Here is a 144,179-nt window from a genome sequence, read left to right on the forward strand (position 1 = left end):
GTTTACTCTAGTGTACTCATACCTACCAACCTAATAATTATTTTTGATTTGAATAGTAATGGAAGCATTAAATCATATTTACTATGTGGCTTAAGTCGTCACTGGCAGATGAATATTGAGATAGCACTGAGATGTTTTTGAACTATGAACATGATCTGATACGGGTGAAACGTCTGGAATGGCAAACAGTTGGTGCTGCTTTGGTGCTCGGCGGAGCTCTGGTCCTGAGCTTGCTAAAGCTGCTGGGTAACAGCTGAGGGGGGCAGGCAGGCCACTGTTCGGGAGGACCCTGGGCTCAGCATCCTCATCAGTCTTCTGAGTTCGAGTTCTGAATTTTTTCCTTCTTCGGTTAAAACGAATGAGAAACCATTTCACTTTGTAACTGCACCTCTTAAAATAGTTTCTGAACAGGAAGGCTGGTTACTTGCATTCTTTTACTCGAGCATAATTCATGAATATTTTGTTAAATTTTTTTTTAATGTTTAAAATTGAGATTTCCTACTGCATCCAAGAAAGTTTTTGTATCTATCTTATAAAGAGTTTAAAGATGGGAGGCTGGAGTTGCTATGGTGTGTTTTCAAGACGTCTCAGTGACTGTTCCTCGGTGGGGCCAGCTGTGTGTGTGTATGACGAGCTGGGTTCATACTTTGGGATCAGGCCAACCTGGGTTTAAATCACATGTCTGCCACTGAGGCCTTGACCTCCACGGTTCTATTTCCTCTTCTGAAAAAGGAGAATACCACTACTTACCGTCAGGATGGTTTTAACAAAACATTGAAGTACTTAGGAGAACCTGTGGAGGACAAATAAGTACCAAGCTGTTGGTTGAGTTGTTTAGGCCGGGGTGTGGACGTGCCTGGGAGGCGGTGTTTGCCTGCATAGCAGCCCCGTAGACGGGAAGACGGGGCGTCCCGGCCCAGGCAAGGCCCTGTCGCAGGACGGTTCTAGACACGGGGCCATTGTCACTGCAGAGCCCTTCGTTAGAGTCTCCTGCTGGACCCGTTGATCCTCCCTGCTGTTTGTATCTTTCTTTTATAAATGTTTTCCTTGTAGCAAATACAGGAAAATATTTTAACAATTAAAAATCATTCATATTCCTATACCTTCAAGCATTTTTATTCTCTTTCTAAGCAAAGTTTAGATCATTCTGCAAATAAAATTTTATATGCTTTTTAGAAAAACCTTTTACCATTTAAAACATTTACTTGGCAAATAAAATTTTCAGTGGTTGTAGTTTTATCATTTGGATATATCAGTCCCAAATGATATAATCATTGTTAGGTATGTAGAGTTTTTACTTTATAAATCTTGAAGTAGACAACCTTTTAGGTCAATCTTCATCTCTTTTTTTCCTGAAGGTGGAATTATTGGGCCAGTTACCCTGTGGGAAAAGCTGTGCCAATTTCTGTCACACGTCCCTACCCACACTGGGCATTACTTCATTATTTGTGGGGCACAATGGATCTGGCATTCAGTCAGAATATTAGCTGCATGTGGTAAAAGTCTAATAATAAATAGGGCATCTAGCTCAGCTGGTAAAGAATCTGCCTGCAGTGTGGGAGACCTGGGTTGGGAAGATACCCTGGAGGGCATGGCAGCCCACCCCAGGATTCTTGCCTGGAGAATCTCATGGACCAGAGGAGCCTAGCGGGCTACAGTCCGGGGTCGCAAAGAGGCGGACACAACTGAGCGACTGAGATGCAGCTGAGCGGTGCGTCTCTGCCCTCCCAGAGGCAACACCTTTCAACTCACACTGCCTGTAATTCTTAAATCTTTAGTTTAATTATCAACCATAAGGCCTCATGCTTCCCTGCTGTGACAGATGAGAACTTAGCTCACACCACTACTTCCAGCCTACACTTTGTAGTTCTCCTCTCTCTAGTAGTCCTAACTCTCGTCCCCATCAGCTGTGGCCTTCATCTCTGTATTGTCCTCTGGATTGATGTCTCCCTACCCTCCACCTCTGACTTCGTTTTCACACTGTTAACAGCAGCTCGCATTTCATCCTGCACAGTAGCCCTTTTCTGTGCTTCGTCTGTAGGTCTCTTAAAAGGTAAAAATGGATAATCAGTAAGTGAACTATTAAAACGGTATAAATAGTATTCAGAACTGGACTTGGCAGTGTGTAGAGATTGTTTTTTCCTCCCAAGGTCCAGTGTTTGTTTTCCCTCAAAAGAGGCCATTCTTAGAGTCAAGGTCAAATGGATTATTTTTCCTTCATATTCCATGAGTTGCTCAGAGCAAGCCATGCCCCATTTTATCTTGTGATATACTTGGATCCTGATGGGTTTTTATTAGCCTTCTTCATTCTGAGGGTTACATGGAATCCTTTCCACTCTTCTCTGAGATGTTCTTTGTACAACTCACTGGCTCTTGTGGGTCATGCAGGTTCTTTAAGTGAATTGCTAGGAGTTCCAGTTGCGCCTCCTTCATCCAGTGTCTCATGGAAACTTGAGAAGCAGGTGTGAGGCTTTGGTCTGAGAGGCCACACAGCTGGCTGGCACTGGGACTGAAACCCAGGCAGCATGGTTTCTGGAGCTCAGGACTTGGCCGCTATGCCGTGGCTCCACAAAGGTTAGAAACAAGGCTTCCCAGGTGGTGCTAGTGGTAAAGAACTCACATGCCAATGCAGGAGACATAAGAGACGCAGATTTGATCCCTGGGTTGGGAAGACACCCTGGAAGGGACGTGGCAACCCACTCCTTGCCTGGAGAATCCCATGGACAGAGGAGCCTGGCGGGCTACATCCGTGGGTCACGGAGTAACATGACTAAAGCATTTTAGCACACGTGCAATCTGTTAATACAGGTGTGACTGCGAGGCAAACACCGGGAATGTTGTTGGCGGTCTCTCCCCTCTGTTTGGTTGTGATCTTTTCCTCCATTTCAGAAAACCTGAGTGTTGGCTCTGTAACCCAGCTCATTATTATTCCTTGCTCCCTGCTCCTTGGTTGAGAAACATGACCTACATGTGCAACAAGGCAAGATAGAGCTTTGGGTCCACCCTGGCGTATTCTTGGTAGGAGTATTGAAATCCAGTGAAAAGAATGTACAAGGCAGTTTCCTGTGGATCTTATGCGCTAAGAATGCAGTAATAGACGAATACGCTGCCCCTGGGCAGGCAGCCGCCCTCAGCCACCCACCCTTCTCTGGGGTTGCTGTGTGACAGGAGACTTTTTTAAAAGTTAGGAAAGTCTACTTTCTCCCTCACAGTGGATGATGTGAGAGCAAAACGTGGCAACATGGAAGGAAGAGCAGAGCAGCCACTGTAGGCAGGGAGAAGCTGCTCAGACCTGACGTGAGAGGGAGGAGGACTGGAGAGGTGGGGAGCGAAAGGAGGGGTTTACCTTGTGTTGGGAAGAGGGTCCGGCTCCTTGCAAGCAGTTGAGTCAACCCTTCCGAATCTAGAGAGGGAAATGCTGCTCCAGGAAGCTGGGTTTCTCAGGAGATGTCCCCTAAGGAGACAGATCCTAAAGGGTCTCCAGGTGGGTCCGCAGAGCAGCGGGGAGGAACCTCGCTCCCACCAGGTCCCGCCACTCAAGAAAGCAGAGCTGGGTGTCCTCGGAAGGCCGACAGTCCTGCTGAGCCGTGGCTGAGCTGAGGCCAGCCCCACTGTCGTGACTGTAGGTCTCAGGCTGGAAGAAGTCCCTGCAGAGAAACCTTCCCAACAAGAGCCGGGGGTGAGGGCTGGGGACGACAGACGAAGGAAGTCAACTGCCGCAGACTGAACATTCCACACCCCCGTCCTAACAGGCAGCTGAGAACACTGCCTCCAGTCGCTGGGACAGTGGCCTGCAGAGCCCCCAACAGTGAGGCCAAAGTCGTCTTTCCTGTTTAGTCAAAGGTACCACGTCGTGCCATAATTTGCAGAATTTGGGGGTGCCGTCCAAAGAACCATCCATCATTTAGAGTTGTGTTTTGTATCAGAATAAAAATCACTAGCAATGTCATGGTCTTGCTGCTCAGGACGCTAGTTCTAGAAGTACATGTACAATACCTGGGATCTTATTAGAAACGCGTTCTCGAACCCAGACCTACTGCGACAGAACCTCTGAGAAGGGCGCCCAGCAGCCTCAACACAAGTCTCCCCGGGGAGTGGATGCTCGTGCTCAAGCAGCTGAACAAGGATTGGATGAAGTAAAAGTGAATCGGAAAGGCAAGTGGGCATGGCAAAAGCTGTGAACACGGTCAGTCTCAACGTTTTATGGGCTCGAAAGGGAGAAGGGATCGTACTTCAAAGATACGGAATGAGCGGCTTCAGTTTTGCATAAAGGGTGGCAGACATCACAGCTGTGGCCGACAGAGCCACAAGCCTCAGGGTCTCTTCCAGAAGTCATCCATTCTCTCCCACCGAGCTGAAACGGACAGGAACTCATGCTTTCATGGCCCTGTTTCTTGGGAGAGTCTCAGGAGTAAACGAGGGTCTGCGTCCCTGAGAGGAGAGCCCTGAGCACAGGACAGGAGGACAGAATGAGGGCGTGCCTCAGCCCCCGAGAGGGGGGACTGTACGAAACGGCACCAGCGCCTGGGCTGCAGAACAGTGGAAGGTGCTGACTAAGCAGTACCAGCTCTGCACACTGGGGAGCTGCTTCCGGGCCAGCGTCCACCTGTTAAAACATCTGGGCCCTTCACCAGGTGATCTAGTTACAGGCGCTCTTCACAGCACAGAAGACGTGGCCACACAGAACCACCATCTCCCAGGCTGTCCCGCCTCCGGGGCCTCGGGAGAACGCTGCCTGGCTGCGGGGAGCGATGACAAACCACTGCAGAGAGAACCGGGCCGGGTCTGGGCCCACTCTGGCATTGGGGATCTCGGACACGCTCACCTGGCTACCCACACAGTCTAGGCTTAACCCCCCCTTAGCCACCCACCATTCCGGAAGTCACGGTCCCTGGGCTGTGGGAGGTCTGAGTGTTCCCAGGTTTCTTAGCTGGATTCAGCCTGGTTTACACTATTCTTGTCCGTGAACCCAAGGAGCCGGTCGACAGTTATTACAATCCAGAGAAGCGTTTTCAGGTACACATTCTGAATCCACCCAGTGAGCATATGCTCGGCATACAGGACAGACAGGCAGACGTACCTGGACCGGGGGACACGCACAGAAGAACGAAGGCCCAGGGGAATCTTAGGCCAGTTCCCGCAGAAGACTTTGGCAGCTGGAGCCAATACACAGTTGAAAAATTAGCCAAGGGACTTACCTGGCAGTCCAGTGGTTAAGACTCCAACGTGCCATGTTGGGGACACAGGTTCGATCCCTGATTGGGGAACTAAGACCCCACAGGCCCGGGAGCAACTAAGCCCACAACTGAGCCCGCACCGGAGAGTCCAAACGCCGCAGTGAAAGATCCTGCACGACCCAACGCAGCCAAATAAAAACACGCAGCAGGGAAGGCTGCAGAATGCTGAGGTGCCGAAGGCATCAGCAGGTGTGTGTGTACGTATAGACAGATATGTACATATAGACAGATATAGATGCTCTTCCCCAACAGCCCACTAGCAACAAGCTCCACACGCCCCTCGCTGGCAGCTCCGCCCCCAGCACCATACTTCATACCCTCTCACATCTTCCCTTCTTCAGTTACTGCTCGACAGGACCACACGTTCATTAGTAGCTGTTTATTGATCAATGGTTTGATATAAAGTTATTTCAGATCTTCAGAATTTTGCCCAAATGGAATCACAAGCATTACAAAGTTTTTCTCTTAAAAATAAAAAAGGGGTCGGGGGCAGGTTGGGAAGGACCAACCTAGCAGTAGTGGCATTTGAGAATAAATTAACAAAAAAAAAAAAAATTTAGTATTACCATTTATTGGTGACAAACACTAAGTTTTACTTACATTCCATGGGGAGAAAAAATTCCAGCATAAACAACGAATCCAAGCAGTACTTAACTCGCAAGGCTACCGTGCTTGTCATCTGGGCTGTTATGCGGGACCTCGCCGCACACATCTCTGTGCACAGCAACACTACTTCAGAAGCAACAGTTACAGAGATAAACATGGGCTATTCTTTCCAGCCCTCATGGAGATGTAATCAACAGTATAAAGCACTCAAGGAAGATCAATCTGCAGTTGTATATGTGCTACATGGAGACCATATCCTGTAGTGTAGTGAGAGCTGTGTGTCCTCAAGAGTTGTATTATATACACACAATTTGTTTACTAATCTTTAAAACAAAGATCAAAGTTCATTTAAATCCTGCTGCATTAACAAAAAAATAAAATAGAAAAGGAACCAAATGATTGGTTAAAGTTTAAAATTCTTAAGTTGTCCAATTTATACCACTGTGGGAGACTTCATCAAGGTTTCATCAAGGCCAGGACTGTTTCAGCTAAACCAGAGGGCACACAATTTGCATCACTGAAATGGTCCTGGGTTAAGTCCAATGAAATAAAAATGTATAACCACATACACATGGATATGATCTTTGCCGGTTAGATTACTGATAAAGTCAGTCTCAGACAAGTTTCTAAACTGTGCTATGTAACTAGATACAATTGAGAAACTCTCAAATGAAAATTTATATAGTGTCATTTCAATCAAAAGAAAATAATGAAACTAAGAATACGTATCTCTCCTGGAAGAGAGCAGTGGCGACAGTGTGGGTACCGCGGGAGGCGTGGGCCAGAGCGCGCCGAGGTCAGCTGCGGCCCAGCAGGAAGCGTATGTGATTTTCTCTGGGGCTTTCAGCCCTCTCTCTCCAGCGCGGGTGTCCAGGGTTTGTCCCAAAGTGTTCTGAGTGAGCCAGTCTGAGAAGGGGCGGTGCTTTCTGTTTCTTCTTTCGCACAGCAAGAAAAAAAAAAAAAAAAACACCCAAAACAAACAAAAAAACCCCACCAAAACCAACACTAGGCTGCCTGGGGCAAAGGCCTGCGATTTCCCAAGGGAGCCAGGGCGGCTGCAGACCGCCCGGCCCCCCAGCAGCCACAGCCACGCGCCAGCAGCCACGCCGCCGCCTCCTCCGGCCCCGCCGTCTTCACCACTGCCGTCTCCAGGCCTTTACCCATCGTGTGTCTCGGCCCACTGGAGGTATCAGAAATTCCAAATGTTCAAAGCAGTTTCAGCATTTTCAGTATACATGTTGGGATTTTTCAATGATTCATGGCCAGATAAAGTTCAGCACCTCCCACACCTTTAAAGGAAGAAAAACATGAAAATGATCTAAGTTTTAAAATTTAAGAGAATTACGCCATGTTAAAAATGGAACTAGCAGACATCAAGAAGCCTGCTATTCAGGCCCCAGTTTATGATAACTGATGCACACTGGGGGCTGGAGGGCGCTTCCCTGCTAGCTCAGCTGGTAAAGAATCCGCCTGCAATGCCAGAGACCTGGGTTCAATTCCTGGGTCAGGAAGATCCGCTGGAGAAGGCATAGGCTACCCACTCCAGTGTTCTTGGGCTTTCCTTGTGGCTCAGCTGGTAAAGAATCTGCCTGCAATGCAGGAGACCCAGGTTTGACCCCTGGGTTGGGAAGATTCCCTGGAGAAGCTATAGGCTACCCACTCCAGTATTCTGATCTGGAGAATTCCATGGGAGGAGGAGCCTGGTGGGCTATATAATCCATGGGGTCACCAAGAATCGGATATGACTGAGCAACTAACACATACAATCAAGTGAAAACAGCAAAGAAGAGAATGGGTAGATAGTATGTTATCTCCAGGGGGGAAAGGAGGAAATAAGGAAAGAAATGTATTTGCATTAAAAACAAACATAAGGAAAGGTACACAAGGAACTGGCGCAGACGCGGTCCCTGGGCGGGCAGAGCGGCGCGGGGGGCCGCACGAGGGCCAGACTCGCCGCCTTTAAAATGAGTGTGACGTGCACCACGTGGATGTGTTACCTATTCACACGTTTTTTTTCTGTAAAGGCAGCGCCTCCGACCGACACTTGGGAACTTTCAGGGGAAAGGGACAGAAAGTGGCTAGGTCAGCAAGCGTTTCCCTACGAAGTGGAGCAGACAATTTGAATGTAATGCAAATGAGGAAGAGAACTGCCTTTCCATGTAAATCAGCTCACTCACATAGACATTGGTCCATTTCCTGTTCTTGGCATCTCTGTATTCTGTTGGTCCAACTCAGACAGCAACTTTAAAATGTTCAGTGCAGCCTAGAGAGAATAAAAAGTCAAAGTCAAACCGTGGCCACCACTCAGGACTCTAGTACACAACACTGCACAGCGACCCGAGGCTTCTCCTGCCCAAGAAAATACACGGGCCACTGAATAACCCTCTCACACGTGCATCTTTAATTAAAAATATAAATGTACAAAGTTATCCAGGGTTACCTCACTGAATCACACCCTCTGTTTATTTTATTATGTATCACATTACAGTATTTCATCCTGTGGTCACCAGACTACAAATTTTATATCCCCACTTTAATGTAAAACCTATGTTTCTGTGTTAGCATTAGAATACATTCCCCTCAGTGACATATAATGAATGCATTATATTCCATTAGATGAATATACCATAGTTTATGTCTATTAATTTAATCAATTCCTTTTCTTGGTTTTAGTATTTCTTAACAGTAACAATTTCATCTGAACAGAACATTAAAATGAGAGTCTTTCTAAGCTGCTAGAACTTGGGGCTGCAATTCCTTGTTCTGGTCAGAGGTGAAATGAATTCAGTATCTGGAGCCTTTCAAGATCTGGGTCCCCCTCAGGTCAGCAAGGAAAGGCAGGAGAGGGTTGGCCAAAGCCCCTGAGTTCTGATAACAGAATGAGACATCATGCCAGTAATCTAGGAGCAGTCTTCAGAAATATGACATCCACAGAACAGCCAACTGTCCCCACAGTCTGCGGAGAACCCTCTCCCTGTCTCTGAGGCCAGCGGCAAGCTGGGGCCAGGCCCCGCGTGGGGGACGCACCATGTCGTGGCAGGACTCCACGTCCTTCCCGATACCGTGGCTGATCAGGGGCGGCTGAGAGGAGCAGTTGATAAGAGATACAAATTCGTTCTTGTTGTTTTTGGGGAAGTCTTTGTATTCAACCTACAAGGGAAAAGAGAGCTGAGGCGAGGGACTGGGAGAGGAAGCGAGGTCGAGGGGGCACAGGGCTGTGGCTCTGGGTCTGTGTCCCTGTCTCAGCCCAGTGTGTCTACACCAGCTCCTGCTCTGCAGGCACGAAAGGCCATCCGTGGGGCCTGCTGTGAAGGGGCAGGCATGATACCAGAGCCTCAGCTTCCAGAATCTCCGAAGAATCTAGACATCTACTCAAAAACCCTAGTCTGGAAGAACCCCGTGTCCTTTCCTAGCCCTGGAAAGGGCCAGCACAACACATCTGTTCTCACTGAAGTCTAAATTTGTAACAACCACTGGATTAGAGGCTTCATTATTATGGTTGCCCTGGAATTTTAAAATTCACCAAAGGTTTAGGATATTCTCTTACTGTCCAGGGTTCTAACATTTCCCGTGCCTACTCCGTTCCTCAGAATCACCCTTAACCAGGCATCCCCCAACCATCCACCTAGACACAGAGCTTGCTTTAAAAAACAAGGTACTTGATTCTCAGAGAAACCAGAGAGGACCACACTGAGGTACAGACCGCATAGCTCGGGCCGAACAGTTACCTGGAATCCCTGGACTGTGGAGAGATAGTCCAGCTGCTCAGAGGGTCTCGTCAGAGGTCCGTGGGGTGCGTGGCCTGAAGAGATGTTACTCTTTAAAATGGTCTCGGCTGTAGGCGAGGTGCCCCCATACAACAATTCTCGGGCTATCATGGCAGTTACCGTGGCCTTGGCAGGATTCGGAGCTACCCTGGCGAAATCTTTGGTGTGATGTCCTTGACTGACTCCTACTGCCTGGGCAACCTCGGGCACCATGGGAAGGATTCCAGCAGGCAGCTGCTGATGACTAAGATAAGGCATCCTAAACTCATCTTCTTTATTGCCTGCGGAGGGACAAGGACAAATCAACTGCCTGGAAAAATGTTACATAGCCCCACCCTGGCCCGCCCTCAGCACAGCACAGAGACAAGGCGGAGCCAAACACCAAACTCTGTACCTCGCTCACCAGGTACCTGCTACCACCGGGAACCACGCAAAGGCCAGAAGCACAATCAGATCAGGACAGTGTTAACATAACACTTACTAGTCCCATTTTCATCCCCAGAGCCAGGTTCAAAAAAGGTTACTTTTCTTCCATCCCCTGGTTTCTTTATAGGTGTCTTAAAAAAAAAAAAAAGGCCATGAGCATCAATGAAACTGTTCAAAAATTAGTTCCTGCTGTCCAAAACTACACAAACTCCAAGCAACAATTCTTGGTTTACTAACTTTTAAATAAGGGCACAGGCAGGAAGGCCTGTGCAACGTGCCCCCCAGCAGAGCCCCCATCTCTTCCCCAGGCACACATGCAGCCACGTCAGCCTGTCCGTGAACAGCATCTAACAGAGGGGCCTCTGCTCTGCGCTCAAGAGAGGAGAGGGGAACGTTTAATGGGAAAGAGCCGGAAGATACCAGACTGATAGAGCTGACCAAGAAAGAAACTTTTAGGTTGATGCTAAACAATTAAATAAAGATTATTTCCTGAAGTAAATGTCCAACTAAAGGATAAGGTGACAAAGGTAACAAATAGAGGGGGAAAATATTACACAATAAAAATTATGCCAAACACAGCAGTCTCCTTTCTGGGAAGATAAAGGTGCCTGTGATGCCCTGCAAGATTTTGGAATGAAAACCCCCAAAGCCAAGTCCAGGATCTCTACAGATTCTCTGGTGAGCGCTTGGGATCCCATTATTAACTATGTGGCCACAGCTGGTGCCATCCATCTGTCTCTGCTGACAGCACTGGCCGCCAGAACTCAACCAGTCCTGGTGTTTTCAAGTTTATCCCAAAAGGACCATCCAGTGTCTGGAAACAAGGTCAGCCACAGCTTTCGTTGCGGGTCCTGCTTACCAGCCTCAGCAGAAGTGCAATTTTCAACGTGGGATCATTTCTATCTAACGTTCAATTCATAATGAAAAAGAAACCGCAAACTGAGACTATGATCTGGCCCTGGATCTAACATCACGCTATCCCCGTGTCCCAGGAAAACCAAAGCCTGCTCTACAACAAAAGCCTAAGGTTGATGAGTCCTTTATGGAGGCCTCATTCTAGGAGCACAAATGATAGAATCATACACTGGTTTGGAGCAAGCTGCCCTCCAGCAAAGCATCCCACAGCACAAAGACACTGGCGCAGTAACAACTTAACCCAGCGCCATGCCTGGAGCCGTGGACACTCACCTCCCCTCCCGAGCACACTGGAGAGGTGCAACAGCCAAGACCCTGCTCAGCACGGCGGCTTTGCAGCCAGGAGGAGGCGGCCGTGCCCCAAAGCTCTGCCCTGGAGGAGCCAGAGGCCCCGCGGATGAGCTAAGCAGGTCATCCTGCAGTTAGAGAGAAGGACACAGAGCCCGAGCGTACCTTCTCCTCCGACTTGAGGGCGGGTTTGGAGGGCTGGGCCTGCGGGACTTTGAAACCGAGGATCTCCAGCATGTTCTCGGCCGCATTGCGTTTGGCCACCTTCTTGTTGGTGCCTGAGCCTTCTGCCGTGTGGTTTCCCACCTTGACCTGCATAACGAAGGCAGGACTCGAATCAGTGCTCAAACCTTCAGAATAAAGACCCGCCAGGAACGGAAGAGAACCCACAACGATCAAAACCCGGATGGCTTCACAGTGCTGCCCTGGAGCTGGTTTGCACCAGCCCGCAACAGCGCATCATGAAACACTGAGAAATTGGTTGGAGGACTGGTGGTTAAAGGTAGTTATTATTAAACTAACTATATAAGCTTGTAATTAAATTCCTTTAACCAACAGAGGTAATGAATACTTAAAATGCATCACTTCCTAGCTGGACTCCAGTTTAAAATTATCTACACTTTAGCGGCTCTCTGTACTTGTGCATTCGTTGTCCACTTGCAGCGACACAACTCTTTCCTGCTCAGAGACGCATGCACACCACAGACTCCGGCAGTACTGCTTCTTCAGGATTAAGTTACTCTGCTGATTTACCTATTCTTTATTTTTTTTAACTATCTAAAACAAATTTTTTTATCGCTTTATGATCTACATACATACAACTTGCTTCCTTTACTTGCACAATTCAGTGATTTCTGGCATATTTAGAGCTGTGTAACTATCCCCACAGGCAAGTGGCGGTTAGCAGCGCAGATTAAGCTTTCAAGCGTCATCAGGCCTGCAGCCACGACGTGACCAGCACAACAAACCAAAACTTCCAGTCTTGGAAAATTTTCTGATACAGCAAAGAAGCTGTTCGTATTGTTTATATAAGTTAAGTTCTGATACGTGTTTGTTGTTAATGTAAACAAAAATAGCAATCAGGACTCAGGCTAGTACCAGTCATTCAACAATGACATGAGCAAACCTCCTTGCTGGACCGGAGAGGAATAAAGAATTCACACAAGTCTCATTTGTGACACGGCTACGCTGAGCGTCACACTGAAGGCACAGACGCATGAAATGCACAGCGGCTACTACGCAGAACCTGTGAGCTGTGCGCTACGCGTCCCACCAGTGAAATTCATCACACACACATGTCCGTGTAACGTGCATACACACCCTTCCTCCCAGCGCGCTGCCTCCCCTAACAGCGGCCGTTACTACGTTAAACACACCAGCACATCACAGCTCACCATCCCCTTCCAAGCTGGTCTTGTTGCTGCTGTGTGTTAGTCACTCAGCCATGTCTGACTTTGTGACCCCACGGGCTGTAGCCTGCCAGGGGTCCTCTCCATGGGATTCTCTAGGTGAGACTAGTGGACTGGGTTGCCATTTCCTTCTCCAGAGAATCTTCCCGACCCAGGGACTGAACCTGCATCTCCTGCATTGGCAGGCAGGTTCTTTACCACCGGGCCACCTGGGAAGGGGGTCTTGACAACAGACCAAAACCAAAAGCCCCATGTCACAAACGTTAAGGAAACCCTGGCCTGTGAGGAGAGCTATGAGGTTGAATCCCAACCTGGCATCCACCAGCCATCTGATTCTGGGCAAATTACTGAGCACGCTGCAGTTTTCTCTTGTATGTGGAAGGATCATTCCTCTTCCTGCCCTGACAGTGGAGTGAGACACCAGGCTAACTTCTGGTGCTCTAGGAGCTCTAAACTGCTGCACAGAGTTTTCCGTTTTTCACCAGAAAACACTATGAAATTCCCATCACAAATTCAGCTGCCTGTACGAGTAACTGTTCCCTCTGCACAATCTGAAGTGTAACCCCAGTCCATGGATTCCAGATCCTACGGAAGGATCAGGAGGAGCGGGAATAGATCCTTTACACAGTTTATAAGACAATATAAACCTGTGAGGGGTAACAAGAAACAGGCGCCTTCCTGCTGACACAGCAGCACGTGTGCTGTGCAGCACATGTTAAGGCATCAAGTTACGGCAAGCAATGATCTTAGAAACATTTGGTGGCAGGGCAACGCACTGGGCCCGGCCTCCTGAGGGAGGGGCCCGGCCCTGGACCACCTCCGGCCTAGACGGGAGGACGCCCACAGCCCGGCTGGCCCACCTGCATGACAAACTCCCTGCGTCGCGGAAGGCCCCGCTCGGCGAGCAGCAGGTACTCCGGCTCCTTCTCCTTCTTCGCCTGCTGGATCTGGGCCAGTCTGCTGATCGGGTTCATCCCCTGGCCACACTCGGGGCCGCCCTGTAGCTGAGAAACAGTCAGGGTAGAAACCATGTGCTGAGTTAGTCACAGAGAAGACCCTGCTGATTCAGAGACCGGGACACAACAGCTGAACACCTCTATGTTGATCTAATGGCTGAGAATTAATCACATTTAAAAAAAAATTTTTTTTCATTGAAAGATGCCTCAATGATTTTGATTGCTCTGAGGTGATTTTAGGCCTTCTTAGCAAACCAATGTCACCATTCATCATGAGTAGGCAAGCATCGTTGTAATGTGTGCTTTTGAACAATAAGTCAATGGATGATAATAAATAAAGAGGCAGAAAAATTTAACAAACTCTCCCTAAAACTACCCCAAAGCCTACATTATAAGGATGGGTTTCCAGCTTTCTTAACAATGACTCAAAATCCAGAGATCATTTATATATATATAAAATATATATATATTCCTAACGTTCCTATGCAAAGAATGCTAAGTCGTGTGTGAGAAAAACTTGTATTCTGACACAACGTGAAACTGTATGGACAATGAGAACAAAACGGACCCTGGCATTCCTAAACGTCCCAAAGGGGACCCTCCCTTCCCTGGGAGGCTGGGGGACAGTGTAATGCTTGAATGGCTCACGAGCGTGACTCAAAAGCCTAGCAGAAGGTACTGTACTGTACGCGTCTGACTCCTGGCCGCCCCGGACACCCCTCTGCCCAGGAGTCTCCCGCTCACGCAGAACCGTGCAGCGGGCACGAGACAAGCAGCCGGGTTTCCTCTCCCCACAGATGACCACAGCCGCTCGCGGGGTCAACACCCAGGGCCTCCGCTGAGCCTGGCGCTGCCAGACCCGGGGCTCCTGGGAGCGGCACCAGGCGGCCCCGGAAGGACTCGCAAGGTGGGTGTGTGCAGGCCAGTGCCCTGCCTCTCTCACCAGCCTTGCAAACCCCTTGCAAACCCCCAGCTGTCTTCAGGCAATGGAAACGCCCTCTTCTTTCAGGCACGTTCTTACCCTGACTATGGATTTTGTTTTCTTTTTGATTCTAGGCTTCACCCGCTCCACTGTAGGCAGGGGTGGTAACTTCTTCAGCTCCTCGAGAACAGCTATAGCAGCATTTTTCTTTGAAATCTTCTTGCTCTTCCCTTCACCTTCCCCCACAAACTCCCCAACCGACACCCTGGTCACAAAGCTCTTCATGTGGGGTGGGCCGCTCTCCCGGGCAACCTGTGTTGGAGGGAAAGACTGAGTGAAAGCGTGACAGACACGCATTACCGGCTGCGAGGCACACTGCTCAGCGTGGCAGCCGGGAAAGGGCGCGTAAGGACAAGACTCACTAAACGAAGGCAGTGTCAACGTGGAGAATTCTGAATGCTTTCTTCCCCTTTCTTTTTCCCTGCTACTTGTTAAAGTTCTCAGGTCTGATGAGTCCAAAAGAGCCATGGAACAGGGCACCATTTTCTACCTCCACCACCCAGGGTCACAGACGGTCCTGAGTTTAGCGTGCTCCCCTGCAAATGGCAGCAAGGCAGCTGGCCCAGCAAAGCCCAGAAATAAACACAGCACTAAGAGTTCAAGTTTAATGTTTGCGCTGAGCCGCCAGCCAAGACCGAGCTTATTAAATACTGGCTGCTCTGAGCTATAAAAAGGAATGAGAAAATCTCCAAACACGTAAAGTGATTTCTAGCACTTGGTAAGTAAAGAAAGCAAACTGCAAAGAGTGTTTAAAAAAAAAAAGGTGCAGCATATTAAATCTATATATACATACACACACACATAAATAGTCATACGTATGTGTTTATATGCTTCTTTTTTTGCAAAAGGAAACTCAGGAAGGATAAAGCACAAACCAATGGAATTAAACAGTTTCCTACAGTAGGTGGGGGGAAGGACTGAGGTAGGCGAACAAGAGGACACTTCTGAGTATCTTTTTGTGTAGTTTTGACACTTTGGACCATTTACTGTTACATATATTAAAAATGTAAGTCAAGAGAAATGGGGGAAAATACTAAAATGGATTATGAACAGAAACCTAACTGTATATTAAAGTGATTACATAATCACACAGAAGGAAGATAAGAATCAAATCCAACCTACATTAGGAAAGATACCCTTGAAAAGAACAACTGAGTCAGCAGACTTACAATGCCAAACGTCAAGACTTCCTGTAGTTACAGAATCTGTGACATCATGGTATTTTTTAGCGAAAAACCAACAGATCAATAAACCAGAATGCAGAAAGAGACCTGCACATATACAGCCTCTTGATGTTCAGCAAACACGAACCAAAGCAAAAGCAAAGTCCTTCTCCTTTTTTAAGGCCACTGGAGCAACCAGAGAACCAAGATCTCAAATTCTACCCAAAACAAAAAGTAAACTAAAACAGACACAAATATGAAAGTTAAAACTATAAAATAGCTTTCAGAAGAAAACATAAGAGAAAACTTCATGACCATGAGGCTGGCAAAGAATTCTTGGACACAAACCATAAAGTAAAATTAGAATTCCTCAAAATTAAAATACTGCTCATCAAAAGATAATATTTAAAAAGTAAAAAAGGGGGAGTTTGGGGAAGAATGGATACATGCATATGTATGGCTGAGTCCCTTTGCTGTCTACCTGAAACAACCACAACACTGTTAACTGCCTACATACCCCAATACAAAATAAAAAGTTTAAAATCTGGGGGGGGGGGGGGGGAGGGAATAGAGGTAAAAAAGGGAACTCAGAGTATGGGAGAGAATATTTGCAATATATGTACCAAGCAAAAGAATTATACCCAGAACACTGAAAGAAATCCTACAAGTCAATAATAAAAAGACAAATACTCAATTAAAAAACTACTCCAACAGGCACTCTTGGCAAGCACAGGGAGCAAGTGGTGGAAGTGTATCACTTTGGGAAATAGTTTGACAATTTTTACACGAACACCTGCCCTCTGACCTAGCAGCTCTGAATAGACACGCACCCAGGACGACTCAGCAGCCTCATTCATAGCAGTTCCCAACTATCCAGTGTCCACCAACAGAGCAACGGACACTGCATCCTATTCATACAGCGGAACAGCACTCAGCATCAAACTACTGAAACATATGGATGGGACCTAACAACAAACAACCCATACTGTACTCGAAGTCTAAGAACACAGAAAACACATCTACAGAGACTGCAGAAGGCAGCTGTTTCTGGGTGGAATGGGGCACAGGGACTTACAGAGGTTATGATAAAGTTCCATATCTTGATCTGGGTAATGAACTTTTTTTTTGTTAACACATACTAAAATTTAGTGGGCTGTGCACTTAAGATACCTATATTCACTATATAATAGACTGTTAGCATAGAGGAAGAATAATCAAGAAGTCACGAAAGCAATGCTCTGAAGACACACGTTCAGTGTGCAGATAAAAAGCTTTGATAACTTGGACTTTACTTAGGATGCTTGGTGGTGAGGGTGTGGATAAATATATTGATGTTGTTGGGAGCCCGAGTCTCATGATGGGAAAAGATCCAAACATGGAGGAATGAAACCAAGGAAGAGCCCTGTGATGATGGATTGAAATCAGACGGATGAACCTGTGGTTCTGTAAACAGTGCACCTATCTCCTAGTGCTATCTTCTGCTAACAGGGTCTGGAAGCAATGACTTGCAGCAGCAACAAGCTGACCTCCCCTCAGTCCAGCCCCTACATGCCACTTGTTAAAGGGAACCAGAACTCCTTGGAAGAACAGTTGAGACCATTTGTATTCGAATTTCCGTTTCTGCCAGGGCCAAAGTTAGAACAGGGAAAGTTCCAAGTAAGGCGAAAACACTGTTGTATCACAAAGGAATGAAGGTCTCTCAAAGTCGGAAAAGAGGAGTTGAGAGCCAGCACCCAGGGACACTAAGACCTCCAAATACAAAACACAAAAGAAAAAACAACCTTGCCTATTACCTCACGGTACATATAAACATTATAACTCAAAATGAACCATAAATCTAAACTTAAGAGACAAAACTTCTAGAAGAAAACAAAGGAGAAGGACCTTAGATTTGGCAAATTATCTCAGATGGATCACAACCACCATGAGCCATAAAAGAAAAATTTAACAAACTAGACTGCTCCAAAATTAAATTATTTTTGCTTTTTGGGAAAATATTGTTTAAAAATGAAAAGACAAGCCACAGACTGGGAGAAAATACTTGAAAAATACCTATCTGAGGAAAGAACTGTATTCAGAATATATAAAGAACATATAAAATCCAATAATAAAAGATAACTCAAAACCCTGACAAAAGATAAGAACAGACACTTCTCCAAAGATGTACAGATGGTAAATAGGCATATGAAAAACATGCTCAATATTGCTAGTATGCAAGGAGATAAAAATTAAAACCGTAAGTTACGACTACACACCAACTAGAAACGGACTACACTTGAGTGTGAGACAGGGCACAGAACCACCAAAGCCGCCACACACGGACAGTGCTGTGCTTTCAAGCAGCTCGGTCGTGTCCGACTCTCTGCGACCCCATGGACTGTAGCCCACCAGGCTCCTCTGTCCATGGGGATTCTCCAGCCAAGAATATTGGAATGGGTTGCCATACCCTCCTCCAGAGACTCTTCCTGACCCAGGGATTGAACTCAGGTCTCCCACATTGCAGGTGGATTCTTTACCAGCTGAGCCACAAGGGAAGCCCAAGAATACTGGAGTGGGTAGACTATCTCTTTTCCAACAGATCTTCCCAAACCAGGAATCAAACTGGGGTATCCTCCATTGCAGATGGATTCTTAACCAACTGAGCTGTCAGGAAAGCCCATGTATACAAGTATCCTGTTGCCCTTTATGTGGCTTCTTTAATGTAGTGCAGATTTTGAGTCCATATGTTGTATGAATCAGTAGCTCATTTTATTTCTGAGTAGTATTCTACTGTCTGGATTCACCACAACTTATTCACTCCACGTTCAAGGTCAGAAGGGGCGGCGGTGAGGAGATACCCCTCGTCCAAGGTAAGGAGCAGTGGCTGCGCTTTGCTGGAACAGCCGTGAAGAGATACCCCACATCCAAGGTAGGAGAAACCCAAGTAAGACGGTAGGTGTTGCGAGAGGCATCAGAGGGCAGACACATTGAAACCATACTCACAGAAAACTAGTCAATCTAATCACACTAGGACCACAGCCTTGTCTAACTCAATGAAACTAAGCCATGCCACCCAAGTGGCATCTTGGGTGGGCCACCCAAGACAGGCGGGTCATGGTGGAGAGGTCTGACAGAATGTGGTCCTCTGGACAAGGGAATGGCAAACCACTTCAGTATTCTTGCCTTGAGAACCCCATGAACAGTATGAAAAGGCAAAATGATAGGATACTGAAAGAGAAACTCCCCAGGTCAGTAGGTGCCCAGTATGCTACTGGAGATCAGTGGAGAAATAACTCCAGAAAGAATGAAGGGATGGAGCCAAAGCAAAAACAATACCCAGCTGTGGATGTGACTGGTGATAGAAGCAAGGTCCGATGCTGTAAAGAGCAATGTTGCATAGGAACCTGGAATATCAGGTCCATGAATCAAGGCAAATTGGAAATGGTCATACAGGAGATGGCAAGAGTGAATGTCGACATTCTAGGAATCAGCGAACTCAAATGGACTGGAATGGGTGAATTTAACTCAGATGACCATTATATCTACCACTGTGGGTAGGAATCACTCAGAAGAAATGGAGCAGCCATCATGATCAACAAAAGAGTCCGAAATCCAGTACTTGGATGCAATCTCAAAAATGATGGAATGATCTCTGTTCGTTTCCAAGGCAAACCATTCAATATCACAGTAATCCAAGTCTATGCCCCAACCAGTAACGCTGAAGAAGCTAAAGTTGAACGGTTCTATGAAGACCTACAAGACCTTTTAGAACTAACACCCAAAAAAGAAGTCCTTTTCATTATAGGGGACTGGCATGCAAAAGTAGGAAGTCAAGAAACACCTGGAGTAACAGGCAAATTTGGCCTTGGAATACAGAATGAAGCAGGGAAAAGGCTAATACAGTTTTGCCAAGAGAATGCACTGGTCATAGCAAACACCCTCTTCCAACAACACAAGAGAAGACTCTATACATGGACATCACCAGAAGGTCAACACCGAAATCAGACTGATTATATTCTTTGCAGCCAAAGATGGAGAAGCTCTATACAGTCAGCAAAAACAAGACCAGGAGCTGACTGTGGCTCAGACCATTAACTCCTTATTGCCAAATTCAGACTTAAATTGAAGGAAGTAGAGAAAACCACTAGACCATTCAGGTATGACCTAAATCAAATTCCTTATGATTATACAGTGGAAGTGAGAAATAGATTTAAGGGACTAGATCTGATAGATAGTGCCTGATGAACTATGGACAGAGGTTCATAACATTGTACAGGAGACAGGGATCAAGACCATCCCCATGGAAAAGAAATGCAAAAAAGCAAAATGGCTGTCTGAGGAGGCCTTACAAATAGCTTTGAAAAGAAGAGAAGCCAAAAGCAAAGGAGAAAAGAAAAGATTTACCCATTTGAATACAGAGCTCCAAAGAGTAGCAAGGAGAGCTAAGAAAGCCTTCCTCAGCGATCAATGCCAAGAAATAGAGAAAAACAACAGAATGGGAGAGACTGGAGATCTCTTCAAGAAAATTAGAGATACCAAGAGAACATTTCATGCAAAGATGGGCTCGATAAAGGACAGAAATGGTATGGACCTAACAGAAGCAGAAGATATTAAGAAGAGGTGGAAAGAATACACAGAAGAACTGTACAAAAAAGATCTTCACAACCAAGATAATCACGATGGTGTGATCACTGACCTAGAGCCAGCCATCCTGGAATGTGAAGTCAAGTGGGCCTTAGAAAGCATCACTACGAACAAAGCTAGTAGAGGTGATGGAATTCCAGTGGAGCTCTTTCAAATCTTTAAAGATGATGCTGTGAAAGTGCTGCACTCAATATGCCAGCAAATTTGGAAAACTCAGCAGTGGCCACAGGACTGGAGAAGGTCAGTTTTCATTCCGATCCCAAAGAAAGGCAATACCAAAGAATGATCAAACTACCGCACAATTGCACTCATCTCACACGCTAGTAAATAATGCTCAAAATTCTCCAAGCCAGGCTTCAGAAATACGTGAACCGTGAACTTCCTGATGTTCAAGCTGGTTTTAGAAAAGGCAGAGGAACCAGAGATCAAACTGCCAACATCTGCTGGATCATCGAAAAAGCAAGAGAGTTCCAGAAAAACATCTATTTCTGCTTTATTGACTATGCCAAAGTCTTTGACTGTGGGGATCACAAAAAACTGTGGAAAATTCTGAAAGAGATGGAAATACCAGACCACCTGACCTGCCTCTCGAGAAATTTGTATGCAGGTCAGGAAGCAACAGTTAGAACTGGACATGGAACAACAGACTGATTCCAAATAGGAAAAGGAGTACGCCAAAGCTGTATATAGTCACCCTGCTTATTTCACTTATATGCAGAGTACATCATGAGAAACGCTGGGCTGAAGAAACACAAGCTGGAATCAAGATTGCTGGGAGAAATATCAATAACCTCAGATATGCAGATGACACCACCCTTATAACAGGAGAGTGAAAAAGTTGGCTTAAAGCTCAACATTCAGAAAACGAAGATCATGGCATCCGGTCCCATCACTTCATGGCAAATAGATGGGGAAACAGTGGAAACAGTGGCAGACTTTATTTTTTGGGGCTCCAAAATCACTGCAGATGGTGATTGCAGCCATGAAATTAAAAGACGCTTACTCCTTGGAAGGAAAGTTATGACCAATATGCTAGACAGCATATTCAAAAGCAGAGACATTACTTTGCCAACAAAGGTCCGTCTAGTCAAGGCTATGGTTTTGTGGTCATGTATGGATGTGAGAGTTGGACTGTGAAGAAAGCTGAGTGCCGAAAAATTGATGCTTTTGAACTGTGGTGTTGAGAAGACTCTTGAGAGTCCCTTGGACTGCAAGGAGATGCAACCAGTCCATTCTAAAGGAGATCAGCCCTGGGATTTCTTTGGAAGGACTGATGCTAAAGCTGAAACTCCAGTACTTTGGCCACCTCATGCAAAAAGCTGACTTATTGGAAAAGACTCTGATGCTGGGAGGGATTGGGGGCAGGAAGAGAAGGGAATGACAGAGGATGAGATGGCTGGATGGCATCACTTACTCAATGGACATGAGTTTGAGTGAACTCTGGGAGTTGGTGATGGACAGGGAGGCCTGGTGTGCTGTGATTCATGGGGTCACAAAGAGTCGGACACAACTGAGCAACTGAAGTGAACTGAATTCATCCATTTCTCTGCTGAAGAACATCTTCATGGTTTTCAGTTGTTGGTGATTATGAGATTATACGTGTACATGATCGCTTTAATCATAATCACTAAAAACCATGAAAATGTTCTTCAGCTGAGAAATGGATGAGTAAGTTGTGGTGAATTCAGACAATGGAATACTACTCAGAAATAAGAAATAAACTACTGATACATACAACATATGGACTCAAAGTCTACACTACATTAAAGAAGCTGCATAATAGGCAATAAGAGACTCTTGCCAGGAGATCTGTAATCTTTTCAGATTATAACTAGAATTTCTAAAGGGACAACACTGAACACACTGTAGCTGGTGGACCATCTGTTACAACATGAGAGGCCTGAGGGCAGGAACAGAACAAGGGACGATGGCCTTTCTTATCATGATTTACAATATAATTACGGAAAGGTCATGTCTGGGTTGTGTTTTCTAAGATGGCTTTATATTTTTATGTGCTCTTTCCAGGCTTCTCAAAATGTTATTACCCATTCCTGTTAAATAAATAGACAAAGGGAAAGCCCCAAAAGACCAAAAAAAGGCAGTATATTCAATAACGCCATGTATGTAATATTTTGGAAACAAGCAAAAGGCATGGACAGACATCAGATCGATGCCTGCCGAAGGGTGAGGATGGAGAGAAAGGGACTGACCGCTAGGGGACTAGGGGAAACTTAACGGCGTGAAAGACGTTCTTTATCACAGTGGTGGCAGCAGATACACAGCCTATCAAAGCACACACCAAATCAGACACACAAACAGGCCAATTTCACTTCATGTAGATTATACTCAACAAGTCTGACCTCTCATCCCCTCACCCCCCAAAAATAACCTAATAGAGGCATGTCAAAGGATACGGGAGTAGTCTGAAGGGCAATCTGAACATTAAAATGACAAGCGAGAATAATGGAGTAACGTGTAGAATGAATCTGTACTAATATAAATTAACGCATTCCCTGGTGGCTCAGTCAGTAAAGAATCCACCTGCAGTGTGGGAGACTTGGCTTCGAGCCCTGGGTTGAGAAGATTCCCTGGAGGAGGGCATGGAAACCCACTCCAGTATTCTTGCCTGGAAAATCCCCATGGACAGAGGAGCCTGGGGGGCTGCAGTCCATGGGGCTGCAAAGAGGCAGACACGACTGAGCGACTACGCACATTAATAATATAAGGCAGGAGGAGATTTTCTTTGGACATGCAGAAAATGAACATTTGACATCCACCACAGTGATACCTGGTGCTGGAAAGAATCATCAATGACTGCTAGAAACACTGAGGAACTCTGTAAGGACGTACACAGCCTTCAAGCATCTCCCCACAGGCTATGGGTTAACTACAAAGGGAAAGAAAGTCTCCTTGGAGGGGCATACATCTGGTGCAGACAACAGAATTAGCGTCACTAACTCAGGTAAAATGACACCATGCAATGCTGAGAAGAACTGACGTCAGTTCTTCAGTGCTCCTGTTTAAAAAAAAAAAGCATAAACTGAAACTAATAATGAGGCAAAAAATCCAACCAACCCAAATTCAGGGCCATTACATAAAACTGACTTTTAAAAATACCAATGTCATAAAAGACCAAAAAAAAGCAGAGTGACAAATTAAAGGAGACTAAAGAGATGCACCAGCTAAACACAACGTGTGATCCTGTACCAGGCTCAAGACCAGGAAACTAAAGGAACATCATGGGGGCGATGCCAGTATGTGAATCTGGGACGTACATTAGGAAGCAGTACTACAGCAGCCTTATGCTTCCTGTGTGGACAATCAGATTATAGTTATTTAAGATCATGTCCTTGCTCTTAAGAAACACATACTGAAATATTTGGAGTCAAAGCTCATGATAACTGCTTCTTGGTCTCAAATGATTCAGCTAAATGAACTACAGAAAAACATGTAGGGTTAGAGAACAGAAGAGCAAAGGTGCTAAAATGTGGAGCGCTGGTGACCCAGTGAAGGCCACAGTCACAGTCCCATCCTTACCACTTTCCATCGGCCTGAAAAATTTCAAAGGAAAAAGTGGAAAAGGCGATGAGGAAAAGCATGTGAGCCCACATGTGCTGTGGTCCCGAGGGGAGAGCGGGAGCACCGCAGCTCAGGGAGCGGCCGGCTGCCCTATGAAGGAGGCTGAGGCAAAGAGCCCCGCTCCAGGGCGCCCGCAGGCTGACCTCAGCAAGCCCGCCGGCTGCCCCCCACCCGGACAGCCCACCTGCCGAGCGCTACCTCCCTGAGCAAGGTTCTCACGTCCTCAGAGGAGACCCAAGAATCAACAGTATCCACCCCGATGCTCACGTCAAATCCACGCCCATCCTGGGCCCACTCTCACTGGCTGCTCACATCATAGCCCCGCCACCGAGCCCATCTGAATTCAGTGGGATCAAGTCACGACTTCCTCCCAGGGACTTGTCAATCAGCACAATACTTTTAACTACAACGATTTTATCAAAAAGCAAGCGGTCTATACTTTTCTGAAAAATTATATGAATGGTTCTTGTCTTCTCCTATTGCTTCCAACAGGACATATCTTGCTGTCAAAAAAAAAAAAAAACTATTCTTTTCATTTACTTAGTAACTGTTCCCTGAGCATCCAATATCCAATATATGCCAACTAATCTTCCAGGTGCCAGAGACAGAACTCTGGGGAAAAAATGCAAGCTCCTGCCCAACCTAATAATGGAAGCTAACATTTGACTTTTGATGAACATTTGATCCGTGAGAGCTAATTAATAATAAAAGCACTCAATGAAACAAACTCAATGCCACACGTACACACAAACTGTCATGTTTTAAAATAATTACTTTAAGAGACAGTCACCACCAGAGGGCATTCCCACAATTTCTTTTGTGACTACTTGACAATTCCCTGCTGTATGTTATTTATTCCTGAACAGCAAAGTCTGAAAGCCAAATCTAAAACCTAAACACAAGTAGAGGTGGGGCAGAGGCAATCTCGTCCACAAATTCCAAAGCAAAAACAGAAACTAGCAATCCCTTACTGAGGTCCAGGGAGCTCGGGGACCCTCAGGCAGGGCAGAGATTAGTGTGAGCAGGCGAGACACATCACCAGGGTCTCGGGCCCTGGCCAGCACTCATCTCTATGACCTTACTGTGACCTGAGAAGGCAGGCCTCTCCCACCCCACAGTCTTCAGATCCCTCCCTCCACGCATTCGTGTGCCACACTAATTCTTCAGCAGGGATTAGTGTGGGGAAAAGTGTTTCTTCCCTTTTCCACAACAGGTTCCCAGGGAGACCTTGTGGCTTCCTCGGGTGGACTGCCCACCTGGTTCCCACCCAGCAACAGCCCTGTTATTCTGAATGTCCTGTCTCACTGCTTCCCTTCCAGAACAGAGAAAGGCTGGAAGGGATGCGGGGCCAGGGAGGAAGATGCCAGCCCCATCTGGCATGCTGTGCTCTGGAAGCGGGGAAAAGACACTCGTCCCCATCTGGCATGCTGTGCCCTGGAAGCGGGGAAAAGACACTGGTCCTGCCTGCTGCAGCAGGGCGGGGTACTGCTGCGGGAGGCAGGGTGGCCCTGTGACCCAAGGGCAGCTCCCCAGCCCCATCTGGGCCTCATGGCAGCAGGTGAGCACGGCCAGCTAGGTCAGAAATCATCTCTATTCGAATGAGAGAGTAAGGACTGAACTCAGGAGCCAGCTTAGGGTACTAGTACGTAACAGGAGATATCCTATAAAAGTCATGTAAGTCAGACATGAAATTTGGGGATTACCTAAAACTACAGAGCTAAAGTATTTTACAGGATAATAAATTTCAGGTAGGCTTTTTAAAACAGAAATGGGCCAAAAGAACTTATGAACCACTTAAAATTGTTTTAAGCAGATGTGCTGTGCTTAGTCGCTCAGTTGGGTCTGACTCTGTGACCCCATGGACTGGTAGACCACCAGGCTTCTCTGTCCATGGGATTTCCCAGGCAAGAATACTGGAGTGGGTTGCCATTTCCTTCTCCATTTAAGCAGATGTCCCACCTCAAATTTCTTTTGTCTGAAGTAACTAGTATGTTGAGCTTAAAGCTCTTTGGAAAACTAGATATATACATACTTTATAATTTTGAAAAACCAAATAATTGATTAAAAAAACTATTAAAACACAACCCTGCATAGCCAAGCACAGAACTCAAATGAAAGAATTTGCAAAGAATTTTCAAAACCTAGGGAAACCTAAAATAAAAAAATTTCCCCAACCTGCCTAATCTATCTGGACTCACTGTGCCTTTGAAGGAAACATACACTAAATGATCTTATTTTCCATTTTGAACTGGTAATTGTTAATTACTGTTTTTAGATCACAAAGTCTCCAATAACAGACTGAGGTTACTAAATGGGCGAACTGGGAGGCACACACCGCACAATGACAAAACCTAAGTTCTTTTAACAAGTACTTGGACACATAAGCAGAGTCTTGATATTTGGGGGGTAGCATATGCTTCTGAGACTCTTATGAAGGCAATGGACCCTCCTCCAGAAGAAAACGCATGGGAACATAAACACGATCCCCTTCAGGCCATTTTAGGAGGTTCACAGACATACTGAGGCCACCTACGGGCTGTCTGGAGATTCACGGCTGCCCTAGGACCAAATACTGCTTTGCTAAATACGAAGTCTGAATCTTAGATGTGAAGATTTGCATATATGTGATCATCATTCCAATGTTATTTAGGAAAAATACTATTCTGATGATGAACACTAGGACTATAACAGATGCGTAAAATAAGCTTACCTCAAAATTCACAGGCAAGTTCCGTTTAAGTGCAATCTCAAACACTTGACTTATTTCAGATTTATTGAGATTTTCTTCTTCTGACTCTCTTCCATTTACCTAAAGGAAGAATAACCGGTTAGAGTTAACTCATGTTAAAAAGCTGTCAATATCCCAGCTGCAATGATAAACCTTAAAATTAAAACCACTGAACCTAGGCTCTATGGACTGAGCACTAACCCCATGAACACAGCAACACGTGTACTGTGCATCAGTGAAATTTAAAAGGTTTTAAAAAACGTCCTATCAAATTTTGGTCAGTTTACACCTCATAAATCCACCATAAACAATCTACATATAGCAGGGCTCTACATATAATCAGCCTGATGGTGAGAGCCATGGCCACTCAGGGAGTGGGGCTCCCGAAGCCCCCTGGATTTGTCCCCCCGCCCCCGGAGGACAGGCAAGCCACACTCTGGAAACAAGCAGTCAGTCTATGTGGGCCACAGCAAGGACAAATGGAGGTCTCTCCACCTGGGTATGTGGGTTTCTTATTTGGACAAAAAGTCGCTGGAAACCACTTTAAAAAAAAAGATGCAGTGGAACAGTTATAAAACCACTATGGGTCTCACACTTCACTGCTGCTGGTGAAAACGCAAGATGCAAACCAACAAAACTGCCTGCCGGCTTAGTTGCTTCAGTCGTGTCCAACTCCTTGCGACCCCATGGACTGCAGCCCCCCAGGCCCCTCTGTCCATGGGGTGCTCCAGGCAAGAACACTGGAGTGGGCTGCCATGCCCTCCTCCAGGGATCTTCCCAACCCAGGGATCAAACACATGACTTTTATGTCTCCTGAACAGGTAGGCAGGTTCTTTACCACTAGCACCACTAGCCTTGAACAAAAGCTGCCTCCAGCTCTGTAACAAGGTTCATTTACAACCTCCAGGGGCTGGACTAAGAGGGGCAGAGATCTCTGTGCACGAGGCCCACATGGATTCTATACTGTGCAGGGGTGGTAATATGAGAAACAAGATCAGCAGTGATCCCAAAACAGGGCAATGCACCCGTGTTTTTCTTATTCCTGGGGATTCTTTAATCAAAGAACTTGTAAAATCTTAGTTTCAAGATCAGGATTTCTATGACAGGAACCTGTGGCTGAAATTACTGAACAGGCAATGTGCAGCCAAATCCAGGATTCGATCTGTTGTGTATTTCCTGAGGTAGAGTCTAACCCTAACCTAGGATCCGTATTTCAAGCTATAAACAAAAGAAAGCTCTAAATTTTAAAAAAAATTAAGAATTAAGAATAGGATCCTATAAACACAAATTTAACTAGACAATGTAATTTCTCCTTTCATGATAAAATTTTCTTTCCATCTGGTTTCATTTTACTTGCTGCCTGGTGATATACTGTTTACATAGCAATTTCCGATGGTTTAGTAAGCGGAACACATTTTTACACTTGCTGTTTAAATCCTAAAGAGAAAGAGGGCCTGCCGTTTTATGAGTGAATCTTTAAAGCCATAAATCTCCAAGCAAGGTATCTTAGAATTCTAGGTTTCCACAGAAGTTTAGTTTGAAATTTATTTTTTAAATAGGTTTAAACAAACCTATTAAAAAGCATTTTTAAAAGTAAGCCTGTTCAACAAATAGTGCTGGGAAAATCAGATATCTACACACAGAAAAAATGAAGTTGGACTCTTACCTCATACCATATTCACAAATTAACTCAAAATGGATCAAAGACCTAAATGTAAGGGCTAAAAGTATAAAACTCTTAGAAGAAAACACAGGGGGAAAGCTTCATGACACTGGATTTGGCAATGATTTCTTGGATAGAACACCAAAAGCATACGTAAATTCTGACTTCATCAAAATTTAAAACTTTAGTACAAAAAAACTACCCAAAAAACGCTGGTACATTAAAGGACACAAGAGAACAAAGACAACCCACAGAATGGAAGAAAATACTCACAAAGCACATATTTGATAAAGAATTAATGTCCAGAATACATAAAGAACTATAACAACTCAACAACAAATAATGCAATTCAAAAATGGAGAAAGGATTTGAACAGACATTTCTCCAAAGGAGACATGCAAATACAAAACATCACTACTCAAAGAGATCACATCAGTCGCTCAGTCGTGTCCGACTCTTTGCGACGCCATGAATCGCGGCACGCCAGGCCTCCCTGTCCATCACCAACTCCCGGAATTCACTGAGACTCACGTCCATCAAGTCAGCGATGCCATCCAGCCATCTCATCCTCTGTCATTCCCTTCTCCTCCTGCCCCCAATCCCTCCCAGAATCAGTCTTTTCCAATGAGTCAGCTCTTCGCATGAGGTGGCCAAAGTACTGGAGCTTCAGCTTTAGCATCATTCCTTCCAAAGAAATCCCAGGGCTAAGCTCCTTCAGAATGGACTGGTTGCATCTCCTTGCAGTCCAAGGGACTCTCAAGAGTCTTCTCCAACACCACAGTTCAAAAGCATCAATTCTTCGGCACTCAGCCTTCTTCACAGTCCAACTCTCACATCCATACATGACCACAGGAAAAACCATAGCCTTGACTAGACGGAACTTTGTTGGCAAAGTAATGTTTCTGTTTTTGAATATGCTATCTAGGTTGGTCATAACTTTCCTTACAAGGAGCAAGCGTCTTTTAATTTCATGGCTGCAGTCACCATCTGTAGTGATTTTGGAGCCCAGAAAAATAAAGTCTGACACTGTTTCCACATCTATTTCCCATGAAGTGGTGGGACCGGATGCCATGATCTTCGTTTTCTGAATGTTGAGCTTTAAGCCAACTTTTTCACTCTCCTCTTTCACTTTCATCAAGAGGCTTTTGAGTTCCTCTTCACTTTCTGCCATAAGGGTGGTGTCATCTGCATATCTAAGGTTACTGATATTTCTCCCGGCAATGTTGATTCCAGTTTGTGTTTCTTCCAGTCCAGCGTTTCTCATGATGTACTCTGCATATAAGTTAAATAAACAGGGTGACAATATACAGCCTTGACGAACTCCTTTTCCTATTTGGAACCAGTCTGTTGTTCCATGTCCAGTTCTAACTGTTGCTTCCTGACCTGCATACAAATTTCTCAAGAAGCAGATCAGATGGTCTGGTATTCCCATCTCTTTCAGAATTTTCCACAGTTTATTGTGATCCACACAGTCAAAGGCTTTGGCATAGTCAAGAAAGCAGAAATAAATGTTTTTCTGGAACTCTCTTGCTTTTTCGATGATCCAGCGGATGTTGGCAATTTGATCTCTGGTTCCTCTGCCTTTTCTAAAACCAGCTTGAACATCAGGAAGTTCACGGTTCACATATTGCTGAAGCCTGGCTTGGAGAATTTTGAGCATCACTTTACTAATGTGTGAGATGAGTGCAATTGTGCGGTAGTTTGAGCATTCTTTGGCATTACCTTTCTTTGGGATTGGAATGAAAACTGACCTTCTCCAGTCCTGTGGCCACTGCTGAGTTTTCCAAATTTGCTGGCATATTGAGTGCAGCACTTTCCCAGCATCATCTTTCAGGATTTGGAATAGTTCAACTGGAATTCCATCACCTCCACTAGCTTTGTTCATAGTGATGCTTTCTAAGGCCTACTTGACTTCACATTCCAGGATGTCTGGCTCTAGGTCAGTGATCACATCATTGTGATTATCTGGGTCGTGAGGATCTTTTTTGTACAGTTCTTCTGTGTATTCTTGCCATCTCTTCTTAATATCTTCTGCTTCTGTTAGGTCCATACCATTTCTGTCCTTTATCGAGCTCATCTTTGCATGAAATGTTCCTTTGGTATCTCTGATTTTCTTGAAGAGACCCCTAGTCTTTCCCATTCTGTTGTTTTCCTCTATTTCTTTGCATTGATCGCTGAAGAAGGCTTTCTTATCTCTTCCAGCTATTCTTTGGAACTCTGCATTCAGATGTTTATATCTTTCATTTTCTCCTTTGCTTTTCGCTTCTCTTCTTTTCACAGCTATTTGTAAGGTCTCCCCAGACAGCCATTTTGCTTTTTTGCATTTCTTTTCCATGGGGATGGTCTTGATCCCTGTCTCCTGTACAATGTCACGAACCTCATTCCATAGTTCATCAGGCACTCTATCTATCAGATCTAGGCCCTTAAATCTATTTCTCACTTCCACTGTATAATCATAAGGGATGTGATTTAGGTCATACCTGAATGGTCTAGTGGTTTTCCCTACTTTCTTCAATTTAAGTCTGAATTTGGCAATAAGGAGTTCATGGTCTGAGCCACAGTCAGCTCCTGGTCTTGTTTTTGCTGACTGTATAGAGCTTCTCCATCTTTGGCTGCAAAGAATGTAATCAGTCTGATTTCGGTGTTGACCTTCTGGTGATGTCCATGTATAGAGTCTTCTCTTGTGTTGTTGGAAGAGGGTGTTTGCTATGACCAGTGCATTCTCTTGGCAAAACTGTATTAGCCTTTTCCCTGCTTCATTCTGTATTCCAAGGCCAAATTTGCCTGTTACTCCAGGTGTTTCTTGACTTCCTACTTTTGCATGCCAGTCCCCTATAATGAAAAGGACTTCTTTTTTGGGTGTTAGTTCTAAAAGGTCTTGTAGGTCTTCATAGAACCGTTCAACTTTAGCTTCTTCAGCGTTACTGGTTGGGGCATAGACTTGGATTACTGTGATATTGAATGGTTTGCCTTGGAAACGAACAGAGATCATTCCATCATTTTTGAGATTGCATCCAAGTACTGGATTTCGGACTCTTTTGTTGATCATGATGGCTGCTCCATTTCTTCTGAGTGATTCCTACCCACAGTGGTAGATATAATGGTCATCTGAGTTAAATTCACCCATTCCAGTCCATTTCAGTTCGCTGATTCCTAGAATGTCGACATTCACTCTTGCCATCTCCTGTTTGACCACTTCCAATTTGCCTTGATTCATGGACCTGATATTCCAGGTTCCTATGCAACACTGCTCTTTACAGCATCGGACCTTGCTTCTATCACCAGTCACATCCACAGCTGGGTACTGTTTTTGCTTTGGCTCCATCCCTTCATTCTTTCTGGAGTTATCTCTCCATTGATCTCCAGTAGCATACTGGGCACCTACTGACCTGGGGAGTTTCTCTTTCAGTATCCTATCATTTTGCCTTTTCATACTGTTCATGGGGTTCTCAAGGCAAGAATACTGAAGTGGTTTGCCATTCCCTTCTCCAGTGGACCACATTCTGTCAAATGTGGTCCACTGGAGAAGGGAATGGCAAAGAGAAACGCAAATCAAAACCACAGTGAGATAAACCTCACACCCATAAGGACAGCCACAGAAAATGGTAGTGTTGTCAACGTTGTGTAGAAATTGAAATCTTTCTGTTGAAAGAAATTGCACATTTCTGTTGAAAATGTAAGATGGTGTGGCCTCTGTGGAGAACAGTATGGTGGGTTTCTAAAAAATTTAAACATAGAATTACAGTATGATCCAGCAATTTCACTGCTAAACACATACTCAAAAGAATTAAAAGCAGGCATTCAGATACTTGTACATCAATGTTCACAGCAGTATTATTCACAATAGCCAGAAGATGATAATCATACAAACGTCCATCAACAGATGAATGGATGAAAAAAATGTACAGATACAGCGGTCAGTCTTAAAAAGTAATGGGGTGCGCGTGGGAGACTGGAATTATAAAACAAGCTACAAAACAGAGGAACCTTGAAAACATTATGATAAATGAAGTAAGTGAGACACAGAAGACAAACGTGCACTGCCACGCAGTGTCTCCAATGGAAGCACAGACAGACGCAGGACAGAGGCGCACCACGGGCCTAGGACAGCGGGGTCCGTCACTGCTGCAGTTTGGGTGTGACGTGCAGAAAGGGTCTTGAAAATGGACAGTGGTGACGGGGGCATGCACCGAGAATGTATTTAAGGCCACTTTTTGTGCACAACCACATCTGTTGACAGCTGTTTATTTGAAGAGCTCAGAGATTTTTACAATACATGAGCTATTCACACTCTCTCATGATACATAACTGTGTCAATGAGAATGTTTTCCTCAGGTGCAACCAGAACCAAATCTGGAAACAAACCAGGTGCTGCTGACACAAGACTTGCACCCCAATTTTCCATTTGTTTTATTTGTTCATTATACCAGTTCAATTCCTTTTAATTTTTACTTCTAGTTATGACCTGTTTCAAACATACAGAAAAGTACAGATAATAATGTAACCCACAACTCTACTGGATATAACAAACGGCAACACTAAACACCACTGACATTATTTTTTTCCTTTGATAAGGAAAACAATTAAGTCCTTCTCACACTCCTTCCCACAGGAGAGTTAACCACTACTCTAAAATGGGACCGGATCTTTCCCAGCCATGTGGGTTTTTTGTTGTTGTTTTTTAATGGACAAAAACAATATATAGGGTAATTTGGTGTTGTGAAAATTCACATAAATCATTCTCACTGACTGCCTTTATAAATACTCTAAAATTCAAACTGACAAGTTCTACTAATGAACTTACTTTTGTACTTTGCATATTGAGGTTCCACCTAAATCTATCAGGAACTACCTAAGTCTACTACTGAATTCTAAACTCTCAGCCAGTGTTTCTCAAGCATAACAGCATCAGGATTACTTGGGAGCTGTACAAATACAGATGCCAGAGCCCCGCTCCAGATATGTGAACTCAAATTTCCACAGGTAGGGCCTGGATATCCATTTTATATATGGTTTCTTTTTTTTAAAATCCCCTAGTGACCAGAGTTGAGATTCACAGCTCGAAGCTACTGCTTCAAACAGAACTGCAGATTGGACAAAGCAGCCAGTAAACTAAAAATGCAAAACAGAAAACAAAGATATACATATATCTGGAAGAGAGATTATATTGCTCTTTTACATAAATAATTTTAATATTATCTGGACTGGACAAAATGTTGCAATGGGGGAAGCAGCAAATGACTCAAAAAAAAAAAAAAAAAATCCACAAATACCATTCCCAGTGAGATGAAGAAACTGTAGCAGGCCTTCAGTCTTACCTTCAGGAAGTGGGAATTATTGTTAACATCAATCCCATAGTGTATGGTTCAGCAATAAAATCTAGGCAACATTAAGGAAAAAAAACAAAAACACTCTGAACCATGCTTAACCCTCAACATGCCAGGGAAAAACAACCATCACCATTTACCATCTGGCTCCAATGGACCCTCTAGATTTTTCTATACTTAAAGTCATTTTACAAGTAACATACAAAATAAGAGGACAACAAAAAATCATTCCATTATAGATTTTAATAAAAAAAAATAACAAACTTAACTTTTTATTCCAGGTTTGTAGTCAGGAATGAAGGCAAATATACCCAAAACAGGCAAAGACACTAAACACAGCTAACAGCTCTCCAGCTGCCACGCCTGAACCTCAGAGCACAGCCCACAGTAACGCCGCCAGACTGCACGCCCTCTCCCGTGGGTGCCAGCCTATGGTGGTTCCGATTCTTCCTGTACTCGTATTGTCAAAACATATTACTTTTGAAAATGACTCATAACTGTTGAAGGGAGAACAGCCTTCTCCTTTGCTCCATAACTACAAAATGCTTTCATTTCCAGGTTTATAAACACCAAGAGAAGGATCAGCCTAATGATCTTTTTTTCATTATTGTATCATCAATTTCCTTCTAACACCCACACCTCCTTCTGCATGATCCAGTTATTTTGTGGATATTAAGTGGCAAGAAAATTCTGGTGGCTAAGCATCATATGCAAGAAATCTGTCATACAAATATTTTTAGAAAGTCAAAACAGGATGGTTCAGTTCTTGTAAAATACTATGTGGTAAAAGTCCTTCCTGTTGAATGACTGACCAGGAGAGAATGCACATCTCTTTTTCATATACCACAGAAACACAGTCCCCTCGCAGACTCTTGAGTCTGGGCAAACTTATCTAAGGTATCATCTGAAGACCCCCAGTCCAAGTCACATCCATACTCAATCTCCCTGTCCCCCTGAGAGGCCAGAGTGCTGCTGTCTGTCTCTCTGCATTCATCTTCCGATTGGTCTAACAAGGAAAATGTCTTCCTCCATCAGTTTTCTTTTGTTTGCCAGTAGGGATGGAAAAAGAAAAATTCTGAATTCTCACTTGGGTTCAACAAAAGCTAAAAGCAGAGTAAAAAGACAGGTGTCTCCAGTCTTCCTTTGTATCTTCTTGAAAGATAACATGATATATTAGGCAATGCAATAAGAACATCAAAGATGATGCAACAGTGACAATTATTTCACAACTATATCATCCATTGAGGGATTTCATCATTCTTCCACTTCCTTATTATTTTAGTCTTGTTTATTGCAGATTTGGGAACACATAATAGTGCTGAAATAGTATGTAGGATGACAAGCAGCAAAATGTTTCAGAACACAAGAAAATTAAGAGTCCATAATGTTAAGATTTATAAAAGGGTCCAAAGGACCCTCATGATTGTAAGACAAATTATCATTCTACTTTCAAAATTAAGTATATTTTTACCTTGTTCTTTTAAACCTCTAGAAAAAGAATAAGTCACGTAATATCATTTCTTACAGAACTAGAAAAAAGCTCAAAAATAAAAATTGGGTTCAATGGACCTTGAGCGTATAGTGAAATATAGATAGTATAATGAAAAGTAAGGTCTCCAATTTTAGTTTATTCCTACTTAAACACATCCCTGGCTCAAGTGAAGATAAGAACTCAAGAACAGGAAGAGCTACATTTATGTATTTTTACAGAAGTAGTATTTAAAAACCAGGGCTCCCCTGGTAGCTCAGCTGGTAAAGAATCTGCCCGTAATGCAGGAGACCCCAGTTCGATTCCTGGGTCAGGAAGTTCCTCTGGAGAAGGGATAGGCTACCCACTCCAGTATTCTTGGGCTTCCCTGGTGGCTCAGACAGTAAAGAATCCGCCTGCAACACGGGAGACCTGGGCTGGGGAGATCCCCTGGAGGAGGGCATGGCCACCCACTCCAGTATTCTTGCCTGGAGAATTCCATGGACAGAGGAGCCTGGCGGGCGACAGTCCATGGGGTCGCAAAGAGTCAGACACAACTGAGTGACTAAGCACGGCATGGTATTTAAAAAAAGAAAACTTCAAACAGTACAATTTTAAGAAGTCTGTCTTCTAACACTACCTGGACCAAGAGAAAACTAATTTTAAAGCTTGATATAACCTTCAAGATAGAAACTGCTGCTGCTGCTAAGTCGCTTCAGTAGTGTCCGACTCTGTGCAACCCCATAGACGGCAGCCCACCAGGCTCCCCCGTCCCTGGGATTCTCCAGGCAAGAACACTGGAGTGGGTTGCCATTTCTTTCTCCAGTGCATGAAAGTGAAAAGTGAAAGTGAAGTCGCTCAGTCGTCTCCGACTCCTAGCGATCCCACGGACTGCAGCCTACCAGGCTCCTCCGTCCATGGGATTTTCCAGACAAGAGTACTGGAGTGGGTTGCCATTGCCTTCTCCAAAGACAGAAATATGCACATCCAAATATACAGAGATACACACACACACACACACACACACACACACACAGCTGGCGCCTTCATTTATTCAACTCAAACAACAGCACTATACTTGCAGTAATAGCTCTGCGTCATGGTTCCCCCGCCCATTCAATAGATTATACGCCTTCTTTTAGGTCTGCGTAAATAGATCTACCACACTCTGGTAGTCTTAGGATAAATGTATTCATTTATTATATTTAACCATTTCCCTAAGAATGGCCATATGAGGCTAGCTCCTGTTTTTCCCTATCACAGACACTGTAGCTATGCCCATCTTACTCCTAACACCTCAACACTGAGTAAGTCATCTTTTATTAGTACAAGCCATAGAAGGGAAAAGAAAAGAAAGGAACAGAATAGATAGAACAGAAAAGAACCGCTTTCCCAACTCAGGACCTTTGCACAAGCTGCTCCCTCTGCTGGGAATGTACTTGTCCTGTTCTCTTATTCATCTTCATCCTGAGCTTAAATGGCTCGTCCCTCAGGGCACCATCAGTACTCCAACCTAAACAAGACCCTCTATGCTCTCGTGATACGTGCTACTTTCATCCAAGCATTCGCTGCACTTCTCGATGGCACTCCATTCAACCAAGCTCCACACGGGGAGGGGCACTGCCGCTGTTTACCTGCAGGGATGGCCAAGCTCAGGGCCTGTTGTCAAGGGGTCAGACTACACCTGTCTTACAGATGGAAACTGCTGGCTTTATTGGCTATGCTCTAGAGAAGATGAACTGATCCACCACACAATCACAAGTGCTAAAATTATCAAGAACAAAACAGACTATTTTCAATGAGAACTTCCAACGCAGCCAGGCTGTGGGCAGACAGGCTCCTCGGGCCCTGTTGGCAGAGGCCTAAACAGGTGCCATCTTCCTGGTGGGGAACCTGGCCACATACATTACCAGGCAATTCCACTTTGAGTACTATGGCTCACAAAAATAACCACAGACATACACAAAGGTTTCATGACAACAATGTTCTTCACTACCTATTTTATAACAGGAAAAATTGCAAACAACCCAAAAATCAAGCCTCTTTTGTTGAAAAACTAAACTGGTATGCTCACACAGTGGAGCACTCTGCAGCCCTTGAAGATGGCTTAAAGGCATGCTGAATTTGAGTCCTCCATGGAATTTTAAGTAAATAGCATCAACACATCATAATAAGCACTTCAGTGGGGGAAAAAAAAAAGGTTATTGTACAATACCATCCCATTTTTGTGAAATAGATAGGAGTGTGTGCTTACTTACATATGCCCTGATATACACAAAAATGTTTACAATGACTACCTACAAGTGGGAAATTTATTTTTTCTTTTTTTGAAGTTAAAAATTGTTATAGTTTACAGGCATTCCTTGTTAAGAACAAAAAATTAAAGCTATCTTTTAAAACTGTCTTTCTTCCTTGCCCTGCTGCCCACTCTCCGGAGGGCCTGGGAGACCAGCGACAGCTCAGTCAGGTGGAAAGCCAAGTGTGTTTCACTTACAACTTCAAAGAAAATGTCATTTCTGAAGCACTGTTTGGGCCAGTCTTTGCACCATTTCTTAAGGGAACTGTCTCTACTTCAAATCACACAGAACTAGAAAACAGGCAAAGAGGAGGAAACAAGGGGACAAATGATGCCCATGACTCCCATCCAAGCTGCCTACAGAAGTCAGATGAGCCGAGGAAAGGGCGTCCGCTGCTCTAGCCTCTGCCCTCAGGCTTGAGGCAACCAACTGCTCCAGTGGGCGATGGGTCACTCTAAGGCTCTGACAGGCACTTTCCCTTTGCAGCAATACAGTGAGTTCAAACTTCCAAGCAGGATTCAAAGGCCGAAAACTGCCTAAGAAGCACTGACAATATTTAGGACCTGTGATTCCCAAACCCTGACTGTTTCAGTTACTCTAAGAGCTTGTTAAAAAGGAAAAAATAAAATAAAAAGTCAGACTTCCCTGGCAGTTCAGTGGCTAAGACTCTGTGCTCCCAATGCAGGTGGCACGGGTTCAATTCCTGGTTAGGGAACTAAGATCCCACATGCCATGTGGCATGGCCAGGAAAAAAAAGAAAAAAAAAGCCAGATTCATGGGTCTTAGCCTACTGCATTAGAATCTAGAATCGTGTGGGTTAGGCCAAGGAATTTTTTTTTTTTTAATTCTCAAGTGATTCCGAAGCAGACGGCCCACATACCAGTGTTCAGTAATCATTTAACAACTGCTGGCTAGAAGGAACCAAGAAATACCTACTCCATCTGATTCCAATTAGATTAGCACCAAAGTCAACTCAACAAATGCAATGCCTCCAAAAATGACTCAGATTTCACAACCTTCAGTACTTTAACAAATTTCACCACTAAGGGCCTCATCCTTTCACTTCAATAAATCCTCCTAAGTTATAGCCCATTCCTTTCTATTTGGTCCTCAGTGAACTCTGGAAATAGAACATCTCTGTTAAAATGTGTGATTGCGCTCAAGCTGAAAATGCACCGAAACAAAAGAAAAATAAAACCTTCCCATGCAGCTAGCCACGAACCACAGAGCACTGCCCTGAGCTGGGTCACCCTAGAGGACAGCTGGACACAACAGACCTCTGCAAGCACCCCGCCAAAGGCCCCCCAACTTCATACCTATCACCCATTTGGCTCAACGTTCTGTGCAAGATCTTCTGATTGTTTGAGAAGTTGTTTCTCGAGCAAGAAAAGTCAAATGCTTCCAAGGGATATGTTCAGGAGGCATTTCCCGCTGTGATAAACAGAACCATGAAATCACAACGTTTTCTACTCAGTGGGCTCTCCTGGACCTTTGGTGATCCAACTGCTTTATCAGAGCCAGCCACTAACGCTCTGGCCGCTCAATAGCATGGAGTCATTTTAGTGATGATTTAGTGATGTTCTAAGACCTATATTCCTATTTAGTCACAACATCCTATACCTATCATGATCATTTTAAAACACAGCCCCCAGGGGAGTCCCCTGGGGGTCCAGTGGACGGGGCTCCACAGTCTCACTGCCCAGGGCCTGGGCTGGACCCCTGGTTGGGGAACAGTCCCACAAGCTGCACGCTGTAACCAAAAATAAAAAAAATAAGTCCCCAATTCTTTGATACTCCTCTCATCCACAAGTGGGGTTCTCAACATTGTGAACGTACCAATGGTCACTGACCTGTACACTTACAACGGTTAAAACTATGAAATTATGTGAATTTTGTCTCAATACAAAAATAAATCAATAAATAAAAGTGAGCTCCTGTAGCCCCTTCTTGAGTCTGGGCTCCCTGACTGTTTGACCTACAAGATACGGCAGAAGTGGTGCTGGGCTGAATTCTAAGCCGGGGCCCTGAGACGCTGGCAGCGGCTTCCACCTCCTGTCTTCCAGAATGCGCCCTCCTGGGACCGAGCCACCATACCGTGAGGGTGTATAGAGAGTCTCTGCTCAGGCCACAGGGGAGGGGAACTGAGGTCGCGGGACCGAGGCCCCCTCTTTGATCGCAGACGACAGCACAGCCAACTGGCTAGAGCGCCGCCTTGGACCAGACCCTCCAGCCCCGCAGCGCCACATCGGCGTGAGCTGCGCAGCAGAAATGAGGTCTCCATGCCACTCTCTCCCTGGACCGCAGGCTTGTGAGCAGGATAAAGGCCTGGAGGTATCTAAGCCACGAAGTCTTGGGACAGTTCGTTAAGCACAAATGGTTAACAGGCATTTCAAGATAATAAAGAAAACATCTGGTCAAAATGGCTTCAGAAAATCCCCTAACCTGATACCATAAAACAGATTCCGACAAGAATAATGTTCAACATGGAAGAGTTCATCGCATGCTCTTCACCACTCAAGTGAGTCACAATCTTTCTAACATGTTCAGAACTACGCCGCTGAGTGCACAAGAAGGAACCCGACTTTCCTGCTGAAGTTTCTGAGGTGGGTGGAGGGGCAAAAAGGCAAGAAACCTACAGGGCACCAGAACTTGTACGTTATCTAACAACAAATATTAAGCACAGCTCTCAATGCATCCTCTTAGAAAAACCAACCTGAAGCGATGTCTTCCTACCACCCTCCCGCTCCACCCCAACCCCCAGGGGCCCCAGCTCAGGCTTCGCCTCACCTCCAGCCTCTCAGAGGGGGGCTCGCTCTGCAGGATCCTCAGGGCTTTCGCAGCAGCATCATGTTTTGCAGCCTGTCTCGTCTTTCCTTTCCCATTAAATTGCTGTCCTCCCACAGAAAGTTCAACTTGATAAAGTAAAGGTGGGACTGGAAATGGGTAAAAGTACCTAAAAATAGAAGGGGATGAGGAAAATTAGTCTCAGATAAGTCACCATACCATCTCTGACAAATTCCAGGTATTTCCTTCATCACAGGTCCTAATTACAGCAGTGTTTGCTCACCAATAATGAGTCCTCATCAGCACATCCAGAGATTTCATACGTTTATGCTAGATTAGAACTGCCACACAGTATGAGCAAATACTGTTTACATTTCACAAAATAAACTGACTTACAAATTACATGAGTTCAATGTATAAAGCTAACCCATACTTACAAAATCTAAACTGGATTAGACTTTGGTTAGGAAAGAAAACTTAACTTGCTCTACTTTCTCATACCTGAAATTCACTTTCATGTCTCCAGAAAAGAATGGGAATTTTTTAACCAAAGTCTTTTAGTCTTTATCTTGTCTGACATAAATATAGCTATTTCTTCTTTCTTTCAGTTTCCATTTGTATGGAATATCTTTTTCTCTGCCTTCACCTTTGAATTTGTGTGTTCCTGAAACTGCAGAGTCTCTTATAGACTGCATACAATTGGGTCTTTTGTTTCTTTAAATTCAGTCGTCCACTCTTGTGTCTTTCAATTAGACAATTGGATCCATTTATATTTAAAGTAACTATTGATTAGACCTGCATTTCTAGAAATCCCAACAGCCTAGAGCCTAGCAGAGGCTGGTTTCTATTTTTAAAATGGCTTTGGCCTCCACCTCACTCCCACCCCAAAGTAGGGCAGGGAAATGAAGACCTCCAGTTTGATCATCAATCTCTCCACTAGTGTCTTAAGACCTGGAGCAGAAGGTTTTAAATGCATGGCACTTTCAGGTTTCAACTAATGCTGCACTGCACCTGTATACCAAGGCTATTTACAAAGCACATAAGTAAGTTCAAATGTAAAGAAGTACCCAGTAAACACTAATCAAGAAATCGATGAGGGCTGAGAACTGTGGTGTCACAGGAATTATGTTCAAGTATGACTCAGCTGCACAAAGCAGTTACACGCGGGTGACCTTTAACCAGACTGCTTGGGGCACGAGCTGCACTGCCTGTGAGGAATGTGCCCAAGACCTTTCCAATGACAGGAGTTCAAAGAGCATCAAAATGCAGTTCCAGTGACAGCAGGACAATTCAGACAGACGGCACCCTTTGGCAGGCAAAGAGGGCCAGACCATTATGCACGCTACAATCCATACATCTCACCATTCTACATGAAAGAGCAAATATATTTTCACCTGGATTTAAAACAAAACAGACACGTACCTTGGGGGATAAGCACCTCCTCTCATGTTGTAGTTATAAGTGGACTGCATCCGAGAGTAAGGGTCGACAGGCTTATACATTGGTTTTTTCCCAAGTTTCATGCACAGTGCATTTAGCTCTACAGTAGGGGTTATGCTTTCTGCAACACAGAATCAAAACAAGAACTTTTTTTCCTGATATGAGAATGACACTGACTAAAATCAAAAAGAATAGCATGCTTTCTACTAATGGACTCATGATGCATTTCATGAAAGGCTCTAAGTACTTCACTGCTAGGCATCAGGTCAGGAAATCCAAGAATCTGCTGTGATTTCTAGGTATTAATACACAATCAACAGCACAAAATATACGGTAACAGCTATTGAGGAGCAGCAATGTAACACAAGATGTTAGCAGTGAGAATCAGCTGTCAGAAAAAGGTTCCAATGCACATCAAATTTCATGATTAAAAGATCCCACAGGACTGTCCAAATCATTTGTTTGGCAGTACTCAACCAATATAACTCTGGTTGTACTGACTGACTGCCTTACACTTAGAAGGACGTCCATACACATTATTTCATAGGACAATGCATTTATTCAGTACTAACTGGAGGCAAAGCACTGTGCTGAGCTTGAGAAACACAATTCTTGTCCCAGAGGAGTCCAGAGAACACAAGACACACTTCAAGAACTCTGATACAACATTATGTGTGCTGTAAGGAAAGGTGCAGAATCGCCGAGGAGAAGACTGTAAATTCTATCTGGAGAAGTCAGATGACATCCACAAAATACTTAGATGTTTTCTTTCTTAATATTTATAATGGGATTTGATTTGTGGTAATACTTGTTAGAAAAATGAGTTCTGTTTCCATATACAACAGGAACGAGTATATCTTAGGTTATCTCAAAATTATCAATTTTAGAAAATACTCATCATTCTTCCTTCTCTTTTTTCCCCTCTAAGTTCATCCAATTCATAAACCTTTAAAAATCATTGTAAAAGAAAACCAACCTGGAAAGATTAGCATCAGTGCACAATCACATTTAAAATCAACAGCTTCATATCAAACACAGAACAACACTAGCAATGGCAAAGTTCAACTGAAATGCACACAAAAATCCACTTGAAAATGCATCTTTAGGATGTAGGTAGAGGAAAATAAAAATGACTTGATTCTGTACCATAACTGGTTTCACTAATCTAGTGCATAAATCAAACTTATAAGAATATCTTTAAGTCTGCAAAGTCAAGGGTCACATAAGTAATTAGGCTCTCTCTTTTTCTTTCTTAGCTAACATATGAACTATACTTTTTACACAATTCAAATAGTTGTGTTTTAAGTAAGAGCAGCTCTGACCCATAAAATTTATCTGCAGCAGAGGATAAATGTCGGAGAAGGCAATGGCACCCCACTCCGGTACTTTTGCCTAGAAAATCTCATGGACGGAGGAGCCTGGTAGGCTGCAGTCCATGGGGTCGCTAGAGTTGGACATGACCGAGCAACTTCACTTTCACTTTCCACTTTCATGCACTGGAGAAGGAAATGGCAACCCACTCCAGTGTTCTTGCCTGGAGAATCCCAGGGACAGGGGAGCCTGGTAGGCTGCCATCTATGGGGTCGCACAGACTCGGACACGACTGAAGTGACTTAGCAGCAGCAGCAGAGGATAAATGTGAAGCAAAGATCCCACAGAGAAAGCAAAAGGACAAGAAAGGCATGGCCGAGGCCTTCCCAGATCATTCCTGCGTGCGAAGGGCCTGGGTGACTTCACACACTTGAGGGGCGACTCTCCTCAAACAGCCACTGCTACCTACAGCTGCCAGGCCGGTGGTCCCCAAGCTTTCACAGGACACTCCTCTTTAACAGTATTCTCCCCAACTGGGACCCTTGCCTGAAGAGGTTCTATTAATCTGAATTTAAGAAATAAATATCTATTTTCTCATTCTTGCTAATTATCAAGAGACATAAAACTGACAATTGGGGTTACGATCAACATATTATAATCAATATTAACACACAAAGTTGAAGTGATTTTAGTTAAAACCCACATTCTCATAATCTATAGAACCCTTATCAAAAGAAAAAAAAATTCCTTTCATTAAGCTTTTCTGAAAGTCTCCGAAATCGTTTGGTGACATTCCCCACCTCCCGTGACCACCTCTCCAGATCATCAGGCATCGAGGGGCTGAAGACTGGGAACCACTGCTTTCGAGTAAGGTTAAGATTCCTAAAAGATAAGCATTTGCCACTGGTAGTGCAGACTCTGTGCTTTCAAAATCAACAAGTTAGTTAAGAAAGAACTCATATACACACTAAACGGATACCTCTAGACACACTTTTGAAAGGAACCTGTCTTGGCCCACGCATAATACCTGGATTTCTTCCTTCGCTACGAAAAGGGCGGACTATAGGTTTAGGAAATTTTGCTCCTTCCAAAGCTTTGGCAGCAGCTGTGTGTTGGGCCTTTTTAATACTAGTTCCTTCAGCTTCCCAGTGCTGATCTCCAAGTGTTAGCTGTACTGTAAACACCTACAAATGAAAATTGTGAGCTCTCAATTCAGGAAACCTGATGTTGACTAAAATATGTCACTTGGACCTTGAACATAATTTACGGTCATGGTTTAAAAGGCCTGGTCATCATCTTTGTAATTTATCCCTTCACCCGCTTTTCACTGTTTCTAGAAACATGAAAAGATACATACATCATCGACTTGTACTGCACAGCACTCCATGAAAAAACATCTTTTGAAAGATGGGTATAAGTACAGAAATTAAAAACTGTTCTCTTATATATTAAAATATTAAATGTTAATTATCTGGAAGCCATCCAAATAAAAATTGTCTTCCCATTTCTTCTCATGGAAGAAATTTAGCAAGCTTAATTTAGACACATAATAGTACCTCATACAAATGAAGACAGCATTTGTTGTAATTTGTTCACTGATTCTTGTCTGAAAATACAATCTCATTAGGCCAAAACCTCAAATGAATTTGGGAATGTCATTCAGGTAGTACAATGCTACCTTTTACTTTTCTAAGACTGTACTATTCAGACACTGCCCCCTCTTTCAGAAGATGAGATTCACTGCAAGCGAAGATCTAACATTTCTGAACTCAATTCTAAGGAGGCATTCAAAAGAGCTAATTTTGCCCTTAACAACTGCGGACAATGACAAGCCTCTTTTTTCCTTTTTAAGTATAAAGGGAACTTGTGTGCACTCTCCATTCGTAAAGTTAGGTTATGTTAATCCCATCAGAATTGGACAAATAATTCATCCAAAAAACACTAGGACCCACCACATCACAGTGATTCTTTAACACGTGTGTCCATCTGAAGAATAACCCAGGAAGCCTGGTAAAATACACGTGCCAGGAGTTTTGACTGAAAAGAACAGCATGAGCGGAGGCCTGAGCCTGTGTATTTTCAATAAGCTCCCAAAGTCGTTCTGATGCACTTCAATGGTTGAGATTCACTGCTCTGGAGCTTTTATTCTTCTGGTTTTCTTTATCACGGAATCTATCACTTTATTTAACTTACAAATAATTCACATGAGAAATGGTGATTTGAGTATGTCCAGGTCATTTAACGGAGAGGGCAATGGCACCCCATCCCAGTACTCCTGCCTGGAAAATCCCATGGACGGAGGAGCCTGGTGGGCTGCAGTCCATGGGGTCTCTGAGGGTCAGACACGACTGAGTGACTTCACTTTCACTTTTCACTTTCATGCACTGGAGAAGGAAATGGCAACCCGCTCCAGTGTTCTTGCCTGGAGAATCCCAGGGACGGGGGAGCCTGGCGGGCTGCCGTCTATGAGGTCACACAGAGTCGGACACGACTGAAGTAACTTAGCAGTAGCAATAGCAGTAGGTCATTTAAATTTGGTGCCTCTAGGGATGGGGGCAACTTGCCTTTAGAGCTGATTTTTCTTGTAGGTCTTAACTTCAGGATTCCCTCAGTGCACAGCTTCCACTAAAGGGCTAAAAATTAAAGAATCCTTCACCCTCCTTGAAATATTAGGGGTCTCCTGTATTTATGTTGCAGTTCATAAAGTTAGTCATTAAAGCACCGATAGCATGAACTCAAAACCCTGGCTGGCACGAGAAGTCAGACAGCAGAAGCAGCCTGCAATGCTGTGCAACCCCTCAGTCATTTTTGTGATCCTTTCATAGAAACACATCGAAGGGGTAAAACGCTATAAGACAGAAGAAAGTTAATTCCACGGTCAGTCTTGCCTTTCTCCACAACTGTCCCGATGGTGCTGCTGCTGCTGCTGCCTCTGTGTGAGGGGCAGTGGTGAGGTTAGATCTCAGTTCAGACAGAATTAAAAGCACACCAGACCTCTGACTTTTTAAATAGCCTAATAATCATCTAGGAGGGAATAAAATTTTCTCTTTGAACTTGTAAGCAAAAAAAAAGTTGCAGCTACAGACTGAACACACAGCCAAATTACCTAAAAGGTACCAAAGTTCAAGTGAGACAGTACATATTTCCAAAAATACCAAAAACAGTTAATAAAGGGAATCCCAAAGTTAAGATCTGCAAAAAAAATCCTGTAGAAGAAACAGAACAGTTACCAAAAAATTGGCTAATTGCCTTTTAAAAGTAAAGAAATATTTCAAATATAATTATGCTTTAGAATAATATTAAAACAACCTTCATGAGAGTGGGAAATTTCTGTTTTTCTTAAATGTATAATTGCTTAATTGTAATAGCTACCATTTCTCAAGCATTTACTATGTGCCAGACACTGCGCTCCACACTTTGACATATATTCTCACAATAAACCTATCAGGTAGGTACTATTATCTCCATTTTACAGATGAGGAAACAGAGTTTCAAAAAAAGTAGTAACCTGCACAAGGTCACCAAGTTAGTAAGAAGCTAAGATTCAAACCCAGATCTGCCTGACTCCAAAGGTAACTAACCAAAATGTGCTACCCTACTGGGCCTGTTCATAATTGTGGTCAATGCTACTTTTTTAGTCCAAGAAAAAAGAGAAACTTGGTATCATTCAAGGCTTAAGGTTTGCATGTCAGGAAAACTGAGGCACAAAGAGACAAACAACTCATCCTTATAAAACTGTATTATCTTACTTCAAGGCTAGAATCAGAAATAGGCCTAATTCCTTCTCTCTCATACTGTAGTTGCAAAAGATAAAACCAGATACACAAACATTTAGGGTCCAAGCACATTAGCACAGATATCAAGCAAGCTTAAAAGTCTGAACTCCTGAATAACAAATAGTAAAAATTCAAATTACAGTCAGTCTTTCATCCTTTAAGGCGACAGTGACAAGGGTACCTGAAATCAGAGGTAATTCCATGTACTCAAGGAGATTAATTTCCACCTCTCACATTCAAACCTTGTATCTGATTCTGAACAAGAAGCAACACTGAGTTCCCATTCACCTCCTTTCCCTACCCAGACCTAAGGTACCTATGCACGTGCAAACCAACAGGAAAGGAGCCAGACGGAGGCTGCAGCCAGGAGGCCCAGAGCCCGGAAAACTCATAGGAAACCATTCACAGGTGCTTGGGACTTGTCTTGATTCAGAATCCTAAATAACCACATGCTAACTGAAGTTTTAAAAGCCAAATATCCCCCAGAGAAGCATCTCTTTTGTTTGACCCACTCTGCAAGGATGGAAAAAAGAAGTGACTCGCCCAAAATCTATACTTCTGCATCTCTTTAAAACCACCTCAGCAGTTTCAAATATGTGTTTTGAATCACTGCATCACTTGCAACTGTATGAAAAGAAAGAAAACATTCCTAGTGGGTTATCAATGCACAAGCATATGGACAATATTTACCTTACAGTGAGCTGGACCTTGCTCACGCAAAAGCTTATACTCAGGCTGAATCTTGTTGAAACGGGCTAACTCATTCACAAGACACATTGGGGTTTTCTCTTTAGGGTGTGCCATGTTAGAAGGAACTGAAAAATAATGTGAGAGCGTTGACGTCAACTAGCAGTGTTAGAGAGGGCGGCTCTCCAAGGCTATGAAGAGAGGGAAAACAAATGCAACGTCTAATGATTTAGAGCAACAGCGATGCAAAACTGCGAACCACACTGAGGGCACGTATCTGAAGACACAGCTGGGATCTTTTCTGAACCAGTTGAAGTCAGGTAACCTAGGAGGGGGTGTGTCTTCAAAAGAGAGAGAACAGAAGTCAGAGGAATAACTAAACCATGGCAAGCACGCAAGATTTGAAATCGGATGAAGGACCGCTATTACAAGCAAGGGAATAACAACGAGGTCTTTTGAGCAGAGACGCAGACACACACTGGGCACTGCAACAGTTGTCAGCTGCACCTGCTCATTATTCCACAAAACGCAATGCGCCAACACCATTTCTCAAACGACTGTCTTTTTCCACATAGCTATCTTCTCCTTCCTGGGACATCTTCTCGTCTTATCTCCAGAGGCTGCCGTCCTCAGACTTTACCTATCTTTAATAATTATCTAAGTAAAATAAAATGGTCTTGGAGGGCGGGAGTTTTATCAAGTCAACAAAATGTGGATATAAGAACACATTAGAAGAGACAGCAATTAAATCCCAGAGGACTGAACTAGTCCGTGCCATTTCCTATTAAGATGGTTTTCAAATGGCAAATAGGGGGAACACTGAGCCTCTAGGGGACTATGACAAGTCAAGAACGCCATCTGGTGAGCTGGTCCAAGAAGTCTAGAGGTAGCAGCGTGATAGAGTCTGTGCAGCTGAGAGTGGGACAAGCTAAAACTCTAAGGAGAGAGATACAAAGTAAAGGAAACGAGAGGACGGAGGAGGAAATGCAAGGGAGATGTCAGGCATTAAGGGCTGCGAAGAGTTTATTATAAGGCGACTCCAGTACAGAGACGCCTATGTGGACACCCCCGTTTAGCTTTGCAACTTGGGATGAGGAGAGGGGGAGATATGGGGAGCAGAATATTGTTTTTAAGGGTTATTTCCCCAGGGGTTCCAAGTCTTTTCCGATCCATGGATATTTTTATTTCATTTTTGTTTTCCTAATATTCAAATTTGAGGCCTTCCTTTTTAAACATCTCTGCTGCTTTGTTCAATTTCTCTTTGGCCCTCACTGTGATTTCTCAACTACCTCTGGATGGCAATTTAAACTTAGTCAAAATAAAAATTAGCAAATGCCAACACATTCTTCTGTGTCCCAAAATCTGGCTGTCCCCTTGCTTGGGATAAATCTTACAGACCTCCAAAAAGGGTACTTACACCTACAAATCAGTTCTGGGAAATCATTTTAACAGCAGAATTTTCCCATTTAACAATGAATATCCAAAGTGGTATTTATTGCTCAATTTTTTTCTGCCAGCTACCAGTTTATAACAGAGTAGGCTTTACAGTTTGGTTTCCAATTTTCTTCCTTACACTTTGAAATAGTCTGTAAAAGGCCTCTAGTGAGCCAGTATATCATCAAGTGTGTTTTATATCTGGTATAAAGAAGTATGGGCAGTATACTTTCTCCTGCTTCTTGAAGGTAAATGTGCAAGAGCTCCCTGTATCTGCAATCTACTTATCAGGTCAGCAAACAGGCTAAGAAAACATTTGAAACAGAAGACACTTGGATCACACGCTTACCTGCAGCTGCACTGGTGGAGGTAAGAGATGCAGAGGGTAAAGCAGAGCTTTGAATAGGTCTACCTGCATTTTCAGAGGGCAGAGAGCTAGCAGTAGAAGGAATACTCATCAAAGGCTGTGAGAGAAGAGACTGGTTCTTGTTCAGTATTTGGCTCCCTGAGAGAGCAGCAGATGGGTTCTGAACTTGCACTTGAACTTGAGACATGGTCACTTTCAACAAAAGTGAACAACTGCAGGTAAACAGCTTTCAGTGCAGGTTAATTCAGTGCTATGAAGTCTAAAGTTCTACCTGAAAGTTGTAAGGGAAAGAAAATAAAAAGATAAATTATAGAAGAGATATGTAATTGCCAATATTCAGTCAAAAACTGGTGTCACCTACTCAAGTATGAAAACAGCCCGTTCAGTCTGTAACTGTGATGTACAGTAATATTCACTAGCTTTGTGAATTTCTCATAGTGTTTTTTTCCCCAAAGTGTTTTAAAATCACTTACAACACCCACATACCCTGCACGCTCATTTTACAAAGACAATCAGCAGGGTACAATAATACTTATTGTTGAATACTAAGAATTATAAACTATAGCCTGCATTAAAAAATCAAATTAAAAACCTGAAGAGGTTTTCCACTGAATATGGGATATGGTAAAGGTTTCTGGGCTCAAAATGATAAGAAACTCAAAGTAAACTGGGTTTGTAACACCATTACTGGTGAACGTAAACACGGCTTCCATTTTTTGGCCATGTGCTCAGAATGGCACCTCTGGAGCTCTCCTTTAAGTTGACTGAAGAAAGAGAAGAATTAATTTCTCATTTTTGCCATGTCTTTTTCCTTATGATGATAAAAGACCTTTTTATTCTCCTGTAAGGTTTGTTTGAGACAGTCTCATTTATTTACAGATTCCAAAAAAGAATTGTTGCACCCACAACCATGCTCATGGATCCTCAGAATAGCAAAGAACATTCTATAGTATGTTTATTATTAAAAGCAAAAGTGGAGAAGATGCAGAAGAGAGGAACAGATTTCAGGCTGACAATTTTACTAGTGTGGCTTGTGAAGGGAACAGAGAAGATTTTTATTGTATCTTGGAAGTTCCAAAGGTATTAATTCTAAATACATTTAAATTTCTGCACCAGTCAAAAATAAGGACAGTTCTGGTCATTTTCATGGCCATCGTTCAAAAAGCTGAAAATGTTTAAGCAAATCAAAAGTACTCAAAAATAACCATTAAGCAACAAAGAACAGAAAAAGCCAAGCAAGGCAGAAACCAGCAAACTAACAAATTAGAAGTTCTACTATAAAGTCATTTGTTACTTTCGTTTTTTGTTAAGTCTCAAAATGATTTTCAATTAAGGCCAAACCTCTACAAACAGATGAATGACCAAAGCACATAAGTTACTTGAAGTCTTGGAACACCCTCCCTTGTGGAGAACAAAGTGAAAAAGTGAAGTTGCTCACTCGTGTCTCCATGGACTGTATGGACTGTGTGACTCCATGGACTGTAGCCTGCCAGGCTCCTGTGCGTGGGATTTTCCAGGCAAGAATACTGGAGCAGGCTGCTGTTTCCTTCTCCAGGAGATCTTCCTGACCCAGGGATCGAATCCTGGTCTCCCCCCGCACTGTAGGCAGACTCTTTACCATCTAAGCCACCAGGGAAGCCCTTTGCAGAGAGCAAAAAGGACTACAAAACTCAAAACAAGGCAAAAATCAGAAACAAAAGCACCCTGGCTAAACTATGACTTTGGTTAGTAACAGGCATAAATACTACCTTACACGACAAAATTCTCCAACATTACAGTTGTTCCCTGTCAACTTTTGAAATCAGAACAAAATAACAGAGGAGATGCACTGAAGATCTGGGTAGTGGTCTTAGCAGACAAGTTGCCAGTGTCAAGCAACAAGTCCAAAACCTTTTAGAAGGCAGCTATGACCTCCTTTCATTGTTCAATCAGCTGCCAAAATATAAATATTTCTCTCTCAATCTTCCCCTCCTACTCTTACTCATTCTCTCCCTCTCTCTCAACTCTGTCCTGAGTGCATTTTTCTACCCTCCCCTGCAAAAAAAAAAAAAAAAAAAAAAAACCACTGAGAGTTGTACTCACAACTTCACAACACCAACCACAGATCACAGGTCCAAACATAAGCCAAAAGCACAGTGTTTGCTCCAGAGTCTACCCACATCCCAGAAAGTGAAAGTGAAGTCGCTCAATCGTGTCCAACTCTTTGAGACCCCGTGGACTGTAGCCCACCAGGCTCCTCCGTCCATGGGATTCTCCAGGCAAGAATACTGGAGTGGGTTGCCATTTCCTTCTCCAGGGAATCTTCCCGACCCAGGGAAGCAACCCAACTCTGCCCTGGGTGGCTCTTGAGAGTCTGAGACTGAATGAACTAAATTTATAAAGGGTGGGGCCCAAAGGGATCTTTGTTGGCTAGCTTCCTTACGGCAGGCCCACTGCCAGCATTTCCAGTGACAGGCATAAATTCATAGGTTTGCTAGAAGTTGAGAAATGGAACAAACAGGACATTAATTAAGACTGCCCCCAAAATGCTAACCTCAGGTACACCTGGAGGAGTTTTATCTTTCAAATAACTGGTTGAAATAAGTAGTTCAAAACTGCAGACAGAAAATATTTTAAACCCTAATAAGGCTCTATATTTTATAATTTTTTAGTTTGCAATATGACCAATAAAAATTCAGCACAGTACTCATTTTAAGTCATTTACTAATTTAACTTTCCTATGTGTTTTTAAGCCTGAAAATAGAATCTAAAAAAGTAGTTTTAAAGAGGCAATTTTGCTCCCCAAGGACACCTGACAATATCTGGAGACATCATTTGGCCGTCACATCTGGGAAATGGGAGAACCTCCTGGTGATCCAGTGGGGTAGAGGAGCAAGGGTGCTATTTCTAGCACATATATATGCATTCACAGAATAAAATCTTACGAACGTATGGAGGAGTTCATATTCTCAGAGAGGAAAAGAAAACCCCCTTTTCATCTCAAAAGGCTCTGAAATACTGATGCTAATATTTTACCCAAACAGATGCTCTTCCCCTAAGAGAAGTCAGGCAGCTACAAATAAAGCTTTTCACTACTGCCATCTATATAGTTCATGGAAGCATTCAGGGGAATCACAGAATTTCAGAGATATTATTTCTGCATAAATTAAGAACCTTTTGCTCAACCATACTGAGATTAAATCCTAAAATGAAAACTTACACTTTCCTTTACACTTGTCTTTAAGCATTGTTTTCCACCAGATAAATTAGGGACTTCAAAGAGATGTAAATGCTTTATTAGAGTCTTCTTACAGAAGAAGAGTATTTCACACACAGGAAAATTAGGTTGAAAAGTTTAAAACACAAAGACTCCAGTTTTCCCTGAGGCTGGAAACACTTTTGACTGTGAAGCCTGTGTTGTGCTGTTTCCCTGCCTCCTGCCTCCAGCACAGATGTGAACCATTCATCTCCTGATTTTTTCCTCTAATTGGGGAGCTTGAGATACCAACTCAAGAAACCATTTTCATCCTATTCTCAAATCCTAAATTTATGGAATGAAAATAAAGGACTACAACATTGTGAGTGGTGAGATGACAAGAGTTATGGGTACCTCTTTTTAAAAGATTCCTAATTCCAAGTCCTCCCAGATCCTAACTTGGGCCTGGCGACATAAAAATCTCATAAAAAACAGTCTCACCTGGCAATTTCCACTTTACAAGTGTCAAGTACTTTTTAATGGGTTGCAGTAAGGGGAATATGGGCACATTATAAAAGCATTTTGAAAAACTGTACATGATGTGCTAAAAAGTGATCAGGCACAAAATGCACATTCCTAACTCAGCCAATGAATCTACCAAAACTGGGCCATACTGAGTGCACAGCCTGAGTGACTTAATACACAAAAAGGCAGATCCTTCTAGAAACAGTTTACAGAACCACCTACAGTACTGCTTAGTACTAATCCCTTTCAACTAACAAGACTGCTAAACTGCGCAGTATGAAACATCTACTTCAGCAATTATGGGAAAACATCATTTCTACTACTAATATCCATTTTTTAACAGGATTAACACATAAGTGTCCATACTTTTGTGCAATCAACACATCATTCCCTTTTGTAATAAGTGATGTTTCCAAACAAGATGTATTTTTTAAAAAAAGGAAGGAAGGAAGGAAAGAAAAACAAAAGAAAAAAGTCATCCCAATTCTGGACAAGCTTTTAAAAGCCAAAACACCGCACTAAGTATTTCCCCTTCTTGCCTTTATTATTAGGTTGGTGCAAAAGTAATTGCAATTTTGCCCTGTTAAACTCTGCCATTTGATACTGGAAATACATCCTTAAATGTGGTTATGTTGTATTAATATATCATTTTAATGCACATTTCTCACTTTTTTTTTGCTAACGACATTATTTGCTATTTATTTTATATTTAGACTATGGAAATGATGTTAGACAAACAGCAAATTCGAGCAAGTTTTAATTCAAGTTCAAAATGAGTTGTAAAGCAGTGGCGACAACTCACAACATCAACAACACATTTGGCCCAGGAATTGCTAATGAACGTACAGCGCAGTGATGGTTCAAGAAGGTTTGCAAAGGAGATGAGAGCTCTGAAGATGAGTGCAGTGGACGGCCACAGGAGCTGACGGTGACCAACGGAGAGCGCCCATCAGAGCTGATCCTCTTACAACTACACGAGGCTGCAAAGAACTCAACGTCTACCGTCTACAGCCGTTCAGCATTTGAAGCAAATTGGAAGGGTGAAAAAACTCAGTAAGTGGGTGCCTTGTGGGCTGACCAGAAATCAAAAAAAAACAATCATCGTTTTGAAGTGTCATCTTCTCTTGCTCTACGCCAACAACAAACCATTTCTCGATCAGATTGTGACATGCGACGAAAAGTGTCATTAAAAAAAAGTTGTCATTTTATATGACAACTGGCGACGACCAGCTCAGTGGCTGGCCTAAGAAGCTCCAAATCACTTCCCAAAGCCAAAGCTGCACCAGAGAAAGGTCATGGTCACTGTCTGGTGGTCTGCTGCCTGTCTGAGCCACTATAGCTTTCTGCATGTTCAGCAAATTGATGAGATGCACCAAAAACTGCAATGCCTGCAGCTGGTATTGGTCAACAAAAGGGCCCAATTCTTTTCCACAACATCCAATCGCATGTCGCACAACACTTCAAAAGTTGAATGAATTGGGCTACAAAGTTTTGCCTCCTCCATCATATTCACCTGACCTCTCACCAAACGACTACCACTTCTTCAAGCATCTCGAGAACTTTTTGCAGGAAAAACACTTCCACAACCAGCAGGAGGCAGGACATGCTTTTCATGAGCTCGTTGAATCCTGAAGCACAGATTTTTATGCTACAGGAATAAACTAACTTATTTCTCATTGACAAAAATATGTTGATTGTAATGGTCCCTACTTTAAGTAACAAAGATGTGTTTGAGCCTAGTTATAGTGATTTAAAATTCACGATCCGAAAAAACCACAATTACTCCTGTGCCAACTTAATAAATCTTACATAGTATGGGTACACAGATACGAAGGTCTGTGCTTCACCATAACACAGCTTTAGCAGTACCAACAGCAATTTTAGGATACATTTATTCACTATTCAACAAAATCTATTAAGCCTCTACTACATGTGAACTCTTCTATGGCAGACTGTACATTCTCAAGTGCTAGAACTACTTGTTAAACTTTTCCTCAAAGACACAAGAAGAGCTCTTTAAGCAACCAACTGTACATCTATTAATCTGTTCTCTACAGCTTCTGAGAGGCTTTACTTAGAGCAACTTCGTCAACAACAACAAAAAGTTAAGGAACAAATCACTTTTCCTAACATATACCTAAAATACCCACATCATTCCCTTACATCCAACAGGTTACTTCCAAGATCCTTCTCCCAGACATCTTTCTAGCTGCAATGAGGTTATACAGTTTTCTGCAAGTGAACTCACTCCCCCAACCACCACTTCACCCTACCTTCACCTCCCCCCCAGCAGCATCCTCCACCCCCTACCCCTCAGAGACAGCACCTCACTGACTCCAAAGGTTATCCAAACACCCGTAGGCAGAGCACCAGAAGCACAGAAACATGGCAGTCATTATCATCCTACATAATCATTTCCAAAAAGACAATGTCAATGTCAAGCAAATAATGTTCAACAGCAGGCCCATATACCAAATCACACAATAATAAAAGGTTCTTCAAAAGAAATATGACTGAACTACTTAAGAGGAAAAAGAAAGAGAGACAGCAAGGTACTTGGTGCCCAGGAGAAAGCCACAGGACAAACAGCCATGCTGAGGCACAATCACTTGCAAGGCAATAAAGTGAGCCAAAAATAATGCCCGGAAACCCAGACTAGTCAAGACCTTTGCACCCAATACAAGAGCCTGACTGCAGCCCCCTCACACAGTTGGCCCAATGCCATGTGGGCAATGGACAACTTTCTTTCCACACAAATGTAACCACTGGGTAGTCCATTTAAAGAAATACTTCCTAAAAGAGAATTCATTATTAATTGTTTATCACAGAAAAGCTATCACACCATACCGTAGGCTAAAGTGGAAAAAAAAAAAAAGATTTCGTTCTGCAGCCTAGCAAGTTGCAAATCTTTCTTTTCTAGGCTTGAAACCTTATCAAGAGCTCCCCGCCCCACCAATCTCCCTTCTTCTAGAAGAAACTCTTAAAAATAACACAAATACATTATTTTTGTAAATACGGAAGTGGGTTTGAGAGGTTGGTATGTTTTTTTGGCTATGCAGCACAACTTGTGGGATCTTCTATAATTCACTGACCAGCAACTGAACCGGACCCTCAGTAGTGAAAGCAAGGAGTTCCAACCACTGGACCACCAGGGCATTCCCAAAATGGAAATGTTTTTAAATCAAAATATCCATCTGTGATTCGCTGGAGATTTTTAAGAGTAGTACTGTGTACCATATCTTGAATAAGAAGGGGCTTGGTTCAACTCCGTTAATTGGCTTTTCCTTTCAGAGAAGAGAAATTGTAGACTGTAGCCCTGTGCCATCTACCTAGAAACACAACAGCATTTACCACCATCTTCAGGCAAAACGGACCAGTGCCAAGACTTAGTTTCTAAGAAACCAGCCTTGCTGTTAAGTGTGTGCTCAGTTGTGTCCAACTCTAAAACTTCATAGACTGCAGCCCACCAGACTTCTCTGACCATGTAATTTTCCAGGCAAGAATACTGAAGTGGGTTGCCATTTCCTTCTCCAGGGGACCTTCCCGACCCAGGGATTGAACCCGCGTCTCCTGCATTGATAGGTGGATTCTTTACCACTGAGCCACCTGGGAAGCCCTTTGCTGCTAAGTAGCAACCAACAATGTTAAATCAGATCAAACTTTTGAGTTGTAGCTTTCAGTTCTACTCCCAACTCAGACAGCAATTCTATGTCCAACTCCTGGCAATCCATTGCTTGCTTGCCTCAGTTTGCCCAAAGCACCACGTACAGGCTCTTTGACAAAGCCTCAGCTGTAGTGATCTGAAAGCCACAACCCTGATGGAATCCTGAGGCACTGTAACGGTTACTCAGTTCTTTGAAAAGAAAAGCATTTTACAAATTCAGTGTGATGAGTGCATACATATCCATTTCCCTGGGCTTTGTATAACTTAGCTTGTTTTGCATCAATTTTCCTCATTCCCAAGGAAAGCAAGGGCTCACTTGTCTCCTAATGGCCACCTCAGAGAGAGGGTGTGATGATGGGCTTCCAGCTCTTAGAAGGAGCCTGCTACAGAGCACAGAGCAGGGCCAGTGCTTGCAGTGTGTTTTGCAGTATCCTGATCAAGGACTGTAAAATCCTGAACACGCTTACTGTAAACCTTTTTTGGTTGAGACAATCAAAAGCAGCCAGTGGGAAATGGAATTTGTTTTCATTCACAATAGAAAATGATGCTGAATTATTCCCACCAGCTTGAAAACCAAGTTTAGCAAAAATCAAAGGCAAATCTCTAAATAAATCTCTAAATCAAAGGCAAACTAAATAAAGTTTCTATGACCAAGATGCTATGTTTAATGCCGCTTCAGTGGTCAATTTTCATGTCTCTACATTTAAAGTACATGGTAGGGCTGGCTAGAAGGTTTTACATTATTTCAACAATTTTCCCTGTATTTACTTTCGAATTAAATCCTGAGTAAAAAGAAATCAAACTACATAAAGTTTCTTCTGTTTCTCTAATATTATAGCCAGAAGTAAAAGCCATTTGCCATATAAATCACTGAAGAATTCAAAAACATTATAGATTATGAACAAGCCTGAAATTATAGAGCCAAACTATGCATACCTTAAAAACAAGTGCTTCAGCAACAATGTCGTTTTGGTTCAGTTCTGAGAGGTTAGTTACGTGGTTAGGAAACTCCTGGAAAATAAGAAAGCATGGTACTTTACTAGAGTCGATCTTTTTCTGAAAACAAAGATATATACCGCTGAGGTTTGGGGGAGACTAAACATTTACCAGGGAAGTTTCTGCAAGCATGACGTCAAGGCTTGCAGCAGCACGCTGTGGCGCCCACTAGAGGACACAGCTGCCTGGGGACCAACTGGGTGCAAAGCACTTGGCAGGCACAAACATAAGAGACAATAGAAATTTCCTTTTTAAGTCTTAATTACTTCCTGCTAAGCGAACTATGAATACCTCGGAAATTAATTTTTTAAAAGGAACTCAAGGGAACTCCCTGGCGGTCCAGCAGTTGGGGCTCCACTGTTTCAGTGCCTAGGGAACGGGCTCAATGGATTGCTCACTGGGGATCTAAGATCCTTCAAGCTGCATGGTGTGGCCGAAAAGGAAAAAAAGGATCCAGACGTAAAATATTTTCCAACCACACAAGTCTGATTTTTAAATTTGCAGCCCCCCTCTTTTAACTACTGGTTAAATACTTTAGGGCATAAATGTCCTTACCATACGCTTGATGATGCAAATGCAATTACATGGGAAAATTTACAAAAAGGCACTCTGTACACAAGTATTCTTTATTAAACTGCAAAATATGAAAAAACACATTACCTCTAGTAAATCTAAAATCATAATCATTCTTTAGGACTGGATTTCAGGTAACATAAGAGTTTAACTCTCAAACTCCCAAGTCTCATTTACCTAGTGGCTCCTCCTCTTTAAATGGCCAATAGTCAGTAACAAACAGAATTCCTTACCTTGAGATGCTTTTTGCATTCTTACAACATAAAATAATTTTAATGTTGCTCATTTCAATTACACACTGCTACTGTGATTAATAAGCAATAAAAAGTACTTCGCTGTCCAACTAATTTCAGAAATAAAATCATGAGTTCTAATGTTCTACAGTATTTTAACAACCCAAGTTCTTTCTGTAAATAGTATACTACACTAACAATTTTCCAATCTAGAACCCTACTGTTCCACAATCTTGCCCATTCAAAGACTAGCATGAATGGAAACTGAAAAGGCCTGTGCAGAGCCCAAACAGGTGTCTAAGGCCACCTAACAGAGCCTGTGCCTTTGATCAATGGGGCTTTCCTCAATCCAAGCCCATCTAAATCTATGCTGAATGCTTTTGGTAGGTTTGGTTTTCCAGCCCAAACCTGAAGTTAAAAAACTAAAATGGGGGATTTCCCTGGTGGTCCAGTGGCTGGGACTCCGTGCTCCCTATGCAGGAGCCCTGGATTTGATCCCTGGTTGGAGAACTAGATCCCACATGCCTCCACTAAGAATTCACACATTTCAACGAAAGGTCCCGCATGCTGCAACTAACACTTAGCACAGCCAAATAAATTAATTTTTTAAAAATTTAAATGGAATAAAGCAGCTGCTATTAATAGATTCAGAAAACAGTGAGAAACAACTGCCAGCAACTTAACAGCAAGGAAAATGGGGGTGGGGGGGAGGGCAGTCTACAACCACCTGGATTTCAAATGTCTCAACACACGTAAGTGACAGCTGAGATTCACATACACGTTCACATTTCCATGAGCAAACTTTTTCTTTAAATCCCCAACCATTTCCAAAGCCATCATGGTTATTATCCGTGTATGTTTATAGCACTCACGCCAAGAAGCAGCAGAGAAGACTATAGGTTAAGCCCAACTCCCTTTCTTTCCCACTCAAGAAACACACTAGAATGCAAGAGAGTGAATTAAACTCACTGTTGTATTCAACTCAACAAGTAATTCCTGAACACCCACTACACTGTAGGCACTATTCTGGGCACTAGGGAGAGAGGAGTACACAAGTTCTTGTCCTCACGGACTCCACATTCGTACAGGAACAACCTTGAACCCACACAAATTTAAATAAATAATTTACTGCTGCTAAGTCGCTTCAGTCATGTCCAACTCTGTGCAACCCCATAGACGGCAGCCCACCAGGCTCCGCTATCCCTGGGATTCTCCAGGCAAGAACACTGGAGTGGGTTGCCATTTCCTTCTCCAATGCATGAAAGTGAAAAGTAAAAGTGAAGTCGCTCAGTCGTGTCCGACTCTTAGCGACCCCATGGACTGCAGCCTACCAGGCTCCTCGATCCATGGGATTTGCCAGGCAAGAGTACTGGAGTGGGCTGCCATTGCCTTCTCCAAATAATTTACAGTAGCATTTTAATTAGTAGTAACATCATTTGTAATACACATTACCTCATCACTAAAGAAGACACAACAAAACATAAAAGGCACTTTGGCTGCAAGACACTGATGTAGGATAAGGCAGACTAGCTATTACAGGGCTGTTTGGGTGAGGTACAGAAAACTGTTTTTTTTTAACAGCTTGATTACAGCTCAGAATTTTATTTGGTAAACAAAGGATAGTGCACCCTCAAAGCGTTGAGGGCAGGCCAACCCAGAAGGAGTGGCCAAGAAAGCTCTCGACTGGGGATCTGAGGCTGGGTCCCAATTTTGGTGCTCAGCTGAATCACCCTGAGCAATTTACTCTATAGGCTCAACCTTTTAATATGTTAAATAGAGTTACTGCCACCAATTTCACATGATTAATAAACCATAATCATATTATTCCTGGGTGGATTAACTGGTAATGTAGGTGAAATGCTTGTAAATGATGACATGTCACACCAAAGTCAGCTGTTAAACATCACTTTCTTAGGGTACACAGTAACCAACATTATAATACTAATAAATTATGTTTAAGATACATTATTTGAGAAAGAAAAAAATATATAGGACTTTCCTGGGGGTCCAGGGGTTAAGAGTCCACACTTCCACTGCAGGGGGCGTGGATTTGATCCCTGGTTGGGGAACTAAGCTCTCACATGCCTTGTAACAGGGCAAAAAAAGACTGTAGCAAACTTAAAAACAACCTCATCCCCTCCAAAAAAAATTTTTTTACTTTATTCTTTTTTGTTTGGTGTTTAATGAAGTCTCAGTTAACAGGGAAAAATAGTTCCCTGAGGCAGTCATCCTCTAACTGTTCCAGACTCTAAAGGTTCATTCTGTTACAAACCAAAAGGAAACTTATTTACCTAACCATATTTGACTGTCATCTAGGTAAAGAGTCATGGAGCTTCAAGAAGCAGGTTAAACTGTGCAACAAAGAACATGAGCGTCCAGGAATAATCAGACTTATTATTACATATAAATTCTCTGCTAACAGAGGAAAGGACCACCTAGCATTTTATACCAAATCACAATGGCAACGGCAGACAGTGGCCCTATTTGTATCAGGATGGAATCTGCAAGGGTAGAAAATTCATGCCTCAGTTAATTTTAATCTATAGAAAGCATGGACTTCAAAAAAGAAAAAAATGTGTGAGAATTAGACAAGATCTAATGGTACCCAACTTCAGTACTCTTGCCTGGAAAATCCCATGGACGGAGGAGCCTGGAAGGCTGGAGTCCATGGGGTCACTGAGGGTCGGACACGACTGAGCGACTTCACTTTCACTTTTCACTTTCATGCATTGGAGAAGGAAATGGCAACCCACTCCAGTGTTCTTGCTTGGAGAATCCCAGGGACGGGGGAGCCTGGTGGGCTGCCGTCTATGGGGTTGCACAGAGTCGGACACGACTGACATGACTTAGCAGCAGGTAGATCCCAAAGCTCCTGCCTGAGAGGAGCTAATACAGTAACCACTTAAGAAGCATTATCTGCTCACTCCCTTCCCAGAAAAGACCTATTTCCAACACCTTTTCCTGATTAATGAGACACACTTACAGCACCTTGGTTGAGATTAAACACAGAATGGAAACTCAAATACCATCTCACTAAAACCCCAAAACCAAAGGCACACTTAGTTTCACTGATCTAGCCTTTTAAGATTAGCCATAAGAGGTGACGACTGCAGAGCTGGAGAACCAAAGAGGCTTCTCATTCAGGGGATCATCGATTCAAAGAAAGTAAAAAAGAAACTGTTTAAGAGGCAGTCCAATACCAAATAGAAAGTTACATTAAATATTCTGAGTACCGTCAGCCAAGAAATGAATGTTAGAAATGGCTGGGAACCAAAGAGGGCAACAGCCCTATAAAGTTAGAGGCTTAGTTAACTCATTTCCAATAAAGCAGAATAACGCGACTCTAAAGAAACTAGTTTTCTTAGCAACAATCTTGTCTATAGTTAATCAATCATTTATAATAAACTTCATGAAGGGAGATTATAGCAATAATTTAGGGAAAGGCTAATGAAACCTCCTCCTCCCCATTTACTTCTAAGCCCTACCCTCAACCTTTGAATCAGCCTAACAGTTTATAAGTTGACTGGAGCAATCTATCACAACAAATAAAAGGAAACTGTAAATCCAAGCTACTTCAAGGAAATGACACAGCATTCATTTAAAAGACTGAGTATTACTGAGCCAGACTTTTTCCCGGATTGGTCTAAAGCCTTAGTGAACAAAATTCATCCTAACTGCCATGGGTGGGAGAACTGGGAAGAAAGCACTGTTGACTGGCAGAATCAATCATCCTAAACAAAAAGCACCTGAGAATAATTAGAGATGGTGATGCTCAGTAGAAGGAGCTCAGGACCCGCTCCAGTACTGCGCCTCCTGGATGGACCTCAGCTATTATGACCCTTCACTGCAAAGGCAACTCAGAAGGATCAGAAATACAACATAAAGTGTCCACTTCAACCTCTAGCACAAAGGAAGAGCTCAATCAACAGCAGCTTTTATATTATTAAATAAATTCAATCTGACCTTTCAGATTCCTTTGCTGCATCAAGTAACTCTCACCCTGTAATCCTAACCTGGCACATGGTAAGAGCTCAATAAATAGTAGCAAATATTATTGTCCAGCAAATTCACTGATCCTGTCCTCAGTCATAAAACATCTATAAATATAAACTTACAGTTACATACCACTTGTAAAAAAAATTTTTTTTAATGGAAGTAGAGAACATGCTGATTAAAATCAACCCACACTCACTGGGTAACCAACTGTACCGATACCTCAGGTAGACAGACAATCTGATGAGCAACCATTTTCATTTTGGGAAAAGACCCCAGGACATTTAAATAGGTTTTCTTAGACTTTGTAGTTCAGCAGACATTTCAAAAGGCCTCTAGGATAATTATGACCTCTATTATATGATAAAACAATTTTCTGTTTTGCTTTCATTACTGTTAAAAACTCACAAAGTCATCACAGTTTTCCAAATTAGATTCCAGTTTAAACAGAAGCAGATGGGCTACAGATTTAATATTTAGAAGACCAATTTTTAATTGAAAGCAAATACATTCTTGGATAGATTTTCCTACTTTTGTTTTCAGTAAATATACTTTGAGGGAGTCCCCTGAATATACTCCTTTAACAATTGAACATGTGTTATTTCAGAAAATATAATTAAGTCTGAAGAGAGTTTGCTTCTACCTCCATTTATCTGGTGACACAAATCACTTTACATCAGCCTTATTCACGTCTATGGAAATGTACATATTTAAAATAAACAAGCTATTGGCAGTAATTTCCTCACTCTACCATTTTATTAAAATAAATAATTATCTTTGATAGTTCAGAGAATTTTTTAGTTCAGAGCATGAAGCTGTCAGCAAAATATATCCAAGCCATCCATCTGGCAGCATTTGTTAAGATCAACATAGCTGCATATTTATAATCTTATTATCTCCTTATGTGAGAAGAAAGGATCTGATCAACATTACTCAAACTTTATAATACCTGATACATGGATAAGCACATCTTCATGCAAAAAGTTCTTAAAACAATTCCCTTTAGAAAGGGAAGTTCTGGGACTTCCCTGGTGGTCCAGAGGTTAAGATTCTGGGCTTCTCCTTCAGAGGGCATGGGTTCAATCCCTGGTCAGGGAAGTTCTACATGCTGCACAGTGCAGCCAAAAAAATAAAGCAAAGAATTCTGTAACTAAAATAAAATTTGGAAACAAAAGTCAACAAAGCTCTTGGCTTTCAGGATCAAGGAATACTTTGTAGAATTGTCTCAATTTAAGATTAACTCTGGTAGATAATCATGCTGTGTGCTGATATTATAATTTACTTGGAAATGTACTGAAAATAAAGCAGATTAATGAATTAAAAGAGACGGACAGACAGAAATGGCACGTGATAAAGCAAATATAGTAAAATAATGGCAGAAAGTAGGTGGTAAATATAGAGGTGTACACTGAAATTCTTCAAACTGTTATATGTGTGAAAAATTTCATAACAAAATGTTAGGGAAAAATAACCATAGCAACTAAAATGTCTTCTCATGGTTAAATGTATAAATTATATTTTTTGGAAAAGCATAAATAAAACCTGGTCAAAACCAAGCATTTAAGGAAAAGCCCATGCAGAAAATTCACCAGAAGCACTTTAACTACAAAGGTCTCTGTCACAAGAAGTTAATCTGAAACAATCTGTTACAGATCTAATGTGAAACAAAAATATGCTATAAAATTCTCTAAACTTTTTTTTTAGGTGAATCTGCACCAATATATGGAGAAGGCAATGGCAACCCACTCCAGTGTTCTTGCCTGGAGAATCCCAGGGATGGGGAAGCCTGGTGGGCTGCTGTCTCTGGGGTCGCATAGAGTCGGACACAACTGAAGTGACTTAGCAACAGCAGCAGCACCAATATAACTTAACAATAGTAGCTTGTGAACTCTTCTGATTGAAAAAATAATTTTACACAACAATTCAATGAACACACATATATAATACGTACATATACATAAGGGAAACAAAAGTTCTCTAAATAATTTTGAAGGCCCCAAATCCTATTCTGAGAGAAATAAAGCAACTCCAAAAGCTCTCATTTGAGGGAGAGAAATTAATATTTCCCCAAACTGAGCAATTCTGTTACTAAGTAGGACATCAAATATGATCCAGTTTGGAGATTCATAAACTAGGCTTCTAGTATTGATATACGACATCCTACAGAAAGATACCTTTTTCATGAAAGTTTCATCTTTCTGCTGGTGAATTTCACTCTTTCTCACTCCATCCAGTCAAAGCACATCAGAGAAAATTGCCCCATAAGCTGAGACCCACTCTATGCCTCCGCCCATTGTCAAGTCTTACTGGAGAGAAACTCTGGATAAAGCAGCACGCTATAGCCCATGTTTAATAATTATATCCAGAATGTTAATGGCTTAGACTTCAGAATCGCAGAGGGGGAAGTTCCATGAGTCATGCTCATTTCTAAACTTAAGATAATCTGTATATAAATAGGCTTTCTGGCCGAATCTTAAAAGTGAGCACTTTAGTCTGAACTAACAGTAACAATTCCAAATATTTAAAAGTTTTACTTAATGCCTACTGGGACACACTATGCATTTTTTAAAAATAAACTATATTTTGTGTCCTTTCTTAGGTATCAAAATGGTTGGGTTTCCCCCCTCCCTAATTTTAAGAGGCAGGCATAGTCCTGCTCATCTCCCAGGTTGTAGTAACTAACAAGTAAATTAACTGATTAAGCTCAAAAGTAAATCTGAACAATTGAAATAATGATATGACAGGTCTACAAGTTGAAAACTGTTCATAACCAGAAATTTCAAAAGTAACAGTAACAAACAATATTCCTGTCAACCTCCATTCTAAGAGAGATCTCTTTTTAGATGAGAAGGAAAAACATGAATATTCATGCTGTGAATTCATTATTATTTACAAAACTGGTTTATAAATACAGCAGATTGTGGGGAGTGGCCATCTTTAAAATAAATCTTTGAAATAAAATATCCTTTGCTTAATTCTTACCCTAAGGTGACAGCAGTATATTTACACAACTACTGTAAAGAAACTTTGGAGGTTTCATAATGAATTATTAACTGTACTTGTAACTTTGACACAAAGCTTTTCTCCATTAAAAGTGGTTTAACAGGCAGGCCTCCACCAAAACCAGATTAGGGATATATGTATTTATGATTGCTTTTCAGTTACAGTCAATAGCTCAAGAACTGTTGCTATTGTACGCAAAGAAGCAGGGCAGCATTTTGGATAGGTCTTTGAGGGTGGTCCCCCCCCCGCCCCGATATACAGTAATCATGTATAAACAGAGATAAGAAGCCCAACAAACAAAATAAGAACTATGATTCCACTAAAAGTAAACCTTGTGACAGATTAAGAGTCTGGGGCAATCTGGTAAAACTGTATGATAGTCAGGATTTATTTCAAAATAACCTAGTTTGGGGGAGGGGGCACTACATGAAACAAGACTGACCTTGGCTATGAGTTAATAATTATCAAATGTGAATGATCAATTCAGGGGGTTCTCTATACTATTTGACTTTTGTATGTTTTCCATAATAAAATGTTTTTTTAAAAATTAGATTATCAACTGCAGAGTTAAAGTCATTTCCCTAATACTACAATTTTGAATATGGCAGAAGACATGCTTTGTATTGCCTGTATAGCTGTTTTTAGAGAGTCATCCAAAGACTTCAAACTATTTCTTGGATGTAAGGCTGTGTCAGAAAATTCTAGGAAAACGTCAAAATTCAGGAGGCCACTTTGCATCCAGTGTGTTACTGAAAGATGGGTGTAAATCAAAGTTTAAGTTCAGAAGGAAATGTACTACCTAAAACAACCCTATGATATAGGAGGGTCAGTCAGCAGAGCAAACACACCTTCCTCACTCTTCCATAAGTTAGAACCCCCATAAACTGAGTTTCCTTAAAGAAGGGGACAACTGAAAACAGAATTAAAAGAAACTCAGTATCTTCAAATCAAGCTGCTGTGTAAAAATCCCACTTGTTGGAAGGGAGGCTAAGAAGGGAAGAGATATATACACACATACAGCTGATTCACAAGGTTGTACAGCAGAAACTAACACAACCGCTGGAAAGCAATTATGCTCCAACTAAATAATCACCACCAACAAAAGAAATAAAAATTAAAAACTAAAAATCCCACCCGTGACCAGGATGACTGAAGCTCCCTCCACCACCCCACTGTATTTTTAGTTTTGACTTCAACAAGCTGCAGTGCAATCTACCTTTGGTAAGCACACTGATTCCTGAAAAGTCCAAAATCAACCAAAAATCTGGTCTCTTTTTCCACCACCCTCTAAACGATGAAAGCGACAAACAAAAGGGCAAGAGTGACCTTAAAAACGTCCCCACAGCCAGAGAACAGAGGCAGAACAGACCGAAGCACACATCTTCGCCCGAACAGAAGGAAACGTCCACATAAGCCAACACTGCAACACGGAGGTGGGGCAAGGCTTAAAAGCAAGGCCGGCCCGCGGGGACAGAGGGGACTTAAAAGCAAAGCTGCGGTGAGAAAAAAAAAAAAAAAAAAGAAAAAAAGTCAGAAGTTAGAAATGCAGCGGCAAGAAAAGACAAGACATTTTTCCAGCTCCGGAAACGGACACCCTCCCTCCAGAGCCTGACAAACACAGCAAGTGCTCCAGAATGGTTTGCTAAACTCAAGGAAACTTTCCCAGAAATGGAATGACAACAAGAAGCCGGATGATGGGCAGGGGAAAAGGGGAAAAAAAAGGACAGGTTGCTCATCGACTTGAGGGAACTGGTGAAAATCCTGCAGTTGACTCAGCGGAGGAGATGGAAATAACAACACTTATCTTTCACAGACTGCCGGCTCAGAGTGTCCCCATGAAACGGACGCCCCTTTCAGATGCTGACCACCCCAAAACAATGCCCCGGCGCTGGCGGTGGGCACGAAGCTGAAACGTTTCCGCCTCTAAGGAAACCCAAAACGGGTAGGTAGGTCAACTCTGGTCCAATCTCTCTACCCATTAAGTTAGACCCTAATATCACGCTAATAAACTATGCAGGCGGTGTATTGGGACACGCTGTGGGTCTGGCACCCTGATAAGCGCTTCCCACGCCCCGTTTCACTGAACCCTACCAGCCTTCGGAGGCAGGGACGGCATTCGCCCCCTTTTTTTTTACTAACCAAAACACAAAAGACTTCCAGCGAATTGCCGAAGGGGGGGACAGTGCTGGGATCTGCCCCCCAACCCCCGCGTCGGACACCTGGGCCACGCTCGTATCACGCTCCATACCCGGCTGAGGTGATCTGGGTGTCCCGGACCCCCAGGGACTGGAAGCGGGGGGACCCCCCCCGCACCCCTCCCGCCCCGGCCCCGAGAATAACTTCGGCAACGCCGCGCGAGGAAAAGGAATGAAGCAAGGCGGCGTGGCACCTGTTTTCTGGGCCGCCCCGGGGTCCAGGCCGCGCGGGGCGCCCGGGGGCTGGGGGGCGCGGAAGAGCCCGCCTCCTCCGGGAAGGCCCCGCGGGCGGGAGAGAGAGGCCCGGGCGGGGGTGGGGGGAGAGGGGGCGCCGAGCAAGGCCGAGAGCGCGCAGGCCCGCCGCGGCCTAAGCCCCAGGCGCGCGGCCCACCGGCCCCCGCGGCCCCGTCAGGCCCGGCCGTCTCACCTGGCTGCTGCCCCGGGCTCGTCCCCCGGCCGGCGGTCCTGGGCGGCGGCGAGGCGGGGAAGGAGGAAGGGGCAGAAGGAAGAGACGTCGGGTTGGGAGAGGCGGAGTGGCCGCAAAGGAGGCGGACGCCGCCGGGCCGGGGGGTCTGAGGGAGGCGGGGAGCCGAGCCAGACGCGGCCGCCGCCGGCGCAAACGCTGAAGAGCCGCCCCGGCGCCCGCAGCCCCGCAGGAAGTGACGGGGGAGGGGCCTGCGCCCGCCCTCCCGGCCCCCGCCCGTCTCCGTGCCCAGCCCCACCCCCACCTGCGGCCCAGACTACAGGTCCCGGCGGGCGCTGCGGCAGCCGCCGTCACGTGAGGCGCGACGGGAGCCGGGCTGGCTGGAGCCGGGCCGGCCCCGCCTGTGCTTCCTTGTCCAGCCCTAGGCGCCCGGGGCCTGCTGGGAGTTGTAGTCCTCTGGGGGTCGGGGGGGGGCGGTGTGGGTTGCCCGCTGGAGAGGAGCGGAGGCTGGGCCTTCCTTCTTTCCTCCTTCCGCTTCGTTCTTCCCTTTCCCCCTTTCCGTCATCGTCTCCTCCGACCTGCGTTACTCCTTTCTCGCCTCTCAATTCCTCGTTTCGTAAATGTTTATTAAACGCCGGCTACGTGCAGAACACTGCTCCGAGGGCTGAGAATATAGTGGTGATCAGACAAAACCCCTCCCGTCATGGAACTTCCGTTCTAGGGAGAGTAAAACACAATAAAAGCCCCAACTTTTATAATGAGTTAAAAGGCAGGAAGGGCCGGGTTTTTAGTTCTTTCGCCGAGTTTTAGATGAACTAAGTAGTGTTTTGCAGCCCTCATATAAGAGATTGAGGTTTGCGCATGGGGAACGTTGAATCAGCCGCAGTCAAGAACCGCACACGTTGTTGGAGGTTGAGGAACAGTAAACGAAGGGACTGCTGATGTCCAGGCACGTTCTCTGTTGCTTATTCTAGGACTGCGTCCTTACTCTTTAAAAATAGTTTCTCTATCTCTCTCTCAGGATCTCTCAATCTAACTATTGCTCAATCTCTCTTGCCAGGGCAATATAGTTTAATTTGCATGCGTTCATGATATCAAGTGGCTGATGGGGCTGCTCCAAACAGTGCTTTGGGACCTTGCCCCAGGCATAGAGGACTCCCTTTTCCGGATCGGGCAAGCCTCCTGACTTTGCTCCTTATGAAATACAAGGAAGGACCTACGTATGGAATTCCATGTATAGCACATGGAATTCTACTCAATGTTATTTGCCAGCCTGGATGAGGACAGGGTTTGGAGGAGAATGGATACATGTATATATGGCTGAGTCCCTTCACTGTTCGCCTGAAACTACCACAAAATTGTTAAATCAGCTATGTCCCAATAAAAAATAAAAAGTTTAAAGTTAGGGGAAAAAAAGAAAATAATTAAAAAACAATTGCAATAACAGCTTGTTGATGAGAAAGTAATATTGAGTTAAAAATTTTATTATTTTCCATTGATCTAAAAAAGTGACTTTTATCTCTCTTGTTATTTTCCTTACTTATAATCTGTATATAAAATAATAAATCAGCTAAATAAAAAGGCACTTTTATGTAGTCTTAAAAAAAAATACAAGAAACCTGAATTTTAGGACACCAAAAACAGTCAAAGGAACTTCACTGTCCGTTTAGTACCCACGTAAGACAGTACCACAGAGAAGGCAATGGCACTCCACTCCAGTACTCCTGCCTGGAAAATCCCATGGACGGAGGAGCCTGGTAGGCTGCAGTCCATGGGGTCGCTGAGGGTCGGACACGACTGAGCAACTTCACTTTCACTTTTCACTTTCATGCATTGGAGAAGGAAATGGCAACCCATTCCAGTGTTCTTGCCTGGAGAATCCCAGGGCCGGGGAGCCTGGTGGGCTGCCGTCTATGGGGTCACACAGAGTCAGACACGACTGAAGTGGCTTAGCAGCAGCAGTACTCTTGCCTGGAAAATCCCATGGACGGAGGGGCCTGGTAGGCTGCAGTCCATGGGGTCGCTAAGAGTCGGACACGACTGAGCGACTTCACTTTCACTTTTCACTTTCATGCATTGGAGAAGGAAATGGCAACCCACTCCAGTGTTCTTGCCTGGAGAATCCCAGGGCCGGGGAGCCTGGTGGGCTGCCGTCTATGGGGTCACACAGAGTCAGACACGACTGAAGCGACTTAGCAGCAGCAGTAGCAAGACAGTACTAAGCAACATTCAGATATTGCCCAGCCCTCTGCTAAAGGTTAATTTTTTTTTTCTTTCTAACTTTCAAGCAATCTAGATCCTATAGGTCACTTGGGTAAAGGAGCACAGAAAGGTTTCCCTAAACCCAGTGCTGAGGTCTCTGCACAATCAGACAATCTCTTCAAAGGTTTAAAAGTAGAAGGTAGCGTTTTGATCCATTTTACTGTCACCCCTGGTGACCCAGCTGATGGGCCTGTGACTTCCTGTCTCAGCTTTCTTCCCTCCTTCTATATATTGAGGGGGTATTTCTCTTCCCCATCCCGCAGCCCCAACGCAATCCTTGGATGTTATCTTATGCCTTGGGCCTCAATACAGCTGGGCCTCAGTTTTCCTCTTAGTTAAATAGGAACAAGTTCCCGTTTGACCTAGGGGTCATGAGAATTAGTAGTTTGAAGACACCCTTTCTCAGCTTCCCCATCTAAAGACTCGTAGGACTCGCCTTAGTGTTGTAAAGAATTAAGTATGCTGCTCTGATCAGCGAAGGTGACCAACTGCTCTTTGTTTCTTTTTGGCTGTGCTGTGTAACTTCGAGATCTTAGTTCCCTAGCCAGGGATTGAATCCGGGGCACTGCAGTGAAAGCACAGAGTTCTAACCACTGGACAGCCAGGAAGTCCATCCTCCTTGATTCCTTGAAAAGATATCAAGCCATATCTTTTCATAGCTTGATAGCTCATTTCTCTATTTTCTAACCGATACGTGAAATCATAGGTATGATCTTTAGATAAATATCAACCTCTCACAGGACCTTCATGAGCTCTGCGAGTTCCCATTCCTTATTACAAATACATATAATGTAAATTCTGGGAAGGAATGCACAGGATTTAGTGTAACTTAATGGTCACAATTCCTCACTTCCACCTTCTTCCTAAAGAAAAATAAGTAATTCCTAAAAATATTCTTTTTTCTTTTAATAATTAGGCAAGAGTCAAGTCTTCTGGCCCTTGGAAGAGAATTTGACTGACAGTCTCTAGGTATACATAGAGAAAAACAAATCCAAGTGACCTACTCCTGAACCTCAGCCAGCCCACGGCTAACCTGTGCCTCAGTTAAATACAGTTCCTTGGTTATACAAAGTGAGAGTTGAAAGTTGTTCTAAAAAAATAAGGAGTATTAAATCTTCAGGTGATTGTTGTTTTTCTTTTCTCCGCTTTTCTTTCTTCTAGGTTTTTAGTTTTAATTTGTTGCTGTCATTGTGAGGTCGATCAGTCCTGTCTGACTCTTTGCAACCCCACGGACTGTAGCCTACCAGACTTCTCCATCCGTGCAATATTCCAGGGAAGAGTACTGGAGTGGGTGGCCATGGATCGAGCCTGGGTCTCCTGCGTTGCAGGCAGATGCTTTACCATCTGAGCCGCCAGGGAAGCTCTCATTGTAACATTCACATAATAATCTGGGTTTGTGTCATTTCCTTAAAGAGGCAGATTTGGGACTTCCCTAGTGGTCCAGTAGGCTAAGATTCCACACACTCTCTACAGGGGCCTGAGTTCCATCCCTGGTGGAGGAACTAGATCCTACATGCGGCAACTAAAGATTCCAAGTGTCGCAAGTAAGACCCGGTGCAGCCAGATAAATAAATAATACATTTTTAAAAAGGAGGCAGTTTTGGCTGCACAGAGCCTGCTGAGTGGCAACTGTGTCCTAGAGATGAGTACTTATATTTCACCACAACCCCTGCCTTCCCCGCATCTCTCATTTATGTTACTCTCCTGTTCCTCTTGATGTTTGAGTTTACAATGCCTGGCCTACATAACTGCATGGACTGAATGCTGGTCTATGGAGCTGAAGACTTGTCAAAAAGACGAGCGAAAGTATCTCTAAGAACAACTGTGACAAGTACCAGAGATGCCTGGTGTTATGAGGGCATTATGAAATCCCAGTTTCAAGGTTTGGAGAGTGAAGCCTCCAGAAGCTTTGTAGCTTTACCAAGATCCAAGGAGACACGTAGGCGGTAACTAGGCAAAAGCAGTGCAAGTGTTTCAAGTAGGAGGGAAAGCATGTGCAAAGCCCTGTGTTGCAACACGTGGCCCAGGTCTCGTTACTACACTGCCAGACGAACCGATCCCAAATTTAGTAGCTTGAAAGAACAGCAATCATTTTATTATCTCTAGTAGATCTGTGGGTCTGGAATTTGGAAGGAGCTTGACAAGGATCTTCTAATTTGGGATCTCTAGTGTGGAATGGCGGAGAAGGCAATGGCACCCCACTCCAGTACTCTTGCCTGGAAAATCCCATGGACCGAGGAGCCTGGCAGGCTGCAGTCCATGGGGTCGCTAAGAGTCGGACATGATTGAGCGACTTCACTTTCACTTTTCACTTTCATGCATTGGAGAAGGAAATGGCAACCCACTCCAGTGCTCTTGCCTGGAGAATCCCAGGGACAGGGGAGCCTGGTAGGCTGCTGTCTATGGGGTCACATAGAGTCGGGCACGACTGAAGTGACTTAGTATAGCATAGCATAGTGTGGAATGGACCACTGGGGGATAGAGTGCCTGGGTGCCGGCTGGGCCTCTGGAAAGCCATCCGTGTGATCTCTCAATGGGCTACTTTGAGCTTCCTCACAGCATGGCAGCCTCAGGGCGATCAAATTGTTTACTTGGCAGCTGAAGGCTTAAAGAGAGAGAATCCCACAGAGGAAGGCAGAGCTCTGAACAACAACAACAAGGCAGACCTACACTCTTCATCTGACTGAGCCTTGGACGGCACGCAGAGCCACATCCGCTGTAGTTCACTCGTTGTTGTTCAGTCGCTCAGTCGTGTCCGACTCTCTACAACCCCCATGGACTGCAGCAAGCCAGGCTTCCCTGTCTTTCACCATCTCCCAGAGCTGGTTCAGACTCTTGGCCACTGAGTCAGTGATGCCGTCCAACCATCTCGTCTTCTGTCATTGCCTTCTCCTCCTGCCTTCAATCTTTCCCAGCATCAGGCTCTTTTCCAATGAGTCAGCTCTTCACATCAGGTGGCCAAAGTACAGGAGCTTCAGCTTCAGCATCAGTCTTTCCAATGAATATTCAGGGTTGGTTTTCTTTAGGATTGACTGGTTTGATCTCCTTGCTGTCCAAGGAACTCTCAAGAGTTCTCCAGCACCATAGTTCAAAAGCATCAATTCCTCAGCACTCATTCAGTTCAGTTCAGTTGTTCAGTCGTGTCTGACTCTTTTCGACCCTATGAACTGCAGCACGCCAGGCCTCCCTGTCCATCACCAACTCCCAGAGTTTACCCAAACTCATGTCCATTGAGTTGGTGACACCATCCAACCATCTCATCCTCCATCGTCCCCTTCTCCTCCTGCCCTCAATCTTTCCCAGCATCAGGGTCTTTTCAAATGAGTCAGCTCTTCACATCAGGTGGCCAAAGTATTGGAGTTTCAGCTTCAACATCAGTCCTTCCAATGAACATCCAGGACTGATCTCCTTTAGGATGGACTGGGTGGATCTCCTTGCAGTCCAAGGGACTCTCAAGAGTCTTCTCCAACATCACAGTTCAAAAGCATCAATTCTTCGGCACTCAGCTTTCTTTATAGTCCAACTCTCACATCCATACATGACCACTGGAAAAACCATAGCCTTGACTAGATGAATCTTTGTTGACAAAATAATGTCTCTGTTTTTTAATATGCTGTCTAGGTTGGTCATAACTTTCCTTCCAAGGAGTAAGCGGCTTTTAATTTTATGGCTGTAATCACCATCTGCAGTGATTTTGGAGCCCCAAAAAATAGAGTCAGCCACTGTCTCCACTGTTTCCCCATCTATTTAGCATGAAGTGATGGGACCGGATGCCATGATCTTAGTTTTCTGAATGTTGAGCTTTAAGCCACTCATTGGCCCACTCACTAGGCACTCACTGGCTACAAGCAAAACACAAGCCAGTCCAGACTGGGTTAGGGCGATTAGACTCTACCTCCTGAGGGAGAAGTGGAAATGGAGTTTAAAGGAAAGTCAGGACTGGAGACACGGCAGGTGAGTGAGCAGCATTTGCGAGGTAATTGAAGCTTTCAGTGTGGGTGTTAATTGATGTTAACACCTGACAATTATCACTGCTCCAATCTCATAGCCCCTTGGCAGAACTTTGCATCTTTATAATTATTCAATTATTTGCTGAGTTTGTTCAGTTTGGCTAGGACTATGTGATCAGCTTTCATGAGGGCGGGGACTCAGGTCACCATGGTATCCCTAACTGTCAACACAATAGCTGATACATATAAATTTCCATCAACTGCTAAAGAACCAGAGCCTTTCTTTCTCTGCCGGAGTCTCTAAAAAACAAGGAACACCTGTAGGATTGAATGGCATATGTCAAGGTCACCTATACTACATGTTGCAAGGGGAAAGTGCTTGAGAACTGCTTGCCAGTCAGAGTGATTATTAATGGTAGACCAATTTCCTAGGGCTATTTCAGACATCTTAGGGATGCAACAAAAGATATAATGAAAGACCCCATTTCCAAAGCAAGAATTATTTAATTCCTAGGAATAAACATTACAACAAAAATTCACAACCTACGTGAAGAAAAAATTTAATAGATTGACACAGGGAAAATGTCAACAAATAGAAATATAAGCTATGTTCATGGCTAGCAAGACTCTACATTATTAAGATACCAGATAGTTCACTTCAGTTCAGTCGCTCAGTCATGCCCAACTCTTTGTGACCCCATGAACTGCAGCACTCCAGGCCTCCCTGTCCATCACCAACTCCCGGAGTTCACTCAAACTCATGTCCATCGAGTCGGTGATACCATCCAGCCATCTCATCCTCTGCCATCCCCTTCTCCTCCTGCCCCCAATCCCTCCCAGCGTCAGGGTCTTTTCCAATGAGTCAACTCTTCACATGAGGTGGCCAAAGTACTGGAGTTTCAGCTTTAGCAGCAGTCCTTCCAAAGAACACCCAGGACTGATCTCCTTTAGAATGGACTGGTTGGATCTCCTTGCAGTCCAAGGGACTCTCAAGAGTTTTCTCCAACACCACAGTTCAAAAGCATCAATTCTTCTGTGCTCAGCTTTCTTCACAGTCCAACTCTCACATCCATACATGACTACTGGAAAAACCATAGCCTTGACTAGACAGACCTTTGTTGGCAAAGTAATGTCTCTGCTTTTGAATATGCTATCTAGGTTGGTCATAACTTTCCTTCCAAGGAGTAAGCGTCTTTTAATTTCATGGCTGCAGTCACCATCTGCAGTGATTTTGGAGCCCCCCAAAATAAAGTCTGACACTGTTTCCACTGTTTCCCCATCTATTTCCCATGAAGTGATGGGACCAGATGCCATGATCTTAGTTTTCTGAATGTTGAGCTTTAGGCCAACTTTTTCACTCTCCTCTTTCACTTACATCAAAAGGCTCTTTAGTTCCTCTTCACTTTCTGCCATAAGGGTGGTTAATGAGATATAATATAGACATTTAATGAGAGCCCAAGAACAACACAAACAGGATTTTGTTTTAGAACTAGATGAACCACATCTAAAATTCCTATGGAAAAATCAACAAGAAAACATTTCTGAAAATGCCTGACCACGTAGTGAATGTATCATAAAGCCTTTACTATTATAATTAAGACTATTAGGTACTAGTATCTAATAAGTTCCATGAATCAGTGGAGGAGAAAGGAAATTCCCAGATAGACCCAAACTCATGTAGGCATTTAATATTCAAAAAAGGTGGTATTTCAAACTGGTTAAGATGGATTTCATTCAATAAGTGGTTTGAGAAAACTGCTATGTAGCGTCTTCAAGAAAAAAATAAAGAGTTAAATCCATACTTCAGGGACTTCCCTGGTGATCAGGTGGCTAAGGTCAGGTCACATTGTGAGGAGACAGAACCCAGACCCCTACTTGGGGAACCTGACGTGTGTTGTCTGAGGAGTCTTGACAAATAGCTGAGAAAAAGAAACGAAAGGCAAAGGAGAAAGGGAAAGATATGCCCAACTGCAAGGAGAGAAAAGAAAGCCTTCTTATGTGACCAATGCAAAGAAATAGAGGAAAACAATAGAATGTGAAAGAGCAGCAATCTCTTCAAGAAAACTGGAGATATAAAGGGAACATCTCATGCAAGGATGGGCAGGGTAAAGGACAGGATCGATAAAGACCTAACAGAAGCAGAAGCGATTAAAAAGAGGTGGCAAAAATACACAGAACTATACAAAAAAGGTCTTAATGACCCAGATAACCTCAATGGTGTGGTCATTCACCTAGAACCAGACATCCTGGATTGTGAAGTCAAGTAGGCCTTAGGAAGCATTAGTATGAACAAAGTTAGTGGAGGTGATGGAATTCCAGCTGAGCTATTTCAAATCCTAAAAGATGATGTTGTTAAAGTGCTGCACTCAATATGTCAGCAACTTCGGAAAACTCGGCAGTGGCCACAGGACTGGAAAAGGTCAGTTTTCATTCCAATCCCAAAGATGGGTAATGCCAAAGAATGTTCAAATTCCCATACAATTGTGCTTATTTCACATGCTAGTAAGGTTATGCTCAAAATCCTTCAAGTTAGGCTTAAGCAGTACGTGAACTGAGAACTTTCAGATGTACAAGCTGGGTTTAGAAAGGCAGAGGAACCAGAGATAAAATGGCCAACATTCACTGAATCATGCAGAAAGCAAGGGAATTCCAGAAAAAACATCTACTTCTGCTTCATTAACTACCCTAAGCCTTTGACTGTGAGGATCACAACAAACTTTGGAAAATTATTAAAGAGACGGGAATACCAGACCACCTTACCTGTCTCCTATAAGCAGGTCAAGAAGCAACCATTAGAACCGAACATAGAACAAGGGACTGGTTCAAAATTGGAAAAGGAGTATGTCAAGGCTGTATATTATCACCCTCCTTATTTAATTTATATGCAGAGTACATCATGTGAAATGCCAGGCTGGATGAATCACAAGCTGGAATCAAGATTTCCAGGAGAAATATCAACAACCTCAGATATGCAGATGATACAACCTAATGGTAGAAAGAGAAGAGGAACTAAAGAACCTCTTGATGAGGGTGAAAGAGGAGGGTGAAAAAGCTGGCTTGAAATTCAACATTAAAAAATGAAGACCATGGCATCTGGTCCCATCACTTCATGGCAAATAGAAGGGGAAAAGTGGAAGCAGTGACAGATTTTATTTTCTTCAAAATCACTGCAGATGGTGACTGCAAACATTAAATTAGAAGATACCTGTTCCTTAGAAGGAAAGTTATGACAGAACTATATAGCATACTAAAAAGCAGAGACACCACTTTGCCAACCAAGGTCCATATAGTCAAAGCTACGGTTTGAATGTGACAGTTGAACCACAAGGAAAGCTGATGGGAGGGAGGTTCAAGAGGGAGGAGACGTATGTATACTATGGCTGATTCATGTTGATGTATGGCAGAAACAAACCCAGTATTGTAAAGTAATTATCTTCCAATTTAAAATTAAAAAAAAATTTTTTAAAGAGGGCTGAATGCTGAAGAATTGATTCTTTCAAATTATAGCACTGGAGAAGACTCTCTTGAGAGTCCCTTGGACAGCACGGAGATCAAACTAGTCAATCCTAAAAGAAATCAACCCTGAATTGGGAAGACAAATCTTGAAGCTGAAGCTCCAATACTTTGGCCATTTGATGCGATGAGCCGACTCATTGGAAAAGACTCTGATGCTGGGAAAGATTGAAGGCAGGTGGAAGAGGAGGCGGCAGAGGATGAGATGGTTAGATAGCAATACTGACTCAATGGACATGAATTTGAGCAAACTCCTGGAGATGGTGGAAGATAGGGAAGCCTGGTACACTGCAGTCTAAGGGGTCACAAAGAGACAGGACTTAGTGACGGAACAACAACAGGCAACTGGATCCCACATGCTGCAACTGAAGATCTTGAGTGCTGCAACTGAAGATCTTGAGTGCTACAACTCAGACACAGTGCAGCTGAATAAATAAACAAATATATTAATAACTAAGTCTATACTTCACATCTTATACCTGGAAAAGCACTGAAAGGATAGAAGTTTATTTTTTGTTTTGTTTTTGTCCATGTGGGATCTTAGTTCCCAGCCCAGGGATGGAACCCATGCCCCCTACAGTGGAAGGATTAATTCTTAACCATTGGACCACCAGGGAAATCCCCAGGATCAAAGATTTAAATGGAAAGAACGAAGCCATGTGCGTACCAGCAGAATCCTTGGGAGAATTCTTTTATAATCTTGAAGTGGAGAAGACCCTTTTAAGTATAACACAAAATTGAGAAGCCTGAGGGGGAAAGATCAATGTATTTGACTTCAAGAAGATACAAAACATAATCATGTGAGGTAAAAAGGCAAATGACAAACCGGAGGAAGACTTACATCTCAATTACAGAAAAGGCGAATTTCAGGAATTCCCTGGTGGTCCAGTGGTTAGGACTGCATTCTCAATGCCAAGGGCTTGGATTCCATCCCTGTTTGGGGAACTGAGATCACATAAGCTGCAGCATAGTGTGGCAAATTTTATAACATGTAAAGAGGACCTAAGATATAGGGGGAGGGGAATTAGGTCAAGGTCATCAATAGGTACAAACTTTTGGTTAATTATAATTATATAATTATATGTACTGCTGCTGCTAAGTCACTTCAGTCATGTCCGACTCTGTGCGACCCCATAGACGGCAGCCCACCAGGCTCCCCCGTCCCTGGGATTCTCCAGGCAAGAACACTGGAGTGGGTTGCCATTTCCTTCTCCAATGCATGAAAGTGAAAAGTGAAAGTGAAGTCGCTCAGTCATGTCCGATTTTTCCCGACCCCATGGACTGCAGCCTACCAGGCTCCTCTGTCCATGGGATTTTCCAGGCAAGAGTACTGGAGTGGGGTGCCATTGCCTTTTCCAAAACAAGTACTAGAGATGTAATATACAACATGATAAAGATGATCAACACTGTTGCATGTTATAAATAAAAGTTGTTAAAAGACTACATCCTAAGGATTCTTATCACATGAAAAACAATTTTTTCCTATGTCTTGAATGTATCAATATGAAATGATGGATGCTCATTCACCTCTTGTGGTCATCACTGCATGACATGTATGTGAGGCAAATCATCACGTTGTATACCCTAAACTTACACAGTGCTGTAGGTCAGCTACACCTGAAGAAAACTGGGGAAAGAAGAGTTTCTATGAATAACAAAATGATCACTAACCCAGAATAAGAATGGATAGGACAATTCCCTGGCGGTCAGTGCTTAAAACTCTGAGGTTCACTGTAGAGGGCCCGGGTTCAATCCCTGATGGGGGAACTAAGATCCCATAAGCTACATGGTACAGCCAAAAAATAAAAAAAATAAAAAAATGAATTAAAGGATAGCATCAAACAGTTCATGGGAAATGAAAAACAAATTGTTCTTAGAAATAACAACATGAGTTCAAGAAAATACAGATTTTAATAGCAAGAGTCTGGAAATAATATCAATGTCAATCAACCAAAGACTGGCTAAATGAATTACGACAAATTTATACAATGGAATAATAATCAGGGATTTCTTTTTTTAAAAAGGAATGATGAAAAACACCATAAAGAAAATGAAAACATAAGACAGACATGGAGAAAGTATTTGCAAGTCACATACCTGATAAAGGGTTTGTATCTAGAATACATAAGAACTCTTAAAACTCAATGATAAGAAAATAAACCCAAGTGAAAAAAATGGTCAAAAGAACTGAGACACATGAACACATATAAACACATGAAAATATGTCATTAGGGAAATGCTAATAGAACACACACACACAAACACACACACACACTGAGATACTATTACACACACAACACCACCAAATTAAAGAATGCAGAGCAACAGGAATGCTTATTCATTGCTGACGGGAATGTAAAACAGTATAGCCACCGGGAAGACAGCTTGCAGTTTCTTACAAAGTTAAACGTACTTATCATGCAACCCAGCAATCCTAGTTCTAGGTATTTATACAAGTGAATTGAAAAGACATTAAAACCTTACACTAATGTTTACTGTAACTGTATTCGTAACAGTCAATCATGGGTAAAGCCAGGATGTCCTTCAATAGGTGAATGGACAAACAGCAGTCCCTCCATGCACAGCAATAACAAGGAACAGGAGCCAAGTGTGTGAAATAACACGATGAAACTAGATTGTATCTCTTTAGATGAGAAAAACCAAACCCAAGAGCCTACAGATGTTTGCTTCCGGTCATATGACATTCTGAGAAAGGCAACATTATAGGGACAGAAAACAGATCAATGGTTTCCGGGGTTGGGGGAAGGGGACATAGTTGACCAACAGGCTACAGAGAACGTCTAGGTGTTTCAGTGATTGAACTGGTCTGCAGGCTATTGAAGTGGTGGATCCATGACTCTGCATTTTCCAAAACCATTACAGAATGACCTTTATCATATGGAAATGTTTAAAAATCAACAAAGATTCCAAGATGGAATGAAGACTATAACAAATGGATCTCACTGATGGCGTGAGATAAAAAAGCAGCTGACCTAAATAACATTGGAAAATGGTGTTTGGACTGGTAACTGTAAAGTTAAATGCAAAAACAACTGCATAAAAACACTCGCTTTAAAGTAAAATTGAAAAAATAAAAAACACTCATTCCAGTTAGTAAATTTGTTTCTCATAGGAATGAGAAATCTAAAAGTATTTTGAACTGAATTAAAATGCAATTATAACACATCAAAAAATTTGGAAATGCAATTAAAGCAATACTTAGAGGAAAATTCTTCAGGTACTCTGTCTATCTGACTGTGTGGATCACAACAAAATAGGAAAAATTCTTAAACAGATGGGAACACCAGACCACCTGACCTGCCTCCTGAGAAATCTGTATGCAGGTCAAGAAACAAGTTAGAACTGGACGTGGAACAACAGACTGGTTCCAAATCAGGAAAGGAGTACGTCAAGGCTGTATATTGTCACCCTGCTTATTTAACTTATATGCAGAGTACATCATGAGAAATGCCAGGCTGGATGAAGCACAAGCTGGAATCAAGATTGCTGGGAGAAATATCAATAACTTCAGATATGCAGATGATACCACGCTTATGGCAGAAAGCGAAGAACTAAAGAGCCTCTTGATGAAAGTGAAAGAGGAGAGTGAAAAAGTTGACTTAAAACTCAGCATTCAGAAAACTAAGATCATGGCATCTGGTCCATCACTTCATGGCAAATAGATGGGGAAACAGTGGAAACAGTGACAGACTTTATTTTTTTGAGCTCCAAAATCACTGCAGATGGTGAGTGCAGCCCTGAAATTAAAAGACGCTTGCTCCTTGGAAGAAAAGCTATGACCAACCTAGGCAGCGTATTAAGAAACAGACATTACTTTGCTGACAAAGGTCTGTCTAGTCAAAGCTATGGTTTTTCCAGTGGTCATGTATGGATGTGAGAGTTGGACTATAAAGAAAGCTGAGCACCAAGAAATTGATGCTTTTGACTGTGGTGTTGGAGAAGACTCTTTTTTTTTTTTTTTTTATTACACACTACAAAATACAATGCATGCTACACAATATGCTGCATAATCTACTAGCAGGGATAGAAGAGCATGACTGAGTTGTTCTTCATCAACCAGGAAAATGTTTCCTTAATCAGTGTTCTCCAAACCCTTTGACACATAGGAACGGTTTACTCCAGAGACGCGCCTATCTCTTTCCATCAAATACCACTGATATGGATAATGGGCAACCCTTTTTTCCTTGCCCCCGTTACTGAACCTGTGGATGCGCGCGGTGGCCATTCCCGGGATGAACAAGCACACGCCCATAACGGCGATCCTGGGAAGAACCTCGAACCACATCGCGACGGCGTTCCGGAGGCCAAACACTCCCTTCCAGGTCCCTTAAAGGTGACCCGGCTTCGATCTCTTCCGGGTAAGCTCCCGGAGAAGACTCTTGAGATTCTCTTGGACTCCAAGGAGATCAAACCAGTCCATCCTAAAGGAAATCAGTCCCGAATATTCATTGGAAGGACTGATGCTGAAGCTGAAACTCCAATACTTTGGCCACCTGATGTGAAGAACTGACTCATTGGAAAAGACCCTGATTCTGGGAAATATTGATGGCAGGAGAAGGGAACGGCAGAGGATGAGATGGTTGGATGGCATCATCGACTCGATGGACGTGAGTTTGAGTAGGCTCTGGGAGTTGCTGATGGACAGGGAAGCCTGGCGTGCTGCAGGCCATGGGGTCGCAAAGAGTGGCACACAACTGAGCGACTGAACTGAACTGAGAGGAAAATTTGTAGTGTTGAATGCTTATCTCAGCACAGAATAAAAGTCTCAATCCTAGTCTCTTAAGAAACTTTCTTAAGTCTCTACTTAAGATAGAAAAAGATCAAATTAAACCCAAAGCAGGCAGAAGGAAAGAAATAACAAAGATAAGAGCAGATATCAATAAAATTGAAAGCAGGGGGCACAGGTTCATTCATTCAACATTTAGTATTTCTTATATCCATGCATTTTTGGGGCTTCCGTGGTGGCTCAGCAGTAATGAATCTTCCAGCCAATGCAGGAGACGCGGGTTTGATCCCTGGGTCAGGAAGATCCTCTGGAGAAGGAAATGGCAACCGTCTCTAGTATTCTTGCCTGGGAAATCCCATGGGCAGAGGATCCTGGCAGGTGACAGTCCATGGGGTCACAAAGGAGTTGGACACGACTTAGCAACTAAACACCAACAGCATGCATTTTTATACTTACATCGCAAATGAAGGCTTGGGAAACAATATTGTTTGGTATATTTAAGAATCTTATATAAATGGCATCATACTATTTGAATTCTTCTATGAGTTGCTTGTTTTCCCTTCAACGTTACATTTTTCGATGGCTCATCTAGATTTATACGCATAGCTTTAGTCTGCTCATTGTCACTGCTATGGAGTAAGGCATCAAATGAGGATACCATCTTGTATTTACCCAGGCTTCCCTCGATGGACTTTTAGGTTTGTGCCATTTCCTGCTATTGTAACCAAGACTAGTGTCCACATCCTCACGTACCTCCTCACGCACTTGGTAGATTTTACGTTTCCAATATTTGTAATGGGCTGTTTCACAAAACATCCAGTGAGGTAACCCTTATCTAAGGCCTCTTGCCTGTTGACTTTTCTAGATTTATGGTAGATATAACTTTCTCCCAATGCACCTAGACCTTGGGAAAATTGGGGAGGTAGGGTCACTCGTTGATTTGTTTATTCAATAAATAAATAAACAAAATTAGATATTTACTGAGCAATAACTATGGGCCAGACACTGAGAATACTGAAATGAACAAGACAGACCCCTGTTCTCATGGAGATTACATGAAGAACGTCCCTCTCTTTTTCATTTTTTGGTCATTTTCTCTTCCCATTTGTCCAAAAAAATCTTTTTTAAAAAATTTATTTATTTGACTGTGCTGCATGCAGGGTCTTTAGTTGCACTGTGTGGGATCTAATTCTCTGACCAGGGACTGAACTCTGCATTGGGAGCATGGAGTCTTAGTATTGGACTTCCCCTGTCCTAAAAAATCTTGCTTGAGTTTCATTATAGGGATATGTTATAGGCTCCAGGATAAGTGAGGTGAGAAGTAGTGATCATGAGTTACTTCTAGGGCAATGAGGTAGCCCCTGTTGGCTTAGCCAACCTGTTTATCTCTCAAATTTATTACTAAGTAATCCAGTAGGGAAAACAGATCCCTCACGATATAAGTTTAAGTTGATCCTGTAGGAGAATCCACTGCTTATCTCAAGGTTATTTGGAAATAAGATGATGTATTTTTACATTATCCTGCAAGCAGAAAGCTACAGGGAGCAATTTTCTCTGTAACACTAGAAAGCTCTCTGGTCATGCAAAATAACTTTTGGCTTCGTGCAAATAATTTCTCATTAAGGGCACTTTTCTTTTTGGCTGCGATGCTCAACTTCTGGGATCTTTTTTCTCTGACCAGGGATTGAACTCCGGGCCCAAGGCAGTGAAAGCTCTGAATCTTAACCAGGGGATTCCCACAAGTGCTCTTGTTATACTCAAATATTACGTAGTCTCTAGAGAGCTTTTGTATTTTATTACTGTTTTTAAAATTAAATTGCTTGAAAGGAAAGCAAAAGTGAAAGCAAAAGTCGCTCTGTTGTGTCCGACTCTTTGCGACCCCATGGACTGCACAGTCCATGGAATTCTCCAGGCCAAAATACTGGAGTGGGTAGCCTTTCCTTTCTCCAGGGGATCTTGCCAACCCAGGGATCGAACCCAGGTCTTCCACGTTGTGGGCGGATTCTTTACCAGCTGAGCCACAAGGGAAGCCCTATATTTTATTATAGTTTTTAAAATTAAATCGCTTACTCAATGTAATATGTTCATAGTTTTGAGAGTCAAATAGTTTTAAGAAGCTTATCATGAAACAACACCCCAACCCACTCACTGTGAACTCTTTCAGCTCTTCTGGTATCTTCTTTTGTCTGTCTTTCTTTCTTTCATTTTGCTGGGCCGGATCTTAGTTGTGGCACTTGGGATCTTTCATTGCTGTGGTCAGGACTTTTAGCTGAGGCAAGTAGGATTTGGTTTCCTGACCAGGGATTGAATCTCAGTCCTCTACATTAGGAGCATGGAGTCAGTCACTGGACCACCAGGGAAGTCTCTTCCTTTGTATTTCTAAATGACATGCCTGTACAGATAGTTCTTGATTCTTCCATTTAGACTTCTACTGTTGCTCGCTTACTATGGTATAGAGAATTTTGTTCTCTTAGTCCTATTCCAACCCACTCCACAACACAGATTTCTCCTTTTCTCATCCTTCCAATATGGTTCTATCACAATTCTTGACTCAATATTTATATTGACTGTATAAGTAATGGTATTCACCACTGATTATATAGAGCATTATGGTTCAACTGGAAGAAGGCAATGGCACCCCACTCCAGTACTGTTGCCCAGAAAATCCCATGGATGGAGGAGCCTGGTGGGCTGCAGTCCATGGGGTCGCTAAGAGTCAGACACGACTGAGTGACTTCACTTTCACTTTCCACTTTCATGCATTGGAGAAGGAAATGGCAACCCACTCCAGTGTTCTTGCCTGGAGAATCCCATGGACAGAGAAGCCTGGTAGGCTGCAGTCCATGGGGTCGCACAGAGTCGGACACGACTGAAGCGACTTGGCAGCAGGCATGGTTCAATTGCATTTCTTACATACATTTCCTTCCCTGAAGTTATTATTTGCCTTGATTTTTCATTTCCTCATGTAACAGGATGTAATAGAGAACTATTTCAGTCTCAGTTTCAACTGATGCTTCCCCATTCCAAAGTTAAATCCACCCAGGCGGGACTTGTAAAAGAGGTGATTAAAAACTGGTTACAGCAGCTTTATCTGTGATTGCCAAAATGTGGAAGCATGTCCTCCAGTAAGAGAAGAGATAAACTGTGGTACATTCAGACAATGGACTGTTATTCTACACTAACAAGAAATGAGGCATCAATCCATGAAAAGACATGACGAAAACTTAAATGCAAATTACTGAGAAAAAGTCAATCTGGAAAGATTACATACCATGTGATTTCAACTGTATAACATTCTGGAAAATGCAAAACTATGGAGACTGTTAGAAGAAGATTAATGGTTGCCGGGGGCTTGGAGGGAAGGAGGGAAGAGCACAGAGGATTTTTCAGGCAGTGAAACTATTCTGCACGACTCTATAATGGTGGATGCGTGTGTGCTCAGTTGCTTCAGCCATGTCTGACTCTTTGTGACCCCATGGACTGTAGCCTGCCAGGCTCCTCTGTCCATGGGATTTTCCAGGCAAGAACACTGGAGTGGATTGCCATGCCTCCTCCAGGGGATCCTCCCAGGGATTGAATTCACATCTCCTGTAGCTCCTGTATTGCCACTAGGGAAGCCCCATAATGGTGGATACATGCCATTATATATCTTTTCAAATAGATTCCATGTGATCTTTTCAAATAGATACCATGTGATACCATGTGGTATTATATAGAATATATAACACCAAGAGTGAATCCTAATGTAAATTATGGACTTTGATAATAATGGCTGTGCAGGTTTTTGTTGTTGTTAATTTTTGGTCACTACAAGTGGCATGAGGGATCTTAGTTCCCCAACTAGGATTGAACCCATGCCTCCTACATTGGAAGCGTAGAGTCCTAACCACTGGACTGCCTGGGAAATCCCCCGAGTAGGTTCATGATTGTAACACATGTACCAGTCGGGTACAGGAGGTTGACAGTGGAGGAAGCTATGGATCTGTTCAGTCAGAGCATACACAGAACATTTCTCTACCTTTTGATCAATGTTACTATGAACCTAAAACTGCTCTAAAAAAATAATAAATTAAACCTACTAAATTAAAAAAACAAACAAACTGATTTTTATCTTTGGTCCCTTACCCATTCAAGAGCATGAAAGGGCTGAGGTTGAAATTTCCAGAGATTATTAAAAAAAAAAGTTTGGAGAGAATGAGATGTGGTAATACATTTGCTCGTTTGTGGGGAGGGGAGGAGAAAGGTGTTTTTTCTTTGCGCCTAAAGAAAGGCACTTCGGTAAGACCTCTTGAAGAGCTTGATGAGTCTCAGGAAGCCCAGGTGACACAGTGAGTGCTGACTCATGCCGAGAGGCGTAGACAAAAGGCACCGAGGCTGGCTAATTGCTTTGACAGAGGCAGAGGGCACGGGGAGGTGGCCTTCAAGGATGCAGGACAGTGTCCTGAGGACCAGATTGGGCTGTGCTGGGCAAACACCAGCTTGCATCTTTTCTGAGAGGTTTGCCCTGTGGTGTGAGGTGACCCCATCAAAAGAGGTTGGATGGCTGGGGGCTAAAGGCAGAATTGTAAGCAGTCATCAACTTGAGGGGTCTTCAGGTTGACCAAGGCCCCACCCATGGAGTAGAGTGCAGGCTGGTAGGTGGGGTGGGGTGGGGTGGAGGAGTGTCTCTGGAGCCTCACAGATGGAAGAGGTAGAGTTCCTTGTGAACGCCTGCCAAGGTCACAGAGCACCCACATCGCCTCTTCTCTTTTGCCTCCACAGCCCGCTTCATTCCTGGAGGCACCACAGGCTGACTCCTGAGTGGAGGAGGGTGGTGGAAGGCCTGGGTGGGGAAACAGAGAAGCCCACCAGGCTAACCCTTCTCACCTCAGGTGACCAGTCCAAAGAGACAGAAGGGGAGATGATTTTATTTTAAATAAATTTGAAAGTTTTGACTCATTAGAGCAAATCAAGTGAAACTGCCAGTATTCAACCACCTATGTTCACAAGAATGACAAGTTCATGTGATTCAGCAGAATGCATAAGAGGGGACATTATAATTACTGAACTGAGACTGTCTGGGGGTTTTAAGTGATGAGAGTTTTATGACCTCAGAGTGAGGTTTGCCCTAGACTTTATCAAATGGGTATGAGGGAAGAACTGTCTTCCCAGAGACAATCTGAAGATGCAAAGAATAAACTTTGCATCCAAGAATAAACTTCTTTTTTGCCTACACCTCATAGGTCCCATCTGTTCAACAAATTGGCTACACTTTGTTTTCTATGTGCTTATCACCAGTCGACCCACAAAGTCGCTGACAGGAATAGAAACCTCTCAATAGATTCAAATACATAAGATAGCCTATTAATATTTTTCTTTTTGTCTTGGAGACTTCCCCCATGCTTCTCTGTTCTCTTGCTCTGATTAGGACTGATTCCTCTCAGCCTACTAGAAGTGGCAACACTAACCCTTCCTTTTGCCTCTTTCCTGAGCTGGATCTCCTGTTTCCTGGATTCCCTAAGTTCCTTTTCTCATGGCTCTCTCCCTCATGCTCCATTCACTTTCTGAGAAAGAGAAGATTTTGAGAGATTACATATCTGGAAATGTCTTCATTCTATCCTCACAGTTCATGGATAATTTGGCTGGGTATAGAACTTTAGGTTAGAAAACACTGTCCCTTCAGAACACAGAATTTTTCTATCTTATTCTGGCAGAGGGGATGGGGGAGTGGAAATCTGTTCCTTAGAACCTTACACTTAGATGGGGAACCAACTTTTCTCTTATTTCTTCTCTTTTTCTTTCTTTGCCTCCCCCTCCTCCTCTTTCTTCTTCTTGCTGTTGGTGGTGGGGGAAAATTCTATATTGTCAGGTTCTCAAGCTCTAGAGCTATCAGAAAGCACACAACTGTTTTCCTATCATAGAATTGTATTTACAAAGCAGAGAATTTTGGTTCTTACGCCTTCTGTTGTGTTGAACTACTGCTATAGAAAGACCACACGTATATCATGTAGATAAAAGGCACTTTGGCTGGCTAACTGCTTTTGTCAATTAAAAGACCTTGAAAAATTACTTCTCTAACATTCCTAATATTACACTTAGCCTTGGGATGATGTAGGGTAGGGGAAATATTGGTTTGATGAGTGTATTGACTTGGTGAGTGAGTTAGATAAGGAGGTGATTAGAGTTACAGACTAGAGATTCGTTGGCTTGTGTATGAAAGATGTGCTCTGAGCTGAGCCCTTTGCTATCTCTAAGGATTGAGTAGCCCTGCGAGGAGCAGTCTCTTCCCCATCAACAAGTTTTTTTTTTTGGTGGGGGGAGGGTACTGCACTGGGTCTTCGTCACTGTGTGCAGGCTTTGTCTAGCTGTGGTGAGTGGGGGGCTACTCTTCGTTGCAGGGCATGGGCTTCTCATTGCAGTGGCTTCTCTCATTGCAGAGCACAGGCTCTAGGCTCACGGGCTTCATTAGCTGCAGCACATGGACTCAGCTGTTGCGGCTTGCAGGCTCTCGAGTACGGGCTCCGTAGCTAAGGCACATGGACTTAGTTGCTCTGTGCCATATGGGATCTTCCTGGATCAGGGACTGAACTCATGTCCCCACATCGGCAGGCAGATTCTTAACCCCTGGACCATGAGGCAGTTGTGTTTTTAAGATATCAAAACATCAGAAAATACATAAAATTTAAAACATGATTGATGCTACACCTTCCAGGGAATTACATTACTCTTTCAGATGCTAACCTGATAGGTCCCATCAAATATGAGAAAGAAGGGGCTTCCCGGGTGGCGCTAGTGGTAAAAAAAAATCCACCTGCCAATGCAGGAGACATAAGGGCTGTAGGTTCAGTCCCTGGATCAGGAAGATTCCCTGGAGGAGGAAATGGCAACCCCCTCCAGTATTCTTGCTTGGAGAATCCCATGGACAGAGGAGACTGGTGGGCTACAGTCCACAGGGTTGCGGAGAGTCAGACATGACTGGAGCGACTCAGCACACACGCATGAGTAGGAAGAGTAATAGATAGACATTGCATGAAGCAAGTTTGTTACTCATAGCTGTACTGTTGCAGCCCTAGATCAAAGATCATAAACAGTATTACTTAGATTAAATGTCCTCCATACTTAAAAGAATAACATTACCCAAGGCAAACAAAGGCTTCCCTGGTGGCTCAGAGGTTAAAGTGTCTGCCTGCGGGAGACCTGGGTTCAATCCCTGGGTCGGGAAGATCCCCTGGAGAAGGAAATGGCAACCCACTCCAGTATTCTTGCCTGGAGAATCCCATGGACAGAGGAACCTGGTGGGCTACAGTCCACGGGGTTGCAAAGAGTGGGACACGACTGAGTGACTTCACTTTCACTTTCAAGGCAAACAAAGTGTACCAGTGAAGCAAAAGTTTTTGGAGGGTGTGGACACAGACAGAGCTTCTGAAAGGGTGGAGCTGGCTTGACAAGTTTTTGTTTATCAGTGCTTAGGAGAATGCAAAAGGAAGTAACTGCTCCTGGGGCGGGAGAAGGAACATCCTTCAGTTTGCATCAAGGTTTAGGAGAAGAGAAGGGGAATCATGGCTCGGTTAATGTTGGGACAAAGTGTCACTGGTAAGTTCAGGTTTTGGTTTCCAATGGACTTCAGTTCAAATCCTGCACTGGCCACCCACTGGGTTCTTTGGACAAGTCAGTTAATGATAATAAATAATATTTATGGAGGAACACTATGTGTCAGGCACTCTTTTAAGTGCTTTACATGTCCTAATTAACTCCCGACAACAATCTTATGAGGTAGGTACTATAATTTCTTCCATTTTATGGATGCAGAAACTGAGGTAGAGTAGTTAAGTCACTTGCCCAAGATCAACAAACTTTTATTAAGTGGAGGAGCTATTTCCAACAGAGCCTGCCATGTATCTCACATCCTTTAGTCAATTCCTTTTCTTACCTAAGTTAGAGCAGGTTTCTGAACTCTGTGATATGATAAATTATAGGGTTTTCATGCATATTGTCACACATGTATAAAGAATTTAATGCTATATAAATGGTAGATATTCATATTCAATGAGATATGAGATTATAAAATGAAGATTAATGTTAAAATAATTGAGAAAGTATGAAACCACATTGGAAAATAGCGTACAAATTTTTTTTAACAGTATGGATGGATGATTTTCTTTCTTCTTTTTTAAAAATTTATTTATTTTTATCTCTTTTTATTTTTGACTGCGCTGGGTATTTGTTGCTGCAGGGGCTTTTCTCTACTTGCAGCACATGGGCTCTGGGTGCCTGGGCTTCAGCAGTTGTGGCGTGTAGGGTCAGTGGAAACTGGTGTATGGATTTTTAAAAACAATATGATTTGCAGAGAAAAACTTGCAAATATGGTTCAGATATTTTGTCCTGAACCATTTGAGGGTAAAGGATAACTTGATACCTCATCATCCCAAACACTTTAGTGCATATTTCCTACAATAAGGACTTTCTGCTATGTGATACACACATCCAAATAAAATTAATATGATACAGAACTGTAATCTAATCCTCAGACCCCCTTCAGATTTGCCAATATGCCAAATAATGTAACTTCCAGCTATAAGACCTTTGCATTCGGATTGTTCTGTTTCTTTCCGTGTGGAACAGTTCATCAGTCTTTCCTCAACTTTCTTGTCCTTGACACGTTTGACGATTGCAGGGCAACTGTTTTGTGACATGTTCCTCCATCTGGGTTTAATTGAGGTTTCCCCATGATTCTATTCAGGTTTTTGGCAGGAAAATGAAACACTAACAATGGAATGTTCTCACTGACATCTGGCCAGGTGACATGGGACTGTGATTTTTCCCCTCGCAGTCCATTCTGAAGGAGATCAGCCCTGGGATTTCTTTGGAAGGAATGATGCTGAAGCTGAAACTCCAGTACTTTGGCCACCTCATGCGAAGAGTTGACTCATTGGAAAAGACTCTGATTCTGGGAGGGATTGGGGGCAGGAGGAAAAGGGGATGACAGAGGATGAGATGGCTGGATGGTATCACTGACTCGATGGACGTGAGTCTGAGTGAACTCCGGGAGTTGGTGATGGACAGGGAGGCCTGGTGTGCTGCGATTCATGGGGTCACAAAGAGTCAGACACGACTGAGTGACTGAACTGAACTGAACTGACGGTGTTCACTCTGCACGCTTGATTCAGGTGGCATCTGCTGGGCTTCACATCTGTATAGTTACTCTTTTTCCCTTTTTATTATGTATTTTGTAGAGAGGCACTTTGAAGTTAGGTAAATATCAGATTCCTCATCGGACTTTTCTTTCTTTAAAAAATTTTTTTCATTGAGGTATAGTTAATGTACAATATTTCATGTTTCAGGTGTAAAACACAGTGTTTCAGAATTTTTAAAGATTATACTCCATTTACAATTATTATAAAATATTGGCTACAGCCCCTGTGCTGTACAATATATCCTTGTACCTTATTTATTTTATGCACAGTAGTTTGTACAGATACAGACTTTCAATTTATTTTTCTCTTGTATTGAACAGGTTATAATCTATTGCTTTATTTTTAACTGAGATGTAATTCACATACCATTAAAATCACCCTACAAAAACAGATAATAAATGAAACCTGGCATATCTATACAGTGGATTATTGAGCTGTGTATAAAAGAATGAAGTAATGATACATGCCACAACATGGATGAACCTGGGGGGAAAAAACTAATGAAAGAAGCCAGTCAAAATATCATACAATTACATGAATTTTCCAGAAGAGGCAAATCCATAGAGACAGAAAGTAGATTAGTAGGTGCCTAGGGCTGGGGTGGGTGGGGAGGATTTCCAAGAAAGCTTCATTTGGTGCCTTTCTTCACCTTCAGTTCTCTGCTTTGGAACAGTCCCCTTATCAACTTCCCTTGGTTTCTTCATCTTACTTATAACCTGTTTCTACTGGACTATAAAGAAAGCTGAGCACTGAAGAATTGATGCTTTTGAACTGTGGTGTTGGAGAAGACTCTTGAGAGTCCCTTGGACTGCAAGGAGATCCAACCAGTCCATCCTAAAGGAAATCAGTCCTGAAAGTTCATTGGAAGGACTGATGTTGAAGCTGAAACTCCAATACTTTGGGCACCTGATGCAAAGAGCTGACTCATTTGAAAAGACCCTGATGCTGGGAAAGATTGAAGGCGGGAGGAGAAGGGGACGGCAGAGGATGAGATGGTTGGATGGGATCACCGACCCAGTGGACATGAGTTTGAGTAAACTCTGGGATTTGGTGATGGACAGGAAGGCCTGGAGTGCTGCAGTCCATGGGGTTGCAAAGAGTCAGACAGGACCGAGTGACTGAACTGAACTGAACTGGTTCTACAACCTACCAAGGGTGTGACCTTGGGCAGTTTCTTTCATCTCCCTGTGTCTCAGTTTCTTCACCTGTACAATGAGGATATGATAGCACCATTAGGAAGGCTACACTTCAACCTCATGAGAATGGCTGGTTCTGACGAGAGGGAGAGAGGAGGAATGAGAGGGCAATATGCCCAGTGTGTAGAAGGGAGGCTGGAGCAAAACAGGAGCTCAATAAATATTTGCAGAATTAATAAAAACATGACATTAACAAACTAATCTTGAGCTGGTACCACGGTTCAGAAGTAGAATGTTGAGAACATTCACAAATGTTGAGAACATTCACAAATGTTGAGAACATTCACTTCAACTCTCTGAGAATAACATCGGTAGGAAACTCTCTGCTTTGAATTGGACAGCAAACACTTGGTTCTTCTAAACGCACCTAAAGATCTGGGACTGATGCTAGACCCCCAGGGAGAAAAATAAGAAATCAATTTTTTTTTCCTTTTTCCATTCTGCTCTTCTTAGATTTTGGTTTGGAAAGCAGATAAGAAATTAAGTGTGGATGGTGACAGGGAGAGTTGGAATGAGAGTCAAGATGGATTTTTACAGGCAAGTACAGCAAGCTGCCAATCTTTGACTTCCAAGGATTTCAGAGGACTTGCTCGTTCTTGGGCAAGGTTGTTAAGATTTCCACATCTTCCCAGATCTTATCCATGGCAAATCATTTCAGGGAATTAAGACGTGAAGGCAGCCTGGGTTGGGCTAATACACATCTAGGGAGGCCTAAGCCCCGGGGGGCAGCATACGCAGTGCAGGGAGACACACAGAGCTCCCAGAACACAGTCTGGCGCACCAGGACTGAGGCAAGTAGACACACGTCAATGCAGGTAGTATCTGTAGGTGCAGAGAACCAAACAGGGTTGCTAAAGGGAGCAGCATTTCCAGGGAAGTTTTACTGCCTTGGGAACACTGCTCAAGACCTTCTGAAAGCAGATGTGTTTCTTTAAGGACTGCCTTAGCTCTTGGTATCATTTATTTATTTGGCTGTGCTGGGTCTTAGTTGCGGCATACAGGCTCTAGCTCCCTGACCAGGGGCCCCCTACCTTGGGAACACGGAGTCTAAGCCACTGGAGCACTAGGTAAGCCCCTCTTGGTATCATTTTACCATGTCTTTTATTCAAACTGTATTTCCCTCGCAAACTGAAAAGAGTGACAATGCTTACCCCCCTCCTCTAATTATATGTTCAGTTATTTAAAAATCAAGTATTAAAAAAAACTGTAAGGAACTAAAACTCACCTGTAATTTTACCCTCCTTCCAGAGATAAAGTGGGGTGTATGTACCTCTTGACTGTGACAGATTTCCTGTTGTCCCCAATAGCTCTTGTCCACTTCTTCCACAGAATTTTAATTGGGCATATGGTTGCTCAGGATAAAAATCTGTATTTCTCAGCCTCTTTGCAGGTAGGTATGCCCACAGACTGAACTTTGGCCAATGGGAGGGAAGCAGCATTCCAGAGGTGTGATGAAGGGTTAGGATATTTTCCTTTCCTTCCTTCCTTCCTATACATCTATCCACCCATCTATCTAGAGATATTTTATAGAGATATAGATAGACAGAGGAAGACTGGGAGAGAGATAGAGATTATCAGAAATTGGTTCATGTAATCATGTGTGGTAAGTCCAAAATCTGTAGAGCCAATGTCCTAGTTTGAGTCTGAAGGCTGGAAGTTATTTTGGAATCAGGAGGATTCCAGTTCCAGTTCAACAAATGCCCGAGGCAGGAAGAATTCTCTCTTACTAAGAATTCACCATACTAAGATGTGGTATGGTGCTGAGTCGTGTCTTTGCAGCCTCATGGACTGTAGCCCTCCTCTGTCCGTGGAATTTCCCAGGTAAGGATTCTGGAGTGGGGTTGCCATTTCCTACCCGAGAGGATCTTCCCAACCCAGGGATGGAACCCACATCTCCAGTTCTTACCACAAACTAGCTCCACCTTAAACAGGGAAGGGTCAGATCAGATCAGATCAGATCAGTCGCTCAGTCGTGTCTGACTCTTTGCAACCCCATGAATCGCAGCACGCCAGGCCTCCCTGTCCATTACCAACTCCCAGAGTTCACTCAGACTCACGTCCATTGAGTCAGTGATGCCATCCAGCCATCTCATCCTCTGTCGTCCCCTTCTCCTCCTGCCCCCAATCCCTCCCAGCATCAGAGTCTTTTCCAGTGAGTCAACTCTTCGCATGAGGTGGCCAAAGTACTGGAGTTTCAGCTTTAGCATCATTCCTTCCAAAGAAATCCCAGGGCTGATCTCCTTCAGGATGGACTGGTTGGATCTCCTTGCAGTCCAAGGGACTCTCAAGAGTCTTCTCCAACACCACAGTTCAAAAGCATCAATTCTTTGGTGCTCAGCCTTCTTCACAGTCCAACTCTCACATCCATACATGACCACTGAAAAAAAGGGTCAGTCTTTTGTTTTATTCAGGCCTTCAACTGACTGGATTAGGTTCCTTATGGAGGATAATCTGCTTTACTCAATCAAGTGATTTAAGTGTTAATCTCACCCCAAAACACTCTCACAGAAATACCTAGAATGTTTGATCAAATATCTGGACATTTCCTGGCTCACTCAAATTGACACATACATTTAATCATTTCACTGACCAATAAACAACTTTCTGGGATTGGATTAGTTGTCCATTTTCAACTCAAAGCAGGAGCTTCCACCTCTTACTAGTTTTAGAAAACCTACAACCCAACATAAACACTGGACAACACTCTTCTCACAAGCTTAAAGCCACACACCTCTGCTGCTTTCTCCTCTGGTTCTCTAAATTTAATCTTCCTTGACGGGCCTAACATCTCACTGACTGCTTCTGGTGAATCCACAGCAGCAAAAAGCACAAAATACCAACTGTTTAATAGTGGAATCTTACCACACATGTTATTTTATAATCTGCTTTCTTATGGTATCTTAGATATTATTCTATGTTAGCATAACTGGAGTTACATATTTTTTAATGGCTACAGTTTTCTGCTGGATCATGGAAAAAGCAAGAGAGTTCCATAAAAACATCTACTTCTGCTTTATTGACTATGCCAAAGCCTTTGACTGTGTGGATCACAATAAACTGTGGACAATTCTGAAAGAGATGGGAATACCAGACCACCTGACCTGCCTCTTGAGAAACCTGTATGCAGGTCAGGAAGCAACAGTTAGAACTGGACATGGAACAACACACTGGTTCCAAATAGGAAAAGGAATACGTCAAGGCTGTATATTGTCACCATGCTTATTTAACTTATATGCAGAGTACATCATGAGAAACGCTGGACTGGAAGAAGCACAAGCTGGAATCAAGATTGCCAGGAGAAACATCAATAACCCCAGATATGCAGATGACACCACCCTTATGGCAGAAAGTGAAGAGGAACTCAAAAGCCTCTTGATGAAGGTGAAAGAAGAGAGTGAAAAAGTTGGCTTAAAGCTCAACATTCAGAAAACAGAGATTATGGCATCTGGTCCCATCACTTCATGGGAAATAGATGGGGAAACAGTGGAAACAGTATCAGACTTTATTTTGGGGGGCTCCAAAATCACTGCAGATGGTGATTGCAGCCATGAAATTAAAAGATGCTTACTCCTTGGAAGGAAAGTTATGACCAACCTAGATAGCATATTCAAAAGCAGAGACATTACTTTGCCAACAAAACATAGTCAAGGCTATGGTTTTTCCAGTGGTCATGTATGGATGTGAGAGTTGGACTGTGAAGAAAGCTGAGCGCCGAAGAATTGATGCTTTTGAACTGTGGTGTTGGAGAAGACTCTTGAGAGTCCCTTGGACTGCAAGGAGATCCAACCAGTCCATTCTGAAGGAGATCAGTCCTGGGTGTTCATTGGAAGGACTGATGCTAAAGCTGAAACTCCAATACTTTGGCCACCTCATGCGAAGAGTTGACTCATTGGAAAAGACTCTGAAGCTGGGAGGGATTGGGAGCAGGAGGAAAAGGGGATGACAAAGGATGAGATGGCTGGATGGCATCACTGACTCGATGGACGTGAGTTTGAGTGAACTCCGGGAGTTGGTGATGGACAGGGAGGCCTTGATTGCTGTGATTCGTGGGGTCGCAAAGAGTCAGACATGACTGAGCGACTGAACTGAACTGAACAGTTTTCCTTAGCAAGAATGTACCACAATTGAGTGAACTATTTTGTCACTGTTACACAGTAGGGTCATGTACAAGTTTATACCTTTATAAATAGCACTCTGATGTACATGATTGTGTATACTTGTCTGTATATATATGTATATATATATTGGCTTATGTATCAAAGTTCAGTTACAAGACAGAAACTATACTAATTATTTTAACACAGAAAATTTAACATAAAGAATTGTTTCAGTTCAGTTCAGTCCCTCAGTCGTGTCCGACTCTGTGACCCCATGAATTGCAGCATGCAAGGCCTCCCTGTCCATCACCAACTCCCGAAGTTCACTCAAACTCATGTCCATCGAGTCAGTGATGCCATCCAGCCATCTCATCCTCTGTCGTCCCCTTTTCCTCCTGCCCCCAATCCCTCCCAGCATCAGAGTCTTTTCCAATGAGTCAACTCTTTGCATGAGGTGGCCAAAGTACTGGGGTACTTTGAATTGTTTAAGACCCCCAAATAGCCAAAGAAATCTTGAGAAAGAAGAACAAAGTTGGAGGCATCATGCTTCCTGGTTTTAAAATTATATTTCAAAGCTATGGTAACCAAACTAGTATGGTATTGATATAAGACATATAGATCAATGGAACCAAATAGAATGCCCAGAAATAAAGCCACAAATATATATGGTTAATGGTTTTATGACAATGGAGCCAAGAATATACAATGGGGAAGGGACAGTCCCTTCAATAAATAGTATTGAGAAAACTGAACAACAACAAGCAAAATAATAAAACCGGACTACTGTCTCACACCACACACAAATAATAACTCAAAATGGATTAAAGGCTTGAATCTAAGACCCTAAACCATAAACCTCTAGAAGAAAACATAGGCTGTAAGCTCCCTGACATCAGTCTTGGTAATGATTTTTTAGATTTGACAGTAAAAGCAAAAACAGACATGTGGGACTATATCAAACTTAAATAGCATTTGCACAGGGCTTCCCTGGTGGGTCAGTGGTAAATAATCCGCCTGCCAATTCATGAGAAATGGGTTCAATCCCTGGTCTAGGAAGACCCCACATGCTGCGGAGCAACTAAGCCCCTGTGCCACAACTACCGACTTAGTGCTCTAGAGTGTGGGAGCCAAGGGCTGCAACCGCTGAAGCCCACATGCCTAGAGGCCGTGTCCATAGTAAGAGAGCTCACCAGAAGGTGAGAAGTCCATGTACCACCACAAAGAGAAGCCCCTGCTCTCCGAAACCAGAGAAAAGCTCTTGCAGCAATGAAGACCCAGTATAGCCAAAAGTAAATAGTTTTTAAGTTTTTGCACAGCAAAGAAAACCATCAACAAAATGAAAAAGCAACATACCAAATGGGAGAAAATATTTGCAAATCATATATCCAGTAAGAGTCTAATTAATATCCAAAATATATAGGGAACTCACACAACTCAATAGCAAACACCCCAGAAAATCTGATTAAAAATCTGAATAGACATTTTTTCCATTGAAGACATACAGATGGCCAATGGTTACATACATGAAAAGGTGTTCAATATCATTAATCATCAGGGAAATGCAAATCAAAACCAAAAGGTGGTATCACCTCACACCTGTTAGAATAGCTATCATCAAAAAGGCAAGAAATAACAACTGTTGGTGAAGCTGTGGAGAAAAGAAGGAATCCTTGTGCACTGTTGGTGGTAATGTAATTAGTACAACTGCTATGGAAAACAGTATGAAGTTTCTTCAAAATATTAAAAATAGAACTGCTGCAGTTCATGGGGTTGCAGAGTCGGACATAACTGAGCGACTGAACTGAATTGTATGACCCAGCAATTCCACTTCTAGTTATTTACCCAAAGGAAATGAAAACACTAACTCAAAACCATATCTGCACCTCCATATCCATAGCAACATTATTAACAACAGCCAAGACATGAAAGCAGCCTAAGTGTCCATCAGTGGATGAACGAAGAAAACATGGTATATACACATGATGAAATGTTACTCAGCCATTAAAAAGAAGGAAATCTTAGGACTTAGGACTTCCCTGGTGATCCAGTGGGTTGAGACTCCTATGCTTTCACGGTGGAAGGCCTGGGGTTCAATCCTGGGTTGAGGAACTAAGATCTGACAAGCTACAAGGTGTGGCCAAAAAAAAAAAAAAAAGATAACTGAACCTACTTCTACACCATAATTACTACTCTGCTGCAAGTAGAGTGTTAATACGGAAGCAGCAAACAGCTATGAAGGAGGATGGGTAGTTCAGGAAGACTTCATGCAGGAGGTGTGTTTAAGTAAAGTTAAGATTCAGTAAGATATCCGCAAGCAGAGATGGAAATTTCTTGGTAAATTGTGATATCTTCTTTCCTAAGTACCCTCGAGGCCCTGCCTGGATTATAATCCTGGCTCTCTAGTTCACTGGCTCTGTGACCTTGGGAACCTGTCTGAGCCTTCAGTTTTTTCATCTGTGAAATGGCAAAGCGAGAGTAATGGTACCTTCTGCGAGAACTGCGGTGAGGATTAGTTGATACCTGTAGAAGTGCTTAGATCATTACTTGGTACAGAGTAAATGTTATAGGTGTTATCTATTCTTATTTTTAACTTTTTCTTTTTTATGAAAATAAAAAGACATGAGTTTGAGTAAGCTCCGGGAGTTGGTGAGGGACAGGGAGGATTGGCGTGCTGCAGTCCATGGGGTCGCAAAGAGTCGGACACGACTGAGCGACCGAACTGATGAAAATAAATGTTTATTGTGGGGGGAAAAAAAAATCTAAGACGAAAATAAAAATCACCTATAAATTCTACCACCCAGAGACAATCACTAGTAACTGTTTTACTGTATTTTTCTTTCACAATTCTTTGTACAGATATATATAGGGCTTATCCACGCATCTCCGTAGACTTCCTCCTCACACACGCCTTCAACCACCCCACCGTTTTCCAAGCACCAACAAAACAGAACTTAACGAGTCTTCGTTTTGTCACGCAAAGCACGCATGCGCGCTCCCAGAGTTTGGGCGGGCGCCAGCGGAGGAGGGCGCCGAGGGGAAGTGACGTCAGCACGTTTGCAGTGACGACGCGAGGGGCGCGGAAGTGTGCGAGGCGGCCGGCGTGCCGCGCTGCTTTCCGGAAGTGGCTGCCGAGGCACCATGCTCTCAGAGCTGGGCTTCATCCGGACCATAGGCGAAGATGAGGACGTGCAGGTGGAACCGGAGACTGACTCTGAGGACGAGGAGGAGGAGGTACGGGCCGATCGGGGTGGCAGCGCGGCGGCAGGCAGTCGCTGTCCTTGACTGCTTCCCTTCTCCGCCGTGCCTCAGGTCCCTGCCCCTAGGTCCTGGGCATCCTCTGCCCGGCTGCCAAGTGTCCCTGGGCCTCACCTGGACCCCCGGAGGTTGCCACTAGCCTTTCCTCACCTGTGCCCGTGCCATTCCGTGTCGCCTTGGTGAGCTCCGTAACCATTCACTGAACTGAAGTTTAATCCAGGCCTGTGTCATAGAGATCCAGAGACGGAGTCAGTCCTGGTTCTTATTCAAGGAGCCGTGTTATCCATGCATTCATTAAGTCAGTACTGATTGAACTGATTTACGTGTGCGACACCTAGTGTTGAGCATCCAGGGCATAGGGGTGAACAGAGTAGACAAGGAAACCGCTCTCCTGAAGCTTATGTTGCATGGGGAGTTAAGAGACTTAAGCAGGATGGCGATTAAAAAGGCATAGGTGTCCTGGAAAGGTGCTCACCCTTTAAAGATCCAGCTCAAGTATTTCCCCCTCTGCGGCCTCATCTGCTTACTGACACCTCCGTTTGGGGGTCCCTTGGCCTTAAGGCTTCAGTTTTTTCAAAACTGAACTCTTGGATCTCCCTCACCCTGCCAACCTGCTCCATCTCACACCAGAAACCCTGCAGTCATGCAGCTTCCTTCTCCTCTCTCCCCTCCAATGCTCTGTAGGCTACCTTGGAAATCTCACTTCAGCGTCTTCTGGGCTCAGTCCACACTGCTTCCACCCTAGTCCAGCCCACTACCATCGTGTACCTGGTTACCTACAGTCTTAATATACCTGGTCTCTAGCTGTTTCTCTTGCCTCCCTCTTCCCCCACAGTGTATTTTCCACTTAGCAGCCAGAATGATCTTTTCACTTCGTGAATGGAAAACTGTCATAGAAAAGTTATCACTTACATGTGGAATCTAAAATATGACACAAATATAGAGAGCAGACTTGTTGCAGGGGAGGGACGGATTAGGAATTTGGGATTAGCTGATGCAAACTATTATATATATAAGATGGAGAAGCAACAAGGTCCTTCTGTATAGCACAGGGATCTTTAGTTGCTGCATCTGGGATCTAGTTCCCTGACCAGGGATTGAACCAGGGTCCCCTGCATGGGGAGGGTGGAGTCTTAGCCACTGGACCACCAGGGAAGTCCCTCATTTCCTTCTTCTCTTTCTGGTGTTCTTTCATCTTAGTCCCATAGTCATCCTTCTTCTCCCTCTTCCCAGGGGCCCATTGTGCTGGGCAGAAAGCAGAAAGCCTTACAAAAGAACCGCAGCGCTGATTTCAACCCTGACTTTGTTTTCACTGAGAAGGAGGGAATGTACGATGGCAGCTGGGCCATGGCTGATGTCCTAAGCCAGCTGAAGAAGAAGGTGAGATTGACAGTGATAGGCAGTTCCAGGCCGAGAATCGGACACAGTTAAGGTTGGACACTGGGTTTCAGGGTCCAGTGTTGTAGGAATACCAAATGTCACATATAAATTGCTTGACTTAAAAAATGGACATAGCTGTGTTAAAATGGTCTCTTTTCTAGATGTTCATTCCTCTAGAAAGAAACCTTTTTAATGTCAGTTTATTACAAAGAACAGTCCAGCAGATTTCCTCGGTAGTGGGGTTTTTGAAGGCTTGACGCGGTCCCCAGAGACTGACTCTCTGTCACTTGTCAGGTGATCTCAGGTGACCTTAGTGTTTAGGATTGCTGGTTCCCACACGTCACAGGCAAAACCACCACAAATGCTGTTGTCATCTGCTTATTTGCCAAAATCCTGTGCTTTCCTTTGAATGTGGTTATTAACAAGCTAGAAGATGCTTGAAAGTTCTTTTCCATTTCATGTGCTTCAGAGAGAATTATTGCCTGCTCAGAGCAGTTTAATCCAGACTCTGCTGGTCTGCCAGGAGAAATATCAGTAACCTCAGATATGCAGATGACACCACCCTTATGGCAGAAAACGAAGAAGAACTAAAGAGCCTCTTGAAAGAGGAGAGGGAAAAAATTGGCTTAAAACTCAACGTTCAGAAGACTAAGATCCTGGCATCAAGTCTCATCACTTCATGGGAAATAGATGGGGAAACAATGGAAACAGTGCCAGACTTTATTTTTGGGGGCTCCAAAATCACCGCAGATGGCAACTGCAGCCATGAAATTAAAAGACACTTGCTCCTTGGAAGAAAAGTTATGACCAACTTAGATAGCATATTAAAAAGCAGAGACACTACTTTGCCAACAAAGGTCCATCTAGTCAAAGCTATGGTTTTTCCAGTAGTCAGGTATGGATGTGAGAGTTGGACTATAAAGAAACCTGAGTACCAAGGAATTGATGCTTTTGAACTGTGGTGTTGGAGAAGACTCTTGAGAGTCCCTTGGACTGTAAGGAGATCCAACCAGTCCATCCTAAAGGAAATCAGTCCTGAATATTCATTGGAAGGGCCAATGTTAAAGCTGAAACTCCAATACTTTGGCCTCCTGATGTGAAGAACTGACTGGAAAAGACCCTGATGCTAAGATTGAAGGTGGGAGGAGAAGGGGACAACAGAGATGAGATGGTTGGATGTCATCACTGACTCGATGGACATGGGTTTGAGTAAACTCCGGGAGTTGGTGATGGACAGGGAGGCCTGGCATGCTGCAGTCCGTGGGGTCACAGAGTCAGACGTGACTGAGTGAGTGAACTGAACTGAACTGCTGGTCCTTGTTCTGACTGAAATGAAACAGCATTGCCTTTTCAAAGTCATCTTGGAAGGATTTTTTTTTCTTTTCATATGAAATTCATGTAATTGAAGACTTACATTCTTAAGTCTTATAGAGCTTACATTCTAGCAGGATAGAAAATAACTAGACAAATAATTAAACAGTTAATTGTGGTTGTGGTAAGTGCCATAGCAGTTTAAGGTGCTTTGAGCATGCAAAAGGGGGGGCCTGCCATTACTTACTCTTTCTAGAGTTTTAGCAGTACCCATCATTCCCTGAATTTGCTCAGATTTCAACATTTTATTTGATAGGCTAAATTATGTTCAGTCGGCAAGGGGGAAAGTTTTTTCCAAGTAGCATTTATTCAGATATGATGTGACATCTCTTGGTAATTGTATCATTCTGAATAGTCAACACTTTCTAGAATGTGGATGTCCTTATTGGTTCCAGGTAATTTAAAGGTTTTTTTTAAACAAACAGACCATTTATTTAATGTTTTTTTGTTTGCTTGTTTGTCTTATTGTGAGTAATCTAGACTGATCAATCTGTCCAAGGACAGACGAGCTTTTTCTATACTGAACATCTCAGAACCAACCCTCAGAAGATGCTTGCTTTGTCTCTTTCCCGTATGTATGTTTCTTTTTCATCTCTTCATTTTTATTTGTAGAGGGCTGCCACAACATTAGATGAGAAGATTGAGAAAGTTCGAAAGAAAAGGAAAACAGAGGTGAGTAAGCAAAGCATCACTTCTCTTTGTTGGTCAGCCTTGAGTGTTGCTCTCAGAGCAACCCCCCTATTTCTCATTGAGCCTAGGTCGCAGTACAGCTGGTCCAGGCAGGCTTTCTCTGCGTGTCTGTGGTTAATACTTACTCAGAGTCCACATAGCGTTCTCCCAGGGTGGCAAGCATAACATTGTTCATAGGTTCTCGATTTCCTAAAATGTGTAGTCGTCTTGCTTTATTACAGTTTCCTTTTCTAGGATAAAGAAGCCAAGTCTGGAAAGTCAGAGAAGGAGAAAGAAGCAAAGGAGGGCTCTGAACCAGAGGAGGAGGAGGACCTTGAAAGAAAAGATGAAGAAGCCTCAGAAGACGAAGAATCAGAGACTGACTACTCATCAGCTGATGAGAACATCCTCACCAAGGCAGGTAGGTGATGCTGTGAGAAGCAGGGACAGACAACCGGAGTGTTCGCCTTGACTTCTGTAGATTATTTTGTGCCCTTCTGCACAGTTAAATTTAAGATGTCTCCATGTTGAACTCCTTTCTTTTAGCTTCTCTTTTTCCTTGGAATTTTATTAGGGCTGTTGTACTTCGCAGACTGAGTTCAATCTTTTTCTTTTTTTTTCCCTCTTGGCTCATGCCATGAGGTATGTGGGATCTTTCCTGACCAGAGATTGAACCTGTTGCCCCCTGGATTGCAAGTGCAATCTTTTTTTTTAAATTAATTATTTTAGGGGGGGTGGAGCTCAAAGTCTTAATCCCTGGACTACCAGGGAAATCTTTTTTTCTTTTTTTTTTGGTCATGCTACATGGCTGGCAGGATCTTAGTTCTCTTGACTAGAGATCAAACCCAGGTCCCAGTGGAAGCCATGAGTTCTAACCACTGGGCTGCCAAGGAGGTCCCAAGCTCACTCTTTTCCTCATCTCCAGCCCCACACGGCAATTGGCACTTCTATGACTCAAACTTATATGGGGTGATGGGTCTCCCAACTCAGATCTGAGTCCACCCACGTAGTAGCTGCTCCATGAATAACTTCTTGCAGAAATGAAGATTAGTGCTAAAGCATTATTATACAGCACAGTGACTGGGAGTCTGGTCTCTGGAACGTGGTAAGCTTCCTTTGTTTGAGTGACTTACCTTCCCAGCCGCACAGCCTCCTCTTCTGGGAGGCGGCGCTGGTGACAGCGGCTCCCCCAGGTCGTGGTGTGGCTTCAGTGAGGTGTCCCCCGGGTAGTGCACTTAGGACAGTGTCTAGCTGACTGAGTGCTCAGGACGTGTGAGCCCTGATTATTTGCTCTCTTTTTCTCCATAGATACACTCAAAATAAAGGAGCGGAAGAAGAAAAAGAAGAAAGGACAGGTGAGCATGGGCTTGGACAACTGTATGGAGCTTATTTTACAACCTGAAAGGATTTTCAGGTCATTTAGTTTTCTTAGGCCCCTTTTGCTGAATTCTCTTTGTCTTTTGATTTTCTGGTGTAGGAAGCAGGAGGATTTTTTGAAGATGCATCTCAGTACGATGAAAACCTCTCATTCCAGGACATGAACCTTTCCCGCCCTCTGCTGAAGGTAGTGGCTACTTTCGTCAACCATGGGATTCTCGCAGTTGCCCCGTAACTGGGCTCTCTGCCCTAAGCTGGGTTGGTGGCCTCCCTGAACTCTGTTGTCCACACAGCTGCTGGAGAGCCTGCTTTTGCAAAGTTTCCCCTGCTGGCCTGTACGTACGGCCCTGCCCCTTCTGGTCCCCTCTGATGATGTTTCCCAGCAGCCGTTCTGCTCTGGCCACACTGGCCTCCTCGCTGACCCTCACACAGGTCAGGCGTCTTCTTCCTCAAGGCCTTTGCACTTGCTGTTCCCACTGCCTGGAAGATGGTTCCAAAAACCTGGTTGGGCTGCTCTTCACTTCTCTCAGGGTTCTCCTCAGTATACCCTGGCCACCTTCCTGGAAATCGCGTTCATCCCTTCCCGCCGCCCTCCCTAGCCTGCTCAACTGCTGTGGTTTTCCCCACAGCTTTTCTCTTCACATCATAGCTGTTTGGTTTTGGCCTGTTTTTTTCTAACAGACTCTAAGATTCCTAAGGGCAGGGTTGTTTCTTTTGTTGCCTGCTCTGTGCTCAGTGCCTGGAATATCGACATATACATACACACACCAGACGGACTGAATGACGGGAAGGGACTGAAACCCGATGGAAACCTGCCATGTTAGTTTGACGCTCAGAACCCCTCCCCCTCCTGTCTGGTCCCACCTTCTGTCTTCAGGCCATCACAGCCATGGGCTTCAAGCAGCCCACCCCCATCCAGAAGGCGTGCATACCTGTGGGGCTGTTGGGGAAGGACATCTGTGCCTGCGCAGCCACGGGGACAGGTACCGAGGACAGGGAGCTGGGGTGGCGGCGGGGGGACGGCAGGAGGAGGACGCGTAACAGAGCAGAGGCTGGCTGGCCACAAGGCCGCTTTGCTAAATACTCAGACACACATTTTAATGCAACAACACTATGTATTCTGTATAGTAACTTCCCTTCTAAGTAATGCTTATATATATCTTCTCTTTCTTTAAATGCTCTCTACTTTTTTCAAATAGGGTAGTCACAGGTTACAGGTTTTAGGGGCTCTGGTGAAGGTCATTTTTATTTGATCCTATCAGGGTGTCTCTGTGACCATGACCTCTTGGCACTCCCATGATAGGCCCCTGTCATTGGAATAAAGATTTTATAAAAGGGATGTTTATCACAACATTGTGGACTAGTGCAGTTAATTATATAGTCATGTCATAGAATAGAGAAGAAATAATCATGTAATAGAATACGATGTACTCATTTAAAAGTAGAGTACATAAAGAAATGGGAAAATATATATATAAAGGGAAGTTACTAAACAGTATATAGTATTATTGCATTAAAGTGTATATTTTTATATATTTCTGTCCATTAATAAAAAATGATTGGTAATATAGATACTGTTTTGTTAATGCTTACCTCTGGTTGGCTGAACTGTGGATGATTTAAAAAAAATTTTTTTGTATTTCCCAGATGTTTTACATTGACCATGTGATTTTAAAACCAGAGAGAAAGTTTTATGAAAACTCAGTTCCTTTACTTCCCTCTGAGCAGACGTGCAGGCTCTCTGTACGCAGGTGAACACCTGGACCTGTGAGGTGTTTCACACCTTTCTGCTTATTCATTCCTGCTGCCCTTCCCTCCAGGTAAAACGGCAGCTTTTGCCCTGCCGGTCTTGGAGCGCCTGATCTACAAACCCCGCCAGGCTCCAGTGACCCGCGTGCTGGTGCTGGTTCCCACCCGAGAACTGGGCATCCAGGTGCACTCCGTCATCAAGCAGCTGGCCCAGTTCTGCAGCATCACCACCTGCCTGGCTGTGGGTGAGTGTCTGGCTGAGGGCCGTTTGCCCCCGGAAGGCTGACACGGGAAGAATGGATGTGTGCCACCGTGAAGGGTGACGGGTGCAGGAAGACCTTCATGGGGCTGATGACGTTTCCACAGTAGAGAGTGAGGGGGACGGGGAGGGAGGAACCTTGCAAAATGGAACTTCAGAATACTGAGAACACTTTTTTTCTTCGTACTCAACAAATTTAGGATATAATTTTTGTCTTGCACGAATACTGAATCAAATATTAATTGGAGCAGGCTTTTTCTGATGATGTTATATGATAGTCACTCAGCCTTCATTTTACCCTCTTTATGCGGTAGGAAGTCACAGGTGATTTAGAAAGATTATCGGTTTCACAGCTGCATCTCTCAGTCCTTGGATGGTTGACTCGTTCTATTCTGTGGCTCCTTTTATTCCGCAGTGCCTTTGTGTCATCCTCTTTTTTTGATTTTTGCATTTAGTACAGTTGGAGTTAACTAACCCATCTCTCCCAGTGTCCTGTAAAATCCATGCAGGTGGGGCCTCCACTGGCCTTGTTCTCTGCCTTTTGCTCTGCATTTGCCGTGAGACCTGGCGGGTGGCAGGGCTCAGTCCTTCCAGGTAGCGAGTCCTTACTGTAATGACTTGGCTGCCCACCTGGTGGGCTCTGCTCTTTGCAGGTGGCCTGGACGTGAAGTCTCAGGAAGCAGCGCTTCGGGCAGCGCCTGACATCCTCATCGCCACCCCAGGCCGGCTCATCGATCACCTCCACAACTGCCCTTCCTTCCACCTGAGCAGCATCGAGGTGCTCATCTTGGATGAGGCTGACAGGTACACCTGAAATGCTGGGGTCCCCAGGGCCCCACCCCTGGATGGGAACCTGCACTCCACATGGTCCTACGTAGCTCTCGCCAGTTTAGCTGTTCATGTTCACGCCTTTGTCTATCTTCGCCCAGATTATCCGGCTCTCTTTCTCTCTGTGTAACGTGATGGTTAAGAGGGAAGGCAGGTCAGATTCTGGCTCTGTCACTTCCTGAGATTGGGAAGCAATTATTTAGATTCTCAAAGCAAATCCTTTTTGTTTGTAAGTGGGAGTTAAGTACCCAACCTCATGGTGTTGAGGATTCAAGGAGTAACCCCGATAAAGTGCCAGTGTTTCTGGTGAGGATTCAGCCAGCAGCCTTGATTACATGAATTTCTTATCGGTGATAATGACATTGTGTCTGTGTAGGAGAGAATCCTTGTCCTTAGGGAACATGTGCTGAAATATTTAGGGGTCATGTGTTGTGATACCTACCACTGAAAAGCAAATGATTCCACAAAAGAAAAAAGAAAGATTAAGCAAATGTGGCCAGATGGTAATTCTTGGTGAATCTTGGTGAAAGGATAAAGTGACACTTATAAAATAAGGAAATACGTGAGCCTGAAACGTAGCTAGGGACGATACGCAAACATCTCCTGTATGTTTTCTGTGCTTCGTCGATACAGACGCAAGCCCAGCCCATTTTTGTTGACCTCTCCCCTCCCCTGTTGGCCAGGATGCTGGATGAGTACTTTGAGGAGCAGATGAAGGAGATCATCCGAATGTGCTCCCACCACCGCCAGACCATGCTTTTCTCAGCCACGATGACGGACGAGGTGGGCCGTGGGGAATGGAGAAACAGCACAGAGTCCCCTGGGCTGGGCTGGGCTGGGGCAGCATCTCCCTCCCGCCCTCTGGCAGACCAGTCAGCCTCCCTGTCTTTGTGGCTGGCAGGTGAAAGATCTGGCTTCTGTCTCCTTGAAGAATCCCGTCCGGATATTTGTGAATAGCAACACGGATGTGGCCCCCTTCCTGCGGCAGGAGTTCATCCGGATCCGGCCTAACCGGGAAGGGGACCGGGAAGCCATCGTGGCAGGTGAAAGCCCGGGGAGGGCAGGGTGCTCAACTCCCCTGAGCTTCACACCGAAGGTTTGGTTTCTCCCGCGGCACCCCCTCCTCCATCCAGTCTCCCCCAGTCCCGTGCCTGGGCCTACTGTCTGCTCCATACTTTAACCAGGGGTGCTTCCCCTCTCTTTTTCATCCCCTCACCTCCCTTTGGCCATCCAGCCTTCCTTGTGTCCTGCTGAACTCCTGGACACCTCCTCCAGCGGTCCCTCTGGCTCTTCGCCCGGGCCACTACTGCGTCGCCTGGCTTGTTGCAGCAGCCTCTTACCTGGCTCTCCACTTCCACTCTGTCTCTTCTCCACACTGCAGACCATTAAAAAGGATCATTAACAAACAAGCATTCACCCCGTTCCTTCGCTGTTGAACCCCTCTGCCATCTCCCATCGCTCTTAGACTGAAATCCACGCTCCCTAGCGAGTCCTGTAAGATCCTCCGGACCTGCCCCTGCTTGCCTGGCCTTGGAGCCTTAGCTCATGGTTTTCTAGCCATACCCGCTTGCTTTCGCTTTCACAAACCCATTGAGCTTTTGTGTTTGAACCTTTACATTTGCTTTTGATCCTCTGCCTGGAATCCTCCCCCAGATTGTCTCGTAGATGAGCCTGTCCCATCCTTCAGCCTAATGTCACCTCTTCAGAGAGGCCAGCCCTGAAGCGGTGCTGGCTTCCCTACTTCTGTCCTGCAGTGGAAGCTCCACACGGCGGGGCCCTCACTTGTTTTCGCGGCCCCAGGCACGGCAGCCACACTGCGGGCGAGGAGCAGGATGTGCTTGGAGGTGGCCACTGACTCACTCTTGTCTCCCTGGCAGCTCTGTTGATGAGAACCTTCACTGACCATGTGATGCTGTTCACCCAGACCAAGAAGCAGGCCCACCGTATGCACATCCTTCTGGGGCTGATGGGGCTGCAGGTGGGCGAGCTCCACGGCAACCTGTCTCAGACGCAGCGGCTGGAGGCCCTCCGGTAAAGTCTCGGGGGCTGAGGCTCCCACGCATCCTTCAGGAGAGGGCTGTCTTCATTCCAGAGGGGGAGTACTCCCAGAGGTCATGGTAGTGTAACGGCAGGGCACTCAGCAGAGTTCCCCACATTCTGGCCTAACCATTGTAGGGTCATGTCTCAGACACATTCAGAACTTTGACTTTGTAGGAAATGATACCCTTGCCCCAGGGCTTAGAAACTGGGAGCTGCTGAGTGGGGTCACAGCAGGAAATTCCAACTCGGGAAGAAGCAGGTTCTGACCTCTGCAGCCTTTCCAGAGCAGTGGACGTCCCCGGGTCTGCTGGAGCGAGATCCTGAATCAAATCCATTCGCTATTTCTTGAGCATTTACTTTGCCAGACCCTGTGCTTTTCCATGTGATTTCTTAAGTCCCACAGAATGGGATCAACTTGGTAGGCAAGGAGGTACCCTTTAGAACACTCCACCTGTCCCTATTCATTACCATAGGCAGTTGAGAGTTGTTTGTTTTTTTTTTAATTGCTTATTTGGCTGTGCTTAGTTATGTTTATAGAGAAGGCAGTGGCACCCCACTCCAGTACTCTTGCCTGGAAAATCCCATGGATGGAGGAGCCTAGTAGGCTGCAGTCCATGGGGTTGCTGAGAGTCGGACACGACTGAGCGACTTGACTTTCACTTTTCACTTTCATGCATTGGAGAAGGAAATGGCAACCCACTCCAGTATTCTTGCCTGGAGAATCCCAGGGACAGGGGAGCCTGGTGGGCTGCCGTCTATGGGGTCGCACAGAGTTGGACACGACTGAAGTGACTTAGCAGCAGCAGCAGCAGTTATGTTTAACTGCAGCACGTGGGATCTAGTTCCCTGACCAGGGATTGAACCTGGGCCCCCTGCATTGTGAGTTCAGAGTCTTAGCCATCGGACCACAAGGGAAGCCCCAGAGTTGTTTCTTAAAGGCTGTTTTGAATGCTGAGACATTTGCGTGTGCTACTTCTTATAGTCTAGCTCTGTGGTTCCCGAGCTTCCATATTCATAGGGATTTCTGTTTAAAGTTGGATCCACAGAACTGTGTTTGCTGTATGTTGTGGGATGTTTGGGGGGCACAGAAGTGTTATTAGGCTGACATTTAGGACCTGTCCCCACCGTGACGGTCTGTACTCTGCTGCTTGACTCCAGAAGGGTTTGTGTTCTTGCTGTGGGTTCAGGCTCCTGCAGAGCGTTGGGGTCGAATATTCAGAGGAACGTGTTTGTGGCTGTTTGCAGGCGCTTTAAAGACGAACAGATTGACATCCTCGTGGCCACCGACGTAGCAGCCCGTGGACTAGACATCGAGGGGGTCAAAACGGTGAGCAGGCTTCCCTTTCCTTGAGCTTCCGGTGGGGATCCTTCTACCTCCCTCTGCCCTCCTCTCCCTGCCAGCTCCCAGACCTGACTGATGCTCAGCTTTGGCCTTCCAGGTAATCAACTTCACCATGCCCAACACCATTAAGCATTACGTCCACCGGGTGGGGCGCACAGCTCGTGCCGGCCGGGCCGGGCGCTCAGTCTCTCTGGTAGGGGAAGAGGAGCGGAAGATGCTGAAGGAAATTGTCAAGGCCGCCAAGGCCCCCGTCAAGGCCCGTATTCTGCCCCAGGGTGAGCAGGCATCAGTGCAGCAGCCCAGGATGGCTTGGGGTGGGGCACAGGGCGGGCAGGGTCCTCAATCAGACCCAGGAGGGCAGGGCAGGGGACAGAAGGTGATGGGTAAGAGCTTTGCTGTTAGGAGCCAGATCAGTATCCCAGCTCCGCCACTTCATTGTTGAGGAGTCTTGGGCAGGACTGTGTGTGAGAGGGAGTGAGGAAAGGCTTGTGCCCCAAGTGTTTACTCACAGCATTTGTCGGCCTTTGGGAAGAGAAGGCTTCTTCTTAAGGTGCCACCCCCATTAACCCTTCCTCCCTTCTTCTTCCAGAGAGTGAGGAGGAAGTCAGTACTCATTCTTTTTGGATAGTTTTCGTTCTTTTTGTTGTTCTCATCTGTAAGGGTCATATAAAGTGCATCCTTACAAAATTTTTTTTTTAAGTTACAAAAATAATATGTATTCAGTGTTGGAAAAAAGTAAATCAAATAAGAGTAAAATGTGATTGTAGGAACTTCCCCGGCAGTCCAGGCTTCCCAGGTGGCTTAGTGGTAAAGAATCTGCCTACGATGCAGGAGACGCAGGTTCCATCCTTGTGTCGGGAAGATCCCCTGGAGGAGGGCACGGCTACCCACTCCAGTATTCTTGCCTGGAGAATTCCATGGACAGGGGAGCCTGGCAGGCTACAGTCCATGGATCACAAAGTCAGACATGGCTGAAGTGACTGAGCACGCACACACCCCAGTGGTTCAGTTCTTAGGACTCTGCCTTCCAAGGCAGGGGGTATGAGTTTGATCCCTGGTCAGGGAGCTAACATCCCACATGCATTGCAGCCAAAAGCCAAAATATAAAACAGAAGCAAGATTGTAGCAGATTCAATAGACCTTAAAAATAGTCCACATCAAAAAAAAAAAAAATCTTTAAAAAATGTAATTGCATATGAAAGAGCTTACCACTTGTAGCATTTGAGGTACATCTTTTCAGATCTTTTTTCCCATTCATGGGTGTTTTTTTTTCCCTTTCATTTAAAATTTTTTTCATTTGATTCATTCAGTCTATTGCTCTTTATTGTATTCTAGGTATTGGGGATAGAGCAGGAAACAAAGCAGCTGACTTTGATGAGAAAGAGGCACAATAAATAAGTCAATAGTAGATGTGATTGAGAACAACAGGAGAAGTGACTATTTTTGAAAAGCTGTTGGGAAAGGACTCTGAACAGATGGCATTTGAGCTGAGTCCTGGATGATAAGAATGAGGTGGGGGTGCTCTGGGGACAGCTTGTGCTGAGCAGAGAAAACCAGGGCAAAGACTCAGAGACAGGAACACACTTGGTGTGTGAGTAGAAGAGGAGGGCCAGAGGCCCAGAGCCTGTGAGCAAGCAGTAGACAGAAGTCAGAGAGGTAGGAAGGGCCATGCTGAGGAGTTCAGATTTTATTCCAGGATTGTCAGAAAGCCTTTGGGGAGATATTAGGCAGAGAAGCCACACATTAAAAAAAAAACAAAACAGTTTTGTCACTAAATACCCACCCTGCATTATTTTAATCAGTTACACCACATTCATCTTTATTTTAAAATCTCTTTTGTTCTTTTCCCTTGAGATGTCATCCTCAAATTCCGGGATAAGATTGAGAAAATGGAGAAAGATGTGTATGCAGTTCTGCAGTTAGAGGCTGAGGAGAAAGAGATGCAGAAGTCGGAAGCCCAGGTGAGTCCACTCAGTGAGCAGACCACACAGGCCCCTGCTGGTCTGCCTTCTGATGGGCTGTGTCTACCAAACGTACCATCAGAATCCCAGGCATTTGCAGGCCGTGGCTTCCTGCAGTCGCCGTATTCTGTGTTATCAGACATGGGTGTCATCCTTCTGCTGTCCCCACAGATCAACACAGCACAGCGGCTCCTGGAGAAAGGGAAGGAGGCACCAAACCCTGAGCCTGAGAGGAGCTGGTTCCAGACCAAGGAAGAGAGGAAGAAGGAAAAAAGTATGTTGGGGAGGTTCCTCCAAAAGCTAAACATGGAGTTGCCATCAGGCTCAGCAGTTCCACTCCTAGATCTATGCCCTAAATAACTGAAAACAGGGACTCACACAGATGCTTGTATGCCAGTGTTCACTGAAGCATTATTCACAGTGGCCAAAGGGTGGAAACAGCCGTGTCCATCAGCAGATGAGTGGGTACACAAAACGCAGTATATGCGTACAGTGGGGTGTTCCTCAGCCGTCATGAAGTTCTGGCACATGCTGCAAGGATGAACCTTGAAAACATGCTAAGTGAAATGGTCCAGACACGAAGGGACAAATCTTTATGATGCCATTTATATGAGGTACCTAGAGGCAAATCCATAGACACAGAACTTACTAGACGTTGTGGGCAGGGAGTTGCTCCTTAATGTCCCATTTGGGATGATGAAAGTTTTAAAAACAGATGATGGCAATGGTTGTACAATATTGTGTCATTAATGCTACTGAATTGTACATTAAAGAATGGTAAAATGGCAAAGTTTATATATATTTTGCCCCAATTAAAAAAAAAACAGTAAGTTGGATATTTAGATATATATATATATATATATTCCTTTCTCTCTCCCTTTTACAAACAAACAGATGAATTCACGTTGTTCTACACCTTGGTTTTTTCCACTTATTTTGTTGTTTGGAGATCATTTTATATAGGCACACACACAGCTGCCTTTTTTTTTTTAATGACTGTGGTCTTCTCCATCATATGGGTGGATTATAGTTTATTACTTTTCCACTGAGGGACACTGAGATTGTTTCCTATCTTTTGCTATTATAAACAAGTGAATAGCTATCAAGATGTCTTTTCACAATTAAGCAAGCATATTTGATTTGCAAGGTAACTTCCAGAAACTGAAATTGTATGTCAGAGGGTATGTGTATTTATTTTAGAGGTTGCACAATTACCCTCCAAAGAGGTTGTACCAGGAATTTAAGAAACACTGCCTTTATGTGATGGGACCAAACATTAAGGTGTCTGTATGTATGTTAAGTCTCTGTTATAAATAGGGTTAAAACTGTATTGTGGGAAGGTATGGGGAATATGTCTTTCATAATAAGAGGCAAATAGATAATGAATGTCTCAAGTGGATTAATTAAGAAATAGTGGAATAAACATGTTATTTAGTGAGATGGAGGTAACCACCAGAAGAGGGAGTGGTTGGTTCTTCTAATTTTAAGCCCTTAAATGTATCACTTTAAAATGTTTACTTACTGAGTTAAAAAAAAACATTTTATAAAACAGTACCTGAAATTCCACGCTCTCTTCTCATCCTAGTTGCCAAGGCTCTGCAGGAGTTTGACTTAGCCTTAAGAGGAAAGAAGAAAAGGAAGAAGTTTATGAAGGAAGCCAAAAAAAAGGGGGAGATGACAGTGAGTGGCCTCCCTTTTGGAGGTGGATCCCTGCCTGGGGACCTGGGTCAGGGCTGCCTCATCTGTTCCGTACATACACGTCATCCTTCTCCCCAGGCAGAGGAGAGATCCCAGTTCGAAATCCTCAAGGCACAGATGTTTGCGGAGCGGCTGGCCAAGAGGAACCGCAGAGCCAAGCGGGCCCGAGCAATGCCCGAGGAGGAGCCAGTGAGGGCTCCTGGTAGGTAGATGGGGAGCCTTGAAGGCGCTGGTAGGAGGGATCTCCCTGAAACCTGTGCTTGTGGTCAGGGAGGAAATAGGAGGGATGATGATGACAAGGGCCCACATCTTTTGAGTACTGAGTATGTGCCTGCATGTACAGCTGCCCTTCATTGGCTCCAAGTGGTGAAGTGATCCCATGGTTAGTGGGGACAGCTAGGATTTGAACCCCTCTTTCTCATTCTTGGGCTTCCCTGGTGGCTCAGATGGTAAAGAATCCACCTGCAATGCAGGAGACCCGGGTTTGATCCCTGGGTCGGGAAGATTCCCTGAAGAAGGGAATGGCAGCCCACTCTAGTATTCTTGCCTGGAGAATCCCATGGACAGAGGAGCCTGGCGGGCTACAGTCCATGGGGCCGCAAACAGTCGGACACTGCTGACCAACTAACACTTTTTGTTTCTGGAGCCTAGATCTCTACCAGCTGCTGTTGGAGGAGTGGGTCAGGGTAGAATGATGTGAAGACACTTTTATGTTTAGGTGGTCCATTCCACCTTTGGAGTCCTTAAGCATCCTGTCCCCCTCCCCCGGCCCCACCACACACCTGGTAATTTTGATTCTTTTTCCCGTTTCTGCTGGGATCTGGTGTGTCACTTCCATGTCAATAAAACATCAAGCCAGAGCATCCATTCAAGTGGGAACCTTGAGCATAAGGGGATTTAGGAGCTTGGGACAAAGAAGCCTATCTGACCCATTCTCTCTGTGTACAGCAAAGAAGCAGAAGCAGGTGAAGAAATCAGTATTTGATGAAGAACTCACCAACACGAGCAAGAAGGCCCTGAAACAGTATCGAGCTGGGTAGGGTTTTCAGTCATCATGGAGCTCTTGGTTTTCTGATAAAAGCTGTGAATCTTCTTCCTTGTTCCCTACTCTTAATTCTCATATACCTACAGATTAATAATATAGGCATACCTCATTTTATTGTACTTAGTGCAGCAACCCTGCCTTGTCAGATGGCTAGCATTTTTTTATTTTTTAGCAATAGAGTTTTCTTATTTTTATTTAGTTTTTGTTTTTTGGCCACACTACGTGGCTTGCAGGATCTTAAGATCCCTGACTAGGGATTGAAGCTGGGTCCCAGCAGTGAAAGCAACACGGCCTAATTACCAGACCACCAGGGTATTCCCAGCAATAGAATATTTTTAAATTAAGATATGAGCATTGTTTTTTAGACATAATGTTATTGCACAGTTTAAATAGATTCTAGTATAGTATAAACGTTAACTGTTACATGCACTGAGAAACCAAAAAAAAAAAAAAAAAAATCCAAACCCACAGTATCTTTGAGGTCTGCCTATATATAATTTCAAGGGCTCCCATCTACTCCTTCCCCAAGCCCATCTGTGGGTTCCAGGGTGAGAGTAAGCGAAGTATGAAGGCCCTCCTGCCTTGGAGGTAAAATAGCACATTTTGGTTTGGAAGTATAGCTTCTCTCAGGGGAGTAATAGAACAAAGGACTGTGGTATGCTCTGGAATGTTTTGTTCCTCCCCACATCCTCTGGGCTGGGGTTGGCAGCTGGGTAGACTAAGTTACGCAAGCAGTTTTTTTATATACACAGGAAGGAAGGGCCTCTTCCAGTCTTGCTTTAGAGCTGGGTCCTGACTTTGATAAACCTGTATCATCAGGTGGAAAAACACGGACTTAGAACCTCAGACCCTAAAGATGATGCATCTGCGTTGTGCTGCTGCTCTGTGTGGGAGCTGGTGGCGGGGATGGTGAGACACTGCCCGCTTGTCCACCATCCTGCCGTCTTCTCATTCACAGCCCCTCCTTTGAAGAAAGAAAAAAATTGGGCTTGCCCCACCAGAGACGAGGAGGAAACTTTAAATCTAAATCCAGGTAATGTTTACAGTTTTGGAGGGCCGGAGGCTACAAGTGGGGTTAGTGAATAAAGCTTTTCTGGGAAAGGAGCTTCTCCTTCCTGTCTGGGCTTGTGGGTTGGTATTTATTTACCCTGCTTATTTTCTTCATAGGTACAAAAGGAGGAAGTAGCCGTGGTAAGCTGAGGAAGTTCATCAGGCAGCTCTTAGATCTCTTCCTTCTGGGAAGTCATCCTGGCTTGGTCTCTCTTCTCTGTAAAAAACCTTTAAAACTTTAATTTTGTCATTTGTACATTAAAGAAAGGAAAAGCTGGGGGTCTAAGTGTCCTTGTTAGCTAAGTTTCCTTTTAAGGCTCCTTTTTTGATTAGCTTTCACATAAAGAAAATACCAAATGCAGGAAGTATTTTGGGGCACGTTGAGACCAGTCTAATTGTACATCTTTCTGCTTCTTCCCTCAGTAGCACAGTCTATGTCACCTACTAGCTTGGCACTGCCATATATACTTGGAACGTATCTCAGTGCTTGGAGAGGAGCTGGATGTGGAGTAGAGAAACTCTTACTAGAGGTTCTCTTTCAAAGTCCTAGAGTGAAAATCTGTCGTTTATTGAGCCCCAGCTGTGCACCAGGCATTCTGTGTACTGAGCACTGTCTCATTCAACTCACTACACTCCTATGAGGCAGGTACTATAATCCCCATTTTGCAGATAAAGAAATGGAGGATTAGAAAGATGGAGTATCTTCCCAAAATTGTCCAGCTGGGAATTCAGGTTTTCGAAATCCGGGTGTACCTGGACCTATACCCTGACTCTTTACAATGATGTGGAAAATGGTACTGGAGAGATGGATGCTCAAAGGGAACAGAAAGAATACTAGATAAATTAACTCTTTGTTGTAAAAAACAACCTGTACCCTGTAGAAAGATGGTTCTTTTCCTTTTCTGAATCACAGTTCCCTTTGACAATTAGATAAAGCCAGGGAAAAATTCTGATTGTAGTTTGTCATATATAATTTCAAGTTATAATTAGTTATTCAGTAGCACATACCCTCAGTGTTAGATTATGATCAATGCTATTCATTTAGGCTTCACTTAAAAGTTGCCAAGAGGGTCCCAGTTCAGTAAATAATGGCCCCCACACAAGATGGAGACCAGGCATTGAACCTGGACCCCATGGAGTGGAAGCGCAGAGTCTTAAACACTGGACCACCAGGAAAATCCCAGACTCAACATTTTCATGTGCTTACAGAAAAAACCCCAAGTTAGATTGTTAGGAAAGTGCACATTTTAAAGGCTTCAGTTCAGTTCCGTCACTCAGTTGTGTCTGACTCTTTGCAACCTCATGAATCGCAGCACGCCAGGCCTCCCTGTCCATCACCAACTCCCGGAGTTCACTCAGACTCACATCCATCAAGTCGGTGATGCCATCCAGCCATCTCATCCTCTGTCATCCCCTTCTCCTCCTGCCCCCAATTCCTCCCAGCATCAGAGTTTTTTCCAATGAGTCAACTCTTCACATGAGGTGGCCAAAGTACTGGAGTTTCAGCTTTAGCATCAGTCCTTCCAAAGAACACCCAGGGCTGATCTCCTTTAGAATGGACTGGTTGGATCTCCTTGCAGTCCATGGGACTCTCAAGAGTCTTCTCCAACACCACAGTTCAAAAGCATCCATTCTTCAGCGCTCAGCTTTCTTCACAGTCCAACTCTCACATCCATACATGACCACTGGAAAAACCACAGCCTTGACTAGACGGACTTTTGTTGGCAAAGTAATGTCTTTGCTTTTCAATATGCTATCAAGGTTGGTCATAACTTTTCTTCCAAGGAGTAAGCGTCTTTTAATTTCATGGCTGCAGTCACCATCTGCAGTGATTTTGGAGCCCCCCAAAATAAAGTCTGACACTGTTTCCGCATCTATTTGCCATGAAGTGATGGGACCGGATGCCATGATCTTCGTTTTCTGAATGTTGAGCTTTAAGCCAACTTTTTCACTCTCCACTTTCACTTTCATCAAGAGGCTTTTGAGTTCCTCTTCACTTTCTGCCTTAAGGGTGGTGTCATCTGCCTATCTGGGGTTATTGATGTTTCTCCTGGCAATCTTGATTCCAGCTTGTGCTTCTTCCAGTCCAGCGTTTCTCATGATGTACTCTGCATAGAAGTTAAATAAGCAGGGTGACAATATACAGCCTTGACGTACTCCTTTTCCTATTTGGAACCAGTCTGTTCCATGTCCAGTTCAAACTGTTGCTTCCTGACCTGCATACAGGTTTCTCAAGAGGCAGGTCAGGTGGTCTGGTATTCCCATCTCTTTCAGAATTTTCCACAGTTTATTGTGATCCACACAGTCAAAGGCTTTGGCATAGTCAGTAAAGCAGAAATAGATGTTTTTCTGGAACTCGTGCTTTTTCCATGATCCAACGGATGTTGGCAATTTGATCTCTGGTTCCTCTGCCTTTTCTAAAACCAGCTTGAACATTTGGAAGTTCATGGTTCACGTATTGCTGAAGCCTGGCTTGGAGAATTTTGAGCATTACTTTACTAGTGTGTGAGATGAGTGAGTGCAATTGTGCGGTAATTTGAGCATTCTTTGGCATTGCCTTTCTTTGGGATTGGAATGAAAACTGACCTTTTCCAGTCCTGTGGCCACTGCTGAGTTTTCCAAATTTGCTGGCATATTGAGTGCAGCACTTTCACAGCATCATCTTTCAGGATTTGAAATAGCTCAATTGGAATTCCATCACCTCCACTAGCTTTGTTCATAGTGATGCTTTCTAAGGCCCGCTTGACTTCACATTCCAGGATAATATCTATTTAAAGGCTTAGATATTACACATGTATGGTATTATCTCTGGGAAGACTCATGAAGCTGTTAGGATTGCCGCTGGGGAAGGAAACTTCAGGTATGACTTTTTGTACAAGTTGAAAATTTTTCTTTTTACCAAGAGTAAAAATGACTTACAAGCCAAAAACAGCAACAGCAACAACAAAAAACAAAGCCTCTTCTGCAGAAGATGAAGGGCTTCCTTGCAGGCAGTGCAGCCGTCCCCGTCCTTACCGCCTCAAGTTGCCTGAGCTGCTAACAGTGGAGGAGGACAAACACAGACCACTGGTTTTCGCAATCATTGTTTTTATTAATTGGCTTTATAGGCTAAAGTGCATAGTAAAGACAAAAAAGGAAATGTATACATAGCAAAGGGATGTTTTCTTGCCAACATTAGAAAGACCTGAGATGCCTAAGTGTCCGTTACAGGGAACACTGGACTGAGGGAGTATGTATTCAGGCAGCAGGCCAGGGGCTGGCTTCTGGTATGGACCTGGGACCTGCAGAAGCCACTGGCATGCTAACCCTGCCCAGGTAAAAGCTGCAATAGAGGGTGTTGGGACAAAGGGTCACACTTTGGATAGGTGCTTCTGGTACCAAATCAGAGTCCAGTTCCACTCAAGGCCCTGGGGAACCAGCACAGCTACTGAACCTCCCCTACTACAGGTAAAGTAACCTCCACCATCCCAAAGTGCAAGTCACAGGAAGGGTACGGGGGTGACTCCTTAGCCTAGGCCTGCTGCACAAGCCCCCAGCTGTGGGGTCACACCTTCCCCCACTCTCAGTGAATATGTAACTGGGTCATGATTGGTCCGAAAAGTCTCTTGTCTCATCACATGCCTCCCTCTCCTGGAACAAAGGTGCCCAAGGAGAAGAGGAGGGGTTCTTGAGCTCCTTGGAATGATAATTCACAAACAAACAACAGTGTCTCTGGGCCTCTGTTTATTAGAGCAGAAGTCAGCCTGCAAGTTAGGGCCTGGCAATTTAGAATGAGTCTGCTTCACTGAGCTCGTATCTGCCTCTGGAGCACTGCAGAGAAAGAACATCTGACTGAGTCAGGACCCAGAGACACTATAGACAGCCCTGGGTGGAAGCCCAAACATGCTCCAGGCAGTCTGTCCACTAACTTGTAGGAGAGAAAAAGAAGAGACATCTGTTAACTTTGCTCTCAGTTCTGGAGATAAAGTGCTTACTCTAGCGCAGGAGTAAATCTAGAAACAAATGTGGGCAAGCCCTAAAAGTGGCTCCTTAAACAGGTGCTAAGACTAAAAGACAATAATAAAAAACAACCTTCAGTTCCTTCGGCAGGGAGCTGGCCCAGCCTTGTGGTGGCCAGGGCAAAAGGCAGTGGGCTGCCACCTTCCTACATCATCCTCTGGAGCTCCTCATAGTTCATCATGTTGTTGGCTGTGTCAGACCAGGCAGGGTGCTGGGCTCCATCCATCTCAGAAGCAAGCTGATTGCTTCTTTCCAGCGTGTGGTTTGCCCCCCCGATCACCTCCTGACACTCAGGGCACTTGGCCCTCTGCATGGCTCCCCCACAGTCGCCAATCACATAGATGTGGCCATTGGGGCACTTGAACCAATGGCCACGACGGTAACCCATGGCTTTGACTATCTGCACTCGCTCTTCCTCTGAGATGCCCAGGCCAGAGCAGGGGAGAGCGGCTTTCAGAGCTTCCATCTTTCTCTGCACAAGCTCTGCATCCTTCTCGGTGAACTTACATGTTCTCTCAAGGATGTTCCGGACAGTGCTGATCTCTTCAGCGACACTGCCTCTCACCTTCCTCTCGGCCATCTTGCAGAGGGTCAGGAGGTTCACCAGGTATCTGAGCCTCTGGATTTCACTTTGGAGGTCATCCAACTCCTGACTGCTGAAGCTCAAACGCTTCTTGGCAAGCCATTCGTGAACCTGGTCTAATCGAGTCCTCACTTTCTCTTGCTCTAAGACATGCACTTTTTTCAGGGAATCATATAAGCCAGCCAGGTGGTCATAGAAGCTGATACAATTCTCAACAAGGCCCAGGTCCTTCACTGACAGATTTTTCTGGGCCAGCTTCTCTTCCAACTTCAGGAAATCTTCCGGGAGCACCTGGCAGAGGAGGTTCTTCTCCTCCAGTAGGGCCTTAAGTCGCTCCTGGCTGACTGCGATCTCCCCTGCTGAGCCCAAGATCTTTTCCTTAACAACTTCAATCTCTTCCAGGCGCTGTTTGAGGCTGGTTCCGTATCTCAGATTTTTGCGGATGGGCACCTGGCAGATAGGGCAGACCTTCAACTTGATGGCAACTTCGTCACCCTGCTCGTTCATGTAGCGGTCTAGGGCTTGCACTTCAAAGATGTGGCTGCAGTCTTCCAGCTGTACAAAGCGAGCATCTGGCTCATCCTCAGAGCCAAAGAAGATCTGGGTGACTTCTTCCTGGTGGCAGACACGGCACTTCTTGGGGCATGGTTCCCCACACAAACCAATGCACGGGTGGCCACAGGCCAGCAGCTTGGTACAAGGCACGTAGCATGGCGGTCGGTTACAGGGCTCAGAGCAGAGTCTGGTGCACTGGTAGTGCCGGCAGCGCCAGATGCAGGGTTCCATGCAGGGAGTACACAGTTCCCCACACTTCTTCTTGCACTGGCTGTGGACGCAGCGGTTCTGACAGGTCCGCTGGCAGGGTGGACACTCGCCAGTGCAGGGCTCCTGGCACTTGTGTGAACAGATGAGCAGGCGCTTGCAGGGCTGCTGACAGCGCTCATGGAAGCGCCCTTCGAAGCAGCTGTGGCAGGAGCCGGGACACGGATGCCCACAGTCCAAGATGCTACCACACTTGGTGGTGCACTGCACTGGCAGGCCATGCTTGAGGTCCTCCACGTTGCCACACTTCATCTGTTGTCTGTGCCCACACTTGAGCGTCACGGTGACCATTTCTGAACACAGCCACACACAGTCTTCACCACATGGGTGGCTGCACCTGTGCCCACATTTTAGGACCTTGGGGCAAGGCTCCTGGCAGCAGAAATCTGACTCAGGCACAGAACACGGGACCATTTGTTTATGGCCGCACCGAAGAATGGTTTTGGGTACCTTCACCTGACAAGGCTGACACTCCTGGAAGCAGACAAGAGGGCACCGATGCCCATCTTGGCAGATCACCTTCTGGCATGGCTTCATGCACTGGAACTCCTTGTGTGAGGAGTCATAGGGGTGGCAGGCACGAGTGCAGACATGCCCGCAGCCCAGCCGGAACTCACAGGGTAGGCTGCAGCCTCCTTCGGGCACTTTTTGGAAGTCAGAAGCTTTGGATACTAAAGTGTAGGTATCGGGGTGGTTCTGGCAGCAGAGCCGGAGGGTGCAGCCGATTTGATCATTCTCTCGAAGGGTGTGGATGATCTTGCTCCACAGGGGCACCTTGGCCAACATCTGCATGTTCCCAATGCAGTACATGCCCTTCTTGGCGCGGGACAAGGCCACACAGATGCGGTTGGATATCTGGAGAAAACCCACCTTGCCTTCCTGGTTGCTGCGTACTAGGGAGAGGAGGATGATGTCATTCTCCTCCCCTTGGTATTTGTCCACCACGTGGACCTTGACACCCGCGAAGGTCTTGGCAGGCATGAGTTTGCGCAGGCAGAAGAGCTGCCCGGTGTAGGTGGTGAGTATGGTGATCTGGGAGGGCAGGTACTCCTGGCACAGGAAGTACTTGCACAGCTCTACCACAAAGCGAGCCTCGTGCTGGTTCTGGTGGCTTCTGCCTTCTTGGATTTCCTGTTCAGGAAAGGTGTGTTCTACAAAGAAAAGGTTGGAAGAGACCCCCTGGAAAGAAAAAGAAGACACGTTAGGTTTACTCATGGCAGCTTTTTCTAGCTTCATGTGTGCTGGCCACTGGCCCTGTTCCAGGGAGGAACCTTAGAAGGCTTCTGTATACTCCATACCACAATCTTTAATTTATGAGCATCTGCTGTGCTGAGTGCTTTATATACATTATCTCCTGCAATATGGTAATGCGATCAGGCAGCAACCATTATTCTACTGTACAGAAGACCCTTACCCTTAGAACTGGTATATAATTTGGTAAAGGCTACACAGCTACTAAATGGCAGAGCTGGGATTCCAAAACCCAGGTCCGTGTTCTCAACCTCTGTACCACTCCTCTTCTTAATAACTAGCTTTTTACTGTTTGGGGTTTTTGGTTTGTTTGTTTTGCTTTGTTTTTGCCGCCGCTTGGCTTGTGGGATCTTGGTACCCTGATCAGGGATAGAATCTGGGCCCTGGCAGTGAAAGCACCAAGTCCTAACCACTGGACTGCCAGGTAATTCCCAATAGCTAGCTTTTTAGAAAGCTGGCTGTATACCCCTCTGAAAGCCCCTTTTCGTCGTAAGAAAAAGATAACCTCCTAGGTTGCTTACAGCATCAGAGAAAGATCAGGTAAAGCAGATTCACCTTAATCTTCTCATATTTGAGAACAGAAGGATGGTTTTCCAGATCCTGGTAAATGTGAGGGGTCAAAAGCCGGGCAATTTCAGGACGCATGCGGTGCTGAAACAAGACACGTCTGTCATTAAACACATGGGCAGAGAATAAATGGACAGTTTTAAAGACAAAGTTGCTAGTGGAAAATCTGGGGAGATGACATTTGAAATGAACAGGGAGAAAAGAGAAGAGAAACAGCGTCTTCATCTGACACAAACTCACCACGGCTGGTCTTGTGTTATTTTAAAACAGAAAACAAAATCAGACAGAGTCATTTCATTGCTAAACTAGCTTTATTTTATGAACCCTTTCTTATTGGCAGTTGGCAGGCTGCCAGGAGCCTTCACCTGGACATTTGGTAATAATGAAGATCTAGCTTCTCACCTGGTAATTCAGACGGACAAAAGGAATGTTTACTTTCACCAGCCGTTCAAAGAGGGACACCTCCAGGTTGAAATTCTTGGCCAGGTCATACACATTGGCGCTGGGGCGCAGCTGAAGAGAAACATGGCTGAGGATTGTCCACTGAAAATGTAATGTTAACCATCCACCCATCCACCCACCTATCAAATGTTTTTCAAGTGATTTCTGGGTTCCAGGCTCGGCTTTAGATGTTAACAGGCTAGGGGCAAAGAATGACAAAGACCATGAAGCCAAGAAATAAGGGTGATGTGACAGAATGCCTGGGGGTGGAGGTTCTTTACATATATCTCCCTGAAGAGTGACATCTGAGTTGACACCAGCATGGAGGAAGTTGTTAGTCATTCAAAAAGGAAGCCATAAGAGGAAACAGAAAGGATAGGAGTTGGGAACATAGTGAGCAAATGAGACAGATGGTGGTGTGAGGTGAGGTCAGAGAAACAGGCTGTACCCTGAGAATATAGGTCTTTGTAGGCCACTTTAAGATGCTTGATTTTTATATTAAGTTCAATGGGTATCCACTGAAGGGTTTTAAGCTGGGGAGTAACATGACCTGATTTGAGTTTTTTAAAAAAATTCACTTTGGTTCCTTTATGAGGAATGGATTACAGCATGGCAAAAAACGGAACCAGTGGGATGGGGAGCATGCTGTTTTAACAGTCCACTTAAAATGCCAAGGTAAATTAAAAACGGCAAAGAGGCCAGATGGAATAGATGACGCTACCTCTAAAATACGCCCCAAATCTAAGAGGACCTGCTCTTACACTGGACATGGGAGGTGAGGCAAAGAGGAATCACAGAAAGCCACCAACAAGCCTGAGGATGGAGGAAGGAAGCAGAGGCCAGGGTCTTCCTGTCTGATTCCACCCCTGCAGAGAGTCAGTTCATCTTCGAGAGGGCCCAGGCCTACCTGCTGGTGGTCCCCAATCAGAATGAGGTGCTGGCAAGCTTTGCTCAGTGTGGCAATGGTGTGGGCCTCAAGGACCTCTGCAGCCTCTTCCACAATGACGATCCGGGGCTCCACCTTCTGCAGGATCTGGCGGTATTTGGCAGCACCTTGAGTCAAGAGAAGAGACTCCTCTGAGTGGATGTACTGGACTCCCTGTGTCACTGGCTTCTGGACTGGTGCACCCTGAACCTGGGTCTGTTCCAGCTGAGTCCTCCTGTCCACCTAGGGCTCTGGGGACCACTGGACGAGAATGAGTGCTGCTGGACAGTCTCCAGACCAGCAGTGTCCCCATGCCATCACTGCTGAGCACTTGCTTTCACTGTGTTTGGAACCTTGGCACTGGAATCATCAGCTGCTGAAGTTCCAAATGCAATGGAAGCAAGAGGGTGAATATCACCAAGAGAATCCAAAACAGAGCTTGCTCTCAAGAGCTCTTCATGGTATTTTCCTCTAACCTACTAAAGAAGTTTCTCTTTACCTGTCCCAGATAATCTGATAGGCATTTGGCACCAAGAGTGAACTCCGTGCTTTCTTACCTGTGGTTGTCATTCCTACAATCTGGGCATCTTTCAGGATGTGCAGGTCTTCCTGGAGTCTCAGCTCAGCCATTCTCTCTGCTGACGTGCGGTACTGGCGTTCATAGTTGAGGATCTTTCGGCGGGTGTCAGCCTGGTACATCTGGAGCCACAGCCTGAAGAATGTGAAGAATGATAGGAAGCCACATGCTCTTTGAGAAGTGGTGGAACCCCCTCAGTGTGCCCTGTGCATAAGTGGAACCTACACCCTAGAGGAGGTTACATGCCACAGAGAAAGAAGACAAGACCCAGATGTGCAGGGACCTGAGAGTCCTGCCCAACAAAAGAGATGTGCAGAGAGATGTATGTAAGTGGTCAGGAACTAAGGAAGGCGGGGGATAAAGAACAGATGCTAATAACTGGACAAGAGTCAGGAACTTTAAAAGCTTCAAGAAGAATTTCTCACAAATTGTCCCTACTCCATTCCTGCCAAGCCCCTTCCCCCCTCCTCCCCCAATTCTCCATAAGTAAAACAGATTATATCAGCACTCTTGCTATAAAACCTTCCAACAGTCCTCTTCAGCCCTAAGAGGCCCTGCACAACTTGGCCCCTGCCTCCCTCTCTGGCCTCACTTTCCATTTGTCTGAGCCACAGCTGTGGTGGTTGCCTTCTTTCAGTTTCTCAAACAAACATGCTCCCTCCCATCTGGAGGCCTTTATGCATGTGGTCCTCACAAGCTCATCTGCTCCCCTTCCCAACTGGCCTTAATAAGGGCTACTCATCTTTCAGATCTTGCCTCCAGTGTCACTTTCCTGGATAGCTCAGACCAGCTCAGCTCCCATGTTAATATTCTTAGCTCCTTGGTCTTTCTTTCTCAGTGGTGATGCCTATTTGTAACTTTTTATTTGTGGAACAAACTAATTTGTTTTCCTGGTTAGACTCTACACACAAACCCCACAGGGTAGAGCCGTGTGTGTCTATTCTATCCCATGGCTGCATCCAGCACTCAGATCATCGGGAGTGCTCGATCCATCATCAGTTAGCACTAATGTTGAGGATTTGAAGGGCTTATATTCTAGAAACGGGAAAGGGACACCCTGGGGAAATTACATGGGCTGGCTGGGGGTGGGGGTGGCGGTGAGGATGGGGACAGGCACCATACCTGTAAAGCTGCCAGCGAGAATTGAGGTCCAGTTGCCAAACATCCTGGATTTTATTGGCCTCAGCCTCAGTCATGGTGTTCAGCTTGCGAAGCTCAGCCTTCACTTTCTTCTTCATTCTCTTTTTCTGGCTGCGCTGGGTCTGCAGATATCAATACCAGTCAGAGTCATGGAGCAGAGATGGGCCTGGTTCTAAGATGGGGGCCAGAGCACACTGAAAAATGGAACTGTCATCTCTGATGAACATCTCTTAAATGTTCCACACTCTCCCCACAGATATTTCATTGCTAAATGAGTGCTCTGGAGCCAGTTTGTCTGGGTTCTAAGTCCCATCTACTACTTATTATTTGTGGGACCTACAGTAACATACTGAACCTCTATGTGCCTCAGCCTTCCCTTCTATAAAATGGGAATAATAACAGTGCCTCTTCACAGAGTTGCTGGATTGACTGAAGCAGTAAAATACATGGAAAGCACTTTAGAAGAGTGCTGGTAAACTGGTTACTACTGAGCATCTTTTGACCACAGTCTGCTTCTTATTCCTAAAACACGACAATAGTGGAGGTACATCTCTCTCATTAAATGCTATACAAATCCTGCTAAGATGGTCTTAATGCCATTATATCAAGATAGTATCTTAAACATGTGGGTGAAAAGCACCCTTTAGGAGAAAATATTCTTCCTTGGCTCTGTCAGAATCTGAGGTCATGAGCCTTTAGAAGGACTAGCATGCCAGATAGATGTCACAATACTATGGACTCCCCTCTATTTCAAAACCAAAAAATTAAACTCCTCCTAAGGCCACAGGGCAGAGAGATGTGCCAATCCATGCTTCTAAGTATTGTGATCGTGATTCTGTGCCTCACATAGAGACGCTGAACTGAACTAGGAAATCAGGCTCAAAGCCAGCAGACTGGAGAACACTGCATTCAGTAAAAACCTGCCCTCAAAGTCCCTTAGATCATCAGTAGGGTTCAGTGCTCTATTGTCATAGTAACACACGGTAAATTCTGAGGACCCCAGGGTTCTATCAAAGGAAGGAGAAGACAGAAAGTCTGGGCATTTATACTATTCTGGCTCTAAGAGAAATAAGAAATTTCAAAGTGAATGAAGGAGAAACGTTCCATTCAGTCTATACAGCTTACTTCATTCTGTTTTACTTGAATCCTCTAAAATCCTAATGCTCGGGCTGGTTTGCTGTTGAGACTATCTATAAAAGCACCAAGCACTAAGACCATCAGTGTCTGATCTGACTCATATATGCTACATTTCTCTAGAAGTTCAAGAGAAGTCCTTGGCTACCTGCTTCCTGTTTTTCTAAGTTAGCATTTATCGGCAGGACCCCTCTAAAAGGCCGTAATTTCTATACCCTTGAAAACGGGACCTATCTTATACAAGGATTAGGTTGTAAGAGGGGGAAATGAAAGTCACTCATTTGTATCTGACTCTTTGTGACCCACTGGACTATACAGTCCCTGGAATTCTCCAGGCCAGAATACTAGAGTGGGTAGTCTTTCCCTTCTCCAGGGGATCTTCTCAACCCAGGGATCAAACCCAGGTCTCCTGCACTGCAGGCAGAGTCTTTATTAGCTGAGTCATAAGGGAAGCCCTGTAACAGGGTAAATTAAGCTAATTATGAGGATGAAGTGAATATAGTGCAACAGAAGAAGGTGAAAATCAGGTCAGGACAGATGCTCTCAGGTCTGTTTCGGGAGTTTAACCCACAATCCCCTGGTGGTAATAACTGAACTCCCCTTTCCCACTCTGTTAGGGCTTTCGGGGGCTGTGAGGAAGTGAGTTACCTCCCACTCTCCTGTAGCCTGCTCCTGCCCGGCTGCCATCCCGGGGCCATGGTTGTCTAGCCTCATGGCCAGGAGTACTTCCGCCAGCTCCTGGATTGCCCCGTTCTCTTCCTTCCTCCGCCGCCGGGGCCGCGCCGGCTCTTCCTCCTCAATCATCCGGTCTGCCTGGATCAGGTCAGCCTCCTCTGCGATCTCAATCAGTGAACCATCTTCTTCCCCTTCCTCCTCCTCCTCCTCCCTTTCTGCTTGGGCTAAGAGAGGACAGCAGGCAGGACATGGATGGAGAGTCTTAACGTCAAAGGGTAAAGAAGGGTACCTACAAGAGCTTAGATGCGTGGGGACATTCCCAAGGTCTAAATGGTCACCTCCGCTGAGAGAAACACAGGAGGAATGAAGGGGAGAAAGACACATTTCCTTCCCCACATTTTTGTTACATTTAGAAAATCACATGAATGTATGCCTTTTTAAGGGAGATCTTACTTATGTCAATACATATACAAAGGAAAGTATACAACATAAACGTGCAATTTAAATGATAATAAAAATATATAAAATGAACATCCAGGTATCTTCCACCCAACTTAAGAAGCAGAAAGTTACCAATTTCTTTGAAGACATTTGTGAGCTGTACTAACTTGAATTTTTTATTACTTATTCCTCCCTTTTAACTTTACCATATATATGTTGTTGTTCAGTCACTCAAAAGTATCCAACTCTCTGTGACCCCATGGACTGCAGCACACCAGGTACCCCTGTCCTTCACTATGTCCCAGAGTTTTCTCAAACTCATGGCCATTGAGTCGATGATACCACATATATAATGTATGTGTGTACGTGTGTTAGTCGCTCAGTTGTGTCCGACTCTTTTCAACTCCATAGCTCTTCCGTCCATGGAATTCTCCAGACAAGAATACTGGAGTGGGTTGCCATTCCCTTCTCTAGGATATAATGAATACATATCTTCAAATAATGCATTATCTAGCTTTGACTTTTCTGAGCTCTAAAGAAATGAAATCACATTGAATATATTTTCTTGTAACTTGCTTTTTACATTCAGTATGTTTCTGAGAGTCATATCATATTGCTGTATATGCTGTAATTCATTCCTTTTCACAGTTGTATCGATTATCTGAATAGACGGTAATTGATCCATCTGTTGTACAAATGTGGATGGACATTTGAGTTCCTTATGTGGATCTGCCAATCAATACTTCCACTAGTATCATATCAGAGTTCCCGCTGCTCACATTCTTATCAGTGTGGGATTATATCAAACATTTTAATTTTTGCCAGTCTAGTAGGTGTGTAATAGTATATTATTGTAGTTTTAATTCCTCTTGTTTCTAGTGAGCACTTTTCATGTTTATTGACCATGAAGATTTTGTGATATGCTTCTTTAAAAGTCTTTTATTTGTTTCCCTATTAAGCTTTTATTGGTCTTTTTTGATTGATTATGGCTCTTTATAAATTCTGGGCATTACTATAAGGTCTTGCTCTTCTCGTCTTAACCACAGTCCACCATAAGGTGTGACTCTAGGCACACATCCACTTCTTACCTGTATTTTCAGGTGCTGCTGGAGCAACACTTTGGGTGAAAGAACCAACACCCAGCCCGAGAAACTCCAACATCATGGAATGTTTCCGACCCCGGAAGCAAACCCATTCACTATCCTGAGGAAAGAAGAATTATTAGTCAATGAGAATTCTGTGACAACTCAGTATGAAGGAAAGGTCTTCTCAAGAGGTCAAAAGGTAATTCCCCTAGAACTCTCTTAAAAATGCAATGTTTGGGCAACTGGGTCTGTTAATAGAACTTGTACAGAATTTTAAAAACAAAATTTTTCTGCTTCTTTTGACAAAATCAGGAGCTATGGGGGCAATGAACCTGTGTTCCTAAAAGGCAACAAATGGCTGAAGAGCGCTGTTGCCACGCCTTTTCCGGTTTGTCTCAGTCCTCACTACTTAACAACACAGTTAACTAGCCTGCTTCAGTCATTCACACGACCTGACTGACCTTTTTTAAAGTTTTTGGGTTTGTAACCCTGGAAATGCCAACCCACTGATAGTAGAGCTACCATTTCACTGGATTCCTAGCCACCCACTTTACAGAGATTGCATCATGGACTGCCCTGGTGGTCTGGTGGTTAATACTCCACGCTTCAACTTCAGGAGGGACAAGATAAATCCTTGGTTGGGGAACTAAGATCCCTGCACGCTGCGTGGCACAGCCAAAAGAGAAAAAAAAAATTCACAGAGTACATCAGATACTTCTTGTAATATCCTTTGAATGCAGGCATTATTCTTATTTTTGTTGACTGCTGAGGGCCCTGAGGATCACACGAGCTCAAGTCACACAGTCAGTCTGTGTGACAGGTCTGTCAAGTCCCAGGCCTTCTACACGTGCTAGGTTGCCTTGCCATGATTTGGTTTCATTTAACAAATATTTCGAGCACACTTATTAAGTTAAGAGGTTTACAGATATTAACTTGCTTGTCCAATAACAATCCTATAAGAATTAAGTTGATCTGTAAAAGACTGCCTTTTTGCAAGTTAAATTTACAAATACTGGCAATTTCACATAGTTCAACTAAATATGGTCCCCAAGTGTGTGTGTTTTTTGTTTTTTGCTGCGCTTCATGGCATGTGGGATCTTAGTTCCCCAACCAGGGATCAAACCCATGCCCCCTGAAGTGGAAGCTCAGAGTCTGAACCACTGGACCACCAGGGAAGTCTCTATCCCCCTTTATAAAAGAGGTAACAGCAACAAAAAAAATTAAGTCGCCTAGAGCAAAATCAAGATTCATATCCAGCAGACTGGCTCTAGAGCCTTATTTTTGACTAGTATATTCAGGTGACTTTTCTCCCGAGAAGGAACTTTTCACATCACAGCAGAATCATAGCAGATTATAGCTAATACTTTGACTGCTACTTCTGCTGGAGGCTCCCTCCCAATACTGGACGAGAGATGCTTGTACTCCACGGGATGACCCCTCTACCTGGTTTGGTCCATTCATCAGGCTTTTCCAGTGCTGGGGAGAGATAAACTTTTCCAGATGCTGTTCCTGTAGTACCCCACGCATGGTACACTCCAGAGTCTGGGCCCCTTCATGCAGTTCTTGCTCTGACTCCTTCATTTGTGTCACGATCTACCAAGAGCAGAGGGAAATAAGTGGATGAGGAAGTATGTCATCATGCTCAGCAGAACTCAGTCTCTGCCTTGAGGGAAAACAAAGGTAACACAGGAACAGCTAGTCTTAAAACCAGAGGATTAGTATCTAAAATGTCTAAAAGCCTCCTACCACTAGGAAGAAAAGGAAACAAATAATACAACAGGAAAATAGACCAAGTATACCATGGTGGAGACTTCTCTTTCCCTTAGTAGTAAGAATTCAGAGTTTTGGTTGGGCACAACACTGCCCAGCTAGAAGATGATATTTATCTGGCCAACAGGCTGGAAGAAAGGTTATGGGTGGTTTGGGGGAAGTAGCTTTAAGGTCCTGGCAGGGGCTGGGAGGGGTGGTGTGCCCTTTTTTGTCCTTTCTCCATCTTGGACTACGAGGGCAAAGATCCCACCATAGGATTAATGGAATGCTGGAAAGAACCTGGGTTGTTCCCAGGTTTGTGGAGCTTCCCTATTTCCCCTGGCCTGCCCACCCACAAAGCCACTGCTGTCTTGGTTGGTTCTCCCTTGAGCAACCTCAGATCTCCGAAGCTGGGACTTACACTCATGTAGGCCCTTCGGAGGTGCATAGGGAGGTTGCGGCGGAATTCCCGCTTGTTCCGCAGCTCCCTCAGGGTGAACTGCTTCAGGATTTCACTGTTGCTCCTTCCACCTACCCGCACAATGCTGGTCTTTTGACACTTGTAGATGCCTAAGGAGCAAAGTGGAGCACGGGCAGAGTTAAGAGGAGCTATGCTGGATTCTCCTGGGTAAGAGCTGCATGTGTCTGGGATGTTGGTGCAGCTGGTCCCTAAGGGTACAAACTGGTATTTACAGGAAATCTACCCTACCAGTGAACAAGAAGGCCCCAGAGATGACGTGACCTGCAGAGCAGTAAAGTGTGATGCTTCAGTGCAAAGGCTTTAGACTCAGACACCTGGGGACCCAAGTCTTATCTTTACCACTTACTGCTATCTTACCTGGGGCAGGTCACTTAACTTGAGCCTCAGTTTCTTTGTCTGTGACTTGAAGACAGTAATACTTTCCCTATAGGGCTATAGCCTGGATAAACGAGAGAGTATCTTTCTAGCTTCTAGAGGGGGCCTGGCCCAAAGTAAGCATTAGTAAATGCTCTCTATTACTCACTCTATAGATATTTGCTGATTGCTTATTATGTACCAGGCTAGGTTTGGAAGCTAAAGTAGTCAAAACGCAGGCTCAGTTCCTCATTTGTTCTCATGATTCACAGTCTACCAGAGAAGACATGTAAACATTTTAACTTAATAAAATTTAATACTACAAATACATGATAAAAGTGTGTAACAGGGGACCTTAACTAGTTGGGTGGGGTATGGAGCTAATTTTTGAGGATCTAATTTAAACTGAGACTCCAGGAATACTGAAGATTTAATGTAGATGAAAGAAGGATATAAAAGAGTGGAAAATAATAGTCTAAGCATTATTTTCCAAAGAAAAAATAAATACTTATTCATTCATTAATGTGATTAATATTTTTTGAGTGTCTAGAATGTGTCAGGATCTGTGAATATAGAAAGAAATAGGACCAAAGCTCTTAGCATTTATAGTCCAGGGTAGAGATACATACATATGTGCCAATTAAGTCTTAGAAGAAAAAATACAACAGGACCTGGGGCAAGAAGTAAAGTCCATATGAAGTAGGACCTGAGGAATGAGCTGGAACCATCTGGGCTGGATGCATCAAGACTGAGAGAGAAAAGAAAAGAAAAAGTACATGCTAGGCAGAGGAGACAGCATGGGCCAAGAAGAAGCTGGAAGAAGACAAGAAATTGTAGACAATCAGTGTGGCTGGAATTAGAACAAGGGAAGAGGTAGGACAAGAGCATCAGACTTAGGCTGGAGCAGACAACACAGAGGAGGGCATGCAACCCACTCCAGTATTCTTGCCTGAAGAATCGCCATGGACAGAGGAGCCTGGTGGGCTACAGCCCACGGGGTCACAAAGAGTCGGACACAACTGAGCGACCAAGCACAAGCACACGGACAGCACACAGCCTTTCCTGTCATGTTCAGCAAGGACTGTGGACTTTATTCAAAGTGCAACAGAGAGCAAGTGACGTCGCTCATGGTTCAACTATATATGTCTTAAGAGAGAAGTTTATTTTTTCAGCTGTGCTGTGTGGTTTGTGGAATTTCAGTTCCCTGACCAGGGAATGAACCTGCACCACGGCAGTGAAGCCCATAATCCTAACCATAGACCACCAGAGCACTCTCAACAGAGAACAAGTTTGCCTACAGATATTACCTTCCAGAAACTGGTCCAAAGCATGATTAGTGTAACACACAACCAAGATGGGGAACTTCTGGATGCTAATTTGCCAAACAGGCTCGTTGGTTAGAAGGGCCTGAACAATTTTTAGACCCACATAAGTTTTGCCTAAAAAACAAGGAAAAAGGAGAGTTAAAAAACTTAAAGAGACTTTCTAAAAGGAGTAATTAATTACTTATAGCAAGTTATTATTATTTAAAATTTTAAGGCAATACACTGAGATGGTTTAAAATCCTAGAAGCACAAATGGTTTTGTATTATGTTCTCTTCATTCTTATGTCTCCAGCTACCTAGTTCCTCTCTTGGAAACAACCAACATTACTAGTTTATTGCATAACTTTTCAGAGACAGTCATTCTATGCATACACAAACAAAAATGAATATACAGTCTTTTTCTAGCTTCCCCCTTCCTTTCTAAAATACAAATAGTAGCAGACTATTTTCACTGTTCTATATCTTGTTTTTTTCACTTACTAAAATTGGAGGCAGTTCTCTGTCAGTATAGAAAAAGAATCCTTTATTTTTCACAGCTGGAAGGCATTGTTTTCAGCTAGTTTTCTACTGACAGACATATACTAATACACTGTTTCCAATCTCACATGGTGAATTATTTAGAAATGCTTTTAATATACAACAGTAGACTTGCCTTTGTGTTAGGAGGGAAAAAGTCACAGAAATCAACATTGGAGTTAGAGTTATGGGCTCATTAGTAAATGCTAAATTCTTATATTGTGTCAGGCTGAGAAGGTAGCCACTGTCCTCAAAAGTACTCAATACTGAGTAATACAAGAAAATAAAAAAATTCAGTATAGCGGAATACTTTTCAGTATAGATAAATAAATGACAATTTCTTGCTTCTTTTTCTTCATATAGTATGTATCGAGTGCCAAATAGGTCTTAGATATGGGGTTAAGTACAAGAAATACAATGGTGAGCAAAACAGTCATGGTTCTTATCTTCTGGAACTTACAGACTTGCAGAAGAGAAAGATAATCACACAAACAAATGTAAAAATCACAAATGTGGGAAATGAGAAATACAAGGTACCAAGAAAACAACTGGGATTCTGGTCTACTCAATGAGACTAGAAGAGGCTTCTACCTGTCACTTCTGGGCAAGTGCTAACTGAGTAAGGCTGGGCAAGAGAGAATAGAAATGGACTGGCTGGGAGGTTCCTCCATCTTCCAGGGAGTGACGGAGGATAAGGCCTGGCTCCAGCAGCTGAGATAAGGAGGCAGACTGGGGAGCCGTTCCAGAGGTAAACTTGATTGCCACAGGATAATGGTTTGGCTGGGGCGGGGAACAGAAAAGAGTAACTCCCATGTTTTTAATTTGGAGTCCTGGATGGATAAGGAGACCTCCAGAGGAAAGAAAATCTTTATAATTCAGTATTTACCCCATTCTCTCCCACTGCTTCCTTCCCCTTAGAATGGATACTTTTGGGGATTTCTACCTCCAAGATGACCCCTCTGTCACCTCCCCTCAAATTCACAGGTAGGCTCTTTTTTAGTAGCTGCGTGTGTGTATGTATGTGTGTAAAGCTAGTGTGAAATTACTAAATTGTTACTATACTTGGAGCTAAAGAATCCCAATTCAAATGATAATATTAGGGGAAGTTATTTGGAACACAACATTTTTTAAATATACTAACAGCTCCTACAGATCAGTAAGAAAGGGAAACCATCCAATAGAAATATGTCAAATACAAAAAGGCAATCCATAGAAGCAGTATATAAGTAGCTAATAAAGACAAGAAAGGATATTTAATGTCACTCTTGATTAAAGAAATACAAATTAACCACCGTGATATACATTTCTAGAGGGCAATTTGGCACTACCTATTAAAATTACAAATTCACATATTGTTTGATTCAGTTAGGGATTTCTCCCCTGGACATATTCTGCTTCTGTGTGAAATGACTCACAAACAAGGTTATTTACTGACATTGTTTGTTTTAGTAAATCTTTCCATAGAGAACTGGTTAAAGAGATTATAAACTAACTATACAATGGAATATTACATACTCATAAACAGGATACCACTTGTGCACCAATCTGAAAGGATCACCAAGATATTTTATAAGTTAGCAAAGCAATATGCAAACTGTTTTCTAGCACAGAGTTAAAAAAAAATAGTCGGGGAAATAAATATAAGTATGCATTTGCTTGCATATTCATAGACTATCTCAGGAAGGATAAATAGGAAGACAATAACATCATTTGCTTTAGATAAAAGAACCAAGTGGGATGGTGAGGGGAGAAAGACATGGATTAAAAAAAAAAATCTGAACCAACTTTTCAATTAAAACATAAAACTAAAATTAAAATGAGCCAAAAATTATAATCTCATAGATCAGGGAAAACTGCTAATGAGAAAAGATTGATATCATACAACAATGCTGGAAAGTATATAAGGAAATAGGAACACTAATTCATTCTTGGTGGCAGTACAAACTGGTATATCCTTTTCTTCTTCTAAGGTCCTGAAAGCACTACTTTAATTATGCATATTTTCCCATCATATGGGTGTCTCATCAGTAACTACTTTGCATTTTGTTACATTAGTTTCTTATCATGAGCTGCCATTGTTTTATCGGTATTTTTTAAGGACCTCTTCCCATTGTTTTTTTAATATTCTTTTGAGAGGGTAATATAGCAGTACCTACTAACTATTAATGTGAATTCCCACCTTAAGGAAAAACATTATAGAAGTAATAAGCAGAGTACTCAAAGATAAACACACACAGAAATAGATATATGAATACTTAATAAGCACTGTCTGTGAAACTAAAACACAAAAAAAACCACAACATGGTACATTCACACCATGAATACAGGCATGTTGTAAAAAGAGTGAGGTACATTTCTAAATGTGACTGTAGTGTAAAGAATGTAAAAATATCCCTAACATGTAGTTATATACATACATATATAAATTGTAGACCCATATAGATATACAAATATAGCATAATCTCATTTTTGTTATTTAAAAAATAGGAAAACTATGCAGGTATGTATGTAAACATATAAATACATTCAGAGACATGAAGATATATCAGTTTTAACTTTGGAAAACATCTGGAATGATGTACGTCAAACTGCTAATAGCAGCTATCCTTCCAGAGAAGGATTAGAGTGGCACACAGGTCAGGGAGGAGGTAGGCAGGTGTATTTCCAAGAGAAACAAGTACAATGAGGTAGATGACAGAGCCAGGAGCTTCTAAACTGCCTGAGTCTCAGGTCTGTCAATTGCCATCTGTGTGAGCATCAACATATCATTCAAATCCTTTTTGCCTTAGTTTTTTCATCTAATTAACATGGAATGGCTTCTACCTCACAGCCTTGCAATGAGTTAACATATGCAAAAAATAGACAGTAGTATTTGGCACACAGGGTATTTATAGTTGATACTATTTAAATTTATATAAAATCAAGCAAATCAATACAGCCTTTGATGAAGCAGACAGAAGTCAGGCATCTCCCTAAGTCTGACCCCTTAGAAGTCTTTTCTAACCTTGTGATTTTGATCTATTACCATGTATACCAACAAGTCCTCATTGGAAAATCACTATGAGCAGTTCCTTTTTAAAAAAATTTCTACCTATTTATTTTTTGAGCAGCTACTTTTTAAACAAGTTTGATGCCCATTTCAGGGGAATGTCTTAAATTGAGACATTCTAGAAACTTAAGAGTCCAAGTCACCCTTGCCTATCTCTTAGGGCAGATGTGTGCTGTGAAAAATTTTATCTTACCTGTTCCAGGAGGTCCTTGAATAATAGCCAGTTCTCTTGTGAGAGCAAACTGCAAGGCTTCCATCTGGGAGTCATCCAGCCTCAGGGCTTCTTTTGAGGGCCACTGGCAGGGGTCTAAGACATTAACTCTGGGACGTCTCAAGCCCTCGTCATTCCTCAGAAGTTCCCCAGTGGCTGAGGGATTCTTTATTAACGGAGTGAAATCATATCTGCCCCCCATGAGCAAGTACCTTGGCTCCCTCACATCAGAGTCACACTCCACGATGTTCCTCTGGAAGGGGACATCTTCCTCTTGGACTTCCTGGAGTCCTTCCAGGACGTGCCTATAGGCCTCAAAGTAGGCGGTTGTCTCCACCATGAGGAAAGAGTCAGAGGGCTGGACGTCTGCAAGCAGCTGTTGGCTCTGCTCATTGAAAGAGAGCTGGACAATTCCTCGGCAGAGATCTTCCTGCTCCCGGTTAGACACAGTAGCAAAAAGAAACGTCTCAAAGTTGTCCTTGGACATGCACACTAAGGACCCATAGAGCAATCGCTTGGAGTTCTGCCAGCGGACAAACTTCAGTGGTTTTGTGTCAAATTGCACCTTGTAGACAATACCTGTCGATGAACACACAGGGGTGATAATCCTGGTATCAAAGTAGATTCGGATGTCATCAAACTTTCTCTTCCTCAGGCCTTGGTCTTCAAAGCTTTGAAGAAGTTCCAAAATGCCCTCTCGTAGGGGTCTGACAAAATCCTCTCGTAGGAGTCTGAAGTGGGTATCTAGATAGACAGCAGTGCTGTCATATCTTCCAGAAATAATGTTGGGGCGAAGGAATGGCCTCTCATCCAAGTGCACTTCATTGTAAGTGGGGTAAATGGGCATGGTCCGGTAGCTCTCAACATGGTCTTCTGCCTTGGGCTGCACAAGAGTGTAGGTGTCCACTTTTAAAGTGCCCTCTCGCCTCTTTTCCTGCAGATGTTCAATGATGGTCTGGACCTTTTCCAGGTTCTTCTCTGTCTCCTCTTCTATGTTAACACCAGAGGCCCTCAAAGCATTAAGAGAAGCTGGCAAGAGAGAAATGAGCATGGAAGTTTCCTGCACAGAGCTGGCAGGGAAGACACTTACAAGGTCCTGGAGGAGGGAGATGATATTGCTAATGTGTTTTGGATACTGGTTTCGAACTTCAGGGAGGGGTTCAGTGATCATCCCTACCACATAAGCTGGCAAGCAGACTTTGAGGAATTTGGAATTCTTCAATATGCCCAGGATATGGAGAACACTGTGGCGGTCCATTTTGGAACTGCAAGCCTTCCGAAGAACCTGGCAGATGAGCTCAAGGAAGTCGGACTTCATAAAAGAATGAGACAAGAGTTCCTGCAGTCCTGAACATGTGGCAAGGGTGATGACCACCTCAGAGGAGTCTTTCTGCAGAAGACTTTCCAGGAACTTGTAGCCCAGTTTCTTTACCTGCTGTGGCTGTTCTGCAAGCTTTTGGTGGGGGGTCCGCCACTGCTGGAAGTTTTCATCAGATCGTGGTGGGGGTCTGCGGTTCCTTCCCTCCTGGTTGCCATTTCTCCTCCTGGTGTCATTTTCCTGACCATGTCTTTGGCCTCTAGGCTCGTCATTGGCATGCCCTTCCTGGTTTCTCCTTCCCTGATGTGGGTTCCTGCCCATGGCCCCAAACCTCTCTTCTCTTTGCCCATGAGGAAAAGGATGGTTGTTGGCCCTGGGATGCCTTCTGGGCTGGCAGGTTCCTCCTCTGAGAGCATTGGCTGGTGGGTTATTGGCCTGATTTCTAGCTCTTGGTGGTAATTCTCCATCCATAGGTCCTAAACACAACGGGGATTTGGGGCAAACATAAAAATCAAAATGCAAGAAAATCCAATAGTACAACAATATGAACATACTCTTATTTTCCAAAACAACTAAGGAGCTTAGGTTTTATTCAGAGAGATAAAAGGTTTCCTACCAAGTCATGTTAATAAATATAAAATAGATAACTATGGTTGCTGTATACATTATGAAAATACTATTTTTTCAGAGGGTACAAAAAGAACAAAGGGAATAAACATTTGTTGAGTGCCTCATACATGACAGAAAATAATTACTCATTTAATCTTCATAAGCTGGGATTATTTCAGGGGCTCAAAAAGATCATCTCATTTTCTCAGTCTCTTGCCAATACCAAACAATAGTGAAAGCATGAGTTTCATAGCCAAACAGACCTGATTCAAATCTTGGTCTAGGGACTTCCCTACTGTACAACTTTGGCTAAGTTTTATACTTTCTCTAAGCCTCACTATCTGGGTTGCTGTAAAGATTAAATGTTTATAAGATGCTTAGTATACTATCTGACTTTCTGCTCTAAACAATTAGGTCACAGGCAACAGAGGCATCAAGTGGGGTAAAAGTATACAGGGAAATATATATTTGAACTTTGCTCAGCATCAGATGGCAAAAGGGAAGGTAGGACTTCCTTTCCCAAGATGTTTTTGAGCCAAATAATAGATTGTGAAGGAAACCGAAAAATGAAACTCAAGTTCTGTTTCAGGTCTGAAAAATGAAACTCAAACTTTGATTTAGGAAACTGAAAAGTGAAACTCAAACTGTGATTCAGAAACCTGAAAAATGAAACTTAACTCTTCCTCCTTTCTGCAGCACGAGTTCATCTACATAGTACTTCTCTATTACCAATCCTCAGACAAGGAGGTCTGCAGAAGAGCAGATGTACCCAGCAAACACAGAAGCTAACATCATCCTGTGGATGAAGCTGAACATGTTTTTCTTGATCTGCCACACATTTCATAAGTGACTTTGGCCAATTTACCCAAGCCCATTTTCTTTCACTTTCCTTTCCTCTAAAACTGAGTCTGGAGCTGACCCAACTTAGCAAAATGACTTGGAGATTTAAAAAACAAATAAAATAAGACTGTAAGCAATGATTTGATGATAACAAATGTTATAAAAGTTTCAAATGAATACCATATTCAAGATGACTGGGCCATTTCATGCTGTCAGATCCAAAAAAATCTACTAATGTACATATTTCCTTGTAACTGTTGTTTTTACATTTACTTTTCAAACTCCCAAGATATCATTAAATTTAGTCCTTTTAATACTTGTAAAAAGTCCTACTTTTAATGCTGGTCTGATTAGAAGACAATGTTTTGGAAGAATGGAAAATTGTATTATTTCTCAACCTTTCAACATTCACATAGCTCATAAAATAATATTCTACAGTTCTTCCTCATCTGTTCCACAACTGAAATTCGGAGGATATATTGCAAACTTAGGAAAAGGCAAGACTCCATTCAGTTTTGTTTTAGACAGTTCTGAGCAAACAGAATAATCATTGCAGTAGAGTGATGCTTTTGGAATTAACTTTGCTTTGGTGATTAGGACTCTATACACATACCATCGAACACACAGCTACTAGCTATGTGTAGCTATTAAGCGTCTTAAATGTGACCAGTCTGAATTAAGATGCGTAAAATGACACATGGAATTTTGAAGCCTTAGCAGAAAAAAAGTTAAATACCTCATTAAAATTTTTTATATTGGTAACATCTGAAAATGATAATATTGAATACTTGTGGGGAATAAACACAAATTGAAATTGCCGAAGTACTATGAACACTGAAAAGGCAGGTGCACTCTCATGTTCATCACAGCATTATTTACAATAGCCAAGATATGGAAGCAGCCTAAGTGAATGAATAAAGAAGATGTGGGGTGTACACACACACACACACACAATGGAGTATAACTCAGCTATAAAAAGAATTAAATCTTACAATTTTTAACAACATGGGTGGACCTAGAGGGTATTATGGTAAATGAAATGAGGCAGAGAAAGACAAATACTCTATGACTTTACTTACATGTGGAACTTAAAAAAAACAAAAGAAGTGAACACAAAAAAACAGAAACAAAATTATAGATACAGAGAATAAATAGGTGATTACCAGCGGGGAGGGAAGTAGGGGAAGAAGAGAAGTAGGTAAGGCAGATTAAGAGGTACAAACTCCCAGTTATAAGATTAATAAATAGTAGAGAAATAATGTACAACACAATAAATGTAGTTAACACTGCTATATATTATATATTAAAGTTTTTAAGAGAGTAAATCCTAAGATTTACCCTAAAAATCCTAATTTTTTCCTTCATCACAAGGAAAAACTTTTTTTCTATTTCTTTTGTTTTGTTTCTATATGAGATGGTGGATGTTCATTAAACTTATTCTGGTAATCATTTCATGATATATATTTAAGTCAAATTATTATGCTATATACCTTAAACTTACACAGTGCTGTATGTCAATTATATTTCAATAAAACTAGAAGGAAAAAACTCCAAGAAAAGACCTATAATAATAAAATATACTCAATTATAATAAAATGATATTATTTGGATACATTGGCTTAAATAAGACAAATACCAAATTCTATTAAATGATTATTTAGTATTAAGTTTTTAAATTTCATGTCACCTGTTTTTTGTTTTTAATGATGCTACTAGAACATCAAAAATTATGTTTTTGGCTTGCATTATGTTTCTACTGGATAATGCTGCTCTAAACCAGTTATTGCCATTTCTGATACCTCATCTCTACCTTTGCTAAAGTGACTTGTACCAATTTAGAAGCTCTCTTCGGAGAAGGCAATGACACCCCACTCCAGTACTCTTGCCTGGAAAATCCATGGACGGAGGAGCCTGGTAGGCTGCAGTCCATGGGGTCACTAAGAGTCGGACACGACTGAGCGACTTCACTTTCACTTTTTACTTTCATGCATTGGAGAAGGAAATGGCAACCCACTCCAGTATTCTTGCCTGGAGAATCCCAGGGACAGAGGAGCCTAATGGGCTGCTGTCTATGGGGTCGCACAGAGTCAGACACAACTGAAGCGACTTAGCAGCAGCAGCAGCAGCAGCAGAAGCTCTCTTAAGGAAAGGGGAGGGCTTTTTAGTCTCAAAGTCACTCATGCTGTAGCTAAGGAATAAATCATTCTCGGTTTTTTTGACTTTGCTGCTCGGCTTGCAGGATCTTAGTTCCCCAACCAGGGACTAACCCAGGCCATTGCAGGAAAGTACCAAGTCCTGGAGAAGGAAATGGCAACCCACTCCAGTATTCTTGCCTGGATAATCCCATGGACGGAGGAGCCTGGTGGGCTACAGTCCATGGGGTTGCAAAGAGTCGGACACGACTGAGCCACTTCGCTTCACTTCACCAAGTCCTAACCACTGGACCTCCAGGGAATTCTCAAGAATAAACCATTCTTTACTCATTCTTTACTTGAGAGATGCAGTCAATTTTGGTGGGCCTGCTCATCCATAAGGAACTTGATTTCCTTCCCATTATAGATTTTCTTTGACTTAGGCTATTTTCTGATAAGCCCACATAAGTTCGAAACATTAAGTTAAAAAGGCACTAAATACACCTAATCTATCAAACATCATAGCTTAGCCAAGCCTACCTTTAATGTGCTCAGTACATTAACAATAGCCTACAGTTGGGCAAACTCATCTAACACAATGCCTATTTTATAACAAAGTGTTGAATATTTCATGTAATTTACTGAATAATGTACTGAAAGAATAAGATGGTTGTCTGGATACAAGTGGTTTTAAGTGTATTAATTGCTTGCTCTTGGGACAGCAAGGCTGACTGGGAGCGGAAGCTCACTGCCACTGCCCAGCATCACAAGAGAGCATCTTACCACACACATATTGCTAGCCCAGGAAAAGTTCAAAATTCAAGTCTGAAGCACAGCTTCTACTGAATGGTTATTGCTTTTAGACTATCTTGTAAAGTAAAAAATCATAAGTGGAACCAACATCAATCTGGGATCATCTGAGAGTAGAAAATCTTGCTCACCTCTGTGGTTAATATGAGGATTCCTGGGTCCAACCTCT

The 144,179-nt window shown here is 43.7% G+C and overlaps 4 protein-coding genes across 16 annotated transcripts in view; 1 reads left to right on the forward strand and 3 right to left on the reverse strand.

Annotated features, from left to right (window-relative positions):
- Positions 1–5,601: 5,601 nt before the first annotated feature.
- On the reverse strand, positions 5,602–68,268 carry STAU1 (staufen double-stranded RNA binding protein 1). 12 transcript variants are annotated; one of them, XM_055545242.1, is made up of 16 exons: positions 68,018–68,157; positions 57,534–57,608; positions 49,216–49,504; positions 47,436–47,560; positions 43,997–44,153; positions 41,641–41,779; positions 40,222–40,387; positions 26,662–26,760; positions 14,626–14,838; positions 13,509–13,652; positions 11,405–11,551; positions 10,092–10,167; positions 9,572–9,891; positions 8,871–8,993; positions 8,021–8,106; positions 5,602–7,132 (listed from the first exon to the last, which is right to left on the reverse strand). In XM_055545242.1, exons 3-16 carry the CDS (start codon positions 49,418–49,420, stop codon positions 7,117–7,119), a joined length of 2,016 nt encoding a protein of 671 aa, XP_055401217.1. In that variant the 5' UTR covers positions 49,421–49,504; positions 57,534–57,608; positions 68,018–68,157; the 3' UTR covers positions 5,602–7,116. The 12 variants fall into 12 exon arrangements, with proteins under 12 accessions (XP_055401217.1, XP_055401214.1, XP_055401218.1 ...); XM_055545239.1 differs by having other exon boundaries at positions 14,626–14,856; XM_055545243.1 differs by lacking the exon at positions 14,626–14,838.
- A 13,438-nt stretch (positions 68,269–81,706) lies between these two features.
- Positions 81,707–82,122, reverse strand: LOC129625133 (NADH dehydrogenase [ubiquinone] 1 alpha subcomplex subunit 1-like). Its single transcript, XM_055543277.1, has one exon. It carries the CDS (start codon positions 82,043–82,045, stop codon positions 81,833–81,835), a length of 213 nt encoding a protein of 70 aa, XP_055399252.1. The 5' UTR covers positions 82,046–82,122; the 3' UTR covers positions 81,707–81,832.
- Positions 82,123–99,599: 17,477 nt separating this feature from the next.
- DDX27 (DEAD-box helicase 27) lies at positions 99,600–117,252 on the forward strand. 2 transcript variants are annotated; one of them, XM_055545253.1, is made up of 21 exons: positions 99,605–100,183; positions 101,441–101,587; positions 103,571–103,630; positions 103,883–104,048; positions 104,936–104,982; positions 105,105–105,191; positions 105,882–105,987; positions 106,825–106,998; positions 107,666–107,816; positions 108,524–108,623; positions 108,742–108,883; positions 109,718–109,871; positions 111,126–111,207; positions 111,320–111,497; positions 113,077–113,183; positions 113,355–113,457; positions 114,769–114,863; positions 114,960–115,083; positions 115,830–115,917; positions 116,885–116,959; positions 117,094–117,252. In XM_055545253.1, the coding sequence occupies exons 1-21, from the start codon at positions 100,091–100,093 to the stop codon at positions 117,110–117,112; spliced, it is 2,298 nt and encodes a 765-aa protein (XP_055401228.1). In that variant the 5' UTR covers positions 99,605–100,090; the 3' UTR covers positions 117,113–117,252. The 2 variants fall into 2 exon arrangements, with proteins under 2 accessions (XP_055401229.1, XP_055401228.1); XM_055545254.1 differs by lacking the exon at positions 117,094–117,252 and having other exon boundaries at positions 99,600–100,183; positions 116,746–116,960.
- A 128-nt stretch (positions 117,253–117,380) lies between these two features.
- The window catches only part of ZNFX1 (zinc finger NFX1-type containing 1), a 29,524-nt gene continuing 2,725 nt past the window's right edge, over positions 117,381–144,179 (reverse strand). The window contains exons 2-14 of the mRNA XM_055545252.1: positions 144,142–144,179; positions 138,284–140,095; positions 134,508–134,639; positions 132,787–132,935; positions 132,060–132,209; positions 130,620–130,734; positions 129,064–129,314; positions 127,264–127,403; positions 126,122–126,276; positions 125,547–125,692; positions 124,601–124,711; positions 124,187–124,282; positions 117,381–123,559 (exon numbers count right to left, since the gene is read on the reverse strand). The exon at positions 144,142–144,179 is cut by the window's right edge and continues 118 nt beyond it. Coding sequence (XP_055401227.1) covers positions 121,121–123,559; positions 124,187–124,282; positions 124,601–124,711; positions 125,547–125,692; positions 126,122–126,276; positions 127,264–127,403; positions 129,064–129,314; positions 130,620–130,734; positions 132,060–132,209; positions 132,787–132,935; positions 134,508–134,639; positions 138,284–140,095; positions 144,142–144,179 — 5,734 coding nt within the window. The 3' untranslated portion in view covers positions 117,381–121,120. The remainder of the gene's footprint in view (positions 123,560–124,186; positions 124,283–124,600; positions 124,712–125,546; positions 125,693–126,121; positions 126,277–127,263; positions 127,404–129,063; positions 129,315–130,619; positions 130,735–132,059; positions 132,210–132,786; positions 132,936–134,507; positions 134,640–138,283; positions 140,096–144,141) is intronic.

The sequence above is a fragment of the Bubalus kerabau genome, chromosome 13 (assembly GCF_029407905.1).
Source record: "Bubalus kerabau isolate K-KA32 ecotype Philippines breed swamp buffalo chromosome 13, PCC_UOA_SB_1v2, whole genome shotgun sequence".
Lineage (NCBI taxonomy): Eukaryota > Metazoa > Chordata > Mammalia > Artiodactyla > Bovidae > Bubalus > Bubalus kerabau.

Bases quoted from the DNA above. Each gene is read 5' to 3' on its own strand.
- STAU1 (XM_055545239.1), bottom strand. From the start codon at position 49,420: ATGTCTCAAGTTCAAGTGCAAGTTCAGAACCCATCTGCTGCTCTCTCA. The intron at 47,561-49,215 runs GTAAGCGTGTGA...ATTATTTTTCAG, and splicing joins CTCCACCAGTGCAGCTGCAG to TTCCTTCTAACATGGCACAC. The intron at 9,892-10,091 runs GTAAGTGTTATG...GTCCCTCCGCAG, and splicing joins TGGGGATGAAAATGGGACTA to GCAATAAAGAAGATGAGTTT.
- LOC129625133 (XM_055543277.1), bottom strand. From the start codon at position 82,045: ATGTGGTTCGAGGTTCTTCCCAGGATCGCCGTTATGGGCGTGTGCTTG.
- DDX27 (XM_055545254.1), top strand. From the start codon at position 100,091: ATGCTCTCAGAGCTGGGCTTCATCCGGACCATAGGCGAAGATGAGGAC. The intron at 104,049-104,935 runs GTAGGTGATGCT...TTTTCTCCATAG, and splicing joins GAACATCCTCACCAAGGCAG to ATACACTCAAAATAAAGGAG. The intron at 111,208-111,319 runs GTGAGCAGGCTT...TTGGCCTTCCAG, and splicing joins ACATCGAGGGGGTCAAAACG to GTAATCAACTTCACCATGCC.